Here is a 116,582-nt window from a genome sequence, read left to right as displayed (position 1 = left end):
GAGTCTTTTTATTATAGCAGTTTTGGTTTAAGGGCCTTTCTCAGTCCTTGATTTCTCAGTGCTTGATTAATCCTGCTGTCATGAACAGCAAGGAACTGTGTGTGGTTTCAAGGTGAAGTTGTTAGGTGTAAAAAAGATGGAGAAGGTTATTAAAACATCTGCAAAGGTTTGAACCTACTTCTGTGCATTGTGACACTATACACTATAACACGGTAGAAAACTATGGTACAATCCCAACACTACCAAGATCAGGCCAAAATGAATGCTTAAGTAAGAAGGGCAGTTATCAGAGGAGTGTCCAAAAATCCCGCTCCACTGAAAGCGATACAGAGCACATTGACTAAAATAAAAGAAAAAAATTTATTTTTCTTTTTTGCTTTAAAACGATAATTCACACTGAGGGACCTCTAAATAATGTTTTATTTCATTTCTACAGAGAGCAATTTCAAAATAAAAAAAATTATAAATTTAAAATTTCAAAATTTAAAACACTTTAGAATTTCTATTCTGACTTTTTATATTCCTGTAAAGCTGCTTTGTTACAATGTCCATTTTTAAAAGTACTATGCAAATAAAATTGAATTGTAAAAGAGCAGAAATAAATGCCATCCTGACGTGCTTAAATTTGACATTGCAACACAGTAAAAAGTGAAATAGTCATTAGGGGATGAATACTTGAGTCTGGAGGCGGTGTGAATAACTGACAGCACAGATAATTCACAGCAAAATGGGAAATGTTTGTGCTTTCTACATTCCCACAGGCCACAGACTCACTGTGAATGCTTGCCATGTTTAATTTCGAGGTGATTTATGCCACTATGCATTATTACATTTCTATATGAAATAACACTATATGAAATAACATTGAATATTTTACCTTTAAAATGTAAACCTAAGATCCTGATTCAGGAAATGCTTATTTTTAATAAAATATATGTTTATTGTTTGTTGAATAGCAGTTTTTTGTAAGTGACATGTATAGAGTATAAATAGACATATTCAGGTAGATGCATTAGATTAAGATGAGATTAAAACATGTTAGAGTATTCCTTTAAAATCCTTCGAGTCTGGACCTTCTAAATATTTCCCTCTCATGCTGTCTGATGGAGTCAATTTTTCATACCATCTGCTTTAACTTGATGTTAGTGATATATATGTATGTATATATATATATATATATATATATATATATATATATATATATATATATATATATATATATATATATATAAGCTTTGGGTGCATGTTTAAAGAACTACACAAGCAAAATTTTGTTGAATCAAACTCACAAGTTTCTGCTTCAAAGAGATCTTCGCTACACTCAGTGTGTGGATTGATGATCGAGCCCAGAGTAATTTCTTGAAGGGCAGGTTTGTGCACCACTACAAGCCCAATGCTAAAAGACATTTATGCACCATTGGCATCCTGATGGGATGGGTTTGCAAGAAGGACATGTGGGGTGATGGCAGAGCATTAAGCAAAACATCATGTATCATGAGAGAAAGTGTGGCTACAGGTGAAACAGTTTGATCATCTATTGTGTTAAGTCTTCTTTTGACATTCCTTTTTTGCAACATGCTCATTCTTACTCAGGCATTCAAAACCCATTACTCATAGACTTATTGAGCTCTTTGTGCTATATTTAACTCTGGGTGGCATACATCACAAGTGTCAAACTCCCTGACAGAAGTGTGGGATGAATGCTGCCCTCAGGTCATTAAGCTTGCACAAAGATATGCAAAATAAAATTTAAATGGCTTGTAGTAAGCTGCCCTCAGCACTGACACTGAGCCCTCATTTTCCCTGCAAATAGAAGCTGATGGAGAGAGAAGAGAATTTCAAGAGATGTGGTGCATGTTGTCTTTGGAAGACAACCTCTTCTGAAAACCAAAAAAAAAAACAAATAAAACATTTTGATTATCAGACATTATATACTGATTTAATTGATTTATTATTCATATTCTTTAATATATGTACTATATGTACTATTAATATATGTATAATAATATAATACTATTTATTATATTTATATATATTTATTACTACTACTACTACTTGTATTATTATTGTTTTTGTTGTTGTTGTTTACTGAATACTTTAATAAAACTGTAGACATAAGAGACTTGATTTTTAAATTCACCCCACTTATTTGTATTTATACAAATTAGATATTAAATATAAATCTTATATAGATTTTGTATATATTTAGACTCAATTTCATTAAAAACTGTAAAACTCAGCTCTCTAAGAATGTTTTTGGTGAACTGAAATGCTGTTTAAATGGCATTGTAACTGACTTCCAATAATAATTATAGTAAATGAAGAAAATAGAATAAAACATAATAATAGGTTTAATATAAAAATAGCATTTCTGACATAACTGTTGAAAACATAAGAGGAAAATATATATTGAGTAAGAGAGCTCTTGGAAAATTATGCTGGAGGAAAACGTTAGGATTTTTTCATGTTAGCCTGCAGGTAGCGACAAAGATTCAATTACACAGGAGCGAGTTACAGGGTTTACATATGATTATGAAATAGTGTAATCATGTTTTAACGAACTTCGTAATTTAGTAAAACTGTGGATTTTTACAGTTTTTTTAAATACGCCATTTTCTGTCTCATCAAAAAATCTCATCACACGTTTGTCTGACAGTTTGGGTTTTTCCATCTGTTCAGTGTTTACTTAATTTATCCTCTGTGCTTTTTGGTGCTTTTGTCCAAGAGGAAATTGCTGAATGGACCACATCAAGACTTTATAGACCTTAAAAAGCTCAACACTTGGCTCATCACCATGTTATGTGTCTTATGTGTGACATGGTAATTCAACAAGTGTTTTCTTCAGCTGTCAGGGTTGTTTTTAATTGGCCATGTGGTGTCATGCAGGATCAAAAGTAAATGAACATGCACATTGCCAGAAATACTATGAAAGTAGAGGAAAAAAGGAGAGCCACAGGAGCGGGCAAACAAACCAGAAGTGCGTAACTGATTTTCATGATTGAGATTTGGCAGCAGTTGTTGACACGGTTGCCCGTTTACAAGGACGTCGTTTGATTTTGATGTATAGAAGCCATGAAAATAAATAAATAAAGTAAAGTAAATAAAATAAAGTATAAATAAATAAAATTTCCTGTCATTAAATCTGTTATATCTCTTTACAAATCCTCTCTAGGCAAGCATTACTCAGTGGCCTGCTATTTAACCACACACATTGCGACTACAGTTGAATAGTTTCCCAAAAAATCAAATGTCTTCTACTTTCTCATTTACCCATTTTCTGTTTTTACTCATTTACTTTAACAATTTAACTACTTTTCTATATTCTTTTCTTTTTTTTTCTTTTACACTGGAGCTGCATGACTAATGCAGCTAACAGCTAAATATAGGTATAAAGGTAAATATATGTTTGTTGATGTGGTTTCTGAAAAGTATCTGAAAAAGATACTTTTCTGATCTTTTCTAAATCTAAAAGGGGAAAAGTATCTAAAGTTGCTAGAATCTGCCATGTGATGTCATAAGGCATAATTGCATATTTACTGTATTGTTGTGATTACAATAGGTGCTACTACATAAGAAAGCCTTACCGAATACACTGAAGAAAAGAATAGATTAGAACTCATTTCTTATAGGACAATGAACATCTTTGGTGATGGCATTACAAACTGTTTATGCATTTTGGAAAAAAAAAAGGTGTTCACAGAACAAAAACTTGGCCACCAAATAAAGCAGAAAAGAAGATTTCTCTTTAATTAACATTTATAAAATGAGTCTCCAGTGTCAGTGCTTTGTAACAGTTGGTTTTCTATTATGGTTTCTTTTTCTCCATCACTATTTAATTGAAAAAACTGTAATAATTGGCAAATTGCTGTGGTGTAATTGTTGGGGATTGTGATATTGGGTGGTAACAGTCACTCTGTTTTATCCCAACACCCAGATATTGATTATTTTCCTGTAAGAGCACCACACACTGTGTTTTCCTGTTTCTAAAACAAAAAGTTTGATTCTGACCCTGGACATCCTTTCTTGTCTAAAAAAACTGTGTGGATGTGTAAGTTGATTAAATCCTATAAAGCAATAAAGTGCCAAATAAAGATTATATTTCAACAGTGAAACCACAAGACTAAATAGCACAAACAGAGCATTGGTTTATATTAACATATCTGTACTGCACTGCTGGGGTTAAATCACAGAGTGTTGACACAAAAGAGAGTTTGAGCCTCCTCTTTTAAGGGCCCTCAAGGACTCATGCAGCATTCCTGGGACAGACGACACCCTCGTTGCACATCTCCATGGAAGAACGTTGAAAAGAAGGATTTAGAACTGTTTTTCTAAAAGAAGCCTCATGGAAAGTATTTTGCTGAAAGAAAAGAAAAAGTTATAGCTCCACAGATATAAAGATGTAATCTACAGCCCAAAAAGTGTGGAAGTAAGCAGTGATCTATACAAAACTTCAAATTTACTGTACCAAGCTATTTTGAAATAAATTCACATTAATGTATTCAAAGATGTTTTTTTCTAGCATGTTTAATAAGTGTACATTACTTTCCTTCTATAATAAATTTTAAGTGAAATGCCTTTAGACAAAACTTTTGACAGCTGCACCCATTCTGTGATGGGTTACACACCTCTAATGTAACACAGCTAATTAATTTAATGCTATTAAACGTGGTGAAGTGTGAGAATAGCCTTCTCCCAATATGCATTAATGACCTGCTGTGGAGCTGCTCTTACCCAGTCATCCATCTATCAAAATTTGGCCCTTGTCAAAGTACTGTATCTCAAATCCTTGCACTTCCCCATTTTTCCTGCAACAAACACAACATTTCAAGAACTGTTCACTCCCTGTCAAAAGTATGTGAACACTCAGTATTAAAGTTTTGTAGTAATTTACTTCAAAGTATCAAAGGATTTTCAGTTAAAATCTAGCTGTAAATAAAAAAGCCAGATATACAGTTGTGCAAAATGAGCCATACCCTTGGTATTTTTAGTGGGGTTTTTTTTGTATTCTGTGATAAATGAGTTTTATAATACTATTCGAATATTTAATAAACAATCAAGAGAAGAACATGTGATATTTGAAGATATCAAAATCCATGGGTTTTTATTGACAAATATTGTTCAGAAAACATGTTCAGTATTATTCATACCCTTTATATTACAATGTTTCAATAATCAATAGAAAAGCCTTTGTTAATAATGATGGCCTGCAAATGTTGTTGTTGTCCCTGAACCATTGCTTGACCGCTCGCGTCGTATGCTCCAGGTCGTTATCCTGCTGGTAAGTCCAATTCTCTGGCAGGTTGAGCTTGTGTGCTGACGCCACCAGGTTTTCATCAGGAATCTTGAGATAGTTCTCCTTTTTCATAATAACATGGTTACCTGTACCACTGGCAGAGAAGCATCCCCATAGCATGATGTGACCACCACCGTGCTTGACCTTTGGGATGGTATTCTTAGGATTAAAAGCTTCTCCTTTCTTAGGCCAAACATATGCAACATCCATATGGCCAATGAGCTCCAGTTTAGTCTCATCTGACCGAAGGATGGATGACCAGAAGTTGGGATCAACTTGATGAAAACTTCTACTTGAGGAAAGAACTTCTTGACGATACTCTGTACGGTTGATACAGGGACATTCAGTTTTTTCGAAATGGCCTTGTAGCCTTTGCCTCCACATTGACAACATGTGAACAGAGATCATGACTGAGTTCTTTCTTGAGTTCTAACTAAGAATAATTAAAGCTTTGTCCCCTTAATTATACTTTACAGAGCAGGTGTTACCATTTAACACAATTAGGCCTTAATTGATTAGACCTAAATTGATGAAATTGATTATAGTCACTGGGCTGTGAAACCATGTGCACTTTCAAGAAAGAAAGATTTTTTTTCTGAGATTAGAAATAGGGTATGATTAATTTTAAACAGGCTCAAAAGAGAATCTCTGGCCATATCTTTTGGTATACAAATGAAGTTTAACTAACACACATGTGGGTTTGTACATAGCAACTAATATATATCGAATGCAATGGAAGTTTGGCCAAAGTAGTTTTTATAAATGAAAAAAATTATATAGTATTGAACTGTCTAAGGGGTATGAATAATTTTGAGCACAACTGTATATTTGTGTTATGCTTAATAGTAATATCCATCACACACACCTATTGGCAATTTAGAGTAACCCAATACCAGCATATTTTTATGCAGGAGAAGAAAACAAAAAATTATACCACTATAGAGAAACACTGCTTTATTGGTTAAAAAAATCATCTAACAAGCAGCACTTAGGCAGGTATACATGCTGTATTGATATAAGTGTTTAGAGAAGAAAGGCCAGACTAGTTCCAGTTCTCACTGCATGATTTTTTTAGAACCCTCCTCTGTAATCTCTAGAGTCTACTGCTCATAAAAATCCCAAGAGATCAGCAGTTTCTGAAATACTCAAACAGCCTGTCAGGCACCAGTAAGCATGTCACAGTCAAAGTTATGACATTTTTTCCCCTTTCTGACCTGTATCTGCATGGGTTTGTGTACTGCACATAATTACATGCTGCCACATGATTGCTTTATTGAAAAATTGCATAAATAACCAATGGTTTGAATATTATTATATATATTTGAAAATATATATAATAATATATTTACAATAGAAATGGAATTATCTGTACAGTAGCAAAGGACACATGTATATATAAAAATATAAACCTATATATGAATATGGATTAATATAGATTGGTAGCATCACAGAAGAACTATTAGGAAAAAAGTGCAAATGTGTGCAGGAATATCATCACAAAAATACCAGCATGCCAACTATAAGCTAAGCCTGCTAACAATAAAAACTTGTTAAACGCTCTCTCTTTGAGGATTACTATCTGAAAGCAGGAGAGAAACAGGGGGAGGTGATGGATCAGTGTTTGACTAGCTAACACTGAGAGCAGATACTACACAAACCAGACAATGACCAAACTATAGAGTTTCAGTAGAACTAGATGTTTAGAAGCCCATGCTGATGAGGATTTCTGTGGTCCATTTAGGCTGCTGAAAGAATTAGATCTATGTTGAAAGAGGACCAGGACTTCATCCTAAAGGATTGTGGGAGGGTCTGGAGGATTTGTGGATTGTCTTAGAAGCTATTTTATTGAGGAGGCTTCAGCTGGTGAGTGAACTGCCTGTCAAATGACAATACTTATATTCTGAAGACATCCTTAAAGGTTGATCAGTGACAGCCATGGTTTCTTACACTTATAGACAGTCGCTTATAGCCCCTTTGTTAATTGAAAATGGACAAAAATGCACCTTGAAAGATATTTAACACAGAGACTATAAAGAAGTGCTTCTGAACTGAGAAACACAAAGATAAAACATAAAAAATACTGGAAAAAGGGTTGAAAATTCAAAGCAAATTTAGACTATTGGAATTAAGTCTGACAAATTTCTTTACTCTCGCCATTAAACTTGCTGCCCAAGTATATAGACTTTGGCATAAAGGATATACTCACAGCTCATGTCTTAGACTAAATAATTGAACTATTTTTGTTTGGTAAATTATGAATTTTGTAATGTTACTGTAATGAATTAATATCCTGTTTTTAAAATTTGTCCAGAAGGTCAAGGGTTTAAACTAAACTGTTGGACCTTTGAGCAAAGCCCTTAACTCTAATGTGAAGAAATAATTTCACTGTACTGTAAGTGTGACAAAAGGTGTTCCTCTTCTTCTAAAATGTACACACATGGACAAAATTGTTGGTACCCTTTGGTCAATGAAAGAAACTCACAATGGTCACCGAAAAAAACTAATCTGACAAAAGTAATAAATAAAAATTCAATGAAATGTTAACCAATGAAAGTCAGACATTGCTTTTCAACCATGCTCAAACGGAATTATTTAATAAAATAAACTCATGGAACAGGCCTAGACAAAAATGATGGTACCCCTAACTTAATATTTTGTTGCACAACCTTTTGAGGCAATCACTGCTATCAGACGATTCCTGTAACTGTCAGTGAGACTTCTGCACCTCTCAGCAGGTATTTTGGCCCACTCCTCATGAGCAAACTGCTCCAGTTGTTTCTGGTTTGAAGAGTGTCTTTTCCAGACGGCATGTTTTAGCTCCTTCCAAAGATGCTCAATAGCTTTGAGGTCAGGGCTCATAGAAGGCCACTTTAGAATAGTCCAATGTTTTCCTCTTAGCCATTCTTGGGTGTTTTTAACTGTGTGTTTTGGGTCATTGTCCTGTTGCAAGACCCATGACCTGCGACTGAGACCAAGCTTTCTGACACTGGCCAGCACATTTCTCTCTAGAATCCCTTGATAGTCTTCAGATTTCATTGTTCCATGCACAGATTCAAGACACCCTGTGCCAGATGCAGCAAAACAGCCCCAGAACATAACAGAGCCTCCTCCATGTTTCACAGTAGGGACAGTGTTCTTTTCTTGATATGCTTCAATTTTCCATCTGTGAACATAGAGCTGATGTGCCTTGGCAAAAAAAGTTCCATTTGTCTCATCTGTCCATAGAACATTCTCCCAGAAGCTTTGTGGCTTGTCAACATGTAGTTTAGCATATTCCAATCTAGCTTTTTTATGATTTGTTTTCAACAATGGTGTCCTCCTTGGTCGTCTCCCATGTAGTCCACTTTGGCTCAAACAACAACGGATGGTGCGATCTGACACTGATGTTTCTTGAGCATGAAGTTCACCTTGGATCTCTTTAGAAGTCTTTCTGGGCTCTTTTGTTACCATTCGGATTATCCGTCTCTTTGATTTGTCATCAATTTTCCTCCTGCAGCCACGTCCAGGGAGGTTGGCTACAGCCCCATGCATCGTAAATTTCTGAATAATATGTGCAACTGTAGTCACAGGAACATCTAGCTGCTTGGACATGGTCTCATAGCCTTTACCTTTATCATGCTTGAAAACCAATGTCCATTGGTTAACACTCATAGAATTTTTATTTATTATTACTTTTGTCAGATTAAAGTTTTTTCTGTGACCAGTGTGAGTTTTTCTTTCATTGACCGAAGGGTACCAACAATTTTGTCCACGTGTGTAGTTCAACTGACTAACATTTTATTCTCTAACTAATTAAACAGTAGCCTTTTTTCAATCAAGATGATTCAAGTTGATAATAGCTTAGACTTTTACTGTAAACAGTAGACCCTATAAAATATGGTATTGATGAAAAGCTAGCATGAGTCTCTGAGATGAGGCATAAGGAAGACTCATGTTAAGTTGCCAGCTAGTGAGTAGCCAGTAGCTTAATAGTTAATTGATGAAGCTTCTTCATTTAAATGCTGATGTCAATTGTTGTACTAATTTCTGGATGGTAGAACATTCTAAATACATTAGAAGGAGAATAGCAAATGCTCTTAGTGACCTTCCGAACTGGAAAATTGAGTCGAAAGGAAATGCCGATAATATAGAGATGGGCTTTCCTAGATCTCCTGCCTTTACTGTTTGTCAGGATTAGTCTGGTTAAGTGGATGCACCCCAATTAGATGTCTACTGAGGGGAGCATGTAGGGGGAGTGAAGTGTTTTTGGGGTTAGTAAAGCAGTAAATGGATTCCTGAGAAAAAACACAGAGAAGATTAGCAAAAGGGTACACAGGATTATGTTTTATGACCACTTAAAATTAATTCCTGGCTCCAAACTGGTGCCCCCGACTTTGTTAATGAAGGAAAAGGATAATGAAAAAATAAAATTAAATGAATAAAACTGACAAAGTCCTTGTTGGTGTTTTGTTTTGCTTTTTTCCAGTTACTCAGGAGAAGTAGTATGTTGCTGGTACTGGCAGCTGTCTCTCTCAAACTAAAGTGTCTAGCATTTCTCTGAGAACACGAAGGTTTGCATATCAACACTAAGGGGGCACAAGAAAACCCACAGTTCTTAGTCCTTTTCCAAGAAAATGCTGCTAATTGTGTCTCAAGGACCCTTGTGCACAGAATCCCTCAAACACAACAGAAAGGATACACCATTGCCATGCTGATTTGACTGGAGCTGAGTAAATTCAAAGGTTTTTTCCACTGTGAGAAGAATTATATAGAAACAATTTGACCTTTATATACACAACACAGCTTTTGTTTGTAGACACTTCTTACACTTTTTCAGAAATAAAATCAGAGTATTGTTAGAGTATTGTGCATGCATGGTAAAAGTTTATATATGGCACAGATAATGTAAATTACAGGAAAAAAGGTTTTAAATCCAATACACATACACAATACACATACAAAGCATTCCAGATCATCTGGTTCTCAAGTCAAACTTCAAAAGTTTAGTGATTTAATGCACAACGATGTTAAACACACTCTGTCCCTCATTGAAACATTCCACTGTCATTATGACTGATGTAATTAGCTTGTCTATATATTTACTATTTACCTGCATACAAAACTTACCTTTTGGTTAGTAGGTTTTTTTTTATTCAAACACTAACTGTCAAATGGGTGTAGTTATTAGGCAATTTGACACAGCGCTAGTACGTTTTACTTTTTAGTTTTTGCATCTTAGCTGAATTTCTACTCTTAGTGTAGTGTGTCAGGACATTGAAAATAAAAATAAAATAAATACAGCTATAATTCATCTGGTTTTCCACCTGCTGTTCCACATAACCCAACCCAATAGGATTGACATTTTTGTTTAGGGGATCTTTGGAAATCTCTACAAATTCATCAGATAGATGCCATGGTGTGAAACCACTTGGGCAAATTCCTTATCTCTCCCTTTCCCTCAAACATGAAGGCTGATTGATGTCTAATGCTAGCCATATTTTTGTTCCCAAACCCTTCCTGTGTCCTAATTCTGTCATTTAAGTGCTAAAATTAGCCTCATTTTGAGGCAATGCTGCTGACTAAGTAATTAAAACGCTAGCTTGCTAACTATTTCTGCAGGAGAGAAAAAAAAGCTAAAAAAACTTATGTTTACTACCTAGTCAAGTTACCTAAGATTGCCCTAGGCCTGATTTTTTTTCACTTAATTTTTGGGTAATGTAATGTTATCTACACATATAATTATCAGAAACAGGTTGTGTATAATGTAAGAAATTAGTTACCAGCTTTTCTTATCAGCCATAATGTTCTCCTCTGCAGTGACCAAATTTTCAGTTCCAATGCAGTGGCAAAACTGACCCAAATGCTGGGTTATCAAATTGCTTTTTGGAAAATTAAATAAAAAAGCTGAGTTGCAACATTAAATATAACCCAGCAAAATGGTCCAACCTGCTCAACCCTGTGACTGGTTATGTAAATTGTATGTAAAAAAAAAATTTTTTGCTGCAAAGTAAATTACAGGTTTATGTAAATGCAAAGGTTTTATAGACTTTACATTATTTATATATCGTCTATATGCTGTATATATATGTTTATTATATATGTTATATGTTATATATATTATATATGTTTATATTATATGTTTGATCTATCTATCTATCTATCTATCTATCTATCTATCTATCTATCTATCTATCTATCTATCTATCTATCTATCTATCTATCTATCTATCTATCTATCTATCTATCTATCTATCTATCTAGAAATACAAAGACGGTCATAAATCAGCTTTCCAAATCTGGCTAATTATCCAAGCAGGTGTGATAGACTACGGTAGCTTGTTAGGAAGGTAAGGAGGGCAGATTTCCAGAGACACAAGTGATAACAGTTGTTTGTGTCCCCATCCCAAAGAAACCCAAGATAACAGGACTTAATGACTACAGACCTGTGGCGCTGATGACTGTCATCATGAAATTCTTTGAAAAACTGGTTCTGGCTTATCTAAAGACTTTACCCTTACTGGACCACCTGCAGTTTGCTTGAGCAAACAGATCCATGGATGATGCAGTATACTTGGGACTGCATTACATCCTGCAACACCTGGATAAATCAGGGACTTATGCAAGGATCCTGTTTGTAGATTTCAGTTGGGCCTTCTACACCATCATTCCAACACTACACCAGACCAAACTAACCCAGCTATCTGTTCCTAACTCTATCTGTCAGTGGATCACCAGCCTTCTGACAGATAGGCAGCAGCTAGTGAGACTGGGTAAATTCATGTCAAACAGCTGCTCCACAAACACTGTCGTCCCTCAAGGTTGTGTTCTCTCCCCACTGCTCTTCTCCCTGTACACTAACGACTGCACCTCTGCTGACCCCATTGTCAAGCTTCTGAAGTTTGCAGACGACACTACAGCCGTCTGCCTCATCAAAGACGTAGACGAGTCTGCCTTCAGACATGAGGTGAAGTGAAGGCAGTTTTCCCAGGACCTGAAGTGGGACACTCACACTGACACCACTGTCAAAACGGCCCAACAAAGGATGTACTTCCTTAGCAAGTTGAGGAAGTTTAACCTGCCACAGGAGCTGCTGAAACAGTTCTACTCAGCCGTCATCCAGTCTGTTCTATGCACTTTAATAACTGTCTGATTTGGTTCTGCAACAAAATCAGACATCAGAAGACTACAGAGAACTGTTCCCCTGCCCACCCTTCAAGAACTGTATATACATGCAGAGTGAGGAAAAGGGCTCAGAAGATCACTCTGGATCCCTCGCATCCACTTTTTGAACTTTTACCATCCGGCCAGCGCTACAGAGCCCCAAATACCAGCACAACCGGGCACAAGAAGAGTTTCTTCCCTGAGGCAATCTACCTCATGAACAGTTAATTGTTCCAACATTATGCAACAACAATGTGCAATAACCTTACATTTAATTGTTACCATCTCCATCCTAGTGCATCCCTGCATCTCATTCTATTCCATTCCATTCTAACATCTATAGCACAAGTCTACATAAATTTAATTATTTTTCCATTTATTTCTTATATATATATATATATATATGTGTGTGTGTGTTACATATTTTTTGTATTCTCATCTAGTCTCTGTCTACTGGAAGCGTATGAGACTGAAACAAATTCCTTGTACGCGCAAAAATAGCTGGCAATACAGCTTTCTGATTCTACTTCTGATTGTAGCTAGTTTCCAGAAGCGGGCGCTGTTATTCTAACTCACAAGCTCGTGCACCCCTGTTTCATCCGGCACAGTGGTACAGTCCAGACTCTGCCTCTCTCCCTATGGAGTTGTTGCTGAGGAGCTTTCAGACTTTAGGGCAGAGAGAGAGAGAGGAAAGGGAGAAAGAGAGTGCATGAGTGAAGCGGGCGTTGACATGGCGCTTAGAAAGACTGCCCGTTATCTCAGGAATATCCCGTATCAACCGGGCATGCATTTTACACTTCTGATTCTTCTCGGCATTGCATGCGGTAAGTGTTTTTATCTTCTTGTCGGTTGTTTATATTCTAAAAAGGTACGGCAACTATGTTACAGTATAGTTGGTGTTTGGTAAACTATAGCCATGCTTGCATGCAACTCGCTCAGATGTTGTTTAACTAGATTCCCGGGTAATAAACAAGCATGCAGAGTTTTTTTTCCGACTCAAATGTGTTTTATTGGACGGAGGAGTGGATTATTGTCCCAGATTTGGGGCACGCGGATGATGTCCAACCATGTGGACACTGTATATCGGGGAAAGTTGACGACCCAGACATACTCCAGAAGTAACTTAGTTTGTACAAGACGAACAGTAGATTCTGCCTTCATTTTTTTGGCGGGTTTCCAAGTTTTTTCTCCGTTAACTCGCGGCACGAGCTCGTTTGATGTCGTGAAGCTCGCGCGTTGATTGTGTGATCTCCGGCTGCCATGGAGACGAGCTCGAGCGACAGGAACCGTAAAGGAATCTGAATCCTAAACCGCACAAACAGCTACCGAGCAAAACAAACACTCAGAATAGTAAAGTCACCCATCTGATATGTTCACTAGCGGTTTTATACGTCAGAAATTTTGTTGGAAACTTTTGAAATAGGCATTTATAGTTCACATCTGCACCGGATTTGGCACTCATGGTGCACGTGGTCAGTTCGGGGTTTATATCTAATATATATTTTTCCCCTCAAATGAGTGTTCACATTTTTATCCCTAGTCTGTTACAGTTAAAGGAGAAACTTAAGCCCTGTTTGAACTATATTAGTTTGACATGTTAAGGTTTGCTAATGCATTTGTGTACATTATACATTATGATATTATAGGACTGTGAGTACAAACTACTGGATAAAGTTACTAAAAGGTCACAGTCGCATGACCATGCACCCCATAAATTATTATAATAAAACACAAAACAGCTCGTTTGTATTAAAACGAGCTGCTTTATAGTAAACCTTTTTTTAAGTGTGCATTTATTCATTGCAAGGCCAGGCCTATCTCTATCATGTATAAGGAGATTCCTTATCTCTAGGGAATCAGTTCTGATTTCTATAGACATCCAGCAGCAACATTACTTAACAAGCATATGTCAGGAGGTCCGTTCATGTACAATTGTGTACACCTAAAATGGAACGCAGTTGAGTAATCTTATAAACCGGATAGTGATTATGTTCAGTTTGTGTATTTTCTGTGTAACTGATGCCTTTTCAGTCAACACTGATAAAACACAATGTACAAATAAGATGAGGTACGTTAGAGTAAGTTGATAGATCATACAGCACCTTTCTCATGTGGTCTCTAAGCTTACATTTCCAGCATTTGGCAGACTCCCTTATATCCAGAGTGACTTACATTTATCTATTTTTTTTTATACAACTAGGCAATTGAGGGTTAAGGGCCTTGCTCAGGGGCCCAACAGTGGCAGCTTGGTGGACCTGGGATCGAACTCACAACCTTCTGATTGGTTGCCCAACACCTTAACTGCTAGGTTACCACACGCTGAGACAAATGTCACACAATGCAATTTTATATAATGGATAGAAAAATGATCCAGAATGGTTTACGACATGAGGAAGCATAGAACATAAATACACCCGTTTCAGACCTGAAAAAGTATGGGTTTTCACATTTCAGTGAAAAAGCAATGCATATTTACAGTGACTGCCTTTTTAAAAAATGTCAAGAAAACAAAGAAAAAATTCTGTCCAGTGTTTACATCTGGAACAATGTTGTGAAAGTGTCTGGAAGGACAATTATGGAGAAGCTGATTCGGATAGCAGATTTTGTGCAGTCTTATTTAAGGGTTCTATTTTGTGGTAAACTGCAACTCGTGAAAGTTTTATTTTTTTAAGATAGCTAGAGCATGAAAGTTTGCCTTTGTGGTAAGAGAGAATAAGGCCATTTAATTAATCCTCACCACCACAGAATTAAGACAAATGTCAGGGTGTGTTTCAGATTCCAATACCCTTTAAGTGAGTCAGAATTGTCTAGAAAATATAAGATTAAATGTAATTTTGCGGTTCATGTGGTCAGCATTTGTCATCTTTTGTTGTAATAAATGTCTGAAAGTCAAAATAAATGACTGAGGTTTGTGAAAGTCAGTCATTTGTAAAATAAGTTTAAAATTCATTAATTAAAAACAGTAGTTTATCTGTTTAGCTTTAACTCTACATTCCTATATTAAATGACTTAAATAATTCTTGACTGACATCTGTACGAAGTCATACAATTCTCTTTTAAAAATAGATAATAAAGTTTAATTGCCCAGGATGATGTGATTTTCTACACAAGTACACATGACTCTCACCTGCCACCAAACTGAGTCGCTTTCTATAGTGACAGGAAAAGTAACGCTTGAGTTTGGGCCTTATTTCCAGCTCCTAGGTTTGTATAAACAGATCAACACCTCCTGTCAGGCCAGGCAGAGCCAACTGATTTACCAACTTATATTTACCCCTCAATTCCACCATTGTCCACCCTGGTTTATATTGGGCTTATAGATGGGAACAATGTCAGCTCTGTGTGTGGCCACCATGCTGTTTAAGTCAACATTTGTCCACTGATTGGGGACGTTTTCAAGCCATGCTTGTCTAGTCCTCTTAAAAGGTGTACTGAGGTGCTGATTGTGCAGGTGTTGTGCTCTGTACTGTAGGTCTATTCACAGTAGATTTAATTCACAGTAATCTTTGCCCTGCTTTTTGGAGACATTATAAAACTTTTAAGATAAACAAAGTCTCTTGTTGAAATGAATCAAAAAAAAAAGTTTGGATGCATGTAGTAATAGGATAACATTCTGTTCAACAAGAGGTTGTGCAATAAAGCAAAGGGCTTATTGTTTTGCATGAAGCTGTGTTAAACTTAAATAGGTTTACTTATTTGTATTGTAAATGTCAAACGTAATGTCATTTGTTTATTTCATTTACTTGCAGAGAGATTATATAGCAGGATTGTAGGAATGTGGCTTTTTGTGCATTAATCCCAGCCCTATTTTCATCTGAAGCATTTGTTGGATTTTATACTGCATCCCTGCCTGTCTGCCAAGGAAATGTGTAAAATCAGTGGGCTCAAAGGTCAGGATAGTCCCAGAATACACGTCTGACTGGGTGACCCGAGGTCTGGCAGGATCGTCCAATCTACACACAGAGCTGGTCATCGCTCGCTCTGGTATGAATGATGGAGGCGGGTGTAGGAACAGCAGGGTGGGGGGAGCAATGAAACCACAAACCTCAGCGTCTTCCTGTTGCCCTGTTTCACACTACCCAATCTCCTCGTTTGACAAAGTATATTTCCTCCTTGTTTTATAGAGTACTTTAGGTCTCTTGTATATCCATCATAGCGTGGAAATGACTGATGTCTTTTCTCAAGATGTACTGATCCAGCAGTCTCAAGTATTGTGTTGATATCAGTCTGAAACTTTGAATTGCTTACGGATCAGATCTGCTAAATATGATGCACTGCTTTATTTGCTATCCCTGACATAAGAGGGTTTAACATTGTTTTACTGCTTCACTGTTTTAATTTGAATATGTTTTATGTGTATTTTTTTTATATAATAGAAAAGTCTTGCAAAAGCAAGATACAAACACTTACCATTTGAAAGTCTTTGTCTTTTATTTATACATCTATATAAATTTTTAGAATTAATTTTTTTTAATGCCTCGGAAAAACTTTTTATTTTTATGATATAGGAATACAATTAACTGGCTATTTTCCTCGTTTCAGAATAATAATTATTATTTTTTAAATCAGGGCTGTCCACAGCTGAAACAGCTGCTCCAGCTGAGCTTTGTAATTAAAATCAACCCAAAAGCCATATATAGTTTTAAGAGTGTCAACGGGCCAGGCATGAGGGTAGTTGGGTGGAATCAGCCAGCTCCAGTTGCAGTTCTTCTCAATTATTACACTTATTAATGTTTGGAGAGAAAAAACATTAGATCAGTATCGGGAATCCGATGTTGTTGTTATTGTTTTGTTGTTGTCCTTCAGCAGCTCCCTGTTCAAGGTCACCACAGCAGATCATCCGATATGCATATTTGATTTTGACATTAGTTTTTTACGCCCGATCCCCTGTATGAGAGAACTCTCCCTTTTAATGCGGACTTGGGACCAGCACTGAAAGTTAACCCCTCTCATCAGCCAGGCCGGTGGTGAGAGCATGGTATCCTGCTGCCCTGCCACCAGGGAACTTCAGTATCTGGGCAGTACATTGATTGCACATGTACGGTAAGCTGCAGAATTATTGGTGCCCTTGGTCAAGGTGGCTTATGAATGGAATAAAATGTCTTTGTGGATAATAAGCCTTATCTCACAATGTCGATAAAATAGATTTACTTTAACTGAAGGAGAGATTTCTAAGAAAATGGCTCTAGCCAGATTTTTTTTAAATACAGCCATGAGGCAGAAAAAACAACCCTGAATGTCCTGCATGTCAGTATTTCGATTCGATATGTGATCTTCAGTGGGACAAAAGTTTACATTTATGATTACAATCTTGAAACTACTTTCATCATTGCTGTTCAGCTACCTGCTGTGGTGAAGAGGAATTTATTCCTCTTTTTATCAAAATATTAAGAAGCAAGCTCTTGCTCTCGTTTTTAGGAGCTAATAATGATACATGGATGATGTCACTTATGTTTGAGATTTATCCTAAATGTATCCTAATAAACACCAGTGTAACTGTGCTAGCAAGAAAAACCTAGTCTTTGTCATCAGCACATCACACAACCATTAGCCAAATCCAACCATTTCCTTTGTTTACCTGAGTGTTGAGAAAGCAGTCTTTCATGACCTTCTGTTCCACTGGGTTTAAGTATTAGGCATCTCAATGTGCAAATTCCCTTAGTCATTATCAGGGTGTGCGTTAACAGAGAATTTTTTCATCATTTACTGAATTTTGAAAGCATTGACAGAAAATTGCGAAGGCCATCCGTCATTGTGACAGATGGAAAATGAGCCATTCAATCTTGGTGTGCATGGGATTGGTCTTCTGCCCTTAAAATAGAACATCAAAACCCTTCTACTAGCAGTGGTTTTAAAAAACACAAACTCCCTTTGCATGTGCTCATTCAGGCCCAGTGGCATAACTGTGCACTTGTGTGTTCACACATCTGGTGGCATACACATGTATTTAGTAGCGTTTCAACTTAGTGGTAGTGAGAAACGTGATCATGGCTTCAGTGCATCTGTATTATTTTAAAGAGTCTGACTAATCAAAACCACTGGCATTAAACGTCTAGCAAACAGCTAACGGCTCCTGTTTACAGGCAACAATTACACAGCTGCAGTAATAGGCTCACAGTTCAGTATAGAACCAGTGTTTATAGTGCTCAATGTCCAACAAGGTCTTTCAGCTGGGGACAAAAAAGACACATAAAAATAAACTTTGACTGACTTTTTTTACAGCGCTTATCAACACGATGGATAATGATTGAGTGTAACACAACCTCTGGTCTTTATTGTCAGCATGGGTTGGAATTGAGTGTCACCAGTAGCAGTTAGATTCCAACACAGGAGCAGGAAATTATTCCAGGCTTTCAGCTCCGCTAGTGCCACTTAACCTTTATGCTGTTTCTGTCTTCCCTGCTTTCTGTTTAATTTCATTTCAGTGCAAGAATTGACATGCCATTTTTGTCTACTACTTTCTTGTCATTTGGGTCAGTGGTGGCTCAGTAGTTAAAGTGCTGTGCTAGTAATCAGGAGTTTTTGAGTACAAATCCAAGAAAACCTCTGTGAAGTCCTTCATTCCTTTTGCCCCGTGCTAGGCTTGGCTTGAACTAGATTCTGCCTCCTAACCAATGATGGATAATAGCGTCTCCCGGATGAATAAAAGTATTTAAAAGTCTTCATTTATTCAGTTCACGATATATTTTAGTTATTAATCCTGAACTCTTTCCGTATGACTGACCATAACTCCCTTTTCACAGAAGTCATTTGACAAGCTGACATTTGGAAAATGTGTGTCAGAAGTTCCTCTTTAAACCGGGCGGTCAGAGAATGCTTTTAGAACATCTTTAACCTTAAAGGTCAGCTCAGACTTTACAAGAATTAGCTACTGAATGAATGAAGCCTGTGTTTGCATGCTTGTTCTTATTCTTGGTTTCACTTCATAAGAGTCTGGTTCACTCTTATATCTTTCTTTTCTTGGATCAATAAAAGCACTAAAAGGTTATGCTGGGTCAAGACATCAGCACTGTTTGCTAACTCAATCCTTAGGCACTTTTCTTGCTCCTCCTTTGCTTAGATCGCTGCAGCTCGTCCTGCTGTAGCTGTGCCCATTAGCAGCACTTTCATGGGCTTCCAGTATGTTCGTGATGACGTCATCAGTGCAATGTATAGTCTGAAGCGTATGTTCTGTATTAGGCATTAGATCTTTCATGGTACAAACTCTTACACTAACTAATGAACTGCAGTCAGATGGGATATGGGGATAAGAAAAGGAAACATTATTTCATTATTTATGACTAAGCCAGAGTATGGAGGGGGAAATGGAGTTGGATCAGGAATGTTTTGCGGATGTTTTTGTTCCCCCGTTGCTCAATCAGAGATGTTTCCAATTGGTGAGGACTTGTATGAATAATGAATGACCTCCTTTTTACATTCAGCCTTTCAAATGGGTTCCTAAGAACTTAGCAGGAAGGTTGTAGGCTCTTCCTACCAGACTTTTCAGGTTGTCTTTGTGATCAACCATGACTCGGTGAACATTACTTGGTTCCTGTGTACTGATGGGTTAAATGAAGACCAGCCTGAGCCAAAAATAGTATCTTTATTTAAAGTTGATCCCTGCTTGTGTATTCTCGGTTGTGTAGTTTTTTGAATTCAGTAAGTCACTGTACCATAGACAGGCTGTAATTAAAACCATCTGGGTAGCGGCCAGTTATTTCAGCCTACTGTAAATCGTGTGTGTGTGGCTTTGCCCTACAGCTACAGCTTTCACTTTGTAGCCACTTTTTATTATCTTTTTCCATCAATATTTGAACACTGCCTCATTATAGATGAATTTACTTATGGACTGATGGAACAATTCTAAAAATAAAAAAGTTTCTTTTTGTAAGATCACTATCATGCTAATTTCTTCTAGCACCCCTGTGCTAGTTCCAAGTTGTAACTGGACAAATGCACAACCCAGTTGGAATAGCACACCTACTGAAAACAAAATGAACAGATAGATTTGGTAATTTAAGGACAAGCCAATTTAGTTTGTTTGAGCAATGAGGAACAATTTCTACATCAAGAACGAGCTTTTAACAGTGTGAGGAGGGTTATGGAATAGCTTATGAACTCTGCATAGAGTTCTACAAGTTTACAAATAAAGCCACATAGCACTGAAGATGCAATAATTCCAACCACTCAACAACCCTCCACCACATCATTTGCATCTACAAGAATGTAGCAAACAAAAACAACTTTCAAAGCTTTTAGCAAACGCCAAAACACAATAGTCCTCAGTCTTGTCGCATCTAGTTTCAGAGGTTTGCCATAGGTGTTTTGGGAAAGATCTGTCTGACTCCAGACAATGTTCATTTCAACTTTGTCCATTACCACAGAGTTAGAAAAGAACATGTGTTGGGTTGAGTTTCCATCCACAAAAACAAGGATCTGAGGACAAAAACAAGTGTTTATGTCTGTTACACAAAAGGCTTTGTGATGAACAAAAGCAGGCAAGTTTTTCTGTGTACTGCGTGTTTCCATGGATCAGGAGCAGATTTCAGCATTGTGACACGGCCTGATTCAAAATATGAATGTGGTGTCAGAGACGGACTGGCCAGACAGTTTAGGAGTCCAGGAGTTTAGAGGTTTGGTTTCCATTCCTCACTTATTTTGGTCTGAAATGACAATTGAGAAGAATAATAGTGTTGGTGATAATTAAAGACAAACTGAAATCAAAATACTTTTATAGAATTTTATATAATTTTATTGAAAAAAAAAATTAAAAAAAGAATAACAAAAGAAAATCCTTGGTCGTATCATTCATGAATCGTCTGGACCATTCACAGAAGACAGAATTGTTTTCTAGCATCTACACAGGGTCTAGTAGTATAACCACTAACCTACAATAATTTGAACATCAAATAATGCAGGTCAGCACAAAATAATCGACATATCTGCTACTACAACTGTGTAGCAAGAAGTTTGGAGCCACTGGTTGCCAAAAAAAGAGGGGAAAAACACAGAATTGCCTTTGGAAACATGTTTACTGAAAAACATTTATCAAAAAGTGAAGTACAGCACTTTATAACTGAATTATGTCCAAAATGTATCTGTTGGTTTTCTTTTTTAAGTCTTAAACCTTGTTTGAATTCTTACATGTGAGAAATATTTTATCATGTTTTGTAAACATTGCTGAAATTTTGAAGATATTGAAGTCTGGATCTATTTAGCCTCTTATTAAATGCTAATGCTAACCAGCTAACTCGGCTAACTAATTAATGCTCCAGAATGTGTGGAAGCATGTTAACCACTTAGAGCTGTTTTGCAAACAAATGGTAGACCCTAATATTAAAACATGTCTGGTAAACATAAGAAAGATGTTAGTCAAAATCCACACAGTCGTGTGTATCATGTTAGCAGAATTGACTGTGACGCACCTTATACAGTAGCTTCAACATTTGCTGGAGACTTGCAGATATCAGGTTTTCGAGGATGTAAACACAATGTACTCTATAGAGTATAAAGTATAGAGTTATGAGATCAGCTGTTCTATTAAAAGGAGTGATGCTACAGAAGCACTTCTTGAACTTGAACTTGAGTCTGGAATTAGTCTGAAAAGAAACGTGCTGAATCACAACCAGAAGTTCGGAGCTGAGCAGCTGGCTGTCTGCTGGTGAGAGGCAGGCCTTCAGTCATGTTTTTTTGGATGTCCTTGACACATCCACCTTTTGTCTTGTTCCTGACCTCCTCCTTCCCCTAGTTTGTGGTGGAAGTCGACGAATGGCTGTGGTGTCATTGTGATAAAATCCGGGCAGTTTGTCACTCTTTGACCATTATGCGAACCCCCTTTAGAACCACGTCAGTCAAAATCCTGTCAGTCGTGCTGTAGTTCAGAGTGTTACTGCTTACTGTGTTGAAGTTTTGATTAATTCCTGCTAAATGTTTAGAAGCTTTTAACAAATAAACCCAGTGTACATTTGACAAATCAGTCTAAAATCTAACTAATTTGTGTTGCTGCCCCTACGAGCTTCTCAGTGCTATGCTAGGGCCCAGCTGTACTGGATAAACTGTACAAACTTCCTTTACACACGCATATTACTTTACAAATGGGAATAACATAATGGACCCAGTCTACCTCTACAGGACTTCCATATCTTATATCTTTACTTTGCATACTTTATAAAGATGCATCATTTTGCTTCTTGCAATTGATTAAAAAAAAAGCTGTGTTCGAAATCGTAGTCCAGAAAGTACTGTAATGGTCTATTTTCTTCGTGTTCTCGTATTTTTGCCAGTCTGTCTGCTCGGTCATGAGGAGAAGGTTCGGCTGTGAGAGTGCGGGATAATGGAGAGTTTTAATTTATTACTGCATGATGGTAATGACTGTTCAAGTAGTGACCAAGTCATAATTCTTACATTCAGGATTACAACCTAATTTGTTTCTCTTCTTTTGGCTTATTTGTTGTCATTTGAGTTGACCTTGTTTTGTCCGACAGCATTGTGTCCTAATTACCTCCCTGCCATGTTCAATTGCATAGAACTCTCTCGCTCAAACGTCCCATTCCTCAGGAATTAGTCATTCTTATTTTTTCCCCCTTCGGTTTGATGCAAACTGTCCCAGTTCTCAGAGCTGTCACTGGCTCTGCATTGTGTAGAGGATCAGACTATTTCTGAGTCGAAAGACTTGGATGCTCACAAAGAACTGTCTGTAGGATGATGTCCAGTGAAAAAACACTGACGGCTTTTTAACAAGGCTTCTGTGAAGTTTGTGTGTGGGGGTGATTGATTGTTTTGAAAGATATATAAATAATTAATGTAAATGTGCATTTTGTCATGTAGTCAGTGTGAATTAATTAAAAGTATTTTCATTAAGTTAAAACAGTCTTACCACTGAAAGCTAAACTTTACAGTTACATAACACACAGTGCTCTGGAGTAAATTCATAAATAAATATGACAAATGGGCATGTGTAGTGATGCATGCAGTAAAACCTCCTGATGCTATTATGGTAAATGTCAGTGTTCTTGAAGCTCTGCTTGACCAATCAACTGAATGGACCAGAACTAACTGTAGCATAATGAACTGTATGATCTCACTGAACAAAAATGACATTACAAATTACTGATATTTATGAAATGATTTGATTTAAGTTTTATTCCACAGATCCACTGGTAATATGGCTGTGACCAGACTGTGTAGGCTATATGATGGGCCATTAATAAAACTATTTAAAAAATGCATGGATTGTACTTCCATCTCTTATTATTTTGCATTGTACTGTAAGCTGTGACTGAACAGAGAGGATGGTTTCCTCCCCCAGCAGTGTGTCTTCATACTGTGATGTTAATTATTAACACTGTGGTTAACCAGAGGTGTTGGACTAATTACTCTCCCTTTTGGTGTAGTCTCGCTTAGGTCTTGCTTTGTTTGTCATTAATAAAGTCCAGGGCTTTGGTGTAGCCTTACTGAACACTGTTTCGTGTTTCTCCCTGCCTTATTGATAAACCAAGATGCAAGAGCATGTGCCAAGTACCATATTTTCCAGACTTTGACACACCCTAAAAAAAATCAATATGCACTGTATAGGTTGCATTAATATAGTATTTTTATTTTATATTGTCTCTAACACGATACACATACTGACCAAGTTTAAATTCATGATGCACTTAAGAGACTGCAGATGGTTTTATATTGGACATTTAACATTCCATCTTAAGTTCTCATGAACAACAATGAATCACCTAATATTTTCTCACTCCCAAGAGAACGAACTACAACCAAATGGACTTGAATAAAAGGACTTGGTTTTCTGCTAAAGGTTGTGTTTTAGAATGATTTTTTAAAATAGTGTTTAGAATGAAGCCTTTTAGATGTGGCTGCAAGACCACTAAACACTCTAAACACGCTAAACACACACCACATGCAGTACACCAAAAAACGGTTCCTCCCCCTGTTTAGTCACAATGTCTAGAGGAGTCCTGCAGAGTCATCCATTTCATCTGTAGAATCAATGCACTTGTTAGACTCCTGGTCTCTTAATGATTTTCATAAATATTAAAGTACCGATCAGTTAATGTTTGACTGATGAAGATTTTATGAAAGAACATGTAAAAAATAAAAGCATTGTTCTGTTCTCATCGTAGTGAGACGTCAATGAGGGGAAGCTGAATGTCTAATGTCAATCTAACTAGAGACTAGTGTGTTGTGTACAGGATTTTATTCATGGACACCCTTTGCTGTGTCCTTTTAATGGATGTTTTGTTGTGTTTCGCAAATTTTGCAGAGGATATTTGATTAGTGTGCGTGTGTTTCTGTGTGTCTGTGTACGTACATACTATGGATCAAATTTCAAACCAGTTTGAAAGGCTGGCAGGCTGGTTTCTTGTCTTCTTCCCTCTCAGAGTGTGTCGTCACACTGCTGTGTGAACAAGGGCAGTTGGTACAGAGATTTATATTAATTACATAGGTGCATAGTAGTTGTTTATAGTTGTCCAATATATATAAATAAATAAAAATGTGAATGTGTTGGAATGAGCACATTACTATAAACCTGTGATTTGTAGAATCAACACCTCCTGACTGATCAAATTCCAGAATTCAGCTTTTCTGTTGTGTAACGCTAGGTTTAAATAATTCAGTCATTATGAATTGTTTTTCCGTGTCTTGAGTAAAACCCAATCTCATTTGAATGACAGAAGATAGGTGTGCTTTTACTATGTTTATTTGTTTGGAACCAATTTAAAGGAAGCTGCCTCTGAAACAGAATTATTGGAATTCTTTCTCTCAAGACGAGACCCATTGAATGGTTAGGCGTCGCATGAATGGGTGAAGGATTTCTGACAGACAAAAATGACCTCATACTGTAATATCCCAAAACCATGAGAATTAGACAAACTTTTCTTGTGGATGTTCTTTAATTTGAATTGTAACCATCACGCACATGCAGCCTTTGTGCGTATATACTGGCTGCTGTTCTTTCTGTCCTCCCTTCCTGTGTCTCTCATTCAGTCACTCCAGAATGCACATGCTTAGTCAAAGGGTTCTGGCTGTCATGCAAAAGGATGAAGGCTTTATCGGTCTCTTTCATTCAGTGTCATTGAAAAGCAGTGGAATATTTTTCAATGGCTGTAATTATGAGGGATGCTGTGCCTCTTGTGGTAGATGTCTCCATCACTCTTCATTTTAAAACCACCTCATCATATCATAGTGATGACGGGTAACTGAGCTTTGGCTTGAAGCTCAGCATTATTCAAACTCTTGACTTTGACATTTCACCTGTACAGCTGAAAAGTTCGATAGTATTCCTTTATTAGAACAGATATTTTTTTTTATCTGCATAGATTCGTAGTTCTTGTTCAGAATAATAACATTTAAAACACAACAGATGTCTGCACAGTTTGATTTCTCGAATCACACATTTAGTTTTTTTTTTTGTTTTTGGAATTTCAGCTCCATGCTGCTGTCTGCTCGCAGTGCAGTTTGTAAAGAAACATGCTGGGCCTAGCAGGCTGTCTATTCATCCATCTTTTCACTTCGCACTAACATTGTGGTGTAAATGCTCCTGTCACTAATCGTATCTGCATGTGTTATGCAGTGATTCAATGCCTGTGTGACTTTGCTCTGCTGAGTGTCAATATTTATTCCTTTGCATTAGATGCAGCTTTTATTTTTGAACTATGATGAAGATTGACAGCATACAGATTTTTATCTCCTTTCAAGAGGACATGAAGTTAACACGTTCAACAGTAGAGGGTCGTGGGTAGAGCTAGGTGGACACTGATGATTCACGGTGGTGACCCCTAATGGGAAAAGCCGTAAGTAGAAGAATGGGTTTGTTTCGTTTTAAATGTAATTGATTAGTAGAACTATTGATATAACTTCCTGATTTATTACAATATTTTATACATGATGTAACATTTTAACTAAAAAGAATAAGCCGAATCCTCTCATTTAAACACACTTCATCATGACATTGCAGGTACTGCAAATTGTGGTATTCCATGCAGGAAGTGAGCTCATGGATAATAATGTGAGGTTAATGTTAATTTTAGTTGTCCAGTCCCTCCCAGTGACACTTGGCTCCCAGTATGAGCACTGCTGACATGAAACCCTTTTTTTTTTTTTTTTTCCTTTTTCTATTCGCTAGCTGTGTCTTGAAGGAAAACTGACGTCTCTCAGTCCAACAGCCCACACGTGTGTGTGTGTGTGTGTGTGTGTGTGTGTGTGTGTGCCTTCTTACACTCTTTAATTAGCCTGTCCCCTTAGAGCGGCTAAATCAGGACTCCTGAAAGCGGGTCTTTCTGGCATTGCTACAAGTATGTGTTTACATGCCGTCTGAGTCGTCCCACTTGCCTTTACAGAATGACCACACACAAGCTGCTTGCTTATTTTTCTGCTCGTGCATGTAAACCGTGGTGTCTGCAGCGCCTTTGTTCGTGCCTCCCTCGACCGCTCTTGTATGTAGAAGCAAGTTAATCTTTTGACCATTGCTGTTTGGAACGTGTCTAACATCAGTGGGGATTGAATCATCACCGTCTTTCTGTTTGAGTCGAAGATCAGACTATCCCACTCAGCTGGGAGGTATTCCTGTGTGGCCAAACTTTTGAAGCATTTATGCTTTGTTCTGCTACATTTCTACCACCATGTAGCCAAAGCTGTGCAGTATTTTATAGTCGCTGTGTGTATTCCCATTCCCACCAATCTCTGTCTTGTGGACTTCGAGGGGGAATTCAGGAACAGATAGGATGGGCAAATTTCCTAGACTGTAGACAGTCTTCCAAAACTTCCTAAGATTGAAGACTTTGTTTTTACAGCTTTTTTATTTGTATACCTACCTACCGCAGCAAGGAGCGTACATACGTTCTTGTCTGAGCTGCTGCTGCACGTGTACGTCTTGACTGAATTACGGCAGCAGTTATCTTTTAATGCTGAACCATTAATGATTAGTTTATGGCTACTAATCATAATTATACATCCAATATATTTTAATTTGTTTAAAAATCTGTAGGGTTATTCTTAAAAAAAATAAAAAGCATGGGAAAGTCTTTATAGACACACCTAATGAACTGGCAGTTGACATAATGGCTTCTTGTGTTTTCTTAAACAGTCATTTCTTTAGCATTCTTTGCATTAGCATTCACACCCTTAAAAAAAACAAAATTTGATGACAAAAACAGAATGGGTAACAAGCCCTGTCATCATTCTTGAGGAAAAGAGCGATGCTAGTTTTTAAATAAAGGTTATTTGGCTCTTCTGCAGGACATTTTCCATACTTTCAATGAGTCTACACCAATTCACTATCCCTGGCTTTGGGTTTATTTCCCTATTCTGTTAAAAAGTTTTATTGATTGCCAAATATGAAAGCAAGTCCTGGTGAAATATGACCATCTGTCTGAAAAGATGTGCATAGCTCATAGTGATTTTCAGGTCAATGCTTTGCCAAGAGGCTTTCCCCTTTTTTTTGAGCCTTGATCCACTGAGGAGCATAGACTAATCTCTTCACCTGAAATGTATACTTAAGCTTTGTAGGGCAAATCAAACTAACAGTGACAACTTGTGTAGACTTGCATTCTTAGACCAAACAGTGTCAATAAGATGTGTTATTATAATTATTAAGCAATTAAAAAAGCTTCCAAAAGTGTGCAAGTTCTTTTTTTCATTGAGGTGAGCTGCCTTTTAAAGGCTGTTGCTGACACTTCAACACATTGATCAGTTCTACAGCAGTATTTTTTGAGTGCTCTGTCTAGTACGTTGAAATACTTTGCTGGGTCTGCATCCAGACCTCTGTCTGCCAGTTGCTGACCGCTAATTTACGCTTGTTCCACTGGGACTTTAAGACTTTTCTCGTATTGATGTACAGTTGCAGAGGTGTGTAAAGTACAGGAAATGTGAAGGAGTTGTCTGAAGGAAACAACTGGGACTTTCCCAGTAGAAAAGGCGTTTTCTGTTAAAGCATGCACACAATAAATCTGTGTTTTATAAATCATAGCTCAGTCACTGGCTGACATGTGTGCTGAACACAGGAAGCACTTTCCGGTCTAAGGTATTTGATAGTGCTGTGGGAGGAAGTGTAGAGTAAGAGCCCTTTGTGCTCTAGGATGTTATCACGGGAATAGCAAGGGTTATTTTCTTGGAGTTGTCACTCATTCATTGAGCATTAGAGTAATTGACCATTTATTGTGTTTTTCACCTACTTGTGTTTTTTATTTTATTTCAGACGATCTGTAGAGAAAAGTCTTGTTTTTCAATTCGGACTCTTAAAATCATCAGGGTTCTTTGATGGAGATCATTTAAAATCTTCATCTAACACCCTGAAGTATGTCTTTCTGGGGGAGCCATTAAATATCCTGCATAAAACACAACAGTGGGTTTTTCCATTTCGAAAAGGTTTCAAGTCACAACCATTTACCCCATCAGCTTGTCTTATAATTCCATACTGTATATATTTTACACAGTGTAATAAGTGTGTTTTGAATCAATCTACAATCATTAGGAGCTCTCTAGAAATGTCACTGCCCTGGCCACAAAAATGATGGTACTCTATCCTGGAGAAGGCCAAAGAAGATCTTTCTCTTTTCATCCTGACCTGACCTTTCTCCTTGCTCCCAACTGAGTTTAGCCCAGTGCAGGGAAATAACATTACCCTCCGAGAGAATGATGGAAAAGAAAACCCAAAATGAAAACACTGGTCTGTTCCATTATGGGGGAGCTGGCGGGATGAAGGAAGGAGACAGTTCTGGTTTTGACATGGAAATGACAAACAGCAGTTTCAGTTCTATCTGTTTAGCTCATTAAACTCTGATGGGTTTTAAATTACAAAGTTGTGAGGTTAAGCTTAAAGCCCAAAGTAGAGGACACTGGTTATTAATATTTAGAATCTGATTTAGTCTGTTATTAAGTTTACAGTTCGATTTAGAATTTTTTTTTGTGCGGTAATTTTCATTTTGACATATAAATGATATGGATTTTGGTCACCACACAGTAGCACATGGAGAAGCTGGTTATTGGGGGGAATGTCTTTATCTCTCAGCTTTATTTCCGCTGAGGTCACAGCAGCACTCGTTAATCTCTTATTATCTCTTGAACTGGTCCTCTGCTGTGTACATTTAACATTGTCCATTAAAAAGCATCTCTCACGTGGGGTTCCCTATGCTATAAACAGCTCAGCTGCCATAAAAGCTTTTTCCTGCACTCCTCGTGGTGTGTGTATATGTGTGTGCGTGTGAGAATGTGCGCGTGTGTACGAATGCCAAAATTCGGGTAGAGTCTGGCAGAATTCTGGCCCCGCTGTGGTCTAGACTGGAGCGAGAAGCTCACTGACTGAGCCCCATGAGTCACTCTCCCCGACCGCCATCTCAGTGTGAGAGCATCAACTTTGCTGCTGCCCTGAGGAGAGCTCGTCTCGGACCACGACGTAACTTACACACACGTATGAAAATTGACCAGGCATGTTGTTATTTTGGTCTGTTTTCTGTCAACGCATTTTTGTCAGCTCATGGGAAACTAACAATCTGACAGATGGGGGATGGTTTGACCTTTAGGACTTTTTGCGACTTGACTTATGACCATCAGCGTCAAAGTACCATATTTCCCAGATTATAAATTGCTCCGGAAACATCCCTATTCATCCCCAGTCATATTCATACAGAAGGGATTTTTATTTTCCAGAATGTTTTTCCAGATTTTAAAACAGCATTTTAGAAACCTGTAATGTAACCTGTTTAACTGTTTGTTGAATCAGCCAATCACTTTGTTCAGCGTTTAAATTCTTTGCAAACGATCCTGATCTCTTGGGTCTGGGAATGTGTCCTTACAGAGAAATCATTAAACAATGTTTAAAATTATACATTCAAAATGTACTTCATAAGGAGCATGTATATCACTGATAAAAGTGGGGATAAAAAGCTATTTTAATTTTAGATTTGATTTTAATTGTCTTTAATGTGATCTTTTTTATATCTAATATTCACAAATATGAATTGTGGTAGAGATATTAGGAAATACCCAAAGTCATACAGGTTGAAGTGCTTAGTTGGACTGTGAAATCTGCCCAGCAACCAAAGTGTATTTTGATTGGTTGAGGTAGGTTAAATCAAAAACAAAATAATGTAAATCTTTTTTACATCAGTATATTACATAATTCAAGAAAGCAACAGTATTTTGTGCAGCAGGCCTGAGATTCCTGACTGCAAGACAAATCACAGGTTAATATTAGCACACTCCTTCTGTAAGGAGTTGTTTATTTAACACTTATGGAAGGAGTGTTTTTAACAGTCTGAGGTAACATTACATTTTGCGACATGGGAAAGTTTTCGAGGAATAGAGGAATTTATGCTCTGTTTTTTTTTTTTTTTTTTTTTTTTTTTTTTACACACACAGTGTTTAAAAGTCAAACTGTTATAGCTGCTAGTAGCTAGCCTTAGCATTAAATCAGTTTTTACTAATTAAACTTAAAAAAGCCAACGGCTCAGTAAATACAATGAGTTGTTAGCTATATCTAAACTTATTATTAAATAATGTAAATTACACATGATTGTGTTCTTTGTTGAGCAAAATGTTAGGGGATATTGGAAGGAGCCCTGAAAATCATGTTTCATTATCTTCATTGAAATCTCCATTTATGTTTAGCCAAGTGAAGATTTTCATGGTTTTGGGAAACTAAAACCCATCAGAGAAACCTTTCTTGCTTGGCTCTAATGGCACAATGCAGGTTATTAAGGTTTATATAGGCTTCAAACAAGAATACCACTGCTGTCATTCGTCAAGTCTAACACAGAACCGTCAACCAAAATGTAATTCTTTAGTTAATGAAAGATTATTAGCATTGGCACATTGCTATGTTGCAAGATGAATAAAAAGCTTAGCTGTGTTTTTTAGAATATTGTCAGCACTTTGCCAATACTGGCAAACTCCAATAATATTTATTCAACTACATTTGTGAGATTTCAGCTTGATCTTGGTTTCCTTTTGCTTACCTGTAACCTAAATTTTGTGTATAAATTAAAAGAAAATATTTTCCCATGTCAAAGATCTGTAAGTTTAGTAGGTGGAGATATTAATTTTACACTGACAATGATGTAATTAGTCATGCCACTATTTAAATTATATGCAAACTGAGATTTTACAGAAATTGAATATGAAATTTTTTAAATATAATATTTTAAATATAAATTGTTTACATTTTTTAAGTATATTTTATTATGTTTGTGTTCTATAAAAGCTGATTTGAGAAAATATCCATTGTTAAGTGCTATACAAATAAATTTGAATCGAGTTGAATTGAAACAGTGAAACACTTACTTTTCAGAAGTTACGGTCACAATACCCATCGTACAAACACCTTCAGTGGTTTTTATTTATTTTTAATTAATTTTTTTTGTTCCACATAAACATGGGCTCACAAAATAAACACCTCAACGTCATCTGCCTCTAATGTGGTTGCAGCCATTTGGCCACTGGAGCCAGACCAGGTCATTTATCTTCACGAGGTCTGAGGAATGGGACTATTACTGTTCAGCACGCATTCCTCCACCAAGACTAAAGCAGCTGAAGGTATACAGTCTCCTTTATGTGAAACCAGAGAGCACATGGAGCCTGCTGCTAAACACAATAATGATCCAGACTTCCACTCAGGGCCTGTACATCACTTTATACACTAAGAGCACACACAAGCTAATTCTCAACTCCTTGTCCCTCACAGCCTACAAGACCCAATAATCAATTATCCTTTCACCCTAACTTCACATTTTTTCCTTATAACTCCTTGAGGAGTAGGTAACATTGAGATCTTAGACAGGCCTCCACAATCACATGCATGTTTCTTTCACCTGTCTGTCCTGGCGCACACAGGCACCACTCGTACTCCCTCCAGGCTCCAGTGGGTCTGAGTGACGGGTACAGAGGGATCAGGGTTAAAAGTCTGCCCTTTCTCATCTCTCCTGTCAAGCACACCTGTCTGTCTGCTGTTTTTCCTCCTCTGTAGCTCCAGTTTGTTAAACTGAAGACACTTCATGTGGTTCACTGGTTCATGCCAGGTTTTATAACTAGGTTCTGTAAGTAGATGGTAAAATCTGACTATTGTTTTCTTGGGGCTGAACAAAAAGTCAATCTTGGGTCATGCAGGGAAACAGATCATGTAACTATGTATTATATAAAAGTGTTTAACAGCAGGGAACATAAATCTTTCCCAGCATAGTTTATTCTTCTGATTTTATCTCATTGTAGAATGGCAGGTGGAAAAGTGTGAATAGAAGCTGATTCATATCCAAAGTAGTCCTTGGGGTTTAATTTCCAAACAGATTATTAAATTAAACTGAAATAAATAGTCTGATGCTTTAATTTTTCTTATCTGATATATTCCCAGTGCTTATAATGTTTTTTTTTAACGTTATGTTCTCATGCAAGTTACAGTTAATTTTTCTAGGACCATAGACTGTAATGTGCATGTGGAAGTTGATTGAACCACAACAAATGTTGCTCAGATAAGTGCACCACACAAGACATCACAACATGCTGCCAGACCAACAATAAAGAAGGTAGGAGAGAAGCCAGCAGTCACTTGACTTGAAGGACTACATGGAAGCTGCAGGAACAGCATTTACACAGTGAACAATAAGCGGTGACCTGCACTGCAGTCATCTCTGTTCTTACAGTTCACAATAAACTCCTCTACTAAATAAAGAACACAGAGGGGCATGTCTACACTATTCTCATTTTTGGAACAATACACTGGTGAAATAAAACCAAAATAGAACCGTGTTCAGTTAGTGTTTGGAGAAAGAAGTGATGTATGTGTGTGAGATCCCAAGAGCACCACAACCACATAGCAGTATGCTCACAACTCTGTATTTCACTAAGACTTGGGACTTGGAACAAGAATGGAGTAATGTACTGAGGCATGGTAGAAGAGAATTCGACCTCATCAACACAGACTAAATTTGGGGAGAAGCAGGCCTTCAAGGATAATCTCATTGTTCATGATTTCAGATTGTCATGTTGCCCACCTGTACTATAAAATATAACATTCCCAGTTCAGAAGACTCTCTTGTGTCAGAAAACTGTTACATTGATCTTTAAAGAGTAGCGATACTGGAGACTCTGGAGAGTTAAACGACTCTTTACAGAAAACCACATCATCTCTGTGATTTTCACATGCAGTGCATCTGCAACACAAGTCCCTATGTATAAGAAGTTACCATAGAAACTGTAACGTAAAACGATCCATTACTTGTTACTATGAGCAGCAATTTAGCTAGTCAGTACAACAACTGCTGCAATTTGAGAATAGTGATGCAAGACAATTCGTCACAGTATTGATATATTTATAGAGAGCCCTAGCTTGGCTAATGTATTACGACAAACTAGTGAATCTACTGTGTTTTATTGTGGCATGTTGTATAGGGTTCTTATTTGGCCAGCATTGTGATACGTATTATGTAGCTCTGCTGGAGTTGACCAGCTATGCACAGTAAACGGTACGTGTGTATAACCCCGATGCCCTTCTGCACGTGGTCACACTCCCACATGCCTGTCACACCCTGCAGGTGGGGAATGTGTATTAAAGGACAGCTGACTAAAGCAGAATGGGAAATAGATGGACTCCACTGGGGACTTGGTGTCCTTGCTGTCAGCATCATTGGCTCCTTACACTGTCCTTTCCTGCCTTGTGTTATTGATTTATATATGCATGTGTTTGACCTGTTATTGCATGTGTGTGTGTGTGTGTGTAAGATACGTTTCATACATTGCCCTCGGCAAGGTTTATAGGATTATGGATTTCTTTCCTGGACAGACATCTTCAGAAAGTAAAATGATGTAATGAAACACTTTTGAAAACTGTTTTTGTGATTAAGTAGAGTTTCCGATCCAACATAAGCAATTTTTTATTTACTAAGGAATAACACACTGTTTTAAACATTTTATAGGTACAGTATATTTATTGTTGTGAAATGTCTGCAAATTTACATTATAGTAACTGCAAACAGGCTTCTTCACCCACTGCACTCTTTTTCTCACTCCTGACTAAAAAAACAGCTTTATGTTGCCACAAAATCATATGGGTAAACCCCTCTATCCCAAAGACTCTATTTATATTGACTCTATATTTATATATTTTTTTTATACTATACATATTTGTAAAAACTTAAAGTTGTACCTCTGGAACGTTAAAATTCAGACACTGAAGACTCCTGCCATAACTGTTAAATAAACATCTAACAGAAACTTTCACCAGGTCAGTTATTGCATATTGTTAATAAACCTGTTTAAGTGAAGCATCCTCCATATGATGAATGAGGTGTTACTCTAAAAATGGTAACATGTAACAAGATTAGAATATATAGTAGGAAATTGTACAGTCCTGCATTTAAAAACTGCGTTTATGATCTGAGTATTAGACTGTAGTATTGTCCGGTTTGTAGGCTGTGTATTATTGTCTGAGCTACAGACGTGGTCTTAATCTCACTGTCAGACTTGATAAATATCTGTCTCTGTCTGCTATAATGACTTTGCAATAAGGATACACAATGATGCATGCTGAAACATTATACGTGACATTTGTATTGGACATAATGTGGCAATGAGGGAAAGCCTTGTACAGTATAAGCCTTGTAGCCTTGCCTTGTATAATTGGCAGGATAGCTAACATTAACTATTTAATATCACATTTGCTAGTGATTTATTGGATGATTTATTTGCTGGTGTAATTGGAACCATGTTTTAAAACCATGATTCTTAGTCAAGTTCACTACATAGTCGATCATCACTTTAAAGCTGCAAAATTATTCGATCACGGAAATATTGTCTCTCCTTACTGATGACTTTTTCTCAGGGTGCTATTGCAAAATTGGTGAAACACATGTTCTGAGATGGATTAAAGATTAGAGCTCATGTAGTGAAAGCAGGAAATCATCAGTAAGAATATTTTTAGCCACATTTACAGGCATAGGAAGACTAATTTCTCTAGGGGTTTAGTTATTAATAGGGTAGGTTAACAATTACAAGACAGCTTTGCTAAAGACCTTTCATTCTTCCCTGATGGTGTGCTGGTTTCTGCAGAAGCCAGTTTGTAAAGATTTCCTCCTCTATGTCTTTAGCATTAACATCTACAGGGTGGTGAGACTTTTTCTTTTAGAAAATCTCTCATGACTAGGTGAGGATATGAGCTGATATGCAGTGGGATCAAACACATGCTTGTTGAGGGTGGGGAGCCAGGGGCCCAGTGAGGGGCTGTAAGCAGAGAGCCATGGAGCAAAATGTTGTTGTAACCAGGGTGGGTTAAGGACAAGACCAGGCCTTATCTCCCAAATGCACAGTCTAGTTAAAGCTGGGGGTTCTCTTAGTGAACGACAGAAAATTGTACGTTATTTTTTTCTTTACTTTTTTGGCCTCTCTCTGTCTGTTTTTGAAACTGTCTTTCTTTCTGGCACCAACAGTTTGTCAGAGCAAAGCCTGAGGCAGAAATGATTGCCAGTTGTTAATCTCAGCATGCAATAGAAATAGAAAAGGTGGAGTTAACCACACTGAAAGGTTTTATTTAATAGCCCTTGCACTATTTTAGAAGTAAGCTAAAAGCAGTTAGGCTTATTGTTTACTGGCACACCAACTTCACATTTAAAAAAAAACAAACCAAAAAAAACTTAACCAAACCAAGAGTCTTTAATACATAGCTAATCTGAAATTAAAATGTGTTGTACAATCCCAATTATAGGCGAATAAAACATCCAGCTATAAGAGTACTTTACATATAAACTAGCTATTCATGAAATTAAATCCATCTGCCTAATATTGTGTTGATGCTTCTAAAACAGCTTTGACTCGTTGAGGCATGGACTCTACAACACTTCTGAAAGAAAGCTGTGGTATCTGGCACTAAGTCGTTAGTAACAGATCCTTTAAGTTCTTAAGTGAGGTGAGGCCTTCATGGATTGAACTTGTTTGTCCAGCACATCCCACCGATTCTTGATTAGTTTGAGATCTGGGGAGTTTTAAAGCCAAGTCTATGTCTTGCACTCAAGCAGTTTTTGAACAATTGTTTCAGCATGGCAGGGCGTATTATCCCGTGTCGCCATTATGCACTGTACTTGGTCAGCAACAATGTGTAGGTAGGTGGTACATGTCAAAGTGACATCCACATTAATGCAAGGACCCAAGGTTCTTTTTTGCTCAAAAAGCATTGATCAGACCAGGCCACCTTCTTTGTCCAGGTCTGATGCTCACCTGTGCATTGTTAGGTGGACAGGGCCTATTGTGATGGAAAGGAGTCAGCATGGGCACTTTGAATGGTCTGTAGCTATGCAGCCTCATATAAAGCAAGCTGCAATACACTGTGTTCTGACACCTTTCTATCATAGCCAGCATGAAATCTTTCACTGGTTTGTGCTACTGTAGCTCTCTTGTGGCATCAGACCAGACCAGCTAGTCTTCAACATCCATCTGCATCAGTGATCCTTTGGTGCCAATGACCCAGTCTCTGGTTCACCAGTTGCCCTTTCTGTAGGTACTATTCACTCCATACCAGGAACACCACATAAGACCTGCTTATTCAGATGTGCTCTGAACCAGTCATCTGTCCATTACAGTTTGGCCCAGTTACATAGATCCTTACACTTGCCTATAATATCAACAACACATCAAATTTGAGATTTGCCAGTTTACTTGCTTGCATAATGTATCCCACCTCTTTACAGGTACCACTATAATGAGATAATCAACATTATTTACCTCCCTTGTGGTTTTTCAGGGCTGATTTTATGAATTGTATAAATTTAAGTTTAACACTAATTCAGCCATCTTCTTTTAATAATGTGTCATGATTTCATGTCTTCTTTTAATCTGTCAAAAGATAGTTTAGCACTGAACGGGGTCAGGTCTGGTTTAACTGTCCATTTCAGCCCATGATTTGCCATTTTCTCTTCTCATCACTTCTGTGAAGTAATCCTTGTAAAATGCAGAGCTTGAAATTCTAATGAGGTTATGCCCTTCATTCCTTTTCTTAATTCCTCTGCCTTTTACTCACATTCTGTTGTCTCACTCTTTCCCTCTGCTCATAGTGGGAGTGTTGAGTTCGGCAAAATTCAATGTTTGGAGACCGTTGCCAGGCAACGCAGCAAGTCCGATTTACCCTTACGTCTTCTGAAAGGCAGCTTGTTGCAATTAGCATTGTTTGAGAGGGTGTGTGTGTGTGTGTGCATGTTTGTCCAAGTTCATTCCAGCCATGCTTTTGTGCTCCATTTCCTCCTGATTTACACGCAGCAGCATTAAATTTGACTCCTCAATTTTGTCCTCATCATCCTCCTTGCCTTTTTCTCTCTCTGCTGATCAGGAACATGACTCGGATAATCCCAGAGCAGACAGGGAAAGTACAGATTGAATCCAGATACTTTTGAAGTGCAATGCTGAGTGGACCACAATGCAGCAGTTTCACGAAGGCCTGGTTTCAATTCTGAAAGTGAGGTCAGCTATCGGCTATCCTGTTGAACGCAAATACTCTCATGTAAAGAAAACACACACAGATGAGGATGGGTTCTCTTGAGGGTGGTGATTTCAACAGAGATCAAAGCCAGTTCCCTTAGTGAGGAACAAAACACCCCTGTATGGTGTTCAGTGTAGTTTTGTGGCCTGTAGTAATAAAGGGCATTGCAACAATAGGTGTGTATTCACTAAAACAAGGCCTTCAGAACCATAGGGACCGGGTTGTTTGACGTATAGTCCTGAACTGCTTTTGGCATACAGTGGGGTAAATTCAGGAGAACACTGAAGCTATCAATTGAGCCAACAAGCATGTTTTTATATGACGATGGAAAAGCACAGTGACACTCTTTTTAGTCATTAAAAAATAGCAGCATTTCCTTCAGATTTGTTGGTAAATGACTAAAAAAAGGCAACGTATAGTTGCAATACATTACTCTTGGCATCATCTGAAAATGTCTATTAAAGTCAGTGTTACTTCACAGCTCAAAAAAATAAGAAAATATGGTAGAACGTTAATAGATCTGACAGAATGCACAGTTCACATGAAATAACTTTGTAAATAAAGTAATCACACCCCCCTTACATGCTAACAGTGGCCCTGCTCCCTCCACTGGAAATGTGTTTGTGAAAAAAATCCTGGCCTACTGACAATTCCACAAGGGGAAATGTGTAGTTCCAGGGACATCAAAATGTCCTTGTTTAGTTGGATCACGATCTTAAGAAGTTTCTGGAACCCAGGAACCTGGGAAATTTTTCCTCAAATATTATGTAGTTCCAGAAACCTGTTTGGTTTCTTGTGCAAGGAACCAGGAAGTTCTAAAGTAGAGATTGATTAACTGACAGGCCAACCAAAAACATCTCTCTTTCCTGAATTGCTTTGGCCATGTGTTATCTAACAAGCAGTTACCTACTAATGATTTGCATATGGCATGGCATACTTTAGTTCTGAATCAAAAGCATCACAATTACATGCTTTTTTTGGCCACAAAAATGCTAAGGAAAGAATGATAAAAGGATGTTATTTAGAAGTGTTGTGCAAGAATGTGTATAAATGCAACATCACCTTCAATTTTCTCTCTTTTTGTACCTGTTGTGCAGTTTGTTGCATTACTTCAGATCTGTCCATCAGCATGGTGGGAACTTGGAAATGGAACCATGAGAGTTCCCAGACCCTTTCCATGGAAGTTCCCGAACTGTGTCCATGAGAAACCTGTAACTTGTTCACAAGTGAGCTGGTGTGATCGATCCAGTAGGTGTGAAGGCAATGTGTTCTTACTATTAAGTCTTGAAACAATAGTCTGGAGTACACCGTTCCTCAACAGGGTCACTGAATGTGTGTTTCTGTTTGACTGGAACATCCTGCAAATGACTGATATATAAAAGATGTGGGAATGTATTGCAGACACAGCTCTGAATTCCATCGTTCTCTCCACCTCACCACATGAAGGGAATGCCTTTGCGTGAGGGGAGGCGTGTGTGATGTGTGCGTGTATGGCTTTCTGTGTGGATGGAAGGTTGGACTAGTCAGAGTGTAATAACACACAGGTTGTCCTTTATGTGGCCCTTGTCTCATGGGCCTGTTGCAGCATTTTGCCTTTCGGTCTCTCTGTATTCATTTTGCTCCTCTTTTTCCCCCTACTTGCTTCGTCTCTCTTGTCACTCTCTTTTACACCGACATAGTTAAACTTTTGTTCAGTGAATGGAAAGAGGAAAAACTATTGGAGGGTGAGTGTGGTGGAAGGTAGCAGATGGAAAGGAAGCGAGTGGTTAAAAGGGGGAGGAAATGAGGGATGGAGAGAACAGGGAGAAGCCTGTGGTCGTATTCCCATGTTAATTATTTTCTGTCATTAATGCTCTGAGACAGCATGCCCCTTGTTACACAAAAAAACAGAATCAATCACAAAAAGATTGAACAGTAAGAGGATATGACAATGGAGTGTTTAAATTGTATGTTCTTCTAATCACAAACAATTAGAAATTACTTCTAGTTAATTAACACAGCTTCTGTGGAAAACACAAACGAACAGGAAAATTATAGCTCAGGATCAGACGGTCCTACTGTGAGTAAACAAGTCTTCGCTCGTGAGTGGGAAAAGATGCAAGATAAAAAGCCTAAACAAAAAACTAAACAATGGGTGGGTTTGGGGCTTTTGGTGGAAATATGGTGATTTTTATATACATTTATATTTATTTACTTTTTCTTTAATTTTGTAAACTTGAAATGGTTATTTTCTTAATATTGCCTGTATTTCAGAGGAAAAAATATAGCTTTAGCTGTTCAGCAATTTGGACACACATTGATTCACTGGGATCATCTAGACTTGTGGTGGATTGACTGTACAGGTACTGGGAATAGCTGATGGATTCAAACGATCATGGTAATCTTTTCGATCTCCTCTATAAACACCACAATAACCAGCTCTGTGACTTCTCTGATGCATCTTAGCCACCAGATAAAGTCACAAATGTTTTTTCTCTCTCAGAACGCAACCAGAGACTGACACAATGGGTTGTTTTATCATGGCTGCTTCATTATACATGAAATCAATATGCATCTCCACTACTGTTAACTCCAGCATAGTTTATATCATTTTAAAGTCACAGCTAATAACCTGTTGCGTTTATTGCTTTTATATTTCTTACTTCAGGTTTGCAAATTTTTCTGCCATTTTTAATAGGTACTTAAGCCATTGTTAGCGAGTACACTTATAGATTTGAGACCGAGACTTGTAACAAGCTTCCTGTCATTTTCTCTTCCGTAATGACTTGCGTCTCTTCCGTAATGACTTGCGAATGACATGGTCTTCTGATCAGGTTTATTTATCTGGTAGCATCTGTTGTTGGGAACTTACAACTTGCTGGTTTATTTATTTCGAGAAAACTGAACTTTTTAAGATATTGTGCATAAAGGACACATTATGTGTAAATAAAGTAGCTTTACATTTAGCTTTACATTTAGCCATTGTGGGGGGAAAAACTCACTCTAGATCACATTTCTTTCTTTCTTTTATTATTTTCTTTCTTTTAATGCGGTAATGTTGTAGGCAGTGTGGAGATGGAGGTAGAAGGCCCATGCCAAGTAAGTTCTTGTTAGTTTTCACCTTTCACAAAGTCGATGTCTGCTGGGCACATGAATACAGCGAGGATCAGTACTTTAACCTTTTTTTCCAATACAAGGGGAGTCATCTGCCTGGATAATCATTTGTTGTGTCTATCCATATGGAAAAAAAAGTAATTTGGTCTGTGATGTCTTCTGAGGAGAAAGAGAGAAAAACACAGAGGAGATTTTTCAAATGATGGAATTACTCCAGGGAAGATGTAAACTTAACCCTATGAAGTCCCAGCACCTGCTGCTTCTGCAGTTGAGCAGATCTAGCTCATAAAAGCAGTTAGTAATATCATGCACAATGTGATTTCATCTAGAGAAATTAGCGTAAGAATGAAGTGTGCTCCCCTGACATTTATTTTTATCCTCTTTGCATTCCTTGACACTTTTTTCCTTCCAGTTAGTTTATAAAGGCTTCACACCTCATAACTTTACACTTTATTTTATTTATTTATTATTATTTTTTTTATAAAAAGGCTTGTGTAAGTGTTTTTTCAGCAAGTTTAAGGTGAGCATTAATTTTAGGTTCTCAGGCTCTTAAAATGAACCCCTGTGGTTTTATTTTCTGCTTTTGCCATCTGACAAATTGTAACAGCTAGCTGGTATATGGAGGGGAAAAAGCCTTTGCTTCGCTGATTTTCTCTCAGATCCTGAAAAAAAAGTAAACAAAGTGTGTAAATGTGTAACACACTGGCAATTCCGCTTACACAGAAAAGAAGCCTTTATTTGTCACATAGAATTTCACTGTGTTGTAATGTATTTCTTCGCATGTCCCAACTTTGGAGGTTGGGGTCAGAGCGCAGTGTCAGCCATGATACAGCGCCCCTGGAGCAGTGAGCGTTAAGGGCCTTGCTCAAGGGCCCAACAGTGGCAGCTTGGCAGTTCTGGGACTTGAACCTCGATCCACAACCCTGAGTCTTAACCACTTGAGCCACCACTGCACCACTCATGTAAATAAAAATGTTCCAGTTATAGTAGTTTGAGGTTGCAGTAACTGATGCACTGTATTGTGAATGCAGACTCTGATTTGAAAAGATCTGTTTTTGAGAAATGTGACTGGTAATTGTTTATCCAACTGAAGAACAATTTTAGAAAAGTACAATTATGCAAAATAATATTTTGATAAAATAATATAAATAATAGGTGAATAATCTCTAATAGATGGCTTATATGTCTCTGCCTCAGGTGTGTGTGGTAGCCAGGTGGTGGTGCCCCCAAAGGTAAGCGGTGTGCTGGGGAAGAATGTGACTCTAAGCTGCAGGATTCAAGTGGACGCCAACCTGACTCTGACGCAGAGTTCATGGGAGAGGCGCCTGCCGTCCGGCTGGGCCACCGTGGCCGTCTACAACCCCGTGTTCGGCTTCTCCATCCAGCCTGAGTACGACCGCCGCCTGTCCTACCGCATGCCCTCCATCCACGACGCCACCATCGTGTTGGAGGATGTGGGCTTCTCGGATGTCGGTGACTATACCTGCAAGGTGGCAACTTTTCCTTTGGGCAACACTCAAGCCTCCACCACTCTCAGCGTCCTCGGTGAGTTTTAAATAGAACTCATCTCTTAATATAAATGGTTGGATTATATTGGAATTTACTGTATAAAGTCTTTCCTGAACTAAGTTTCCTCTTTGGTATGCAAGGAAGGTTGTAATATGTTAGTGTTTTTAGTCCTAGAAGTGAAAAGTGACATTTTAAAGCTCTTCTTCTGACTGTGATGTAGGAGCATTGTGGACAATTTGACAGCTGTTCTCTATTTACAAACTGAAGTGATTAGGTTTATGTCAAACACGTAACTATCCATTAAATGTTATCATTCAAAATCTAAGGAATTCTTGCTTGGCTTGTGAGAGTTTAGACATATTAAAAGGCTGTTGTATGAATCTTTTTTACATGTTGGCTTAATTATTTGCCAATTTGTTAGTGTTTCATGGGTACACAACTATTATAGGAAAGTGTATTTCTTGCTGGAATTGACCTTATCCTTGTTGCTGTTATCAACCAAACAAAAGCTCCATATAAAGCTTCTTACTGAGCTCAAGGATGGACTTAGAGTCTTAGTCAGATATATTCCAGGCCTGACTAAAGGATTAAGAAGGCTTGTGCTCAAGAAATATCACAGCACTCAGCTAAAGCAACACTAACGTGACAAACACTAAAGATCATTGATAAAATCTGGTATAAGATGTACATGGTCTATGAACGTAGTCACAAATGACGTACGCAGTTCAGCTCCCACACAATGTTACGTTAACCCTGTTCATACTAGCTTGTGACGGGTCTTTTGTGATGCTTCTAGGCCTTGTTCTGGGGGGGTTAGCTAAACTACTACTACACTACTATATGTAGTTTAGCTTCTTAGGCTAATTAACTAATTAAACAAGACTGAAATAATGCACTCATCAGTGTTCACTTTCCGTGTTGCATCAGTTATGTGCATTCACCAGAGGCAACAATGACCTCTACTGCTTGCTTCTAAGATTTAAATTTGTCTCTGTGCACATCTTAATTAGCAGTCATACATAGTTGGGTAATGATGCACAGAATACAAATTTGACACAATACAATAGTTTGGTGTCACATTACATCATTCTTACAGCAAAAATGAAGCACTACGTGAATAGGGTACAGTAGGTGGCCTTAAGTCTCCATTGTCAATTTATTAAAACATTCATTATAAAAGAAAATTTGTGAAACTTTATTATGACAGTGTATACACACAATCCATGTATATTCCGCCATGCATTAGACCGTAATTAACCCACAAGGGTCATGCACTGGAAAGAGAGATGCATCATCCTTCTATTCTAGGTTTTTGTAGCTTACTTGACTCGAAGCCACAACTTTGCTTACAAACTACCCCATTTCTGTGTAAATACTTAAATATGTTTTTGAATCCTGCATTTGCCTATGAATTGAGTAGTCTCCTGTTTGTTACTATGAACCTTCCAATCTTCACACCTTTCTTTAACATGGACTGAATCAGCTAAATGTATAATATATTGTTTGAGATGCAGGTTTGCTAAGTTGAGAGTCTTGAATTAGCTGTACTGTTAAACCTCTAGATGTATATAACAGGATAAGATAAATAACAGGATAAGAAAAGTTTTTCTTCCATTATTGTGCATTATACAGTAAAGTTGTGAGTGGGAACTGAGAAAATGTTGGGTCAAATGCTCCCATGGAAGGAATCTTTCAAGGCAGTGATGTGGTTTTATTGCTTTGTCAAGTCATATTTAATTTGCATTGAATCAAAAAACTCTCAAATGAAAAGCGGTAGGTGGAGCTCAAGGTGTTCATAAATCAAACTCACAAATTTTGACTCCCAGAGCAGTGCTAACGTCACGTGAAAGTGACAATGTCCATCTGGATGTACAACATTTATCCTCTGTCTCAGTAGCCTGAATTTAAAAATTCTGTATTTTGACACTGTTTAGGTCACTGAAGGAGTGATATTCAGAAGTGGGAAATGTTATTGGTAAAGTGGTGTGACAAATTGTTGCAAGCGTTTCAATCTTCAAATAGATGGTGCAGGAGAGTGGGAGAATGAATGGGGGTGTGTGTGTGAGGGGCGTGTGGGGAATGAGATGAGCGAGTGATTCCTCAAAACAGTATGATGTCATCCTATCTCCTCCAACCCATGTGCTTTTCTGCAAAATTCACAAGGGGTGTGTGTGTGTGTGTGTGTGTGTGTGTGTGTGTGTGTGTGTGTGTGTGTGTGTGTGTGTGTGTGTGTGTGTGTGTGTGTGTGTGTGTGTGTGTGTGTGTGTGTGTGTGTGTGTGTGTGTGTGTGTGTGTGTGTGTGTGTGTGTGTGTGTGTGTGTGTGTGTGTGTGTGTGTGTGTGTGAGGAGAAAAAAGAGACAAATCCTATAAGCTGAGGTGCTATAGCTGGAGGTATAAAAAAAATCATGTAATGAAGGTGGGGAAATGAAAACCCGAGGAATAGTGTCAGTGTATGGAACACAAAGGTGGGGAGGGGGACATGCGCAAGAGCTATAATTAGAGCAGAAGGGAATGTAATGTGTCTGTGTGTATGAACATTTGTGTGTAGTAGGTCCAGAGCCAAGATACCCAAGTATATTCAGGGGCTTCTCTATAAGCCGAGGTCAAGGGAGTCTCCATGATGAGTATCGTGTTACCTCTGGATTTTGACACATACACAAGGTCTGTGTATAGTCACAAGCGTGTATGACATTTTACACACGCACACATATATACAGTGGTAACTCTGAGCACTCAGCTGCTGCTCAAGCTGAAGGTCAGGCACGAATGAGAGAGAGAATGAGCTAAGGGGATTGGGGTGAGGGAGGGGTGGAAAAGCAAACAAAGCTGACTCAATGAGGCAAGGAAGGTGTGTGTGTGTGTGTGTGTGTGTGTGTGTGTGTGTGTGTGTGTGTGTGTGTGTGTGTGTGTCACTCTCACACCCCTCAGTCCAAGCTGAAAAAGCAGAAAGGTAATGGATACACGTCATACCTACAGTTACTGATGAAATTCTGGTTGCGGTCATGTGTCTTTCTCACCGTCTCAAAACTGAACCCATAAAAGTGAGAGGAGTTTGTGTAGAATTTTAGTGGAGGGGTTTTAAGGTCTGCTGCATGTTTAGCTAGTTATTTGGTTTTATTTGAAAAGAACCCCAGGTGGGGCAGTATGTAGCATTGTTTTCTCACAGCTCCAGGTTCCCTCAATCAAACCTGAGCTCAACTTACTGTTTGTTTGAGTTTTCATCCTCTCTAACCTCTTAAAAACATACATATAGATGGAGCAGCGATCCTTAATCACCCCTAGCTGTAAAGATGTAAGAAAGTTCTGTATATATGCCTGAAGTCCTGCTACTGCGGCCAGAGTGTATTCCCACCTCCCACTGTTCCCAGGATAGGCTTCAGAGCAACAATGACCCTGAACAGGTGAATAAATGAAGAAAGAGACATAAACCGGTCGACTAACTGAACTTTCCAGGTTTTCTACTGTATTTAATAGGGACATTCTCAAACTCTGTATAGAGGGCTCATTTTTAAATTCTTTATTTGCACCTTCTATTTGATTTATTTTTAGTTCCTTTCTGTGAGAAACATTGCAAGAAAAGTAAATAAGAACAGAAGGAGTTGAGAACAAAACTCTGAAGTGCCTAATGAGCCCATGGTCACTGAAGCGTTCCCTAAAAGTGATGCAAGTTATTTTGGGGAGTGATGGAACTTGTGTCCTGTACTAAAATAATGAAAAAAATAAAAAATAAAATAAAACAATCTGTGCATGATGTACCTGTGTATCTAGAGCCCTCCTCCTTCCTCTCTCCTTGATTCCTCTTTTGTAAAGAATTCTTAAAATGCCATGTTTTAATTGATTTCTAGGTCTCGAGCTTTAGCAAGAGATCAGGGAGTTAAAGTGGCATTGACTTGTGTTCGGGACACACACATGGTCTTTGCTATTTCTGGTTCCACCCTCGTGCCTCTCAGTAGTAGCCTTTGTACAATGACAGGAAGGGGAATTAAAATCAAAATGGCTACTTGTTTAAAGCATGGCTCAGTTGGCACTGGAGTCTCAGGACTGTAGCGTTCACAGCACTGTCTGATGGAAAACTGATGAGAGACACTTAGTTACAACAACTAAAGGTCTAAGGAGAAAATTTCAACATGGGGAATGTAACGTGTTTTGTGGGTAGGAAAAGTGCTGTAATTGTTAAAAAGTAACGTTGGTTATAAATTACAAAGGTCTCACTCAGTAATCATGTTGCATGATGTGCTGTATGATGTAATAATTAAAAAACAAAACACAGGTGTTTAACTGGTGCATCTGAGTGCTGAACTTTGTGCCCCCAGTTCTGGAATTCAGCACTTATGTGAAACACACTTCCCTGTCCATACAGCATGTTAACAGAGACCTTCATCTCAATCCCAATCAAAATCCTTCAGTGGCTCTGATGAGAAATACTGCTTGTTAGCGGTAGGTGGTCATTGTGACTTTTTTCCTCAATGCAAGAAAATCCATCACTTCAATTTCAGTCGAGTACTGGTCATGTCTGCATTGTGGGAAGTTTTATTTATTTGTTTTTGTTTGTTGTTTTTTTTGTTGTTGACATTTTTAATCTGGCTTTTTTAAGCAAGCTTGGCAGTTTAGCATATGATGGTTTGTCTATATACAGTATGACTTATAAGAGCAACCTCATTTCTGGAAATATCTGTGGCCCATATTTAGATTTTTTTCTGACACACCTGTTTTTATTTTTTTTATCGTTGTTTAGGTGTGTGATTATGACCTGCTACACGGTGCTAAAATTCACTTTGTCTCTCTCGCTCTTTCTCTCAGTGGAGCCGAAGGTGTACATATCTGCCGGATCTACAGCTCTTTTAGACGGAGGAAACGTGACCACTGTGGCTACTTGCATCGCTGAGCGTGCTCGTCCCCCGGCCGATGTCTTCTGGGAGTCAAATCTGTACGGCACATCAGAGGTGCACAAGCAGGAAGACGGAAATGGCACCACAACCACACAGGTGCACTACACCTGGGAGCCCACACGCCACGCCCAGGGTGACAAGCTCACCTGTGTGGTGAAACACCCGGCCCTGCCCAGTGAATTTAGGATGCCTTACGTCATCAACGTGCAGTGTACGTATGCCCTCTTAACTATGTGTGTCCCCATTACTGTGTGTGTCCTCTTTATTGTGCATGCATGTATGTGTAGTGTGTGTGTGTGTTAGTTGGACAATGTGCCTATTGATCCCATAACGCTGTTGAATCCTGGATTGGGATGTCTGTAGTAACCCAAGACTAATCTAACCCAAGACTAATAAGAAACGCATGGAAAAATGTTAGTTATTAAAGAAAGAAAGGCATTTCACTCTCATGGAACAATTTTTGTAGGGAGTTATTTATTTAATATTTCTATAAAGGAGCTTCATGCCAGTGCTTTATAAAAGTCACAGGTAGAGTCACAAAAAGTCACAGGTAGAGCTTTAACTGTAGGTTGCAGCAGAAGTCAGGTAGTCTACAGCAGTGGTCCCCAACCTTTTTTTTCGCCGCAGACCGGTCAATGTTTGATCATTTTACTGCGGCCCGCTGGGGGTAGGGGGTGGCGGCTATACAATGAAATTAAAATTAATCATTTTAATTTAATAGTATTTAAACATGCCTTAACTCGCTACAATGCTAAATCACTGAGAACCCTGAGCTTGTTATTTTGCAAGGAGACGGGTCCATCTGGGGTAATAGGAGACAATGACACCAGAAGTGTGTTGCTTATGTCCAGTTTATTTCGTTGTTTTGTTTTGGTTGCTGTCACTGCAGAAAACCCCGCTTCACACAGATAGCATGTTGGAAATGGCAATAGGGATTTAAGTACTGTGGTGGGAATCTCAGGGTATTACGCCATGACTTTAATCCAGAACACCAGCAGAGTTTCTAACTTTCTAACGACGTCTGTTTCGTACTCATTTTTGCTAATTTGTGGGTTAAATTTGAGCAAACACAATATACACGTACACCAAACACTGTTAAACATGACAAAGTACCGGTGAACAGAGAGAAGAGCGATACACCCCTTCTCTCCACCAAAGCTACAACGCCACTGCCGCTTGCAGCCGCTCAGCTCCAGACGTCACCTAGTATCATGATATTTTGCGCATGCGCGGTATTAGTGCTTTAGGTGACGTCTCTCAGCTCCCGGTTAACCTCTCGTCCATGGAAAGTCGCACAATCCCGATAGAAATACACCACAGTAAATAAAATGGAACTAATTTAATGTTCCTTGGGCGGCTCGGGACCATTTGATCCACAGACCGGTCAGGGGCCCGGGGGTTGGGGACCACTGGTCTACAGGACAGAGGAGTTCACGCTTTTTTTTTTTTTTTTTTTTTTTTCTTTTTTTCTTTTCTTTTTCAGTTTCTTGATAACAAAATAAGGAGAGTGTGGTGGAGCTTAGCGACTGTTTCTAAAGAATTAAATCTAAGGGGCTTTTTACACCTGGTCCCTTTATGCGTTTTCTGTGATTGGATAGTTATCCGATCGTAAAAAAAACAGGTCTAATAGGAGCAGGAGGGGACGTGTTTCTCCAACGTTTCAGTGTTGAGTAACTATAATCAGATAAAGTATTACACGTCATTCTTACTGTCCCCTTTCTCTCTCTCTCTCTCTCTCTCTCTCTCTCTCTCTCTCTCTCTCTCTCTCTCTTTCTTTCTCTCTCTCTCTCTCTCTCACAAAAGCAGTTTATTTATTTTATATACTTTTCCCTTTTCTCTTCAACTTTTAGACATTAAACATCTGTCTAGACATCTTTCCTCCGTTTATTTATTTATTTATCTTCTTTCTCCTTATTGTTTTTACCATTCTATATTCTCTTTTGATCTTTTCTCTTTTTAATTCCTTTGCTTTCTTCTTTTTCTTCTCTCTCTCTCTCTCTCTCTCTCTCTCTCTCAGCATCACACAGTAAAACATGGCACTCAGGTTTTGTTTACAGATCAGAGCGAGACCTATTTATTTTCAGTGGGTATGTAGAGTGCTTTTAAGTGTCCGGAGAACTTGATATATTTACTTTTTATATTGTAGTTGCATATTCTTGTTTATCCAGAGTTAACCGTGCTGATGTCTATATGCTGAGGCAGCAGTGACACACTGTTGAAGTTGAGCTCAAATGAACAGAATGTGAGGCACAGCCTGTCTCCTCCACCCACCTGCCTTCATGCTGCTTTTGCTTTGTGTTACAGTTTTCTGAAATCAGTAAGCGGCATCGATACGCAAAAAACACGTCAAATCTGATCTGTAATTTAAAACCACCTTTAAATATGGTTGTGGTCCATTCCGAATAGTCAGCTTTCATGCATGTTTTGCTCAGATATGCTTTAAAAAAAATAAGATTGGTCTGTTCAAGGTTATTGATGGCTGTGATTAGTTTTACTCCCAGAGCAAGAGAGATTATTCAGGGGTTGCTTAAAAATGCTCTCCGTTGAATGAGGTGTGGCCATCCTGCCTTCCTGTACCTGCATTGAATGAACCCTTTGTGTGTGTGTGTGTGTGTGTGTCCTCAGTTGCTCCGGACATCCTGCTGTTGGGCTACGATGGGGACTGGTATGTAGGGAGGGAGAACATCCAGCTGAAGTGCCAAGTTAAAGCCAACCCGCCACCCCACCACTTCCAATGGATCAGGTGTGCCACAAAAACACACACACTGCTGTTGGTGCAAGCTTTCTGGATTGGGTTCAGCCTCATGGTGTTTGTAGGCCTGATTCCAGTTACAGCACTGTGAGCGCAGATGCCCCATCTGAGGCACAACACACACACAAAGCACCAGTCGCCCTTTTTCCTGCTCATTACACTTCCTGAGCACTTAACATTTAGAAAATTGCTTTTTATTATTCCAGTATCCGGAGTTGAGCTACCGTATTTCCTAGACTATGGGATGCCTGTGTATGGCTCTCGCAGGTGCTGTGTGGAGTCTTTAGCCAGATACTTGGCTAGGCTGAACATTTTTGCAGAAAATGTACATAAAGCAGCTGCCGATTATAGTTTAATCCTATTTGTGTATTTTTCAGTAACTGCTTATTACACAGATTCTTGACATTTGAGTCATGACCTCATGTGGGGTGACCTGAAATGTCAAGCGTTGTTTATTATGTGGATATAAACTTGACGTGGGTAATATTTGATCATTAAAGCTTTTATGTTGTTGTTATTACTACTCATTGACCTTAGCAGTGCTGTGTGGCCTTTGAACCAGGCAGCATTTTCAGCAGCAGCATATTTAAGTTATCTTTATCTAGATTTGACACAATATTTTGTGTGTGTGTGTGTGTGTGTGTGTGTGTGTGTGTGTGTGTGTGTGTGTGTGTGTGTGTGTGTGTGTGTGTGTGTGTGTGTGTGTGTGTGTGTGTGTGTGTGTGTGTGTTTATGTACATATCAGGCTGGACGGGGAGATGCCAGATGGAGTGAAGGTGGTGAATGATTCCCTGACGTTCTTGAGACCACTGCAGTGGAACGACTCTGGTGTGTACAGGTGCGAGGTGGGAAATAACATTGGGCTGCGCACTCGTGACCTAAGGATCCGTATCCAAGGTGAGACCGAGCTCAGAAAAAAAACAGCTCCGTGCTCTGCGTGTCAGCATCCTGTAATGCACTGCATTTGGTTACAATCAAAAGTCTATCACACGCAAACATGAGGTATCATTTACTACGTGCACATGAAGAATGCATACTTTTGTGTATGTGCAATCACTCACATATGCTTACACACACACACACACACACACACACACACACACACACACACACACACACACATTCATTTAGGCTGTTGGGTGTGTCTGTGAAACTGAACAGAGAGAGAAAGTGTGTGTGTGTGTGTGTGTGTGTGTTTAGCCATCATAGTTTTCCAGATGTTCATTAAAGAAGAGTCCTCAGAGAAATCTAGGCTTTTCCTCCATTTTTCATGACCTGCATCATCACAGGGTCCGAGGTCATTGCCAGATGAGTTCCGCTGTACCACTTTGGCTGGTGTCACCTGTATACACGAGAGCTTTTGCTCCAGAGAGTCTAGCGAGAGGTTGTTTTAAATTAGAGCTTGGCTTCATTCATTGAGACTTGAATGATAAAAGCCGAGTAAGCTGTAAACATGGAGTGATTCGGTCTATAAGGAGTGGCCGATGTAAATCTGACTTTAGTCCTTTTGTTTTAGACATTGAACTTTGGTCAGACCAAAGACAAATAAAATTCACCCAATGGAAAAAGGCAGTTCATCGAAAGAGAGAGGATGTAGAAATGAAAATGTTCTGTTACAGTTTAATAATTTATTTTCCATGTATTGTATGGACTCAGGAATGTTGTTTGATTTCCTTTGGTGGTGTTAATAAAAGTAAAGTAAAAATGAAAGTTTGATTTATGATTATTTTTTCCACAGGTTTTGTTAGTTCTACATAACTGAACAAACTGCATGAGCATTTCAGAACTACCCATAAAACTACTGTTTTCAGTCCAGCTGCATTTAAACTCACAAGGCTTATTTGGCTTGCAAAGCCGATATAATTATTAGAATTATTCCACTTTATTAGAAACACCTGTAAATTCAGGCAGTTGTCTATTCAGCCAATCAGGTGGCAGCAGCACAGCACAGTACAGATACAGTACAGCTCAAGAGCTTCCGTTACTGTTCACATCAGTCAGAAGAAAAGTGTGATTCTGTGACTTTAACATCATCATGGCTGTTGCTGTCAGACAGACCAGTTTGAGTGTTTCAGGAACAGTTGATTCTCACACTCAATTCAGTTTGTTTGGATAGCGCTTTTAACAATGGACATTGTCTCAAAGCGGCATTAAAGAAATCTACAAACAGAAGAAAAAAGATAAAGTTTAAATTTGAACATTTATTTAAACTAACATTTATTTCTACTGAGCAAACCTGACTCTGAGATTTTATTTACACAGAATGGTGCACTAAACAAAAAACACTGAGTGTGACACATCTTATCGTGCACATCAAACCATGAGCTAGATCAGCATGCAACAGCATGTCAGGATTGGATTCATCAGCCAAGAACAAGAATCTGAAGCATTACTAATAAAAGCAATTAATAAAACGCAGGTCTTTAGACTTTTGAGGCCCATCATTTGTTAGAATAAGACTTATCTATTTGAATGGTATTTAGTCCTATTGTGTCATTATATTGCATTGATTCCATTTTACATTTTTTCATATTAATTTATTAGCTTATATATAAGCATTTTTTGGTTATCCTTGTTCATAGGCCTGTTAAAAATCATGACAGTTCATTCAGTCCCGCAGCGTAGGGTAGTTTCTTCACAGGTCAACCTCTCGCTCTTGAGGTTATTACTCCATCCTGTATTGGTCTCTATCTTTTCAGCTTTCAACTGTGCGTGAAGCTGTGTAATTAGTCTCACTGATGGATCTGCAGAACATCTTGCTCCTGCACGCACCGCATTCCCTCCCTCCACATGTCACGCTGCTAAGAAAAAATATTCATGAAACATTCACATGCTCATTTCAAACATTCACAAGTTTATTATTTATTTCCCCCTCTTCACATCCTTCCCTTGAGAGAGATTAGGTGTGTGTGTGTGTGTGTGTGTGTGTGTGTGTGTGTGTGTGTGTGTGTGTGTGTGTGTGTGTGTGTGTGTGTGTGTGCTTACATAAGCATGTGTTTGGTGTATTTGTGTCTCGTTCTCGTGAGTACGCTGCATCACTGGGTTGAATCAAGAGGTTCTGGTGTCTGTGGTGGAATACCTTCTACAGCTGTGTGAGTGAGACAGACACACTTTTTCCTCATGGGGACCAGCCAAATGAATAATATCAAAACTGTCAGCAGTCCTGTCCTTATGGGGATATTTGCGTCGCACCAAGATATGAAGACAGGCCCCTACCCACATCCCAGTAATTTATATACAGGTGTTGAGACTCAAGGGAGTGTTTCAGACAAATCAGATTTCTACCTGCCCTCAGAAGAGGTTTTGAAACATGAACAAGCACATAAACAAGACCAAGTCATTTTCATACATCAAGTGACAGAGCAACAGACCAATAGTTTTCCTCCAAGTGTACATTTCATTATAAAATAATGAGCTTCTGGGTGGTTTACCCCTGTCACCTTGTTTTTATATAACAGCATGCATGTACAATACAAGCTTATAACACTTGTATTGTAATTCTTATATAACACGTGTAAGTGAGAGTTGTTCAGAACTGCATTTAAAATTATCTCAAACGATTTAAGCATTTTTGTACAAGCAGGAGTAGAGTTATGCTGAATACTGGAACCACATGATTGTGAGCGTGAGATTACTTTTATACAGCAGAGCTATAAACAAGAAATTAATACTGAGTAAGTGGCAATTCACGAAACAAATATGACCATGAGTTCTGTTTAATTTTTGCTCTACTAGTCCATCACAGCCTTGTGTGTTTCTTCTCCAAATTGTTGCCCCAAAGCACACATTTGTATAGAATGTCTTTGTATGCAGTAGAGATGTAATTTCCTTTTACTGGGACTAAGAGGCTCGAACCTGTTCCAGCATATCAATGCCACCATTTATACGGTTAGCTCCATGTAGACTTTGTTTGTCCAGGGCAAACTCGAGTGTGAACAGTTGAGTTTGTATGAACTGGAACACCGACTGTACCCAAGATCTCCTCACCTGACTCTCGATTGACTGAACGAGCAAAATCCTATCAGGCACTCTGTGTTCATAATGTAGTGGAAAGCCTTCCCAGGACATAGAGGGACATAGATGTTCAAAACCAAATATAAGTGGTGTGTGATGGACCAGAAATGTTTGATCATATAGTGTACATTGCGTTCTGTAATGTACAAGTAAACACTTAAACTGATTCTGGATGCTCTGGCTATCTTGCTAATATTACTGCTCCATTAAAAATTTGCTCCAGATGGTGGATGAGGCAAGAGCCGCCAAATGGAACGTGTTGTGGATTTTGTGACTCATTTCCCCTTCATGTAGACTCTTACATGTTACATCCAAGAGACTCCAGCAGGCATGCTCAGTCTTACACTTTCCTGATTGTCAGTCCTGGTTAAAGCTCCCATGAGCATTATTTAAACTGTGTGTGTGTGTGAGAATTTGTGTGAGTGTGTGTGATGTATTCTGACCTTCAGCAGCTTGTCCCCTCCTCGCCACATTTCCTTCCCTCCCATTCTATGATGTGCTGAGGCTACAGGGCTCTACTGTGTATTGATCAGGACAAATTGTTCTCAAAGTTCACAGCCCCAATTCGAATACATTAAAATAAATTTTCGTTTTGTGTGCCCCTGTGCTTTTAATCATAGATCTTATGCATTTTCTAGGCTTTATTTAATGCCATTAAAATCCCACCACTTTAGCAACACTACTCTAGAGAGCTGTGTTTAAAAATTGACAGGAATTTAGGGAGGAATGCTGTTGTATTTATTTCGTCCATTCCTGTAGCCAGACCTTGACGTGTGTGTGTGTGTGTGTGTGTGTGTGTGTCTCTCTCTCCCTCACTCACTCATACACACACAAGCTCATTCATAAGCGTATCCATGTGCTGCATTTTGTGCATCATCCTTGCCCTCTGGAATAGGGTATGAAGGAATGCATGCAGTCTGCTACATTATAACTCAGGGTTTACTACATTGAGGACAATGTAACATTTATATCTAACTGTGTTCACGCGTTGGAAAACATCTTGTGCACGTCGACTCCTTCTGCTGAGTGCACACATACACACACACACCATTGGCTGCCAGGTAGTTCTTGCTACAGTAGGGGGACAGGATATTCTGTAATTGATGAATGGTGTCCTACAGCCATCCCCTTTCTATCAGCTTGTGTAGTGCACATGCATGACTCTGAACCTTCCAACACAGCAGTGCTCTAATCCAACTCCACAGTCATTGCATGCCAATTCTGTGCTCCTGTCTTCAGATGACTAGCTAACTCTAAGATAACTTTTGACTTATTCACTGTGGTGCAATGATTTGTACTGTAACCTTTCCTTCCTCCTCCCCTTTCTAGCTCACACTTCCTCCCTACCCTGTTTCTCCCATCACCTCTTTACTCATCTGTACTTCCTCTCTCGGCTAACACAGCGTTCTGCACTAGGTTTCATTGTTCTCTAAACCTTTTCCCCTTGTGATGTCTCTATTCACACTGGAATGTGTGGAGTTAGCCAGAGATGCTAGTATGTACAACCTCATGATCCCTTTGTCATATAACTCCAAAAGTCCAAAGAGGTCATGTTTTATTTAAAAATTTTAATGCCGTTTTCCTGGCCAAAAGTTTTCTTTTGAATTTGAAATAGCAAAACCTGCGGTGATATTTTGTAAAGGCCACGATTGTATAATCACGATAAATGTAAATATATTTCCATGCAAGTTTGCAAAACACTTGGAGTGGTCAATTTGTTGTTCCTTGGTTTCTGCAGATGAAAAAGTAATATTTAAATGAAAGTATAATTGAAACTAAACAAATTAGTCAGACCTTGATCATTGATTATTCTTAAAGTACATATGAAAAAACAGAAATAAATAATACACAGCCTCTCTGGACTATTGGACTTTTCCCACCTCCCATGTTTTGTTTTAGACAACGTCTACTACCCTGGGCAGCAGTTTCAAGTTTAACTAAATAGAAGCTGGCCACAGGTTATTTCATTATCATTTATAGACCTGAAACTGGAACTGTTGCCTTCACGGCTGTAGATACAGAACTTTATTACATTAAGATAACATTCATGACACTAGATAGTTTAGACAAGTTCATGTGATAAATGATAATAATATTTGGATGTAGTTGGCATTGACATTCTACTTTTCTTTCTGTCCATACCTCCTCCGTTCCTCCCTTCCTCCTTCCCCTCCTCCCTCCCTCTTTCATTAGATCCTCCTTCCACCACCACTATGCCTCCCACCACCCCTGTGCTCCCTCTTAACGCCGAGATCTCTGTCACAGCGCCTGGCAATAAGCAGCGGGCCCTCTTCACCTCCCCGACCCTGGCGCCACTGCCTGAAGGCAACCTCGGCACAATTGTGGGCGGGGCAGTAGGTGGAGCTCTTTTCCTCTTGCTGCTTCTGGTGCTTGGTGGAGTTTACTACCAGCGGCGGCGACGCACTTTCCGTGGAGACTACTACACCAAGCAATACCTGGGACCTTCAGACATGCAGAAAGCACCACCGCCTCCACCACATGAGCTTCACATCTACAACAATGAAGCAGACAGGGCCAGTCCTGACACCAAGCTCAAATCCTGCCACGACGTCAACGGCACCATCCTTTCCGATAAAGACCGGGAAGAGTGGGGTGGTTTTGAACGGGACAGATCCCCAAATGGCCGCAGTAGAGCTTTGCGAGAGGCCAACACCCAGCAAAACCTCCAAAACCATCACAACCACAATCAGCAGTCAAGCTACCAACCTAACCACCACCCAACTCCCCAGCCTAACCACCAACTGGACCACCAGAGCTTCCTCATCCCTCCAAACAAGCACAGGAGCTCACTGCAACCCGAGTCCCGCAGATACCCTGGCCCTCAGGTTATGGGAAACGGCTCCCCCTTCTTGCCGGAGGACTGCTATGACAGTGACTATGTGTCACACACAGATGGCTCCATGATCTCCCGTCGGGAATGGTACGTCTAACAGGGTGGCGCTGCAGAAACGGACTGCTTACTAACCCTCCACAGAAGACGTCAAACTTGCAAAAGAATATGATGGTAGAAATAGAATATGTACTGAAGGGGGAAAAAAAAACAATAAATAGAAAAGCACCACTTGCACCTTTTTCCACGCTTCTACTGTTATGGTGTGACCTGTCACTTTTTTTTTTTTTGGTTTTGTAAAGGATGGGTAGCAAAAAGTACACCCGGAGTTGACTGTTTATTAGGAGAACCTGCCTTCTCTCTGCACTTGTTGGGCATTTTATCAGGTCCATCTTTTATTCAAGTATCATCAAGCACTATAAAGTGATCTTAGTTAATCCCACTCCATATAATACCTAACAGTAGATGGTTCCTCCTAGCAAGAAAAAAAATGTTACACAAATGCTAGAATTGTTAACCATTTAAAGAACCCTTTATTCTAACATATTTAGATACTGACTAGCGCATCTATTACTATGGACAGTTTGAGACCTCTTTTCGCAGTCTATAAATGGTCCATGAACCACTGTAGGACCACCATTGCATTGTGGACTTTTGTGGACAATGGGGTTTTATCTGATGAGTGATTAGTTAATGCTGGTCCCTTTTTACTGAGCGATGGGGGATGACGAGCTCCAGTCAGTAATTTGACACTCGTGAAGCGACCTGGTTGGAAAGTGAACCTGATCAACTGTCCAGTTTTTGTAAATACAGGTAGAGTTAGCCTATGGCAAATTTTCATATATGAATACTCTATCACTGATTTAAGTTAATATTTCAATGTTAATAGCTGAAAATATCCTACTTTTAATTACAGCGAGGCAGCACTGCACACAGTATGTAGAGTGCAGTTATTTTTGAACCGGACAGGTGAGCGTTTTAAACAGCCCTGACGTGATGGAATAGTGAACATTCAGTCATAGTGAAGTTTAATACAAACAGAAATTAGCTCTTGTCAATAGTCTGCCATCTGGCATGGTTACCATGGTAACGCTTCAACATCCCTCCCCTCGGGCATTAAATGGGTTGAGCTTTAGGAACAAGTGCTAGACACAGGGAGGACTTGGCGTGCACACACACACAAACACACCCCACTCTATATACAGAGAGCAAGTGGCTGCAGTGTGTTTATGTACCAAAACATGAATGTTCAGATGGACATTTTGTTAATCACAGCCGTTTTGCTTACGCTGCCCAGTAACATTGATTATCAATGTGTATCGGAGTGACCCTCGGTTAAGATTGCGGTAGTTCTTATGAAATATCTCCATTTAGTTTAGTAGATCTTCTTGTTTTGAACATAATATCAGTTAGCATGTTTGTTTCTGGAACAGTTTTTTCAAGCACAGTGCTCTGATGTCACCTGTCAGACCCTCCCGCTTCTTCCACTCCTGAGCCTCCACCTTGACAGGAAAGTGGTTGTTCCATGTCATGTTTTGGTTCATAAATGGAGCTAAATTTTCCAGATTTAGCTGACTGTGACCTTTTAAGCAAAAGAAAGCACACACTGTAGTTTTGAGCTAGATAACATTAGCTGCACTATTTAAATGTTCCCTCAGAGAGAGAAAGCATTCTTTTCTACAATTTCCTTATTCTTATAAATAAATAAATATATCCACAGATTCAATGAAACAGATGTATTTGATCAAAAGGCTCTTCACAATGACTAACATTCAGGAAATAATTTTATTTCTTTTCCAAACCAGAAGAAAGTGTTAAGGTCATGGATTTCCAAAATTATAGTTCAAATTAAGTTAATAAACAAACCTAAAAAAGTTGGATGTAATCATGCAGGCAAAAAAAAAAAGCATGAGTCATGTCAGTCCAGTCAGCCACTGATTGCACACTTCATTTAGCATTGGTGTGTTTTTTTGTTTTGTTTTTTAAAACTTCCCCTGGATGATGCAAAAAAAGATCAGATGCTGCGTAAAGGGGTTGTGTATCAATTGTTAGCATTGTCTAAATAATGATCTCTATTTGCAGAACTTTGTGTGATCAAGCCTTATGCATAACTGAAGCTAAATGTGGTCAATGTTTCACTATTTTTCATTAGAGTTTTCTGTCCTTCTTTATATGTAAGTTGTCTAACTCATCCAGAGGGGGCTGTTCAAGATGGCGTCTCAGGAGGGGAAACAATGCAGCGATTGGTTAAAAAGAACGTTGATCCAGGACACGTGCTCTTTGATATGTGTAAATACACTTAATTGGTGTTAAACCTCCACAGTATATTTAATGGATGAGTTCTCTGCCTAACAGTGTGAGTGTTCACTTTGCACAGATTCCTAACACCACATTCACATATCTGTGGTTACTTTGGCAAATAGGAGTTTTGCTGATTAGGTCAAACAGACGAGTAATAATTATTAGTTCTAGGTATGTCCAGGTCAGGGAGATGAGAGCAGTGCCTTATTGTGAAGACGTAGTTTATTACAGTGGTGTTCTAAAGGCGTGTTATTCTGTCTGTGAATGTATGTATTTTTGAGTGTTGAGAAATTGACCACTTCAGGTGCGTTGGTGAGCGTCCTGTATGGTCCTGGACTTCTTCAGTTCTTCCATTTGCCTTTGCCACTTTAGAAGACCTTTGTCTCTTTGTGCCATTACTTGTATTGTGTTTTTTTCCCTGAATAGTCAGACAATAGCATATTTTGCTCACAGAAATTTGACATTTGTGACATTTGAGTTGCAACGCATTTAAAACAAACAAAAAACACAAAGATGGTAACTTTTGGTGAAAGGTGAATAACTAGTAGGATTGTAGTTGAAGGGGTAAAAGTTGTGCAAATAAATAAGAGTTGTTTATTGTGTATATATGTTTTCTCCTGTATAAAGACTAAGACATGATGAACATTGAGAACACCAGAGCATGCCTACCACTTCACTGTTTATGATAGTGTTTAGGCTTATTGAGGTTTTTCAGTCACTCGTGCTCCTCTCCACCAGTTTCTTTTCTTTTTCTACAGAGGAGACACAGTTAAAAAAATGAAAAAAAATGTCAATATACAAAATATGGAAGAGCTGCATGGAATGAGCATTATTTTGTAAAATTATTGTTTGGGATAGGTTTTGTTTTGAAATAAAGCACCTTTTCTTCTTTGAAGTCTCGATCTTTTATTAACCAATTCGGACAGTGTGATTCATTTTATTCATCATAGTTTAGTAGTTTTTATAATTCAATTCAATTCAAGTTTATTTGTATAGCGCTTTTTACAATAGACATTGTCTCAAAGCAGCTTTACAGAACATAAACATAGAGCAGAAGGTAAACATAAGGAATGATAAAAGAAATAATGAATAATAAAAGAAAAAGAATTAACAGAATAAAAAAATCAAGATTTAAATATATATATAATGAACTATAATATAGTTAATAAACACTGGTTTGTTCTGCTGTTACGCAAAGGCATTTAAATTAATCTACTCAAACATTTAAAAGAATTTTAAAATGATTTAGAGGGATGCATGTATATACTATAAGAGTTTAAAATCACTGGAATGGGCAGGTGCTCAAATATAATGTTGATGAGACAAATAAATGACATGGTTAATTAGATGTTCATGTAGCAGTCCATGATAGATTTATCCTTTTCTTTCTTTTATCGCCTGTAAATTCTTTATGCGAGTCAGGGCCTTTGGGGTTTACATTACCAATCTGGCATGAAACAAAAACAAGTGCATGGGTATGAGTTGTCAGATTGTCTTGCTATGGATGGGATGGGAATAAAAACTAATCTAATGCACACCTCTGTTCTTAAGTGTTTAAAAATCATATTTTCATCTTTTAAAGTCACATATATGTCATGGATCCTGATTCAGTATTCATGCATGGCATGATGAACCTCTGGTGTATCTCAGTCTTATATCTTTGGATGTCTATGTTTATCCATGTCTCTGGTCTGATGGTCAGTGTGGGAGGGAATCCTGTGCAGTGTCTGTAGATGATAACTCTACACAGGCAAGGGGTAGATAAATGGTTTAAGATGTTGGCCTGCTGGGACCTTGAGCAAGACCCTTAACCCTCAACTTCTCAAATAGATAAATGTAAGTCACTCTGGATATGGGTGTCTACCAAATACATAAAATCAGATGACTAATGAGTCCAAATTGAACAGCTGTGTTTCAAAGGTCAGGACCAGGTTTTTTCTTTTATCTGCACAATCCAACATTGTAAATTAATTGTTAGCTCTTAGTTAGCATGTCATTACAGGTTTTGCAGAAGATTTCAAATAAATGTTAAAATAATGAACAGAACAATAATGATGAAAAAATTAGCCCTAATTTGTCATGATTATGTATTTATTGGTATTGGTGTATAACCACTCAATCGAACCTGCATGGAAGTAAAAACACCCCATTCTTAATTAAGCAGATTTTCCTTTTCTTTTCTTTTCTTTTTTTTTTCTTTTTTTTTTATGTATCTGTATTTGTATCTGTTTAGAACACTTCATCTGTTCATTCTGAGCAATATGTTCTTTGGTTACCAATATTTGGTTACCACTTCAGTGGCCTACATTATTATTAGTGCCTGGTATTGACAGTGCCCTAGGCCGTTCCTTGGTTTGCCTGCTTGCTTGCTCACTACCTCCCAGCTTGATCTCGGTTATCAGCTCTGTCCGTTTTACCTCTCACGCTTTTCACTGTTTACTTTGCTTGAACTCCACACCATCACTCACACTCTATCTTCAACCTCTATCAGAAGCTCCTGTTTTTTTCTGCCAAAGTACAAAGTTTTAGCTGGAGGCTAAACTAAGGGAGCACTTAAGCCCAGGGATAACGTGGACCTGCTTGGATCTATGTTTGCACTGCTGTTCTCTTGATCTGTTTCCCTTGAGATGTGAGAAGGGTTGATGGAGAAAAGATCAGCCAAAGAAACAGGCACAGTGGTGGGTCTAAACCAATGTTTGAGCAGCTGAAACTTTTGAAAGCAGCATTACCAGGTTCCTTGAGCTTCGTGGTGTCATGTGCCTCTTTTGTTTCCTGCATTCTGCCTTCTACCTTTCCACCCCTGCCTGAATGGTTTGGTTCTGAGCGGGGAAATTAGCTCACTAGAATGCCCATCAAAGCACCAATCACTCCCTCCCATACCTATGCCATCATAACTGTCCCCATGGCAACACACTTCACTATGGCTACTGATAAAGGGCTACTTCCCTTAAGCTATACCTGCACTTCCCTTCTCTTTTTCACTCTGTCAGAGACAAACAAGAGGAGCAATGAAAGAAGGGAGTTGCAAAGAATGGGGGGATTCAGAAGGGAGGAAAGAGGGGGAATAAGAAGTCTTGAAAGCAGGAGACTCAGAATAAAATGTGAGAAAGAGGAGGGGGGAGTTAAAGGAAACAATGAGTATAGTGCTCTGTGGAGATAAATCACATCATAATGAATTTGTTAATTAATAGACGTTCACTGTTACAGTGTGGTCATTATGATCGGTCATTATGAGTATTTAAACATTTTACAGAGCTGTGTGCTGTATTTTATAACCTCAGCATGCCCATATAATTTACTCCCTATAAACTGCAGCCTGCTGAAATGAACAGAGCACACACTCCCATCTACACAATGCTGACCCCACTGAATTTGTTTAACAAGAGTGATATATAAGATGCTGGGAAAGAAGAAAGCACATAATTAAGGAACAAAAAAAATGAAGAGAAATGTGTGAAAACCATAGAAAATATGAAATAAAGAATGAAAATAAAAAATGGCAGAGGAATAAAAGAAAGAAAGGAGAATGATGGGGAAAATGGATAACTAACAGATAAAATAATAAAAAAAAAAAAAGAAAACAAATATATTCAGTAACACCAATGAAAATAAGAGTCTGTGAAAATCAGTGTCAGGAGTGTATCAGTTGTTTGTCAGGAGGAGTTGAAATCTCTCCCAGCAGCCACAAAAGAATATAAGAAAACACGATAAATATAAAGTTTAAACCCTTCCTCATCCACTCCTTCACACTGAACTGCTCCATACAGTTAACCCTTAGGGGCAGCCTAATGGGGCAGTGGGTAGTGTTGGCATCTTACAGCTTCAGAGTCCTGTATTTGAAGCTGGACTTAATTAATGCCTGTGTGCATTTCCTGGGTATTCTCTATGTCTGTGTGGGTTTGCTCCTGATACTTCTGTTTCAACCCACCTACAGTACCAAGAACAGACCAGCCAGTGCATTGGCTAAGATAAATTGCCCATATATGAGTATGTGAATGTGTGTGCATAATGCTCTGACTGGCTTACCATTAAGGGTGTATTTCCTGCCTTAAGCCCAGCGTTCCCGGATCCACCACAACCCTGACCAGGAAAGTGTTTACTGAAAATGAATTAACCCTCAGGGGAAAGTTTGTTTTCCTTCTACTTTAAAAGCAAGAAAAGTAATTTTAATAATTACTTTCCAAGTCACTACATTTGGTGTGTAATATATAATTGTATAGCATGTAGTGTGCATTGTTATATACAGTATATATATATATATATATATATATATATATATATATATATATATATATATATATATATATATATATAAACATTTAAAATGTTCATATTTTATTCTCTGATATTTCCATCTTGATTTGGTGAACATGGTACATTTTAAGCGAAGATTTTGTTTCTTGTGTGTCCTCTTAGGCTGATTGTTTAAACAATCAATAATTCTAAATTTAAATTTAAACTTTTAACCTTTGGAGATATTCTTATATATTTTTCACCTGCAAAAAAAAAATTATAAACTTAAAATTATGATAACCATGGGAGAAAAACAATTTATTGTAACAATTGTCATAGCAATAATATCCTGAAAATGAGAAAAAAAGGGTGTAACAACCAGACTAATACAGTAGATGGTGGCCAAAAAAACATCAGGAGTTCATGACAGATTCACTGTAAGAGCTGTGAAGGGAGAAAAACCCCAAATGCAGGGCAACCTCCACAGGGCAGAGATAAAGGTGTCACAAAGTCTTGAAGAAGACTTCGAGAACAGAAGTATATAAACCTTGCACAAGATGCAAACCTCTAATCAGACAGATTGGAAAAAACATGAGATGAGATGCAAAAATTCAGGCAGCATGATTAACCTCTAAAAAATTGACAGAAAGACGAAAATGATGGTGGAAAAAGGATCTGCTCATGATCCAAAACCTATGAGCTCATTGCTCAAGCACTACAAAGTTAGTGTCATGACTTGGACTTGACCCAATACACACTGCCAGCACAAAAAAATGTTCCTTAAGCAGCATGTCACCTCCCAAATAAGAAGAGAGGATCAAAGAGAAGCTTGATGGAGTTATTGCAGACAATTTATGCAACCAGATATTAATAAGTATTAATAAGTATTTTCCTGTACCTTTGCTCACTTAAAGATTGAATAGACTGTTACCGAAGTTGTTTAGATTTAATCCAGATGTGAATATTAGGAAGCTGAAATTCACTCTGTTTTCTCATATTTGATCTTGAACCTTTTCCTTAGTGTATGAAAAAAACAAAAGAGCTGATTTAGCTGTTCTACTAATTTCAGACGTGCGTGTATATATACAGTACTAAATACTGTATATAGTGTAGATACATATACACTAACGATATTGGTAGGATTTCATGTTAAGATTGTTGGTACCTCAGCCAGGTAATTCCTGCCTGAAGCAATTTTGGATCACTTATATGCTTTCTACTGTGAAAACAGGCCTTATATTCTCATCCTGACAGCCAATCCACTGGTCTGACTGTCTGACCTTTTGACATTTCTTACAATCTGAGCTTACTATATGCTTTTTAAGTGCAAGAATAACAGTGACATAACTGAGCCATATAATCACACCTGAGAAAGCTTGTACATCTCAAGCCTGTTCTTATGCCACCACCCGAGAGTGGCTCATCTAATCCTCCTTCACTCTAAACTCAGCCACGTTCGCGAAGTCAGCATTATGTACTGGCATTATATCTGAAGGGTAAACATCTTTCAGTACTAGCACTGTCTCTTCAAAGGACATGGTTCACTGCTGGGTTCAGCTGTTAAAGCTCAGGCTTTAAGACCTGCCACTGTAAAGCAGTGAGAATCTCTAGGGCCTCTGAGATCAAGACAGTAATACTTGCTCTAACTGCAGAGACTACTTTAAGAGCATGGAATTTCTCTCAAACTGTCTTCTTTTTTCTGAATGGGAAGTTATCTATCATGACATATCGAATTAACACATTTCCTAAGGGGTTAAGCAGATAAATAAAGCACTATTTTATTGAGGGTGCAAAAATGTTTTGCCTTTAAAACATTTCAGAGCAAAATACAGTCCCTGAAACTTGTGTGTATAAATTCAATTATAATTTATTGATAAGCAATAACCAGACATTGAGTTAAGACTCACAAACTGCATATGGACCTAACAGACAAAAGTTTAAAAGTATGAATTATAATAAGCAGAAAAAGGGCCAAATTTTCTTCAATTGCATTATAATTCTGCGAGGTGTCAGGGAAGATCTTAAAATCTGTGTCTCATAAAAATCATTTCATTTACAACATTATGCAGACACCCTTATCCACAGTGACTTATACTGATCTCATTTATAGAGCCGAGTAGTTTACAGTTCAACTTATGGCTCAATCCTGAGCTTGGGTCACTGTCAGTGCGGAGTTTCTGTGCGTCTTGTCCCATGTCCATATGGGTTTTGCCAAAAGATTCCCAAACGTGGGCCTGAGACGCATCACTGTAATCCATTTGCTGCTAAATATTATTTGCATTTTTTAAAGCACTCTGTATTATGGCAGCAAACAATTAGCATTCTGCTAGTTTGTTTTTTCGGTTTTTACCATGTTGGCTAACATTTCAGCAGTTAAGCTGTTGGCCATTAGCTTTAGCTAATGTTCTTCCACATTACATGGTTCTTTTGCAAAAGAACATGTGTGATTTGAAATCAATACAGGCTCATTTTTCTTCTGTGATTTTTCTTGTAATATTAGTATAGCACTTTATAGCACACAATTTTTTTCTCCTGAAGCAACACATAATGCCTACTATCTACATTATAGTTATTATACACACTGTCATGACAGGAAAAGCTAGTTGTGTTCAAATATTGATATTTAAAATATTTAGAAATAAATGATCCTAATCTTGGTACACACAACATGCTGTTTCTCATGCGCTGTGTGATATCTGGTGTGTGAGAAGCTGGAACATTTCAATATGAAGTGAACTGTAAAGCAGTCTTGTGACTCTCTGTGGGAGGCCCATCTGTGGTAGAAAGCTGTACCCCTGTCCGCTCCATGCCCTGAAATCTTACTGCCCTATTATGCCTTCATTCTGAAGCAAACGTAATCATCAATTAGGTGAAAACTTTTAACAGAGGACATTGTCTCTGGGCAACTATATAGAAAAAATTCTGAATAATCTATATATGAGAAATTTTAACATTAACATTTATTTATAATATACAGTATAATTATATCTAATGAGTAATCCTGGGGCAACAGTCTCAAGGAAAAACTCACTGAGATGAAATGAAGTAGCAATCGTGGGAGGAACCAGACACAAAAGGGAACCTCATCCTCATCTTGACTTTAATCCTCAAATAATAAATTCAACTCTACATAGTCAAGTGGAATGCAGTCAGGTAATGCAGATGATGATATTGTTCACATTTGATTTGTACAGTACTTTACCATTTTTGTATGTTTCATGGAACAGTTTATATTCTAAAGGTGGTACTGAGACAAATGTCTTTTGATGTAAGAGTTTGATCATTTACACATGCATAAGACTATAATTCAGTGCAATCACTATGATTTCCTCTTAATAAAGAACACAGCATTCATAATATGGAGCTGACATCTGTGAGGGTTGCATGAAAATGAACCCACCTTCTTTAGCTTCCAAGCCTACACAGTCTGTGGTTTCCTAATGGCCGTCACGTATGAATGCTCCAATCACATGCTTGGTCACATAGCACATATTTGCCCAGTATGTGACATTGCGAGTGATGCCTCCACATATCGTCCATTTGGTCCGTAATTACACCAGATTATTTGTGGAAGCAAGCTGAACATAAAGTGTGCTGAATAATTAACTCCTTATATCAAACCGGTTAGCCTTATTAGTCAACCTTATTGTGTCTTCCAGTTAGTGCCCTGTGCTGTAATTCCTGTTGCTCGGTAACAGTCACCTTCCCACCTAGCTGCCACTTTTCTATTTTTACACCCTTACCATAGGTTTTTATTGGTCATTATTGAAGGATACTGCTCTGTTCACTACCAAGGCCAGACTTGACAGAATGCTAACAGACATTTAGTAATCAATGTGTACTTGAACACCAACATTTCTTTGTTGAGAAATGCTTTTGGTCGCATTTTTAAAATGATTTCGCTATGTATTATTCAGAGGAGTGAAATTCAATTTAATTTCATTAAAATTAAATAAAAATCTATAAACTGTTTAATCAATAAATAGAATTTCACTATTAACAAATATTAACAATAACTCAGTGTATAACTTACATTTCTCCTACAGAAATAATGAGTTAATTATGGTTCTTTTGTAAAACTATGGATTAAATACACATTTTATTTAAATTAATTCCCAATAGCAAATCTTCTTTTAGGTATCTGACACCTAATTTACCTTGCATCTTATTCCAGTACTCTAGTCTCTAAAATGGAAATGTTTACATGAGTCTGTGCCAAATGCTGTAAATGAGTTATAATAGGTCTCCTTAGAGGAGCACAGAACTGGTGTTTGTGTGTGTGTGTGTGTGTGTGTGTGTGTGTGTGTGTGTGTGTGTGTGTGTGTGTGTGTGTGTGTGTGTGTGTGTGTGTGTGTGTGTGTGTGTGTGTGTGTGTGTGTGTGTGTGCATGTGTTATTTACACAGTCACGGTCTAAAGATAGAAACACACAATAACCTACAAAAATACAAGACTGTAAAATAGCAATGAGCAAAAAATATTCTCCATTAAAGTACTCTCAAAAGTGTTGTAAATAATTGACTTGTGAATAAAACACTAACATTTCAGTAATTAGTAATGAATGAGAAACAAATAATGAGGACTGGGAGTACAGTAAAACTGTACTTTCTTATGGAAGGTACTTTCTTCTTTCCATAAGTATGGAAAGTACTTTCTTATGGAATAGTACTTTCTGTACTGTACTTTCTTATGGAAATTAATATAAAAAACAAACAATGAATGCTAAACTTATAACATTGTCTAATGATATTTTTGGCTTTGATGTATTTTATCTATATAGATATGAGAATAAACAACTTGAAATTCATTACTAATAACTGGTGTTAGACAGTACTGTGCTACATACTGTAAGGGAATTCATTACTTATCACTTAAATTGTCTTTTGTTACTTATATGTTATTATTTACAACAAACAAAATTTCTAAAAGTATATTAATAGGGAATATTATTTGCTTATTGCTACATTCCAGCCTTGTACTTTTGTAGGTTATTGTTCATTTCTATTTTTAGACCTTGACTGGCTAAATATAAACAACACACCAACACCTGTGTTCCTCTGAGGAAACCTATAATAACTCATACAGACGTTTCCATTTTAGACTGACTTACTAAAATAGTTTAGGGTCTATTATGTAGTAGATCTTAGGTAGGAAGATAAGATAGATATTGAAAATTAACGTCATCATGACCAGTAAATAATCAGTAGTCAGGAGTAAATTATCATAGATAGTCAGATTTAGCTAGTAATTCTACAAGGGAAAATATAAGACACAGTTATTCACAGTTCAGTTACTGTATTTGGTAATCAGGAGTCTTTTAATACTTTTTGGTAGTTTAAATATGTAAGAATATTTTTTATTAAAGATCTAATCATTTGTTCCTTCTTAGTTCCTGCATAGATTCCTGTGAGTCCAGTGTTTTACCATGTTAATGAATACTTATGATGCAAGTACTACAACCACTGTCCAGTCAGGTGCAAATCATCACATCCAGCCCAATCCGGTCAGGTGTAAATCATCACATCCAGCCCAATCCGGTCAGGTGTAAATCATCACATCCAGCCCAATCCGGTCAGGTGTAAATCATCACATCCAGCCCAATCCGGTCAGGTGTAAATCATCACATCCAGTCCAGTCCATTCATGTGTAAATCATCACATCCAGTCCAGTCCATTCATGTGTAAATCATCACATCCAGTCCAGTCCATTCATGTGTAAATCATCACATCCAGTCCAGTCCATTCATGTGTAAATCATCACATCCAAATCAAGTCCAAAATCACTAAGCTACAAACTGCAAACATTCTAATACTTGCACCCTGTTTCCTGGTAAACTGGCCAACAGAAAATAAATTATTCAGTGTACTGTTCAGTAAAGTAACAGTTGTAAATGGCACTTCTGCCACATTTTATTTCATTATTTTTAGAAAGAAGCAACCCTAGCTCAAATTGTATCCTAATTGGCTCCAGCTTCAAGTTCTCAGATTTTTATGTAAAAAAAAAAAAAAAAAAAAAAAGCAACTGAACTTTTCTATTTAGAAATTGTGGCTTTAAGTAAGCAAATCTAATAAAACAAAAAGCTTGAAATAAAATATACATTTTTACCTTTTTTTCCTTTTACATACAGCATAAAAGAATTAAGTGATTTACTTGTTTTTATGTCTATGTCTGAATGATTATGCTTTTATTTTGTGGTTAATTTCATTTGTTTACTCATTAGTTAATTTGTTGAATTAAATAGGTATTAAATTGTAATCAGTATAGTAATTGATATTTATGCATCAAGCCTACATCTGGATTATAACTGAATTACATTGATTTGTTTAAGAAGCTAAATATTGCGGTAACACTTTATCTGTATAATACTGCCTCAGTCAGGTCTCTGTGCCTCCCTTTATTCATGCTTACTACCACCACAGTCTCACTCACTCACATGCAGTGTGTTTGTGCTGCTTAATGTTGGCTAAGGCTTTGTAACTGACCACCTGTTGATCTGCCAAATGACTTTTTGAGTTTAATTCATCCTAATTAATAGATGTTAATCTCATCCAAGGCAGCCCCTGTTGTGGGGATAACGAGCTTGTGATCTAACAAACCCCATGGTTCTTGGCTAACCTACTCTATCACGTTGCAAAAGAGCGTAAAATAGCCAAAGAAAGAGTGGGAATAAAACAAAGCAAAGACGGGATGGAACAGCAAGCTTTAAAGGGAGGAAGCATGGGGCACTCATTAGAGTACAGCTCTCCCCAGCCAAACCACACCATAATACACTCTTCTGTCAGACAAACTACTTTAACACAATCACACACTTCAGTAGCTCATTGAATGGCACTCCCTATGATTGACATATTTCCGTTATCTTCATCTTGCAGAGATAGTACTCTACTGTTGTATAAGTAAAATGTGGATATTTAACATGAGCTAAACTTAAGATAATGCAACATTGTCCTAGGAAGCTAATTGCAATGGTGATTAATAGTTTGCTAATGTGTTCTAATCTGATATGATTTACATTTACAAGAACGGTTTTAACAATAATGGAACAACACCTGATGTGTGACAAATTATGAAAAAATGTGTTTTTTTTTTGTTTTTGAATCTGTCATCCAGTTGTATATTTGTCATTCATTGCTTTGCTTAATCTGGAGCTGTGTGTTTTGTATTTGTGCTCTCATCTGCTTCTGCACAAAGGAGAGTTTGACATACCCTCAAACACCTGTCAGTAGATCACATAAGTCTCTGACAGGAAGGAAGCAGTATTTGAAAATGGGCCTCTACCTCTCAGCATCCATGGCAATCAGCACAGGAGTACCACAGAGCTCTGTTCTTGTATCAGCATGAACTCCCTTTATATTAATGACTGCACCACAAAACAGAGCTCCATCAAAATCATGACATTTCCAGATCAAACTGTAGTGCGCCTCATTTACAACAATGATAAGACTAATCTGACCACCAGTCTGATTTGGACGACTTCCTGCCCATTCCTGAATTTATTATAGTTTCTGTCTAATAACTTTATTTTCACCTTCACACAGATTTACTTTTAATATTCTTTCAAAATATTAAGAAATTTAAACCTCCAGGATCTTGACCAAGATAAAGAAGTTGCTGAGTTGTTTGTGTCCTCAACAAGCCAAAATAAAATGCATATTTGGTACTGATGTTTTCAGTGAGAAATTGAAGCCCCATGTAGTGTTTTAAAGCTTTTCACTATCACACGATTACACTGCTGATAGTTTGCTGTATATCTGCTGTGGAGTGACTGTGTCTCACTGCCTTATAGAAATGTCTCAGAAGCAGATGACCTCTTCCATGGCTGTGGCAGGAGCTGTTATGGGAGCCGTGCTGGCACTCTTCCTCATTTTCATCTTCACCATTGTCCTCATCACTGCCCGCAAGGTTCCTCTACACACACATACTGACAAAGTGTAAGTTATCTTTTCATACCATCATATATAAAACACAAATCATTATCACAAAACCTCAACAATGTCAGCTTCTCTAACTGAAGACCAACTCCTGCCTTAATGATGTGTCTGGTTAATACTTTAGCATTACTAGAACAAAACAATGTGTGTGTGTGTGTGTGTGTGTGTGTGTGTGTGTGTGTGTGTGTGTGTGTGTGTGTGTGTGTGTGTGTGTGTGTGTGTGTGTGTGTGTGCGTGCGTGTGTGCGCGCGTGTGTGCGTGTGCATGTGTGTGTGTGTAAGGCTGTTACCATGAGTCAGCATATTTTCTGCACTCAGATGTGCAATTATGGGGCAGGTGGCGCTGTATGGGCACTTACCTGCTGAATTATTGAAAAGGCTTTGCTTTCTCAGCCATTTACTGACTGTCCTTTGAACCCAAACTGACAGATTACAGTTCACTATTACTGCTAGAGGTACAGACACTTTCTCTTCAGATAAAGTGGAGACACTGAAAAGGTTTACATAAGAAGTTACTTTTACTCCATATCAATTGTTCATACAGTAAGTTTACAAAAGAAACATGGGGGCTAAAACCTACTACTGTTTTAACCTATTATACATTTTATGAACATGAAGCAATAATCCTCTCAGAAAACCTGTTTTGTTGGAAAAACAACAAAGTTAAAAATGTTTTTATGGTAAATATACAACTGGAAAAAGTTGCAGTAGTTATTTAACCAAGAAAAAAATGTGATCATTCCTTGCAGGCCAAGGTCCACTAAGTTCTGATTAATTATTCAGGACAGAACACAGAATTCAGGACAGTTTCTCAGGTGAATGTGGGGATATCATTAAATACATTACGCTTCACCTGTTACCCTGTCAAAATGTGGGCCTTCATGCTACAGTGGCTCTCTGTGGCCTTATCCTCGCTTAGCTACACACACTGTAATCGCTTTCATTTGGTCAATAACCTCTAAAGGCCAGAAACCCAGTCAAGCTTGTACTGTAAGGGTTCAACTGACTATTGTTCTATTACAACACAAAAAGTGGAAGGAAAGCTATACATGACCTGGAGAAAACCTAAAAAATTAATTGTCATCTGAATCCACTTTCACTTTAAATACAAAAGATGACTTCTGCTATTATGATATTTTTTTAAGGTCAGGAAAATTTGTACTATATTAAGATTTTTAAAGGGGGTCTGGCAGTTTTCTTTGGCTCTGACATGCAGTGCTAGTCTCTGTCCTGTCAATGTGAGAGAGTATCCAAACTTCAGTCCACAGATGTCTTTTTTTCTCAGCCTGGTGGTCTGTCGGTTCCCACACTGCCGACAGAACAATATGTCTGTCAGATCTGATGAGGAATTCTTCTCTGTATGACTTAAAAATCAAATGAAAAAATGCCAGATAGTTTGAAACATTATAAACATTACAGCTCACATATGACAGTATTTAATTAATCCTATTTAGGTAAGAGCTAGCAGTAAAGACTATCAGTGTTTATAAATATGACTTTGTAAAGCCACTAGACCTTTGTTTTGCATTAGCAGTAAAGATTCTAAACATGTACTTATGTAGTATATAATACTATATAACTACTCATATGTAGAGTCAAAATCCTAAAAATCTCTAAGTATGAGAGTTTTTTAAAATTCTGCATAACTTATACAGTTAACTCGATTTAGCTTATGTTAGCATGATGGCTATCAGTCAACATTTTAAGCAAAAAAGACTAAAATATATTAGTATAATTTATTAATATGGTATGTTGTTGTTCAATTCAATTCAATTCAATTCAATTCAATTTATTTGCCTAGCACCTTTAACAATTCACATTGTGTCAAAGAAGCTTTACAGAAGTATAATAAAGCAAAAATAGTATGTATAATATAAAAAGGTATCATTTGTTTGTTTGGTAGTTAGTGTTACAATGATGAATGTGAACATTATATTTATCTTCTCAAAAATTAGCAAGCTGGCTAAGAAAGTTAGCCATAGTAAGTTAGGGTTCAAATAATGTACCCTAAAAAACCCTCTCACACTATGCCATATGTAGGGAACAGGGGAGTTATTTATGACATTGCTTTTATTAATTCCATTCATGGACAAAGTCACACACCAAGCTTATGGGCTTAAAACCCTAAAAAGGCTGATCTGTGGAGTGTTCAATAACCATGAGAATGGTTATTCTATGGTCATATTAAAGGACATGTAACTTCCCCTACATTAGACATACTGGATTAAATTCTTTGCAGACCAGCAGGAACACTGAAAATGCCCTGTGCAAAATATGTTAGCACTCCAATGCAAATAAATGATTATAAATAGTTAAAAGTAAACATTTGTAAAATTCCTCAGCATGATGACGATTGATGCTGTTGTCATGAGAGTGAGGTCCCAGAGTAGTTTGGCATGGTACTTTGCTGCTTAGCTGCTTTATTCTGATCAGGGGAGCACAGAAATGTACTTTCGGTTCTGAGCACGTGTGTGATGTTAAATACAACAGCACTATTTTCTTCATTTCTGAAAAAAAAACACCATATGAATATTTTGAGCTGAAATTTATAGGGCTTCAGATTTGTATCTTTAAAAAGCAGCTTGCCCAGTTGAAAAAAAAAGTGAAATAACTTCCCTTACATTTCAGTTTTCAAAGAGCATCTTTTTATATAACATCTTCATAGTTCTATCTGTGTTGGACAGCCTGAGACTGCCTTATCACTTCTGTCTTGCTACTGATCCTTGTTCAGTCTCTGCCTGTCTGAGCTTAGGTTGTCTGTGGCTGTAAGCTGCATGCAGATCAGTGTGTTGGGACAGTTGGCGCCAGCTTGATAGATGCTACTGCCACTGTGCTACAGACAGCAGGGAGATAAGCAACAGCAGGCCTCTAACACACCTGGGCAGAAAGGAAAAGGTCCACACAGCTTTCCAGAGACAAGACTAATGCTGTGCATCTCAACATACTAATAAAAGCATAGAACCATGACAAACTCAATCATCATTGGTCTAAATATGTATAGATAAAGCCACAGGAATCTCCATGACTCACGAAAATAGAATTAAAAGCTTTATCAGCTTTTATTATGTTATCAGCTCTGTATTTTTGGAAATTTAAAATTGGCATGGTTGTAATTTTGGGGTTTAGGAAGATTATGCAAGATTATAGTGTATAAAACTTAATTTACATTAAACAAGCTACTGTAGTTACACAATTTGTTGATTTTCACCTGCATATAACAAAAATGTCAGTTTAAATTTCTTACCCTGAAATGCTGCTCTTTGTTTTTTTTTTTTAACAGTCTAACCTACAATTCTATTCCAGCACTTCTGTCCAGCTCTGTCTATACAGTAACTATCTCATCTCAATCTATCTCAGCTTTTATTCTGATATTGTCATGAACACTGTCATGTTCATTGGAACAATAATTAGCCAAGTCGAGTCTCTCTAGTAACTTAGTGCCATTGCATCATTTAGCTGCGCTGCATTCTGGATTTAGAGTCCATTATTTGCTGTCTCAATACTATTCTATGCTAGATTTCTTAATTAAAATGAATATAATCTTAATTAATACTTTATTAACATGACCTTGTGTTGGAAAATGGTGAGCGTGAAAAGAAATTCTTACTAAAAGATTAGCTTGATTTAAATATATATCTCCTATTAATACTATTGTAACTGCACATGCAATACCAATTTACCAGATTAATAGAAACAAATGTTATAGTATAAACATATTTAATATGTTCATGGTGGTTGTCTCCTTTAAAAGCTGGACAGAGTGCACTTTGGTTGACATACAACAACTGGAGTCAGCCACATTTTTCATTTTAGAAAATGACTTCAAGCAGCATGAAAGCAAAAATTCTTTACTAACTACAAGCAAAGTGTTACTTTAACTATTAGTTTTCCTTTTTATTTTATGTACAGCAAATCACTACATAGAAATTGCACTGGAAGCAGAGCTTTAGAACATACAGTAGATCAACAAACTAGCAAGTCACATTAAAATGGAAACTAAATATAAACCCATCTGCTGCAATAGTCATGAGAGTCGAGACAGAGGAATAAAAATGGTGGTGATGGTTAGGAATGATTGTTATCATTGTAGGGAATTATGTATTAACTAGTCTTATTTAACAGTGAAAATCAGCCATTAGCCTGTGCGATTAATGTATTCAATGTTAGAGATTTAAGCTCTTATGTACGTCACTCTGGATAAGGGCGTCTGCTAAATGCTGTAAATGTAAATGTAAATGATTTTTACAGTTCTCTGATGACTGGAATTTCCATAAGGTCATGGACACAGGGGCACAGTTGATTTTAAATTATTTTTATGAGTAGCACTGAGATTTTAAACTCTAAAACTATATGTACATTCAAAGTCCTACAGGGGTGAACATTTTAAGACTTCGGCAGGAAGGAATTAGTGTTGGGTCTGTGATGAACTGAGAAATTGCACTGACCCATTAGTTCCTCAGAAGCTCTTGGTTACTTAATTCCACTTAACTACAAACTGATGTATAAAGGACATTATTACGACCGTTGCCTCCGGCTTGCTCATTATGGTAAATTGTTAGAGATATACAGTATAGTAACATCATTTTAAACTTTAAACTTTTACAATTTTTACTCTGTTTCTATACTTATGTAAAGCCGTTTTAAGACAATGTGAATTGTTAAAAGCCCTATACAAATAAATTAAATTGAAATGAAAATTTTATTCAAATACACAGCAGATAAAAGTCAGAAATGAAGTCATAAACAGGCTTTCATTCAGGTGATCAACAAATGGGTTGAGAGTAAACAAGGCAAAACTGATCACATTTAAAGAGTAGGAGTAATAAAACCTAGGAGTAATACTTTGCAATGATTTTGAGGCTTGTGCTTTTGATTTGTAGCAAAACAGTAAATGGCATTATTAGGTAAGTGTGTGTGACAGATCATGTGATAACTTGTTTGTTAATAGTCACATGATTTGGTGGAAAGAAATTATTTTTTTTAAGTAAAACCCTGTCCAAATTTAAAAATTTTACACAATGGGCAGAAAATGGTGAACATTAAAGACCTGAATCTGTTCTAGCATGACAATTTCCCTGTGCACAAAGCCAGTCCTATGAAGACAAGGTTTCCAAGGTGGATGCGGAATAAATCGAATGGCCTCTATAGATCCTTGACCTCAATCACATTGAACCCCACTGGGATGAAATGGAACACTAACTGCACACCAGGCCTTCTCATTTAACATCAGTACCTGACCTGACTCATGCTCTGGTGACTGGAAGGGAACCTCTATCACACTTCCAAAGCTAGTGGAAAATCTTCAAGGAGGGTGCAAGATTATAATAATAGCACTGAAGTGCTATATCTGGAATGGGATGTTCTACAAGCACATATGGGTTTGGTGGTCAGGTATCCACACACTTTTGGCTATCTAAAGAACCCTTGAGAATTATAAATTTTCCGAACTGGTGGTATTTTCGGTTCATCAATCATACTTCTGGCATACCACTGTAACAAGCTGAATTTGTTTTGCACATGAAATACTGGAGTCCAGAGGAATCAAACGATATTCAGGTTGTGATTTTAGATTTTATTTCAGGAACTAGTGAACAATGATGTTGCACTCTAGGAAAGCCCGCTTCTTCAAATCTGACTGATATGGCTTGAAAAGAAATTTGGAAAACAGCAAGATTTCAGTCTGGTCCAGGAAATTTCTGAAAACTGACCTTCAACTGTGTGCATAGGCATGTGTACAGAAAAGGAGGGAGAGATGAATAGAAGGTGCTTCCTCTCCCACTTTGATGTTAAACCCAAAATTGTGGTCCTTGCCCTGTCTTGGTGGACATCCAGGAATATCTGCTGAGAGAACTCAGGCCTGTCTGCTCTTCTTCCTGCTCAGACCATAAACACCCCAACATCTCCCATCTGTGCACAATGGATCATATCCACTGCCTTAAGGCCTGAATTGCTTTATCTCTCCCTTAAACTTTCATGGGGAATTCTAATGTGAATTCATACACGTAATGATTCACAAAAAGCTTTTTAATTTATAAAGCTGTATTTAGATTTTTGCATGCTGAAAGGACATAGCACACATTACACAGAGCTAACAGTCCATTACAAATTAATTATACTTGGTTGCAATGGCTTGAGATATAATGTCTATTGAATTTCAAACAAGAATAAAGAGGTCGGTTCTATTGGAATGACCAGTTTACATAATCAAGAACCCAGAGCTCACAGGTCAAAGGGGACCATGGTCCATTTCTTGTCTCTTTTTTTTTTCCAGCAGCACCTTGTTCTTATCTCCATGTCACACAGTGAGTGACTCCTTACAGCAATAAGGAATTAAAAGGGCAAACAGAGTAATCTCTGGGTCTGTTAGGTATCCTAGGAATTCAAGGTCAAGACAATGGTGACCCTTTAGAATTGTGTAAAAAATTATATGTTAAACAGAAAGCTAGTGTATAACTTACCAATCCACACCATTGTATAATCTTAAACCACATCTCTTAAATATTTAAGGGCTCGATTCCATTCATGGTGCTTAAAGTCAGAGCAAAAAGGAAGCAAAGATGCAGAGAGCAGCAATTAGGAGACATGAGATTAACATTTTTATGTCAGAATGAAAGAGAAAAGCTTTAACATCAAGCTAAAGATGTCTTAATTAGTTTAAAAGCATTTTATGATGGCAGGTTGTACACATGTGCTGACAAAGGGGACAATAAACTGCCTGAATTGTAGTGTACATCCAAACCAATGCAAAGGAGTCTTGACGGATGCAAATGAAGAAATCCGAACCAAGAAATATTGAAATGATCTTTCAATACTGGTGACAGAGAACTGAGTGTATTGTATTTGGAAGACAGTATGCATTTGTATGTGTGTGTTGGAACATGTTTAAAGATATATAAATTCAAATCACATCTAGATTCATCCAAAAGTTAAAAACCAAAGGTTTTAATACGTCGCTTGAGATTTAGAAAAAGTGAATGCATCTACTTTAATATGGACCAAACAATGGCATATTATTATTGGACAGATCAAGTTGGCCAAAAAATAACTACAAATGCTCCACTGTCAAAGTCTTTCCACGAAATCAGGCCAGAAATGAATTAAACGACTACAGCTACAGGAAATGCTTGTGTAAAATGTGAGATATGCTTTGCATTATTGGTGCCGATGGTTAAAACAATAGCAGCATTATTATGATGATATGTTGTTTTATTGCTGAGAAAATGCTAGTAACAACTCCACATTCCAGCCAAAAGTCAAGATTGTTTTAATCATTATATTTCTTTGCACTGCTGTTCCTAAAACAGAATTAGCAGAATAGCCAAATATTAGCAGCAGCAGCACAACAAACCAGCATGAAGTTTATTAAACATTAAAAAAGGGAACATTATAACATGCCAACAAAATACAATTCTGAACATGTTAAAAATTACTTGAACAAATACAGTATATTGATATGCAACGAGCAAGTGCAATGACTAGCATGATGTATGCAGCTACGGTATATACAGTATTTTAGCACAAATAGGCAACAAATAACTGTTCTTCAATGACACAAATATAGAAAATAAAAGAGCATAGTCCCAGATTAATGTGTTTGTATATGTTTATATGTTAATTAAAGGTTTACTGTTACTGAATGGTTTATAATGTTTAGTATTGGTATTTTTTACAATATGTTTATTATATTATTTGGTGTTTCTCGGTGTAAATGGAAATGGTGTATCATGTAACCAAGGTTAATTGAGATATGCTTGATGAAGGGAAGTAAATGTGAATATGTAGAACTTTAGAGTATTAGGATGAGAGGTGTTTAACATGGTCATAATCATGTCAGTTATTAATTATTCTTTAAGCTAGTAGTACACTCATGGTGTGGTTGGAAACTAGGTGGGGTTGAAAACTGAGAATAACTGAGGATGATAATTTAAAGACCACCCTGTCAACTTTAACTGTGTATTACGCATCTTAAAAAATGTTTTCAATATTCTATTTTGCTCAGGTCTTTATGCAGTTTTATAAGATGGAAATGGGCAAGGTCATTGGGTTGGGGTGGGTTTGTAGATCAGTGTTGTGAAGAGGTCACACACACAAAAAAAACATTTTGTTAATCGGACCATCATGTGTACTGTGTACTTTATTCAAATTGGGTGTCTCTGAGGTCTAGCACTGGACTTCCTACTCTTCTATAATGTGACAGAATGACCACCTGCATTAATTCACAGGGGCTTATGGTGTATGGTGGATTTAAAAAACCTTGTAAGTGACAATATGTTAAACAGTTCCTGTAAGGAGATGTATATTTGAAAACCTCTAGGTTTTCAGACAGAGAACAGGGGCCGGGGGGCTTTTTGGTTTCTCAGTAATATGACAATTTTATTTTTTTAAATTATAAAAATAATAATAAAGTGGTTCATATGTCCTTCTGTAATAAACTGATGATCATGGGTAAATTGTTCTGCATATGAGGAGTAAAACAGTCACAGATAAACAGTGATTATTATACTATTACAACATCCTATCGTGCTTTATTCCTTATTGTAGCTCTAAGCTATACTGTAAAAGTCTATAGACTTAGTTCCCACAGACAATGTATTTCAGTCTTGTTCATATATTAGTCATGTATATCTGGAATACTTAAACCTAACAATTATACAACGTTTCTCTGCTTAGTAAGAATAAAAAGATTTTTTTTATCATGTTATTTCTGCTTGGATTTTCACCATGACACAGAAAAAGAGCTTCTGCTTTTACAAGAACTGACAGTGACACTTAATCTAATATCAAACTCCTGCTTCACACAGCTACAGTAAACACCAGGTGTCTGGACAGATGGGAAATGTCATTTAAAGTATTCAAGTATTGAGAATATTTTACAAATTACATGATTGACTACAAGAATCATGATTACAGGATTTGATTTTGTAAATATTGATGCATTTTAAAGCCCTGACATTTGGGATTTGCTGAGTGGAAATTATTCATTTTTAACAGAGTGTAATTACTGATCTAACAAACAAATGCTGAACCACAGCGAGATTGTTTAAAGCAGCTAGAAACGATCAGGTCACAAAAAGAATGGGTGTCTTTCTCTTTTACTTTCTCTCTCTTTCCTGTTTCCTCAGTGAAATAAATGTTGTTTAACAAATGTTGTTTAGTAGTTCCTGTTGTTTAGCGTAGTAGCTCAGAAAGCATGACAAAATGTCTTATAGTGACTGTGTGGGATTTAACACACAGACCTGCAGGCTTTTTTGCAAAATCTGTCACCAAGTCTGAGTAGTCTTGTGTAAGCGTAAACGCAGGCAGTGAGCATGTGTCTGTCACCCTGTTGGGGTGAGACTGAGACATGGATTAAGAGTTAATGCCCCAGCACCAGTGTGTGAAATCTCTGCAGAGGCGACTTTGTTTTTCTCACAGGAAGGTTCAACCTTAAAATGTAAATTCAAATGGACTGATGGCCAGTGCTGATAGGGAAGTGAAAATTGTTCACTTTTACACTGGGAACTAAAACAGGATGTGTGCTTTCTTTTACCCCCGGTTAATCACCTAACATAACACACATGTTTAGGAAAATATTTGCATTGCTTAGTGATAATAGCAGAAGAATTTTGCAAGCTCACCTGACCCTAATCTCTACATAAGGAATTTCCTTTACCTCTATATCATGTCGTCTTGTTTATTTTGACAAGGTCACATAATATTGTTTATTCCCTGCTACAGCATTGATCTACCTTCGACACACAGACCACCTCCTCCGTACAGCAATAGACCCCTTGCTGTCGCCCAGGACCCTCACACCGTTGTCTCTTTCTCCCAGGTGAGTGCTTGTCTTTGACTGTTTAGTGGTGTTTCCTTAAACAGCGAAATGACTGTGACAAATGTGATTCGTTTTTGCGACTAATGATTATCTATTCTCAGTCCACTTTAGCTGTCTTCCTCCCTCAATTACTGTCCTTTATGGACTCCATTTTCTCTTATCTGTCTCATTCTTTCCCTCCTCTGGCACATGCATTATCTCTGGTCTTGCAGTTATATTAGACAGCACATTTCAGCACACACATTTGTGGAATATTCCATAGCTGTGGGAGATGATTTTGAATAAAAGCGATTTATTGTCAGCTATGGCTGTTTCTGACAGATGATGTTACTTATACATTTGTATGTCTTTTATCTTCATGATTGTTTTGTAGTGTAAGAATCTGCTTTTTTGGGTAGTGTTCAGAGCAGTTCACTTAGTGGATTATTCACTGAAGGAAATGTGCCACAAGATGTAAAAGACCAGCGTTTGCTTCTGGTACCAATTACTTTTGATATTTGCATTGCCTACTAAATTCTTGTGTGCTTGTGAAACCCAGTGTCTCAGAATGACATTGTTTTATGTATCAGAAAAAACTAAAATTGTGCTAGAATATTTTTCTGCATCATGCACTATTACAGAAACACCAGCAACACTAGTCCATTACCTTCTGCTTGCTGTAGCCTATGATATTTGAATGAACTGACATTATAGACAAGTTTATTTTAGACAATTTCATTTTAGACAAGTTTAGTTCTAGTTTCTGGTTTCAGTCTTACTTGATAGAACCAATAGTGTCAAATTCTCAAATCCCTACTGTACACTATCAACATGAAAGGTTTTCCACAAAGCAAAGTCACTAAGAAGGTTACTTAACATGAGAGCCAAATTGTAGCATCATATTGTATCATGCTAATATGGTGATGTTCTGCTTCAGCCTCACATTATGGACAGGAGGCAGGTGGACAGAATGCCAGGCAGGATGAGACACTGTGAACCCCAGAACCCCACCCACCACCCGCTGTCCTATCAGGAGTGGATGTGCCATCAGAACGGGGCCGACCGTGTTTACATCAACCACAGAGAGCATTACGTCTGATGCTAGTGATTCACAATGCCACAATGTCTACTCCACCTGAAAGCAGTCTTGTGGTACTGTATAACCATGGGTTTCAAGGTTGTGTTGGAAATGTAAATCCACACAGGACAGACAACATCAGGAATAACAAACAAGTTTGGTGCACTGCAGCGTCTGTTCCTTCTGTTTCTATAATACATAATGTTTTCCTGGTTCCATATAATCATATGGTATCAGACCATGACCTCAATCTGTCAACCATTTACTCAAGAACTTTAAATGTAGATATATATAGAAGCACAGCATCAGCTAGATTAAATTTAAATACTGCACACATCATTGAATAATGCGCAGGCAATACACTTTCAAGTTTAATTTGCTGGTCCTGGAAATATCTTCTAACACTGGACTCTCACAGTGGACATATTGTTATTTCTTTCTTGTTATATAATTTAGTGGCATAGTGACACTTCAGTAACTTGCCATAAGGTCTTTCTTGGATTTGGAGCCTTGAACAGGTACAAACACTTTGTACTTTATGTCATTGCAGAACTGTATATATTTGGATTTATATGTAATATGTAATATTTTAATGGTTTTTATGGTTATCATAAGATAAACATCGAGTAAACATTCATTTAATAAAACTCAGTTCACTAATATGAAATATTATGCCATTATACTTATTCTCAAAGTGTATTATTCTCATTTTTTTAAATTGCTGTTTAATTACATCACTCTTCACGATGATGCCTCAACACCAAGAAGTTTGATCTCATTGGGATATTTTGCTGTTTGCTATGTAAATTTTTTGGAATATACATTGTTTGTTTTTATTATTTTATTATTATTATTTTTTTATGTCAGCTATTTTTTCTATTTTGTAAATAATTAAAATACATATCTGAGTTGTAAATAGAGCATAGACTAGTCTTCTCTTCTTTGCTGGGTTTGAAAATTAACTAAAAACACTTTTTAACCTTTTTTACCTTTCTTTTTTAAATAATATGTTGAAGTGGCTAAAATCTTAAATCCAAAGCAGTCTCTTTATAGCACACAAATAAACCATGTGAACACTGGGGCAATAAGCTTTACTATGACGTGTGTTTGGCTACATTATTGTGTACTGTATACCTTTTTTCATGTGCTTGAATTTTTCCCATGCAGTTGAAAAGATCCCAAGAGCATATTTAAGTCTTAGGACTGATTAGCATGGCTCAGATATGACTCTAATGAGCTAGAGGTTTGGGAACAAATAGAGAGGGACTCAGATTTAATACATGATGTATGCTGATAGTCATCTAGAGTTTGTTGTGTTCCTCAGTCTGATGACAGAAAATTCTTTCTGGAATTCTGCCATTTTTAAATCTTGTGGAGACTGGATTACGATGGGGGTTTACAAATGTCCCATCCTGCAGAGACTCAACACTGGATGAGATGAACTTGTGAGACATATTAAAGGTATATAGACAGTGTATCTGCTGGGCATCTTGCATGGCCTGGGCTGTGAAACAGCAGGATTTTAATGAGGTGGCAGACGCAGGGGACTATTCAACACTATTCTGGCTTCAGTGTAGGGAAAAAAGGCTACTATAACCCAAGCACTCAATGAGAGCATTGTTTGTTTCACTAGCCATCACCAGAGGTGAATCACCTCTCTGGAATGCATTCAGGACTGATATATATATAAAAATGTGTCAGAACCCCTATAAATTATCAAGCTCTGCAAATTCAAAATAGGCCATGTTGGGCCCATAAAAGTGTTTGTGCTCACCTAAAATCTCTTAGTATGCATTGCGTTGTGTTTAAGTCATTAGTATATCTATCTCATCAGTGTATACCAGTCGGGGCTGGAAGCACACTGAGACTCATGTGCAGTTAGTGTTTCGACAGGGCCCGTATATTCTTTGTGCTTTGTAAGGCTCCCGTAGTGAATCCCTGTCTTAAAGTTGGACAGGTTTTATGTTTTATATGAATGCTACCACCTTAAAATTCATAACAGGGAACAGAGGTGCTTATTCCATAATCTATATTTTCATGTGAGAGTTCATTTATTTACTTTGGATGAATGAAACCTCTCTGGATCCAGCATTGGCTCTCTCTTTTTTTGCAAGACTCTAGACAAATTGTGGAACATTTAATAAATATTTTTGCACTAGTATCTTTGGGGGATAATACCTCTGGGAACATTATATGATAAAGTACATGTTCAGCAACTCACTCTTTTTCTCTAGCAGGCCAGAAATGTCTGTCTTGATCAACAAAAGTGTAAATTACCCTCAACCACCTAGTGATATTTCAGACCCTAGGGAGATTTCTGTTTTATGTTAGTGAGACTGAACAGGTCATGGAATCTTAAGAAGCGATGGGAAAGAGAAGGAAATTCTTCTAAGTGCTTGTAAAACGTAATTTGTCACCATCGATTCATGAAGCTTGGAGACTGTATTGACTGGTGCCTCTTAATGGTGAGCTGCAAAGACAGTCCAAAGATTTTACAGCAATTACCTGGAGACTGGTTAATTGTATTTAAGTGAAATGATATCAGCCTGCGAGTTTCCCACTTTTCTTCCTGGTCTTTAAAGATATCCCTCTTGTAACATCTTCTCAACTCTTCCAGAGTTGATTTTCAGTGGGGACCCAGAGGGTGGCAGCTATACTGGACACCTGCCATGATCCACTCGCATTAAGCTGTTAGCCTGGCTGCTCCAGAGCAACCAAATTTACAGCTATAAGAGGTACGGGGTACAGTGAGGGGATCATCACCACAAGAGATTTACTGGACTAATGTGGCGGGGATAGTGAAGGCCCCATCCTTTGCTTTTGCTCAGAGTTACCCTGTCTCCCTTACTATACTGTGCTGATGTAATTGTCTCCAAATGTGTAGGGAGGTGGAGTTCTGACAGAGCTCAATGCAGGTTTGAACTCTAGACTTATTTTTAATTAAGGTACTTTTCTCTGAGTCTGCATCAACCCTAAATTAAATTCAAGTTACTGCTTACAAGTGATGAGCAGGGATGAGATTAGAAGGCACACATATCTATTTGTATTGTATGTTTTCACCCTCAGAACATCTAAGCTTATGTTTACTGAGATGTTAGCTTTGAGTTATTTCAACTTTCATCCAGCAAAAAGTTTTTTATTTATTTATTTTTTTTTTATTTTACTGGAATGTTTGCATTTACTTTTGCCATGAAAGTTCCATTACATAGTGTATAGCCCTATATAGATGGGATTAGTTTCACTGACTTACAGCCATCTTTTTAGATATCTTCTCAATAAAAAAACAATTCAGTTAACACAGGAGGATATGCTTCTGCAGGTTGTTTTGTGTATGAATTTGGATGAATGTTTGTTGGATGATTGTTGGATGAGTTATTCATATCCATGATTTCATGATTCAGAGATCTGATGTGCATACTGTACAATTAAATACAGCATGTAGCAATAAAAAAAACATGTTTCCAACAAAACAGTCAGCATATGCTTGCAAAATGACAAATGTATTGACAGACAAGTCTGAAATTTTCTGACAACCACAGAGTTTGTCAAAAGTCATTTGGTTTCTGTAACAGTTACATCTGGACAGAAAATAAAACCACATTGGTGCATCAGCAAGTTATAAAATTACTGCATGTTCAAGTCTAAATCTAATATCATTTGCCTGGGCTTATGACATACAACAAATAAATGGTCAAATTATTGTTTCAAACACTGGAGCTTTTATTATCTCCCTCTTTACTCTACTCACCATACACTCTGACTCTGCTGTTGATTAATTTCATTAATAATACTTCATACAAGGACTGTATGATTTATCAAATAATCCTTAGCATGAAAGTCCAACAGCTCCTTTAAGTCTTCAATGCTGGATTTAGCATCCGGTTATTTTACCAAAAGATATCGGAATTAAGCAAGAAGTAAATTCAGACAATAAACATATACAGTATAAGCTGATTGCATGTTTATCATCTGAGTTTACTTCTTGCATATTAGTTAACAAGTACTGAATGTTTATCTCACCTAAAAATTGAAATGTATGCCAAATCATTATATATATATATATAATATTTATTTCATGTAATATATATATATATATAATATATATATATATATATATATATATATATATATATATATATATAATATTTATTTCATGTAATATATATATATATATAATATATATTTCATGTAAATGTATCAAGCAGAGCATAAGAATACTGTTGTTTTGTTAAGAACAGACTAAGATATATGCATACAGTCGTATGCAAGGAACCCCTGACAATTTCCATGATTTTTATTTATTAATATTTGGGTGTTTGGATCAGCAATTTAATTTTGATCTATCAAATAACTGAAGGACACAGTAATCACATCAATCACATCAATATTTAGTAGAGCTTCCTTAAGCAGAAATAACAGCCTCTAGATGCTTCCTATTGCCTGTAATGAGTGTCTGGATTCTGGATGAATGTATTTTGGACCATTCCTCCTTACAAAACATCTCCAGTTCAGTTAGGTTTGATGGTTGCCGAGCATGGACAGCCCGCTTCAAATCACCCCACAGATGTTCAATGATATGGGATGGCCATTCCACAACATTGTACTTGTTCCTATGAATAATTGAAAATATGAAAGATTTTGAGCAGTGTTTTGGGTCGTTGTCTTGTTGAAATATCCAGCGTCGGCGTAACTTTGTGACTGATTCCTCAACATTATTCTCAAGAATCTGCTGATATTGAGTGGAATCCATGCGACCCTCAACTTTAACCAGATTCCCAGTACCGGCACTGGCCACACTTGGAATGCTGTGTTCTTTTGCCACCATGCATATGTTTGCCCTTGTTATGACCAAATACAGTAACTCAATCTTCGCTCCACAGCAGGTTATTCCAAAATTAAGCTGGCTTGTCCAAATGTGTGCTTGCATACCTCAAGCGACTCCGTTTGTGTCGTGTGTATAGAAAAGGCTTCTTTTGCATCACTCTCCCGTACAGCTTCACCTTGTGCAGAGTGCGCTGAATTGTTGAACGATGCACAGTGACACCATCTGCAGCAAGTGGATATTGTAGGTCTTTGGAGGTGGTCTGTGGGCTGTTTTTGACCGTTCTCACCATTCTTCGCCTTTGCCTCTCCAATATTTTATGTGGCCTGCCACTTCTGGCCTTAACATGAACTGTGCCTCTGGTCTTCCATTTCCTCACTATGTTCCTCACAGTGGACACTGACAGCTTATATCTCTGTGATAACTTTGTAGCCTTCCCCTAAACCATAATGTTGAACAATTTTTGTTTTCAGGTCACTTGAGAACTGTTTTGCAGCCTCTATGTTGCCACTCTTCAGACGAGAGTCAAAGAGAACAACAACTTGCAATTGGCCACCTTAAATACCTTTTCTCATGATTGGATGCACCTGTCTATGAAGGTCAAGGCTTAATGAGCTCACCAAACCAATTGTGTGTTCCAATTAATCAGTGCTAAGTAGTTACTGGTATTTAAATCAACAAAATGGCAAGGGTGCCCAAATTTCTGCACCTGTCTAATTTTGTTTTGAATTTTCTGTTAATCAAACAAACCTCATTTTACTACTGAAATATTACTGTGTCCTTCAGTTATTTGATAGATCAAAATGAAATTGCTGATCCACACACCCAAATATTTATAAATGAAAATTATGGAAATTGTCAGGGGTTCCTAAACTTTTGCATACGACTGTACTGTACATTGTGTGTTACAGTTATATTAGAGCTACACTCTAATTTAATTAGAGTTTTAATTTTATTTATTTAATTTTATTAGAGCTACACTCACATAATTTAATTTATCATTTAATTAATCATTATGAGCTTATTTATGTGTAGGTCTGTTGGTGCAAAGTTTAAAAAAGTTTTAAGGTAATGAATTTTAATAAGTTTTTATAACAGTATATTTAATCTATAGAAATGTAAATATTGAAACACTTTTTACTGGAATTAAAATGTTTCAGCTTTTTGTCTCTAATCAGAATTTATGAGTCTCCTCTCTCTTATTATCCATTCTGGGCAATGAGGGAGATGTTCTTTAGAGAAGCATAAAAATAGCATACATTATTCTTTGTTAGTGGGTGTCTAGACAGTTCAGCCTCTGAAATACAAATGTTATAGAAGCATCTGGTGTATTTTGAGTTATAATAAGTGTGGAAGAGAGAGAGAGAGAGAGAGAGAGAGAGAGAGAGAGAGAGAGAGAGAGAGAGAGAGAGAGAGAGAGAGAGAGAGAGAAAACACGTACTGTATCTTAAGAGAGAACATGAATCAAATGTACACAATCTTTTCATCAAGTATCATCAGTGAGAAAGTTTGCTGTCTGTCTGGTTGCACTTGAACTATGATCCAAATGATGGATGCTTAAGTCACCAAAATCCTTTCTGTAAATACTGTATCTGCCTCAGTTCATTTAGGGATGTGGTTTAGTATGCACTGTGACTTACTGTCATCCAACAACATGGACAAAACCCCACAATTATTTGTTCACAGAACCCTAGATTGCCACCCAAAGTTTGAAGGCTGAATCAAAAGTAAAGCTGGAAGTTACTAAAGGAATGATTATAAGAAAAATATAATTATATAAATAATAAGAAAAAGGGTTACATGATGCGAGGTACGGTTACCACCACAGGAAGCCAATAATACTCAATTATCCAATGAGCCCTTATGGACAGATGGACAGACAAACATATAGATAGATAGATAGATAGATAGATAGATAGATAGATAGATAGATAGATAGATAGATAGATAGATAGATAGATAGATAGATAGATAGATAGATAGATAGATAGATAGATAGATAGACTTGCAGTGGGACTTCATAACATTGGACCTACACTGGGTCTAGACTAGGTTGCAAGAAAGATAGGAACCTGGTATGAACACACACACACACACACACACACACACACACACACACACACACACACACACACACACACACACACACACACACACACACACACACACACACACACACACTGCAATAAGATTAAAACTCTTCTGAGCTTGACCCTGTTTATGTCTGAGGATCTCCGGAAATCCAGAGATTTAGGAACAGAGGGGAGCGGGGGAGGTTGAGAGGAGGGGAGGGTTTTGTGCTGTGCTTTAGTGACAGCTGAGATAACCAGCACTACACACTTTTATCTCTCTGTTCTTCAGCCCTCCTCCACCAGTCCTCACCTGCACTGTCCTGTGACTCCTTCAGTCTCTTTTAGCCCTTAAAGGACACCTGAAGTCTCTCATTCACATGGAAAAGAATTAATGAGCACTTTTATGTGTAGCTGTAACTGTAAATATAATGACACTAGTCTCAAAAGGTTATTTTCTTCATTTTGACAGCCATTTAAATACAATATAAATTTATACACAAAGCATCCATAAAGACCTTTATCACTTTATTAAACAAGTTTTAATTCTTAAATGCATATTCATTTAATATCATTTGTAATGTGTGCAAGATAGAAAGCCTTTTTAAACTCAAGATTAGTTTAACTCAAAAGACAACACACTGTTAAAGGCAATAAACTGTCTAAAACTAACTATAGTCCTATATAACACCTGGACACTTTCATTTAGTGCTGTTTTATAGTGAGGTTATCAAAGCCAGAAGAGTTTTTCTGTAATTTTCGTCATAATTGAATGGTTCTATATAGTTAGGTGGAAATATTGTGTAAGAATATTTACTTTTTAAATATGCAGCCCCTTTGACAATAGTGAACAATTCATCTGATTCAATAATAAAGAACAAAGAAAAACATGTATTGTTGATATAGTAAAGTTTTCCATAAGGAGATTATTATTTAACATTTATGGAAGTAATGTCTAGTGTCAGCACTTTGTAGAAGTCTGCTGAAACATTTCCAGCACAGGAATTTCTTCTTGACAGAGGAGATCACTGTGTAACATGACAAGCTGTATTTTTGTTGTCTTATTAACTTCAAGAGAAAGGAAAAAAGAGACGCTGGTGAGGGAACAACTGTTTGTAGCTACTATAATGTAAGTTATAAGAGGAATTTTTTTTCAATGTAACTGGAATTCATCATTCAATAAATGACTCATCATTCAACTTTTTATGGTAACAGTTACTCTGCTTCTTCACACCATCCCCTAACTGATTGTGTTGCTTTATTTTATCTATAAGAGAAGTGTTTAATTCCCCATATATGATTCCCCATAGATGGTGTTCAATCAGTATAAATGTTTTTTTTTTTTGTTTTTTTTTTTTGGTATGGGTATAAACCTTCAGTCTGCATGTACTGACACATAATTGTGTAGTGTGTTGTGGGGTAATTAATGTGGAGGAGTATTTTAGCCAAAAGTCTGCTCACACATCTGTGTGTGTGTGTGTGTGTGTGTGTGTGTGTGTGTGTGTGTGTGTGTGTGTGTGTGTGTGTGTGTGTGTGTGTGTGTGTGTGTGTGTGTGTGTGTGTGTGTGTGTGTGTGTAGAAGTAGTTGGTATGTCCATGTTTATGTGGAAATCTATGTGTCAACATTACAAAAGATTAAACACTGTTTGGTTTGTTTTTCACTATTTCTGCTTGTTGCAGATGTTTCTGGTCAAGGACTAGAAGCGGCTCTTGTTCGTGCTGACGTACCCCCTGATAGTATTTCCACCCTTTGGCTCTAAAAAGCCACAAACCCCAGAAATGCTGGCACAGTGATCTGACAGGATCTCCTCATGGATAAAATGACACATCTGATCTGCCTAATGCTCCAGGTTCGCTTCCTCCACATATGAGGAAGTGGAAACGCTTTGAACTATTCCCTTTGATTAGATATTAAACGATTGCAAGCCATTTTTTTTTTACCCGAGATGTAATATAATATGCATGCCATAATTTTCAACATCAAGAATAATGAAAATGTTAGATTATTAAAAGATGCACATCTCACCTTCTGAGTGATGGAATGTGATGAATCGGCACTATATTTCCTGCTCCTCAGAGGCCATCCTTGTTCTCTGGCAGGTCAGAGTGAATTTTGCTTGGACAGCATCCAATCTGACAGTACCTGACCAGAATCCTGCATTAGCCTGTTCACCTCTCACACAATAGATCAATAATGATTAAGAGACAAGGGCACTCTTAAAGTTATCCGGAACAAGTCTGCTTCTAGAAACAACTTCATGCAGTGTGCACAGGCATGCTTTGAGGTTGGAAACAAAAACTCTGGAGCAAGATATTTATAAAGTAATGGATAATGAATGATCCTTCTGTGCCAGTGGGTTAAGGGTTCCTCCTAGTTTACTTTAAAACAGTGAAGGAATGACATAATCGTCGTCTGTTTCTTGGTACACTCATTAAAACTTGGACATTTCTACAGTCAAAGCAACATGTCAGTATTAAATAATTCTCCAATAAAGAGACTTTACAGTCATGCCAAAAAGAAACTACTCAGTGTAAAACATTTCTAAACAGCATGACTGACTGACAACGGCTCCTTGTGAGCCACAAAATGTCATTTAAATTGATGAAAGAAATATTACTGTCAAATTTTTTTCCATTACCATTTTGAGCCAACAGGTGTTTTTGCGGCCAATCAGTTGGCTACCGTTTTATCCCTTGTTTAAACCATGATTTTTCAAATTTTAATCTCAAAGTCATCCCATCTACATGGCAAATCACAGGTTTTTATTAATGCATATATATTATATTAATGAATTGTTTCCATAGTAACAGCTAATATACAGAGAGGCAAAAAAATCCCATAATTTAAGACTAATAAAGCATGCATTTTACAGAGACAAATGTTTAATCACTGATATGGTAATGTTTTCCATTAGGAGATTTTTATTTAAGGAGTCTCCAGTGTGAAAACATTTAGAAGTAAAGTTGTAAATCTATTTATTTATTTATTTATTTATTTATTTATTTATTTATTTATTTATTTATAGAAATTTAACAGGAAATGGTTAGGTAAACCCTGCTAAACTGCTAATGAATTTATATTTGTAATCTTTCTGGTTTTGGTATGGTAGGAGTAGAGCAGATGTAATGGCAGGTCATATTAAATTTATGAAAATACATGTGCGGGAATTTTCCTTTAAATGTAAACTTACAGTAGAAAAGTTTTCATCCTGCATTATGAAAAAATAGTGTTGGCTTGCTGAAAAATGATATAGTCTTGTTCCGCCCTCTAGTGGAGAGAATACAGTATAGCGGTGTCCCACTCTCCTCAAATGACCAGAGTAATCTTTAACCGCTTTGGACAGTAATCTACACAAAAAAAAGTTAAGGTTTTTTAAAAGTTTTTTTTTTTTATGTACAGTTCTAAGCTTTTCAAGAGTCTTTCTAATAGAGTGTCATTGTTCTAGGTTTAAGGTTTTTCGAAATGCTTTGCTCAAGGCAACTTTGAAATGATGTAAGATAGCAGTGTTCGATTTACCTAGAATCAGTTTCTGATAAGACTCCATTAAATTATTCACAAGGTGAGATAGATAGATAGATAGATAGATAGATAGATAGATAGATAGATAGATAGATAGATAGATAGATAGACAGACAGACAGACAGACAGACAGATAGATAGATAGATAGATAGATAGATAGATAGATAGATAGATAGATAGATAGATAGATAGATAGATAGATTTTTTCTTCTGAGTTGAGTTTCTACAAAGAACTTTTAAGAAAAAAACCTGAAGAAAGAAGTTTCTAATTTTGAGAAATAAAAGTGTATTTACATTAATGCTAACTTTTACATATTAAAAAAGTTACACATGATAATTCATCCATTCATTCGTGGACAGTAAGCGCTTTATTCTGGTCAAGGTCATAGTGGAACTGGAGGTTATCCCAAAAACAGTGAAAACCAAGACTCTCTCCCTCTCTCTCTCTCTCTCTCTCTCTCTCTCGCTCTCTCTCTCTCTCTCTCTCTCTCTCTCTCTCTCTCCCTCTCTCTCTCTCTTTCTCACTCACACACACACACACACACACACACACACACACACACACACACACACACACACACACACACACACACACACACACACACACACACACACACACACACACACACGAGCACAGCAGCACTGCTACCTGCACCTTCATGTTACCCATGTGTGATAATGCTGCAATATTAAGCCCAAAGCAATCTAAAAGTCACATAATATCCTGCCATTAAAACTGATTCCTTTAATTCCATAGTTACAGTTCATTTACACAAGGGTGACATGAATTTCCCACTTTCGTTTCCAAAGCTACTGATTCATGTTTTCTTGCAGTCATAGAGACCAGCTGCTGAACTACTGTAGTAATTTTCAGTACATTCTCAGCACCATAAAGAAATTTGTCATTCTACTTCTTGTCATCCTACATCAATAATACCTCCCAGCCATAAATAAGACTTTACGTCCTTCTCTCCATCCATCCAATCTTTAGCTCATTATTTGGTCTTGAGTTTGGGTTTAGGAGCAGGTGCAGGTGCAGGAGTTGGAGCAGGAGGAGGAGTTTTGACTAATGACACCACAAGCTCAACTCTGGGAAACAAATACAGGATAAAAGTTTATTAATAGAAGAAGAATCAAAGCTATAACATCTGCCAGATGTAAAAAAAAAAATGTTTTGTCATTATTGTTTGCTATGTGTAAGAATTGAAGTAATTTAATCTGTTTATAAATAAAATAGATGAGAAAATGGTATAAATTATTCCTTCAAAAATAAAAAATATCTCTGCTTATAGTAACAACTAAAATTGTATGCACTAGAATTGTTTTGTCATTAAAATAAAAACATCTTACATCTCCTTCGTTTTTGTCACCAGTGATTGGACTGCACTGATAATCCTGTCAATTCGGCCCTGTCAAAATTATTGACAGTTATGTCAGAAATAGTTAAAAATAGTAAAAACACTGAATTATTAATAATCTAATTTCTTCAAAATCTAACCTGCTGTAGTCTGTATGCCAAAGGCAGAGAGAAAGCACAAATCACTCCTGGAGAAAGCAAAAAGAATGATATGTTTCTAGATCCTTAAAAACAACAAAGAAATTATATAAATGACAGGAAGCTCTTACCAGCAATCACAAGAGTTAGACCATTGGCTTTTATCCCAACATAGGTCAACATGTACAGAAGCACAACAAACTAGAAAAGAACAAAAAGAAAAAAGAAAAAACAGATATTTACTTAGTACAGGTTCTAATTTATTTAATTTCTCATCTGCTTCTGCATCTGCTCTCTACTTATTTATATATGTACCTCCTTTACTGCTGGAATTTGCAAGACAACTATTAGAATTAGCGAATAGCAAGAAAAACAACAACAGCCACTTAGTTGCTGTTTGGATATTTGAACCCACTACAGAACATCTGTGATAGCCAACATGTTAGCAAATAAGAATGACTATAAACTAGCTAAAAACATGGAATTTCACCTTATTTAGCCACCATGCCACTGAAACTCCTTTGGGTTTGGTTATAAAGCAATCAGAACAAGTTTTCCCAGCTAATAACCTAGCTTCCACTATTCATAGCAGAGTAAACATGGCAGCTAGCTGCAAATAGCAAGTGAAAGTGAATAATGTTTTCTAAACAGTTAAAATGTTAGTGGGAGAAATTACAATAATAATATTGGTGAAAACAGATATAGCTGCATTTTAGTCTCTCATCTGAGATAGATATACCTTTGTTAGTTTATGCTAATACTGCTGCTAATCCTGGTGTGTCTGTCATGATCTTTAAGTGTATTAAGCCTATATCTGTCATAGATAACTTGACTATATGTATCTTAACTAGCTTAGCAACATAATAAATAACAGTATAAGTCAGAAAAAAAAATTGGTACTGACTTCTGTGTTATTTTTACTCAAGTGAAATATAAATTTTTGCAAAGCAATTTTAACAAAGGACATTTAAAATGTATACATGTATATCTAGTGAGCAAATCAGAGGTGATGGTGGGAAGTCATGCAATTGTAAATAATGTCCCTCAAGGAACCTGAGGGTTTTGAACTTATGAGTTCATGAATATGAGCAGCAGAGTAATTTTTGAATTTATTATAGAATTTGTTTTACTTTGAATTCTAATTTATTAACATTATATCTGTTCAGTGAGTTGAGTGCAAAAATGTGTGTAACTTTTATTTTGTCTCTGTGTTTGTTTGTTTATTTTACATCCTTGTGTCTATTTATTATTTTAAACATTCTTTCTACAAATTATTTTATTCTTCTTAAAGACTTTTAGTAGTTGCTATTTGGTCTTTTAACATAACTGAACACATCTTCCCTTGAGTTTTAGAAGTGGTTCAGCTTGTATTGTATAACCTTGCTTATAGCAGAACTTTTCTCATGCATACAGACCTTCAGTGAGTCTATAATACTGTCGATGAAGAAGAGTCTCTTCAGCTCTGTAATTAAAGTAGCAATCAGGAGCACAATCTTCTCCACAACACGAACTGTGGTCTCATCTGTCAAAGTGCTGTCCTCATCCAAATAGGACCTTTTTTATTAATACAGAAGAGCATGAATATAACAAGAGATATAACGAGACAAGTGGCACAAGGATATTCTAGAATTCATCCAAACAACATTCAGTGCTTTCATGGTTAACATACACAACAATGCTAGGATTTGAATTTCCTAATGTCATTATATACTGTATAATGTCATTATATGCCAATGACATTTATCAGATGCCATCTTCTGATTATGATGAGTGACAGAAAGATTGAAAAGAAAGAAAATAATTTTTAAAAAAGAAAATTAAAAAAATTCTTTAAAAAAGAATTCTCTGCAAGTTTTGTGATGGCCAATTTCTACATACTAAGCAATGCTCCATATTCCACAGCACTGATAATTTCTCAAATCTAATTAGAAAGCAACATCTTGTCAGTAGGAACTTTTGTCGGTGTTTTGGTGTTTTTGATGGTGTTTTTTAGGGGCGGTCTCCATATAAAAAAAAAAAACTATTCAGTGAAAAATAGACATTACAGGAATGTTAAATTTTAGTTTAAATATGGTGAGGAAAAATTCCCTGAGATGACATGAGGAAAAACCCTTGAGAAGAACCAGACTCAAAAGGGAACCAATCCTCATCTGGATGACACATTGAATGTGATTGTCTATAATTTAATTTCTATAACTGTACACTATATAGTCAAGAGAAATTTATTTATTTGTTTGTTTTTTAAAACAAGTGTAATTGTTGATAAGGTGCAGTTTGCTTGTGAGGTCATTGTTTTAACAGTCAGAGGTAATGTTTATCAACACTGGAACATCTTCAGGACAGAGGAGTTTACACTGTATGGTTTCTCAGCAACATGACTAGCTGCATTTTTAATAACTGCATTTAAGAAAAGGGAGTAATTGAACTATTTATTGATGCTATAATGTAACTGATAAAAGGCCATGCTGTTGTTTATATGCTTACTGGAAGGGATGAGATCCATCATTAAGACGGACCAGGTCCATTGTTTTGAAGAGCAGACGTACAGGGAGGGTAAAGGCCATGATGCCCAGGCCCAAGTTGGAGAGAAGAGAGATGGTACTGAGCTGAAACAGGCAGGCTAAGCCCACCACCAGCCCTGTGAACACCAGTCCTGTTTTTCCCACATCTCGCCAATACAACAGGTCCACCACTGATGGAGGAAAATAACACATTCAGAATAACAAATTTCAAGACTATTAAAGAAAAACATGATTAGAATACCAAACAATAATTGCTTTTAATGTGTTATCTGAGCATTTTGTCCAGTTGAAGAGTGTGATTGCTCTTAAGGGTATTTCTATTTAAATATGCAAGGCATAACATATCAGGATTGCAGTGTTATGTGGCCCAATATGATGCAGATAATGTTTTCCAGTCAGAAGTTTTGTGGTTTCATTTAATTAAAGAACATGTAGGATTTTTTGTTATTCTTACTCTGCCTACAAAAGACTTTCCTGTTATCATTACAAAACCAGAATACTAAACTATAACCATTTGTTCCCACAAAAACCTTGTTGGAAAACCTAAAGTTACATATCTTTACCCATGACTATTACAAAGCTCTGACCCTGAAGACTCCTTAAATAAATGTCCATAAGCATTTAATAAATAAATGACTGCACATGTGGAGTGTTCACTATACAAGTCTCTGTGAATCAGCTGTTACTACAGAAGCAATAATGTATTAGAATAAAGACATTAATATAAAGCTGAGATTTGCAGCTTCACTATTAACAGACCTGCTATTAACAGAAAATAATTCACATCTCCTGTCGATTCCAAATTGAGAATTAAACTATATGGTATGAACCATCATAATGTACTGGTTTTGTCCATGATTCCTTGCTTTACTGTCCTTGCTTTACTGTCCTCCTTGTTTTTACAGGTATATGGTTCATGTTGTGGTACTCTAGATTTGTATACCTCATAATTATGGTTTTGGCATCTTTCATCCTGAGACAGGTCAAGGTAATTGAATATTGACAGGTAAAATCTGCTAGAATTTTACAGATTAATTATTATGGTGGTTCTACAAGCAAACAAGCAAACAAACAACTAAATGTAAAGGTTGTCTGCCTGGAGCTAGACTTTAGCTGGTCTTGAATACAACATTTTCAGTCTTACACATGCATTTTCGACAGCCCATATTTTGTGGACAATCACGTAACCTGAGTGTAGCATTAGCCCTGGAAAAATGTATAACACATATAACAAGACAGCAACGATGGATCAACAGATGCAATTCTCATTCATAAGAGTGCAGTGGCAAATAGTACCACAGCTCCGTGTAAAGTACCATTAATATCTCTGCACCTCGCATTGAGCTAACAGATCCAAGCAGCTGTTGCTTTTGATTATTCAGCAAACAGGTGCAAATCTGTGCCATAGCAATAACAGGTGGAAAGCCAGGGTGAGAGTTCGAATGCAACCTGCTGGAAACTCACATAGACAATAAAGAAGGTCTACGGTAAGTCCCATAGCCATGCTATCAATCCCCTTAATTCAGGCAAACATGGCTGGTCCAGATTAAATCACTCAACGAAGTCATCTGGTGGCATAGCCGAAACAAGCCAAAGAGAGAGTCTCACCTCAAATATCACATTCAAAAGAAGCACAGTATATGCTAGAGCCCAAGGCCTATAGATGATCCCTCCATCAGTTCACTTCTACTTGCCAATATCCTGTAAGGAAGCCCGCTGTGATGAACTGACCCGTCATCAGTCTTACTGTAGCTCCACTAAGCACTGCTGCCAAAAAGGTTCCAAAACCTGCTACTGCTGTTTATCTGATGGTATCACAATACCATCAGATTATCCTCTATATATTATGTGAGTTCAGTTCCTATTGAGTCCTGTGGACGTGTCTCACCTTTGCTGGCCATTTCTGCTGTCTTTACGTCAAACCCCCCTCTCCTCCCTGCACTCCTCAGACCCAACAGGCTTTTTTTGGCCACCACTAGCACTGTCAGCAGTGAAGACCAGACCAGACCTAATTATATCCCCCACCAATTGGACACCCCATCTTTACACACACGCACACACACACACACACACACACACACACACACACACACACACACACACACACACACACACACACACACACACACACACACACACAAACATAAACCACTCCCTATTTCACTCCCCATAGTCACTCAAAGCTCAAGGACTTTACCATGTGCTTTTGTGTAGAGAGATCTTGAAACTGTACTTCTTTATCTTGCTTTGCCCAGCAAAATTAATCTCTAGGGTTGTGGTAAAAGAATAAATGTTGGCCATTAATGTTTAATGAACAGAAAATGGATCTTGTTCTTTATAGTGATGACTTGCTCAACTGAATCACAATTAATTTTCATGATTAGAGACTTCTAAAGTTGACAAAGGGAGTGCTGCCGGTGAATTGCTATTACTGTACATGCCTAATGTTTAATAAAAATGTTTAATGATAAATAACTTTATTAGGAAGACCTGTACACCTGTTCATGCAATTATCTAATAACACAGTTGTGTGGAAGCATTGCAATACTCAAAGCCATGCCAATTCGGGCCAGCAACCTTCGGGTAATGTTCACCACTGTCAGAATAGGGAAAAAATGTGATCTCAGTGATTTTGACCATGACATGATTGTTGATGCCACAAGTTCTGGTCTGAGTATTTATATAACTGTATTCATACACAGCGGTCTTTATATTCTCTAATAGCTTATTCAGAATGGTGATGAAAAAACATCCATTAAGCAGCTCTTCTATGGACAGAAATACCTCGTTGATAAGAGAGGTCTTTAAAGATTGTCCAGACTGATTCAAGTTGACAGAAACCTAACTCAAGTAATTACTCTATACAGTTGTGGTGAGCAGAAAAGCATCTTAGAAAGAAAAAAAAGTGTTCTTTTTGCACTTTGAGTTGTTAACCAGTCAAACATCGCTTGAATGTCACAGTCGATTTGCATATTGTTGCTGAACATTTAGAATCCATTCATGTCCACAATCTTCTGATGGCTACATCCAGCATGATTATGCACCATGTCTCAAAGCAAAATTCTTCTCAATCTGGTTTCATGAAAAGGACAATTAATGTTGATTTGAGTGCAATGGGAGGCTCTACCTAGGATTAACATCGTGTTCTTAATTTGTTACCTGCTCTTGTCCAGCAATAGGCCATGTTCATATCTGACACAAACATATAAACTTAAACAGATCTAAAATGAAAAAAACCTTATCAAATCAATTTCATGGCAATAAAAAAATGTATACAAAGTTTATTTAAAGTAATTTTAATATTATATGAAATTAATAGGTCTTTAAATTAGTAAAAACTGTTCATAACTCTGTAATGAGGGTGATATTCTATTATGATAGTACAAGTGTTTTAATAATCTTTCAGTGCAGTCAAGCATTCAGGCCACAGAGATGAGTCAGATGGATAAAAATAGCCTTGATGTGCCCGGAAATATCATCTTTATATCTGAATAAACCTCAAGCTGGACACAGCACAGTACATGGCAAACTGAGCTCTTTCTCTGATGCATAGTGGATGATATATTGGTGATAGCTAAATGCTTTTTTCCATTTGTCTATTAGGATATTCTAAAAACACTATTCATGTCGGATGCTGTACAATGCAGACATTGTCATTGTCTTATGGCCTTGCAAAAACTGGAACTTGTGTGTTTGCCAACATCCTTTTTTCATTAAAAGGTCATCATATGAACATATGTCTATACTAAATTATATCTCTTTTACCCAGAATGCATGGCTTCCTTATCTACAATAATGGAAATAGTTAAAAAAAATAGGGAACAAACAGAGAAATGGAAAATAAAAAGGAATCAGTGACAGTGGTACAGAGATTGTGCATGCGTGTGTGAAACAAGGAGGAAGGAGGGGAACAGTAGGAAGGGATTGGAGGGCAGAAATAGCTCAGCCAATCAGTGGAAAGACAGGCAAATAACAGGTTTGGGGAGAAGAGAGGGAAGGGAAGAGCACAGAGCAGGACGAAGACAATTTGTACAGACCGGTAAAGAATGAGGATAGGTGAGACTCCTGAACACAGCAAGTAATGGGTAGACTAGCAAGAACCAAGATACCTGGATTCTATTATTTGCTGATGTTTGGAATAGCAGAATCAGTCTTTGAGGCAGTCATGTTCTGAAGACCCTCAGCAGCAAGGCTGCACACAACAGCCAAGGCAGAGACAGAACACAGGGGCGGAGGTTGGAAAAAAGAGCCTGGGGATTTAGACACTGATCAAAGACAGCATGAGAACATCCAGGAAGGGAAGCGTAGAAATGCCAGCTTTTGTCTGGCAACTGGTAAAGGAGACAGAGAAACGGGTCACCTCTTTTTTTAAAGGAGGGCGTGGGGGAGGCGGGGGTGAGCCAGCTGAAGGAGAGGAGGCTGGAGAGGAGGAGGGGGTCATCCCCAGTCCTTACCTTGAACGTCCTGTGCTGGACAAATATTTTGAAGAGGGCTGTGCCAACTGGGGCCTCACCTATGCTCTGGGCAGCATGCAGGGCTGGAGGGCCCAAATGGAGGACTTTCATAACTGCTTTCCTCAGCTGGGTGGAGAGCTCTCTCACTGGGGCTTTTTTGCAGTGTATGATGGCCATGCTGGGAGCACGGTGGCTCAGCACTGCTCACGAAACCTGCTGGAGCACATACTAGGAACAGGTGAGTTCAAAGCTTATCCAACCCATTACATTGTTTTATTTCTTTTTGGCAGGGTGGATAGTTATGAGGTAAAATGTTTAACCTGTTTTGTGGCTTTTAGTGTCTATGACTCATCGGGAACATCAGCTGTATTTTAGAGCATTTGTTTTGCATGATTACAATAAATTGCATCACTCTATGCAGAGGAATATACAGTAGCTTCATGTGCTAACTGACATGTATAAGAAATTAAGAACATTCCACTAGCACAACTTTACTAATGCAAAATTCAGTTTAGTAACTTTGTCATTAAGACCTGTATGATGCATTTATTCAAAGCAACTTACTTAATTTAATTGAGAAAGGATAAAGTTCAGTAGTTAAAGGTTACACCCCTTGCTCAAAGAACCCAGTGATGCTGGGATTTAATCGCTCATAATCTGTGTATTAAACACATGAATAACTGTCAGTGTCACTGCGCAAATACTCCCAAACTTAACCTGTGCAATTACCTTAATAAATCAAACATGTTGTCATGATTTGAATAGCCTGAAATGTTGAACTGATGGATAACATAGAGAACATTATATCAGGTTTCCCATGGATGGCCTGTAGTCATTACTTCAAGACTTTTTTACTAATATTTGTCTACGTTGAAGGTAATTTATATAAGCTAATTTATGTTGCACTAGTAAATGCATTCTGACTGCATCTTGCAGGTAAGATCCGTGGAGAGGAAGATGTGGAACAGGTAACTGAAGGCATGAGGGAAGGCTTTTTCATAATGGACAAACACCTCCATGCAATGGCCTGCCGTGAAGGCTGGGAGCGTGGAGGCACCACTGTGGTTTCCACTTTGATCACTCCACACCACATTTATTTTGCAAACTGCGGAGACTCAAGAGCAGTTCTCTGCCGTGCTGGGAGAGTGGCCTTTTCAACAGAAGACCACAAGCCATTCAGTCCTGGAGAGAAGGAGCGCATTGAGAATGCTGGAGGCTCAGTCACTCTGCAGCGTGTTAATGGCTCCCTGGCTGTCTCCAGAGCTCTTGGTGACTTCAGCTACAAGTCGGTCGAATGGCGCCCAGCTACTGAGCAGATGGTCTCTCCAGAGCCAGAGATTTCAGCCGTGGAGCGTTCACCGGCAGACGAGTTCATAGTTCTGGCATGTGACGGTGTTTGGGACACAGTCAGCAACGAGGAACTCTGTGCGTTTGTGCGCAGCCGACTAAGAGTGTGTACAGACCTGCGTGATGTCTGTTCCCAGGTCATTGACCTTTGCCTCTATAAGGTAGGCCTGTACTTAATAAATAACAGTAGAAAGTAAATTGCTGTAAGTTCATCTATTAGACTTCATTTATACCTATAATTAGTTAACAGTTTCTGTCTCTACATAATGTATGACTCCCACGAGTCTTCTGTTTCACACTTGAGGACTGCAAGGTGGGATTTTGCTAATGGATGCATTTAGAAACCAACAACACCAATGCTTCATATTTTGTTGGCATGACTGTATTTAGAGCAGCACAGAAAAACACCCACTCATTCTCTTTCACAAGTCTACAGTGTCTTAGTTTGACTTGAGCTGTATGATTATGTAAGAGTAAAGATGACCTACTGGCTGCGGCAGGCTTTAGAGGAGAGTCACTAAGCTCTATTTTGTGAAGACAGTACCACAGATTCAAAGCAAATCTCTAAGCCACAATTGGATGATCTACTTTTAGCCGCAGGGCGAAATTAGGACATTTAACGTAGCACAGAGTAGTGTCAGGACACAGGGCCAACAGTAAGCCACACATGCTCTTGGAACAAGCTGCATGTGAGTCACAACATAATAAAAGATCACAGATGTGGTAGTCCAGGGGCAGTCTTTTATGATGTAATCCCTATGTCAACACTAATCCCATACACTGTCATACTTTTCAGACTTTTCCAAATTCTACATACAAAAACAATTGTATCGAGTTTTTTATTAGGAACAGCTGTTCATTGGTGAATTCATTATGTTATCTAATCAGCCAATTATGTGAGATCAGCAAAATCATTTAGATACAGGTCAAGAACTTTATGAAACTTCAAACAACATAATGAATAAAAAAATGTAATGTCTTTGCTTGTGGTATTTGTGGGATTGGTACCAGATTGAGAATTTCAGAAACTGCTGATCTCAGATTTTCAGTAACAATAGTCTGCACATACAAACCAAAAAATAAATGGTGTAGGTAGGTCTGCAGACTGAAACACCTTTTTGAAAAGAGAGATCAGAGAAGAATGACCAGCCCTATTGTAATTCAATAACCTTATTGCAAAGAACTCTCATGGACAGAGACTCAACTAAGTTGGTAATTTTTTTTATCTTCAGTTTGTCTGTATTTGTTCAGTTTGTCTATATTCAGCCTCAGATTCGTGTTCTTGCCTGACAGGAGTAGAACCTGCCTGACAATTTATACTTATGGCATTTGTCAGAAAACCTTATTCAGAGAAACTTGTATTTTTATCTTATCTTATACAATTAAGCAACTGAGGGTGAAATGCCTTGTTTAGAGGCCCAGCAGTAGCAGCTTGGTAGACCTGGGATTCGAAATCACAGTCTTCTGATCATTAGCCCAACACCTTAACCACAAAGCTACCACATCCACATCCACTACCATTATCTACTGCTATCATCCACCTCAAGGTTCAATGTTTTCTGCATGCTGAAATGTTTTTTTTGCTCACCGAGGTTGTAAAGAGTGAGGGTTTCTGTTACTTAAACTTTCCTGCCAACTCAAACTTATTCGGCTATTTTCCCATGACTTCTCTAATTGATATTTCAGTGGCTACAATGGTGAAACAGTACAATAAGTAACAATGGACCTGCATAGCCTCAGGCTAAGCTCAGGTTAAAGTGGACTAGCTGTGGTAAATTAAACTGATTGAAAAGGTAAAAATCCTCCATATTATAATTTCTTCTAAATTGTTGCTCTCCAGGGAAGTCTTGACAATATCAGCATCGTTGTGGTGTGTTTCCCTGGTGCCCCCCAGCTGTCTCCTGAGGCACTGCACCGGGAAGCAGATTTAGAGGACTACCTGGAGTCAAAAGTCGCTGGTGTGTAAAAAAGTCTATATAATTACACTTTCTTTCTTCAAACTGAATAGATATTTCACCACTGTTACCCATTTCCCTTTATTATTTGGTTAGGGTTTTTTTTATTGTATTTTCATTCAAAAATCTTTTTTATTGTATTTTCATTCTTAATTTCATAAAGATAGACTTTGCTATATCTGATTATATACTACACTAAAAAAATTGCATTCCCTACCAAGTGCTGTTTGTATTTGACTAGTTATGACTAGTCTATAAGCTTTGACTACTCTTTAGGCCCCCCCCCCCAGCCACCTCAAGCAAGCATTAATTACACTTACCTGTTACTTATTATTTTGTTACGTGTCCCTATATAAATGCCACTAGGTTTTTTTTAGTTTTAGTTTAATATCTACAATAAGGAGAATAAATTATTCAAATTATTAATGTAAGACAGATAGATAGCATGTGGATTAATGGATATAAGCACAAAACTTTCCTCATACTGCAAAAATATTCACCATGAAATATTCATTATGAAATATTGATTACCTCTTAATATATCACGGTAACAATAGATCGTTCTTATCTGTTATCACTAAAAACTAATGAACTTCATGAATTCCTCTGGACAGAAATCTTCGAGGAACTGAGTGGAAGAGGAGACGAACCTGATCTCTTGTCAGTTCTTACTGTTCTGGCTTCTGTGGAGATCCCTGGCCTACCACCAGGGGGTGGCCTTCAGAGCAAGTAAGACACTGCACATTTCTTACTCTCTTAATACAAACAGTCAGAACATGGATGCTGTCTCATGCTGCTGCTATATTTTTCTTAAGAGGATCTACAAAGTTTTTTGTAGATTTTTGTAGACTTCATTTTTGTGGAGCAAGAAATGCAGTATAGTACACTTCAATTAACATAAATGATGCTTCAGTGTTTTTAGATGACTGTCATCCAGGAAAGTAAAGAAAATAGTGCAAATTAATAAAGGTATAAATAACAATTAATCATTAAATGTCATGTTGCACTATTAAGTACCAATATTTAAAATTTAACTCGCATGGATCGAGCTGGCAGCTCAACTGAAATTAATGATTAACTGAAACTTAGTGATGATGCATGATGATGATTAAATCCTAATCCTAAATCCGAACTCAACTGAGTCTGAAAACCTTGTTCATTAAAGCAAAAGAAAATTGTGCAATCTTTGAAGTCTTGCGTTGTGAGCTTTGGCATTCAACATAAAACAAGTTATAATTAAGCCCAGTTCCAGTTCTAAATTGTCAGTGTTGTTTTACCAAAAAAAAAAAAAACACAAGTAACTCCGTGGTGTTGGCTTTAAACAGCATTTCATGTGTTTCATGGTTTTGTCGGAGATCTACTTCCATTACTTCAGTACTATTGGGGGACAACATGCATCCAGTACATTTGGGGACATCATGCATCTACATGTTCTGATTATATTCTGATTGTGATTCTTTTTAAGTGTAAAAGCACAAATTATAGAGTAATAACTGTATCTAATATATAATTACTTTTTTTTTTTAATTAAATTTGCAGACGAAACTGTATCATCTCTGCTTACTATCAGCAAAAGGAGGCTCGTAAAGCCAGATTAGCCCAGGTAACTTTTCTGTATTTCTATACCAAGCATGGATATTATACATATTACATTTGTATTACATTATTACATATTACTATTATATAAATAAATCACATTTCAAGACATTTTCACTATCAATGTCTAAAATTATTGGCTGATAATATACTAATTTCAACTTTAGAAAATATCAATAGAAATATGTTAATTAAATCTTATATAACAAAAAAGAATAAATATTATAAGATGGTATTTTTAGCAATGAATACATTAATACAATACATAAGAATATATGTGTAAATACCATGTGTGGTTTTCTGCTCAGGTAAATAATAACTGTATAACTGTATTATCATTTATGGTTTCAGGAACTTGGTTCTGCAGATTCCACTTAGAGTCATCTTCTAAACCCTACAGACAGACTGCTACCTATACTCTGCGTCATCTAAAAATATCTTTATGAGTAAGAAATGGATTTATCTGATTGCACTCAACAAGCTTTGCAATTGATTTCTTATCTTAAAGGGTGGGGGATCTCTCAGTAGCTAGAAGGATTATTTCAATCTACTCACGTCTCATGATAATGAATAATGAATGTAATGTATATGTATGTATCTTATGTTTCCAGAATGATTTCCTATATATGATAAATACCTATATTCAATGTAAAAATGGCAACACTCAGGTAATTTGTATTAAAAAAAACATTTAAAGCAAAGACATTTGGAGTTTTAAAGAAATATACTGTATTTGACGTTAAAAGAAGTTTTTGTAGCATTGAGTCTCACTGAACTGGTCAGAATGAAGAAGTGGTGTTCCTGATTAGTTCTGCATGTGAACGCTGTAAAAATATCAGATACAACCACATACAGTGAGTTGTGAATATACACACCCACATCACAGTCACTCACAAAGATCTTCAGATGTCTTTTCCTGTAATTTGATCTGATGTTTGCATGGTCTGTGTTGTGCTGCCTTACTGACCACTTACAATACCAACACCAATTAGATGGACAGCATTAATATTATTAATAGATTCTCTATTGTCTAATCAACAAAAAGAAGTATTTTATTGTATAATGTTATGTGAAATAACCTTTGTGCATATTTTACACATCTTGTATATGGACAACGTTTGTGGTAATGTAAAGGTCAACTCCTTAAAAATAAAGGAATAAAACAGATGAGCTGGTTAATAAAATGTGGGTTTATTTGTAGCAGCTGCTGCTTTATATAGTATGAGGTATCACGCCAGACTCCATGTGTAAAGGTTAACAATTCAAACAGCTATTTTCTAACTTTTAAGATGCATCTACTGTAGACGTTATTTCAAGCCGTTCATGGTGAACCATTTTCTGATATCACTGAGTTGAGAGTGGAAACACTTTATACAGTATCTTTTTCTTAATAATGTGCAAGACATTAACACATAATACGTTTTCTTAATAATGTGCAAGATTGAGGTGTCTGCAATGAGTTTAAATAAAAAAGCTAAAACTGACCCAATATTTCCAATGTTTATCGACTGTTTAGGGTCTTAAATATTTTCAGTCTTCTAGAGCAACAATGTCACGTTTCATCATTTTACTTCTTAACTAAATCAATAAATGTGTCTGCATTGTCAACAAAGTAATCGATGTTACATAGAGCAAATTTAAGCTATAAATTTTTTTAATTTACAAAAAGAAAATACATTCTCTGGTCCAGAAAATACAAAAATAAATAAACAAACAAACAAACAAACAAACAAACAAATAAATAAATAAAGCCATCCCCAAGATCATAATAAAGCGTCAGTTATGTTGGCTTGTAGAAGCCAACAGTCTGTTTTGCTTATTCTTCTTAGACAAAAATATATATCAAGAGTAAGTCCTCCTAGGACGTTTGAGCCACATGCACCAAAATCGGTTATGTCGTAGACCCTGGTGTAAAGTTTGTTGCCATTGCTTTTCTAAGCAATCCAAGTACCAGTACTCATTGTACCAGGTCTCAAATTAGACAACCATTATAAATTTAGAGGTTTATAACTCGGCAAGCTTTTAAGCTATCTACACCAAATTCAGCCAGCTTCTTTAAGGTGATACTCTGGACAAAGGTTTAAATTGGTGTACCGACTGGCCTTTCGGTTTTCCCACAGCCAAAATATGCAAAATCAAAAAACTTTCCACAACATTGACATGTGATATATCAAAACACTCAGAATAATGAGGGGAACTTCCTCACATTCGGATGATGTCATGTGACATCACGTGCTGCCCGCCTCCAAAAGTATTGGCACCCTAGCATACCAGCCTTTGTAAATACTTGCTCTGACAAGCCAACATCAAAGTTTGTCACGACGAACTTTACAAATCTATTTACCCTATAGCATCTTTTGGTTTTCAGTCATGAACTAGGACTAGCAGGTCACTCCTTAGATTCACTCATAATTTTGGATTCAAGTAGAACAATTTAGTTTGTTTAAAAGGTAAATGTGTAGGTATCTTCACATAGAGAAGCTCTACACAGTTACACCAGCGTTTCTCATTTCCAGTTAAAAGGACCCACTAACTTGCACAGCCCCATGTTTCCAGGTTCAGAACACACCTGATTCTGTTAAAAGATGACAGAGTATGCTGAGGAAAATCAACTAGTACTGGAGCAGTGTTGTGCAAAGCTACACAATTTATAGTTCCCAGTAATCCCCAAAACTGTGAAATGTTTTCAAGGCTACTGAGCTTATATTTAATATTAAGAATGAAACATTATACTTCTTATACATTTATCACCAAATATAATGCTGTTGAACATTTGTGAAACTGTGTTAACACTGATATTTTAGCAGCTCTAAATCTTTCCCTTAAGCTCTTCATTTTTCTTTCTTGTTAAGGTTATGAGACCTCACATGTTGTCCTATTGCTAAGAAACAAGAAGACTTTTCTGTGTCTGAAAAGTTACTGTAGTTGATACAAAGCTCTGACATTGGATACTCCATCCATTAAACTCCTTAAAGAAAACTTCACCAACATTTACACATATTTTAGAAGTCCCTGTGTAAGCTGTCAGTACATAAATATAGTAATATACTATAATGGGTATATTAATAGAAATCTTTCACAGCTGCCGTTATTGAAAATTCAATCAGTTCAATCAGCTTCAAGAATTTAACAGTCCAACTGAGGAATGTGAGATGTTCATTTAGGGCCTTATATTTACAGTTGAAGAAGACCTGCATGAATCTAATAATATCTTGGCATTTTAATAAAGGCTGTTGATGCAGATGAAGAAGATGGTACTAATACTGCATCTTAGATATTTATTATGAGATAAAAGCTCACAATCTCTTAGAAACTATCATTATTTTAAAGTGTAGGTTTGAGGAAGAGGTTTATAATCACTAAACCATCTAAACTTTCAGCCTCGAGGGGGCACCAGCACGTAAGTCCTCAGCTTACACTCCTGAATACGTCATGAGAATACTGTGTGTTTGGTAACATCATCCTGTTGATGCTGTTGTAACAATGGGGCCACCAGTGTTCCTCAGAAAGAAACAACAAACAAGAAAGGGAAGATGTGGAAGCAGTACACAGGCTAAGGAAGAAATACGGTATGCAACATGCCCATGAATAACTTCTCTGCCTTTTAAAGTGTTCATTCTGCAGATACAGTACTGTATATGGTACTAGTGGATAAACGAGAAGCTATTTACAACATTGTACAACATAATATCTACAGAATCTGCATGTTTTACATTCCGTCTCTAGATATAGTGCAGCTTTCTGTACAGTTTTATCTTAGACATAAAGTGTCTTTAAAAGATTCTTATCCGAGAGCGACACGGCGGTGGCTGCATCGCTCTCGTAAATCAGTCTGTATGAACTGAAGGGTCAATGAAGAAGCTCTCTGAAGTCCCAGTCTGATTGCTCACAGTATAAACCAATCACTTCAGCTGTCCAAAGTGACTCTCGGATGAGCTGATACAATTGCAACGTTTCACTCTTTAACATTTCCACTCGTATAAGATGTGAAACTTTGATACGAGTCTTTTTTAAGTGGAGAAAAATTGTTCACGCATAAACCAACATCATGATCACATAACACTGTGTGTCTGTGACGTGTTAGAAATGAACAGATTTAGGCAGTGTTTCTAACTTTAGACATTAATACACATCTAAAATTCTGGACCCCATCAGACTCATTTATATATATTTAGTCTGGTTTTATTAGAAATATTTCTATTACGTCAAATGTAGTGGATTAGATGTTTTGATTTTTAGTTTTGCACAGGACCTACATAGATAATTTAAATGACAACTAATGCATGTCTGTTCTTTCCATTTATTTCTATAAATAAAATATTCATATATATGTGGTTAATTAAGGGGTTCTCAAATTCTCACATTTTTGTAGCCTAGGAACCCTTTAACTGTAAAATAAAATCCACAAAACCTCAAAACAGATTTATTTAATGAATATTATTTAAATGTGTACAATAATATTATGTCTAATAATGAACTTTTCATTACAAAACTTCGAATTTTCGAACATTTTTGTTCGACATTACTAACAACCATAATTGCATTAAATAAAACATATTAAATTTTCATGACCACTGAAATAACCTAATATTAGAAATAAATAATAAATATAATAACCTTGATAATGGTGGTTTTTGATTTCCACCACAGTAACTACATTTTTAAAAAAGTCACAGATCACCTAACTGTGCTTCATGGACCCTGTTACTTTGAGGATCATTGCTTTATGTCACTGCTTTAAATGTATGTAATGTTATTTTTATATTTATTTTGTTATCAATTATAATTAATGTTTCTGGTTCAATTCCAATTTGAATTTCTGGTACCTTTATGAGACTGGGCCCAAACAAGTGACAAACTTGGTGGCAAACTAAGGCATGGAATATTTTCAGTCTCTCATGTTCAGCTACACCCTAAAGTGCATCAGTGGAAGTGCCTTCAATTAGGTACTGGATGTGGATATTTACACAAAAGCTTTCAGGTGAGCTTTTTTGTATTTGCTACATAGACTAGCTAAAGTGCAAGACTAAAGAACTAAAATTTAAATACCATACATATATTGGATGATTGTTGTGATGGGAAATTGACTATATTTCATTTAGTTTTTATAAGTAATGTTAAATGCTAATAAACTATAAGTAGCTGGGCTTCATCAGACACATTTAATAGGCTTAATATTGGCTAAATAAAATGGACTAAATTCTATTTCCACACTAAACCACTTCTCTAACATTGAGCAACGTTGTAATCAATCTGCTCATTCAAGAAATGCACCGGACGATGAATAGATGCTATGATCCGCTGTCACAAAATTATCTGTCAACGCTTGTCTCTTGAAGGCGGTTATTCATGATGGCGAAGGCTCCCACTCCTACAGAAAAGCCGTTCTGCCGAACATGGCTCTGTCTTGGGTTTCCATGGGCGGTCTCTGAGAGCTGCTTCTGCAGAATGGCAAGAGAAACCTTGTTGGCCATAAAGTCATTGACAGAGATCATTTCTCCTGAGAGTCTGTGCCCTGTGAGATAACCTCCATCTGGGCCAAGGCCAGGATCAGTCTCACTATCACACACTGTTTCCACTGATGCATTAGTGAAGCGTTGCTTACGCGCAGACTCATTGGCAGGAGCTGGGTGTACAGCATTACGCTTCTGTGCCCTTTGCCGGGGGTTTCCGGTCATGGGGTGCTGGTTGCGCCGCTGGCTGGGGAGGCAGCAACAGCAGCATGCCGAGCCTTGCCTTCTGTAAGTGTGTCCTCGGCAGGGACACTGCAACCTGCTGCAGTCCAGCTTAGCCAGGATCCAGTTTAGGGTCTGCTTTATGATGATGGAAATGACATTAAAAAGTGAGTAGATGCAGCAGACACCCATAAGGATAAAAAGACAGTTCCCCAGTCTGTAGGCCTCCTGTGCCTTGTAGCTCTCCCTCTGACTACTCACTAAGTCTCCAAAGCCAATGGTGCTGAAGGCCACAAAGCAGAAATAAAGTGAGTCAAAGTAATCCCAGTCTTCCATAGACGAGTACAGTGCTGAGGCACAGCAAGCAATCAGTAGCGCCGCAACCCCAAGGATGAGCATCACATAGTAGACAGAGGGCTTCCAGCCTTCTAGACTGTCATCCTCACTGTGAGCTTCCTCTCCTCCAATGCCAGCACGCCGCAGTTGCCTCTCATGACACCAGCGCATGATGTACGCCAACATGGTGATGATGCGCTCCAGGAAGAGGTTGAAAAACAGAATGGTCGCGGCACAACCAATGAGTCCATAGAATATTAAAAATACTTTTCCCCCTATCGTCACAGGTGTGGTCATGCCAAAACCTGCAAACAAGCAATGATTCAGCATAATAATAAAAAAAACATTCACATAAATACATGGCTTTCAAAGTAGCAACATGTTTATTTGTAGTGCTCTCTGCTGCTTAAAAGTGGAACTGAACAGTAATATTTGAATCATTCTCATATCTGCCATTAACCAATCCACTTTACTCTTCTTCAAAATTTCATACAGTATGGCTTTTAGTTGCTTAAATATGGGTAAAGTAATGTTAATTACAGGACAAATGAATGTGAAGACAAGCCTGAAATGATGAAATCCCCTAGATCATATTAACTGCATACTAATAATGCAATTCACATTTTTTCTAAGACATGTTTAAAATGAAATAAATTACACTCTATGAAGGCCATATGAAGGTTTGAAGTGTCTAACTGCACCTTAAAATAACTAACGGATCAGCCATGTCTTGGTCTTAATGTGATCACTGGGAAAAAGACTTCAAATTAAGCCCATTAATGGTGTAAGACTCAGAAAAACTGACCTATTGTTGAAACTACAGTACCGACAAAGTAGAATGCTCCAGAGAAGTCCCAGCGAGGTCTCAGAGCATCCACACGGATACCCGTGATGAAGGCCTCCTCATAGTGCCTCAGCAAATCCTTCAGGCTCTGCACACTCAGCTTGTGCTGCCGGGTGAAGTTAACCAGATGTTCCTCCCAGCGCTGGTGTGCCCGCATTTCGGATGGACGCTCAAGGGCAGAAAACACCAGTGCCCCACAGAACAGGTACAGGAGGATGAACACCGCCAACAGGCCAAAGCGAGCATTGTCCTCATTCAAGTGCAGTGGGAAGCAACAGCTGCTGCTGACATCCGGTCTGCGAGGCATGACTTAAGTACCAGCAGGAAATGACACTGCCAAACAAGCATACACAACCACAAAGCCAGCATATATATGCACACATGTGCATATAAAAAAATCACACAAGAGATTTGTCTACATAAATGAGCTGATATGGATGGTCTCTCTAGTCAGTATTCCTCTTCTTCAGTGAGGCAGTAACAGAATCTGATCAGTTCCCAAGGCTTCACAAGATGCCATTCTGCACATTGTGTGGAACATTAAGCTGCAGACCAAATCCTGATGGCTATCTCCTGCCATGCCAGTGTCCAGTTTTGATACATTCCACTTTAGTAAACATTAAAGGGTTCTTGATGAGCCATCCACCTTCTGCACCATCATTTCTGCAAAAAAAAAAAAAACTACACTTCTGTGTAGTGACGTCATATGGCATTGAGAAAGGACAGAAATGTTTTTTACTTCATTTTTAAATTTAGAAGAATAATTCAGGATATTGTTCTACACTTTTACCCATGATAAAATCAGGTCTTGAACTAAGTGCATATAAAAACAATGCACATATGTATGTAAAAAAAAAAGTATGTACTGGAAAAAAGTGTGAATAACTTTTTTTTGTGCATTCAATCAATAAAAATGTACTTTAATTATAAACTTTTCATGGTGCACCATCGTTTTTGAAGGCTGAAGGAAACATTACACTTACCTGTTCACCGATTTATTGTCAGACTATGAGAATATATTCTCAGTAAAAATCGACCTGGCTGCATTCCGCGTATTTTAGCTGGCAGTTTAAAAACAAGAAGAATATTTTTTCCCGGTCCACAATCGGGCTACATGAGTCGTGACAGCTCTGAAGCTTCTCAGTAAATGGGACTGAAGTGGACGACAGCGGCACAAGTGCGCTCCAAGGCAGGGTTGCCAGGTTGGATCGCTCTTTTCAGACTAAATAGACAAAATGCGTTTTCTGTGAAGCCCTTGTCATCAATGGGGAAAATAAAATTAAAAAAAAGATTAATATGAATTATTCTTGTGCAGTTCAATTTTCCCCAATGAATGTTAAATGTTGTTTATTTATCCTTATTTAATATTCCGTTTTAATTCTCCCTGAAATCATGGCAAAGCGTCCCGATAATCCCAGTTGTCGTCGAGACAAAACTCTTTCTCACCCACTTGCAACCCCAAACGTAATCAGAAAACACATGAACAAAAATACAATCTGGCAACCAGTCTCAAGTGAGCGGCTGTGAAAGGCACGAGGGTCGGAGTGAGGGAGATTTACTTCAACTACACTTTTAAAAATTAAGGTGCCAAGAAGAACCAGAAAGGTTTTTCCCACAAATGCCATAGAAAAATTAAAACATTTTGGTTCCACAGGAACCTTTGATTAAATAGTGCTTAAAATAACCCATTTCTCTGATTGCCAAAAAGAATATCATTATATTACATTATAGTCTAAACAACCTTTTTCTAATATAAAGATCCTTTTGTGTAATGGAAATTTTTTTTACACTCTGATAAAAATAACATTTAAGTATATAACAAACAAACTTCTCACAGCACTGTTGAGTTCCATAATTAGCAGGTGTTAATATTGTATTTTAGAAATTCCGACCACTAAAGGCAGATTCACAAATAACCTGCCTGATCTGTCTGGACTTCTTACTGTAGTCTTAAACACAAACGACCTAGATGTAATGACTAACAGCATAGACGCTATACTCACTAGCACATTAGACACTGTTGCCCCAGTCAGATTACAGAAGGTTAGAGATAAAACACTTGCACCGTGGTATAATAATCATACTCACACCCTCAAGAGGGAGACCCGTAACCTCGAACGGAAATGGAGGAAAACTAAATTAGACGTTTTTAGAATTGCGTATAAGGACAGTATGTCCAGCTGCAGACAGGCTCTAAAAGCTGCCAGGGCTGAGCACCTGAGCAAACTCATAGAAAATAACCAGAACAATCCCAGGTTTTTATTTAGCACAGTGGCTAGATTAACAAAAAAAAAAAAAAAAAAAATCTAAACACACTATTCCATCACAGTTCAGTAGTGACGATTTTATGAGATTCTTCACTGATAAAATTGAAAGTATCAGGATTAAAATAGATGACGCTCAACATATGAGAGCAACTAGTGACACAATCTCACCTAAGGCTTTATAGAGCTTTACAAGTACAGGACAGGAAGAGTTAGATAAACTTATTACTACAGCTAAATCAACAACATGTTCACTAAACCCCATCCCAACTAAACTACTGAAAGAAGTGTTACATAAAGCTGGTGAGCCTCTTCTTAATATCATTAACTGCTCGTTATCTTTAGGTTACGTCCCGAAGTCTTTCAAGTTGGCAGTTATTAGGCCACTCATCAAAAAACCTAAAATAGACCCAAATGAACTATCAAATTACAGACCTATCTCACACCTTCCATTTATATCTAAAATACTTGAAAAGGTTGTGTCTGTTCAACTGAGCTCCTTCTTACAGGAGAGCAACATCCTTGAAGAGTTTCAGTCAGGTTTCAGGCCCTATCATAGCACAGAAACTGCACTTGTTAAAGTTACAAATGACTTGTTCTTAGCTTCGGACCAAGACTGTATGTCCTTATTAGTTCTACTTGACCTTAGTGCTGCATTCGACACTATAGACCACAACATTCTTCTAGATCGCTTACAAAATTACACAGGTTTTCATGGACAGGCTTTAAGTTGGTTTAGATCCTACCTGTCAGACCGATACCATTTTGTAGAATTAAATGGTGAATCCTCCAGTTTATTACCAGTTAATCATGGGGTCCCTCAAGGATCAGTTCTAGGACCTCTGCTTTTCTCGATATACATGCTTCCATTAGGGAACATTATTAGAAGACATGGGATTAGTTTCCATTGTTACGCTGATGACACACAGTTATATATCTCATCAAAACCAGATGAAATAGCCACAGTGTCCAGATTAACTCAATGCCTTAGAGAGATAAAAGACTGGATGAGCTGCAACTTTCTGTTAAACTCTGATAAGACAGAAATACTACTTATAGGTCCAAAAACCAGTGCACAGAAACTCTCACAACTTAACTTCCTTTTAGAGGGATGTACTGTTACTAGTAGCTCGACAGTGAAAGACCTCGGTGTTATATTAGACAGCAACTTGTCTTTTAAAAATCATATCGCCCATACTACCAAAACAGCCTTCTTCCACCTTAGAAATATTGCCAAGCTGAGAAACATCCTGTCTGTATCTGATGCTGAAAGGTTAGTTCATGCATTCATGACCTCTAGACTGGACTATTGTAATGCATTACTAGGTGGTTGTCCTGCATCTTTAATAAATAGGCTACAATTAGTCCA

General features: G+C 37.5%; 4 protein-coding genes and 1 long non-coding RNA gene across 9 annotated transcripts; 2 read left to right on the top strand and 3 right to left on the bottom strand.

The window, feature by feature from the left end:
* The first annotated feature begins 13,051 nt into the window (after positions 1–13,051).
* On the top strand, positions 13,052–82,931 carry nectin3b (nectin cell adhesion molecule 3b). 3 transcript variants are annotated; one of them, XM_047805548.1, is made up of 8 exons: positions 13,052–13,257; positions 42,162–42,509; positions 47,275–47,574; positions 49,989–50,106; positions 50,861–51,012; positions 71,299–71,443; positions 81,160–81,256; positions 82,173–82,931. In XM_047805548.1, exons 1-8 carry the CDS (start codon positions 13,143–13,145, stop codon positions 82,332–82,334), a joined length of 1,437 nt encoding a protein of 478 aa, XP_047661504.1. In that variant the 5' UTR covers positions 13,052–13,142; the 3' UTR covers positions 82,335–82,931. The 3 variants fall into 3 exon arrangements, with proteins under 3 accessions (XP_047661504.1, XP_026995741.1, XP_047661503.1); XM_047805547.1 differs by lacking the exons at positions 71,299–71,443; positions 81,160–81,256; positions 82,173–82,931 and adding exons at positions 41,762–41,926; positions 56,323–60,176 and having other exon boundaries at positions 13,067–13,257; XM_027139940.2 differs by lacking the exons at positions 71,299–71,443; positions 81,160–81,256; positions 82,173–82,931 and adding an exon at positions 56,323–60,176 and having other exon boundaries at positions 13,065–13,257.
* On the bottom strand, positions 73,785–74,992 carry LOC125139834. The gene is made up of 3 exons (XR_007138955.1): positions 74,687–74,992; positions 74,064–74,319; positions 73,785–73,949 (listed from the first exon to the last, which is right to left on the bottom strand). It is a non-coding gene; the product is annotated as an uncharacterized LOC125139834 (long non-coding RNA).
* A 10,324-nt stretch (positions 82,932–93,255) lies between the features above and the next one.
* Positions 93,256–98,767, bottom strand: rtn2b (reticulon 2b). Of its 3 annotated transcripts, none has more exons than XM_047805362.1 (7): positions 98,207–98,331; positions 96,705–96,912; positions 95,636–95,774; positions 94,352–94,421; positions 94,224–94,233; positions 94,076–94,134; positions 93,256–93,814 (listed from the first exon to the last, which is right to left on the bottom strand). In XM_047805362.1, the coding sequence occupies exons 1-6, from the start codon at positions 98,244–98,246 to the stop codon at positions 94,092–94,094; spliced, it is 510 nt and encodes a 169-aa protein (XP_047661318.1). In that variant the 5' UTR covers positions 98,247–98,331; the 3' UTR covers positions 93,256–93,814; positions 94,076–94,091. The 3 variants fall into 3 exon arrangements, with proteins under 3 accessions (XP_047661318.1, XP_047661317.1, XP_026995743.2); XM_047805361.1 differs by having other exon boundaries at positions 93,263–93,814; positions 94,224–94,270; positions 98,207–98,319; XM_027139942.2 differs by lacking the exon at positions 98,207–98,331 and adding an exon at positions 98,631–98,767 and having other exon boundaries at positions 93,265–93,814; positions 94,224–94,270.
* Positions 98,768–100,712: 1,945 nt separating this feature from the next.
* ppm1nb (protein phosphatase, Mg2+/Mn2+ dependent, 1Nb (putative)) lies at positions 100,713–107,261 on the top strand. The gene is made up of 6 exons (XM_027139844.2): positions 100,713–101,434; positions 102,133–102,704; positions 104,384–104,501; positions 105,113–105,227; positions 106,038–106,101; positions 106,446–107,261. Exons 1-6 carry the CDS (start codon positions 101,023–101,025, stop codon positions 106,470–106,472), a joined length of 1,308 nt encoding a protein of 435 aa, XP_026995645.1. The 5' UTR covers positions 100,713–101,022; the 3' UTR covers positions 106,473–107,261.
* Positions 107,262–110,610: 3,349 nt separating this feature from the next.
* On the bottom strand, positions 110,611–114,078 carry kcnk12l (potassium channel, subfamily K, member 12 like). The gene is made up of 3 exons (XM_027140047.2): positions 113,933–114,078; positions 112,911–113,612; positions 110,611–112,410 (listed from the first exon to the last, which is right to left on the bottom strand). Exons 2-3 carry the CDS (start codon positions 113,254–113,256, stop codon positions 111,407–111,409), a joined length of 1,350 nt encoding a protein of 449 aa, XP_026995848.1. The 5' UTR covers positions 113,257–113,612; positions 113,933–114,078; the 3' UTR covers positions 110,611–111,406.
* Between the last annotated feature and the right edge of the window lie 2,504 nt (positions 114,079–116,582).

Source organism: Tachysurus fulvidraco, chromosome 21 (assembly GCF_022655615.1).
Source record: "Tachysurus fulvidraco isolate hzauxx_2018 chromosome 21, HZAU_PFXX_2.0, whole genome shotgun sequence".
In the NCBI taxonomy this organism is placed as follows: Eukaryota; Metazoa; Chordata; class Actinopteri; order Siluriformes; family Bagridae; genus Tachysurus; species Tachysurus fulvidraco.
Note: the sequence above shows the minus strand (reverse complement) of the source record. Positions and strands in the feature narration are given on the sequence as shown.

Excerpts from the sequence above, each read along its gene's own strand:
- rtn2b (XM_047805361.1), bottom strand. The coding sequence starts at position 98,246 with ATGGCTATGGGACTTACCGTAGACCTTCTTTATTGTCTAT. Across the intron at positions 94,422-95,635 it reads GTATTATAGACTCACTGAAG|TTTGTTGTGCTTCTGTACAT; the intron begins GTCTGTATGCAT and ends GTTCTTTTCTAG. Across the intron at positions 93,815-94,075 it reads GTGACAAAAACGAAGGAGAT|AGTTGAGCTTGTGGTGTCAT; the intron begins GTAAGATGTTTT and ends TTTGTTTCCCAG.
- kcnk12l (XM_027140047.2), bottom strand. The coding sequence starts at position 113,256 with ATGCCTCGCAGACCGGATGTCAGCAGCAGCTGTTGCTTCCCACTGCAC. Across the intron at positions 112,411-112,910 it reads TACTGTAGTTTCAACAATAG|GTTTTGGCATGACCACACCT; the intron begins GTCAGTTTTTCT and ends GCTTGTTTGCAG.
- nectin3b (XM_027139940.2), top strand. The coding sequence starts at position 13,143 with ATGAGTGAAGCGGGCGTTGACATGGCGCTTAGAAAGACTGCCCGTTAT. Across the intron at positions 42,510-47,274 it reads CACCACTCTCAGCGTCCTCG|TGGAGCCGAAGGTGTACATA; the intron begins GTGAGTTTTAAA and ends TCTTTCTCTCAG. Across the intron at positions 51,013-56,322 it reads CCTAAGGATCCGTATCCAAG|ATCCTCCTTCCACCACCACT; the intron begins GTGAGACCGAGC and ends CTCTTTCATTAG.
- ppm1nb (XM_027139844.2), top strand. The coding sequence starts at position 101,023 with ATGAGAACATCCAGGAAGGGAAGCGTAGAAATGCCAGCTTTTGTCTGG. Across the intron at positions 101,435-102,132 it reads GGAGCACATACTAGGAACAG|GTAAGATCCGTGGAGAGGAA; the intron begins GTGAGTTCAAAG and ends TGCATCTTGCAG. Across the intron at positions 105,228-106,037 it reads GGGGGTGGCCTTCAGAGCAA|ACGAAACTGTATCATCTCTG; the intron begins GTAAGACACTGC and ends TTAAATTTGCAG.